This window comes from Amblyraja radiata, chromosome 12 (genome assembly GCF_010909765.2).
Source record: "Amblyraja radiata isolate CabotCenter1 chromosome 12, sAmbRad1.1.pri, whole genome shotgun sequence".
In the NCBI taxonomy this organism is placed as follows: Eukaryota; Metazoa; Chordata; class Chondrichthyes; order Rajiformes; family Rajidae; genus Amblyraja; species Amblyraja radiata.
In genome coordinates, this window is record NC_045967.1 from 9,735,584 (window position 1) to 9,878,568 (window position 142,985).

At 44.8% G+C, this 142,985-nt stretch overlaps 2 protein-coding genes across 6 annotated transcripts; one reads left to right on the forward strand and one right to left on the reverse strand.

Moving 5' to 3' along the window:
• Positions 1 to 7,118: 7,118 nt before the first annotated feature.
• LOC116978906 (integrator complex subunit 6-like) lies at positions 7,119 to 99,924 on the reverse strand. 3 transcript variants are annotated; one of them, XM_033030186.1, is made up of 18 exons: positions 99,743 to 99,924; positions 99,557 to 99,634; positions 93,075 to 93,224; positions 87,088 to 87,177; positions 83,214 to 83,397; positions 62,239 to 62,367; positions 52,399 to 52,562; positions 46,737 to 46,889; positions 44,270 to 44,402; positions 40,937 to 41,031; positions 35,959 to 36,072; positions 33,675 to 33,890; positions 33,392 to 33,518; positions 31,051 to 31,193; positions 25,324 to 25,552; positions 21,197 to 21,601; positions 17,015 to 17,108; positions 7,119 to 7,980 (listed from the first exon to the last, which is right to left on the reverse strand). In XM_033030186.1, the coding sequence occupies exons 1-18, from the start codon at positions 99,851 to 99,853 to the stop codon at positions 7,881 to 7,883; spliced, it is 2,715 nt and encodes a 904-aa protein (XP_032886077.1). In that variant the 5' UTR covers positions 99,854 to 99,924; the 3' UTR covers positions 7,119 to 7,880. The 3 variants fall into 3 exon arrangements, with proteins under 3 accessions (XP_032886077.1, XP_032886078.1, XP_032886079.1); XM_033030187.1 differs by lacking the exons at positions 7,119 to 7,980; positions 17,015 to 17,108; positions 21,197 to 21,601; ... (7 more) ...; positions 46,737 to 46,889; positions 52,399 to 52,562 and adding an exon at positions 62,648 to 62,837 and having other exon boundaries at positions 99,743 to 99,921; XM_033030188.1 differs by lacking the exons at positions 7,119 to 7,980; positions 17,015 to 17,108; positions 21,197 to 21,601; ... (9 more) ...; positions 62,239 to 62,367; positions 83,214 to 83,397 and adding an exon at positions 85,734 to 85,764 and having other exon boundaries at positions 99,743 to 99,921.
• A 5,809-nt stretch (positions 99,925 to 105,733) lies between these two features.
• mospd1 (motile sperm domain containing 1) lies at positions 105,734 to 137,936 on the forward strand. Of its 3 annotated transcripts, none has more exons than XM_033030189.1 (7): positions 105,734 to 105,807; positions 114,619 to 114,723; positions 120,207 to 120,437; positions 120,528 to 120,603; positions 121,401 to 121,624; positions 132,173 to 132,334; positions 136,001 to 137,936. In XM_033030189.1, the coding sequence occupies exons 3-7, from the start codon at positions 120,284 to 120,286 to the stop codon at positions 136,030 to 136,032; spliced, it is 648 nt and encodes a 215-aa protein (XP_032886080.1). In that variant the 5' UTR covers positions 105,734 to 105,807; positions 114,619 to 114,723; positions 120,207 to 120,283; the 3' UTR covers positions 136,033 to 137,936. The 3 variants fall into 3 exon arrangements, with proteins under 3 accessions (XP_032886080.1, XP_032886081.1, XP_032886082.1); XM_033030190.1 differs by having other exon boundaries at positions 105,792 to 105,807; positions 114,619 to 114,780; XM_033030191.1 differs by lacking the exons at positions 105,734 to 105,807; positions 114,619 to 114,723 and adding an exon at positions 114,779 to 114,856.
• The last annotated feature ends 5,049 nt before the right edge of the window (positions 137,937 to 142,985 follow it).

The window sequence follows — 142,985 nt, forward strand, 5'->3', positions numbered from 1 at the left end:
ATTTCGTCTATTTAAAAATACACTTTTACCCTTCCTTATAAAACCATGTACCTGTTTCTAGTATTAGAGTCTTCGAGCTCCTTTATCTAGCTTGCTCTGTGTGTGATCATTTGGCATAACTATTGTTTATGCATGGCCATTACACTTATGTATTATTGTATTGCATAGTGTAACAAGGTCTTATATTGTATTATGTCACAATATCATGAAATAATATATCATGTAATAATGTTGATAGTATGTATTAACATACGATGTATGATAGGTGGTATATGGTATTATGCATCAACATTATGCTGTAACACATAACTATTATTATTATTGGATATGTAAAGCCAATTAACAATTGTTATAAACTATAACAAGTGGGGATGGAGGGGTTTTGGGATTGGTGTGTGGGTAGGTGGGTCAATGAAAGCCTCTATGTATGTTATGTCTTGTGCTGTATGTTCTATGTTGGACCCCCTCGAAAACGAGACGACTGTCCATCTCAAGGGGTTATCCATGAATAAACTTGTTTCAACCTCACCGCCCAACCACAAGACACAGGGAACAGCACCAAACACCCAGCGTCCCGGCCACAGGGGAGGCAGCAGGGCAGAGGCCTAGAAATATAGAAAATAGGTGCAGGGGGAGGCCATTCGACCCTTCGAGCCAGCACCGCCATTCATTGTGATCAAGGCTGATTGTCCTCTATCAATAACCCGTGCCTGCCTTCTCCCCATATCCCTTGATTCCACTGGCCCCGAGAGCTCTATCTAACTCTCTCTTAAATCCATCCAGTGACTTGGCCTCCACTGCCCTCTGTGGCAGGGAATTCCATAAATTCACAACTCTCTGGGTGAAAAAGTTTTTTCTCACCTCAGTCTTAAATAACCTCCCCTTTATTCTGTGGCCCCTGCTTCTGGACTCGCCCAACATTGGGGAACATTTTTCCTGCATCTAGCTTGTCCAGTCCTTCTATAATTTTATGTTTCTATAAGATCCCCCCTCATCCATCTAAACACCAGTGAATACAAGCCTAGTCTTTACAATCTTTCCTCATATGACAGTCCCACCATCCCAGGGATCAATCTCGTGAACCTACGCTGCACTGCCTTAATCACAAAGATGTCCTTCCTCAAATTAGGAGACCAAAACTGTACACAATACTCCAGATGTGGTCTCACCAGAGCCCTATACAACTGCAGAAGAACCTCTTGATTCTTATACTGAAATCCTCTTGTTATGAAGGCCAACATTCCATTAGCTTTCTTCTGCCTCTGCCCTGCAGGGCAGAGATGGCAGGGCAGAGGCAGCAGGGCAGAGATGGCAGGGCAGAGGCAGCAGGGCAGAGGCATCAGGGCAGAGATGGCAGGGCAGAGGCAGCAGGGCAGAGGCAGCAGGGCAGAATAAAATAACAAAACTCACAAAAAACACAGATTCCACCACAGTGAGTCCAACAGGCATCTCCTCACTGTGATGGAAGGCAAAAATCCTTAAAGTCCTTGTCTCTTCCCTCCTTGTTCTCCCTCTGCGCTGAGGCGATCCAGGCCTCCGATGCTGTGACCCCGCCGGGTGATGGTAAGCAAGTCCCGCGGCTGAATCCTAGCTCCGCGAACGGGCCGGTTCAAACTCCGCGGCCCGGGGCGGACGAAGCTGCCGCCCTCCACTCCATCAGACGAAGCTGTTGTTGCGGGAGCTCCGGAAAAACAGGTCACCAACCTGCGACCTGTGAGCTCTCGACGACGTCGTCCACTGGGCCCCACAGCTGAGCCTCCGAAGTCGGGTCGCCGCCGCCGCCACAGACCCAAAGTCTGCCAGCCTCGCGTTGGTAAGTCCTGGCTGGCTCTGCCTCCGGAGCCTCGAGGTTGGTCCCAGTTGGAGGCGCCATTAAGCCTCAGCGCAGACGGAGACGGGGGATACGACAAGAAAAGGCCGAAGGAAGACACCAAAAACATGTTTCTGCCCCCCCACCCCCCACACACACATACACAACCTAAATAAACTAAAAATTAACTAAAACAGGACAAAAGAAAAAACAGACGGACTGCAGGCAAGCCACAGCTGCTCGGGCAGCACAGCCACTTCTGGATATAGTTCCCTTCCCCCCTCCATTTCAGGGCACCATAATGTTTGGGACACAGCAATATCAAAAGTAGACATGTTTAGTATTTTTTTGCATATCCTTTGCTTGCAACGACTGCTTGAAGTCTGCGATTCATGGACATCAACAGTTGCTGGCTGTCTTCTCTGCCAGGCTTGTATTGCTGCCATCTTTAGCTTCTGCTTGTTTAGGGGGCTAGTCCCCTTCAGTTTTCTCTTCAGCATATAAAAGGCCTGCTCAAATGGGTTCAGATCAGGTGACTGACTTTGCCACTAGAATTTACTATTTTTTAGCTTTGAAAAACTCCTTTGTTGCTTTAGCAGTATGTTTGGGATCATTGTCTTGTTGTAGAATGAACCGCAGGTTCTGTCCATGAATTCTTCTGTGGACAGTGGTCATTGACAAATCCACATCTGACTGCTGAAGAGTGTTTCTGATCTGTCAGACAGGTGTTTGGGGATTTTACTTTATCACAGAGAGAATTCTTCTGTCATCAGCTGTGGGTGTTTTCCTTGTCCTGCCAGTCCCTTTGCAATTAGTAAGCTCACCAGTACTCTCTTTCTTCTCAATGGTGTCCCAAACAGTTGATTTTGGTAAGCTAAATGTTTGGCTGATGTCTCTAACAGTTTTATTCTTGTTTCTCAGTCTCATAATGGCTTATTTGACTTTCATTGGCACAACTTTGGTCCTCATGTTAATTAACAGCTATAAAAATGGTGATGGAAAGACTGGAGGAAAGACTAGGTGCTGAGAGCTCTCCTATACCTGCATTAAGGAGGCAATTAAACACACCTGAGCAATTACAAACACCTGTGAAGCCATGTGTCCCAAACATTATGGTGCCCTGAAATGGGGGGAACTATGTATAAACGCAGCTGTAATTTCTACATGGTGAAACCAAAATGCATAAAAATGGCCGTCATTAAAATCTGACAATATGCACATTAACCACATGTGATTTTTTTCTATTACAAATTGCAAATTGTGGTGTACAGAGGCAAATAAATAAATGATGGGTCTTTGTCCCAAACATTATGGTGGGCACGGTGGAACAAGGATAGTGATCCCCTTCACCCCAGAAGCCCCCACATCTAACACATATTCCTCTGACATTTCCATCTCCTCCAACTTGATTACACCACCAGTCACATCTTCTCATAACCACCCCTTTCCATCTTTGGCATAGGCTGCTTCCTTCGCCACCCCTTAGTTCACCCATCCCTTCCCCCCAAACCACCCCCTCCCCAGCCACTTCCCCCTGCTACAATCTGTCCCTCTAGCTCACATACCCCCTCACCCGTATCCACCTATTACCTATGGCAAGATCAACTCTTGAATGCCTGCACATAATCTTCACCCATCGATGCCCTGCATATCCATGTGCCGATACAAAAGCCTCTTAAACGCCATTATAGCATCTGCTTCCATACTGCCCACCTCCCTCCAAAATATTTCACCTGCACCACTCCTTTAAACTTTACCCCTCACCTTAATGCCATCCTGAGCGTCCCAGCCACAGGGGAGGGGGGCAGCACTGAGCGCCCCAGCCACAGGGGAGGGGGGCAGCACTGAGCACTGAGCGCCACACGGGGCCAGGGGGGGGGGGGGGTTAAGAAAGCACTGAGCGCCCTGGACACAAGGGGGCAGCACTAAGCGTCCTGGCCACACGGCGGGGATGAGAAAGCACTGAGCGCCCCGGACACAAGGGGGCAGCACTGAGTGCCCCGGACACAAGGGGCAGCACCGAGTGCCCCGGACACAAGGGGGCAGCACCGAGCGCCCCGGACACAAGGGGCAGCACTGAGCGCCCCGGACACAAGGGGCAGCACCGAGCGCCCCGGACACAAGGGGCAGCACCGAGCGCCCCGGACACAAGGGGCAGCACTGAGCGCCCCGGACACAAGGGGCAGCACCGAGTGCACCGGACACAAGGGGCAGCACTGTGCGCCCCGGACACAAGGGGGCAGCACTGAACGCCCTGGCCACACGGCGGGGATGAGAAAGCACTGAGCGCCCCGGACACAAGGGGGCAGCACTGAACGCCCTGGCCACACGGCAGAGATGAGAAAGCACTGAGCGCCCCGGACACAAGGGGGCAGCACCGAGCGCCCCGGACACAAGGGGGCAGCACCGAGTGCCCCGGACACAAGGGGGCAGCACCGAGTGCCCCGGACACAAGGGGGCAGCACCGAGCGCCCCGGACACAAGGGGGAAGCACGGAGCGCCCCGGACACAAGGGGGCAGCACCGAGCGCCCCGGACACAAGGGGGCAGCACCGAGTGCCCCGGACACAAGGGGGCAGCACCGAGTGCCCCGGACACAAGGGGGCAGCACCGAGTGCCCCGGACACAAGGGGGCAGTGGAAAGACACAAAGTGCTGGAACAACTTAGTAGGTAAGGCAGCATCTCTGGGCAAAAAGTATTGAAAGTAGGTATCAATGACAAAATCATCTGGCTCTTGGTCAGCTGAGGAAAACTGTACTTCAACGAGTCCTCAAATACAGCAAATACTCAGTCTCCAAGCCAGCAGTGAATGTCACAGCTCCGTGTGCCCAGAGACCAGTCAGAGGCCTCACTCAGACCTGTTCAACTTGTGTATGACTTGATTATACTCAGGCATAGAATTATTTGACTGGAGACCAGACAGAGACAGTTTTTCACTATGTCGTTACACATGTTAATAATAAACCAATCATCTACTAATGGTAGTGAAAAATTAAACAATTAGGAAGAGACCTTGGACATTCCTACTGTCCACAATGGCATCTATTTACTGTATTTCAGTGAAAGCATTCTGAGTTGTAAAAAGCTGCTGATATAACTAATAAATAAGAATTGCACCACTTATTTCCACCCTTTTGCATTCTCCATGTTAATGTGCTTGTCCTTAGACTGGCTAACCCAGAGATCACTATGGATACCAACTAATGGATTGCACTTGCAATGTGGTGCTTGCTACGACAATAGGCATCCCTTAACAGAGAGACATTTGGAAAATTGTTCATTGTTCCCTCCGCACCCAACCGATCTGCAATCAAACCCTCTTCCTCTATCCCTCTCTATGCCTCCATTACATTCACTACTCTTCCTTTATTCTCAGTCCAGATGAAGGGTCACAACCCAAAGCCCCTTCCACAGACGGTGCCTGACCAGCTGAGTTTCTCTAGCAGTTCTCCTTCATTTGATATAGAAATAGTTCAAGTAACCTTTCAACCTGCTTTATTAATCCATAAAATCTCAGCAGCCCTGGATGATGACCTTGCCCAAATCCCATGGCCTTCAATTCCCCAGTAGTAAAATCTCAGGCTTGATGCTTCAAACTCCACAGCTCTTAATAATATTGAAAAATTCACAACCTTTTGACACCAGTTCCTCATGTTCATCTCAAATTGATGATGTTTACCCTGAAACCATGCTTTAGAATTCTACGTTTTTCCCCCCAAGGGAAACATCCTCACTATCCATTGTCAATCACCTCAGAACCATATCACCCTTCATTCCTCTAACCTGTAATGAGTACAAGCCCAATATGCTTGATTGTTTCTCATGGGATTTCCAATCCATCCCATAAATCCATTTTGTGAACCTTCTCAGAAATGCCTCAAAGCAAACGATCTCCACCTTAAATGAAATGACCAAAATTGTACACGGTACAGCAGCAATGGTCTGAATAATAAGTTCTCGCAAGAGTTCCGAGGAAGCTGAAAAATCTGACAGTGGATAAGTCATCTGCATCAGATGGATAGCCTGAAATAGGTAGCTGTAGAGATTGTGGAGGCATTATTAGCGATCTTTCAAGAATCACCAGAGTCTGGAGTGGATCCTGAGGATGATAAAATTGCAAATGCTAATATGCTGTTCAAGAAGGGAATGATGTAAGATGGGAAACTAAAGGCCGGTTAGCCTGACTTCACTAGTTGGTAAGATTTTAGAGTCCATTATTAAGGATGACGTTTCCTGGTACTTATAAACACATGATAAAATAGGCCAAAGTCAGCATGGTTTTGTGAAGAGGAGATCTTGCCTGACATCTGTAGGAATTCTTTGAGGAAGTAAATAGCAGGATAGACAAAGGAGAGTGGATGTTGTTCACTTGGATTTTGAGAAGGCCTATGATAAAGTGCCGCACGTGAGGCTGTTATAGATGATGCGAGTCCTTGGTACTAGAGGGAAGATACTAGCATGGAGAATGATCCTGGGAATAATTGGGTTAAGCGTATGTTTGACAACTCTGGGCCTGTACTCGAGTTCAGAAGAATGAGGGAGATCTCATTAAAACATTGCACAATGAAATACATGGATAGAGTGGATGTGGAGAGAATGTTTCCACTAGTGGGAGAGACCAGGATTAGAGGGCACAGCCTTAGAATAAAAGGATTAACCTTTAGAAAGTAGATGAGGGAGAATTTCTTTAGTGAATCTGTAGAATTTATTGCCACAGAAGGCTGGGTATTTTTAAAAGCAGTATTTTTATTGATAGGTTCTTGATTAGTAAAGGTGTCAAAGGTTACGGGTAGAAGGCAGGAAAATGTGGTTGAGAGGGAAAGCCATGATTGAATGGTGGAGTAGGTTTAATTAGCTGAATAGCCTAATTCTGCTCCTATAACATGAATCGAATGGCAGAGTAAACTTGAGGGGCCAAATATGCTCCTACAACTTAAGAACTTTCATTTGTACTCTATCTTGGTGAATCCAAATAGAAAATACAAATCTAACCATGTATAAAGATTTGTTTGTTCAAATTATATCTCTATTAAATGCAATTAAAATAAATTTGTCCAAAATATTTTAACCAAAAATATAGTTTGAAATGATGAGCCACAGAAAAATGTTACACGTCGAGCAAGGATGTGAATATCACAAGTTCATGCTTTCAGCAAAATGTGCTACAATGTTTTAAATATATATTATCTACAAATCTTATAGAAGTACATAGCCCAGACTTCCAGCATTCACAACTTAATATTTAAAGAGGAAAGCAATTTTTTTGCTGAGAAAGATTTTTCAAAAAATAAAGATAATTCCACAATAATTGAAAGGCATCTTTGTTATTAATTAGATTCAAATGGATGTCCTACAACTGTAGAAAGTGCCATCCAAAAATGATTTAGATACATATTTTCACATCTAAGTACAAAATTCCATGATAAACTGTATTTATTTTCAATAGATAAGTTACAAAAGTTATTTCACACTTTAAAATATGACAATTTGGTGTTTTAATCTGTAACAATGTAATCCAAAAATAATTTCTCTTATATGAACAATAAAAAAGGTCAATCAATACCCCCGTATCCACTTCAGGGCTTCCACAGTGTAAAGTCCTGGCAGCAGGCAGTGCCTTCCTCAGGGGCTGAGGCAAGGCAGGGAAGGAATTGGCCACATGTCAACTATCTACAAAATGGTAGAGTGAGTCTGAGGTAGTTGGTTTCCTCCAAATATTTCACTTTTGTTTAGTTTTTTTATTTAAAAAAAACATTGTCTTCCCTATCCACCAGTGCATGGATCAAGTGTTAAAGGAGGCACCGTATCTGAACTATGGGAAAGACAAGCCTCAGGGTCAGCTTGAATGACAGGGTGAACAAAGGTGAAATATTACAGCAGAATTTCTTACTGCTATCATTCACGTTCACCACACCCACCTCCAAAAGCAACTGCTCCCACAGTATTGGCAAAGCTCTTCAACCAGTCAAGGGACTCTGCTCCACACGCCCACTCCCCAGTGGGGTGCCAGGATCAGACAGGACCATTCAGTATGACAGGGTAGCAAATTGTCTTCAGCCCTGCATTTCAGCTAACTATTGTTGATGTGGTTTATCTGTCCTGCCAGAGATCTTGAAGTAACATCGTCCAGTACTCTTTCTAGTTGCTGGATTAATACGCGTCTTTTAAATCTGGGGAACAAAAATAAAAGCAAGTTTTACCTTTTAACCAGTCAAACAAACTTGTATGGTTCATGTTACGTTCAGCTAAATGTCTGGTAATTCAAAAAGTATTAAACAAAATCTCAGACTCAATTATGCAAGATTATCTGCTGTAATTAATATAATCTAAATTAAAAACAGAATACAGTATGCTGGAAATACCCAGTGGATCAGACATATCAGTGGAGAGAGATATCTGGAGAGACGTTTAGGTTAGAGATAACTGATTATCAGAGATAACTTATGAACTTCTGTTCTGCCAATTTCCCAGAGGGCCTTATTCAACAGTAGCTCAAATTTTAGCATTTGCAAATAGGTGTTATATATCTAAATTCTCAGAAGGCATTTGATAGTGCCATTACCTAGCCCATTAACCAAACCCGAGCATCCAACTACCCGTTACCATATTTCTCCAATTTATCCGCTTTCTCAACCATGTGTTCTCTGAATTCATCCTGCCCACAAGACCCAGGCTATTAAAACAGAAATCCTGACAAATCTGAAATAAAACAAATTTGATGAAGGTTCATCGAGCTGACGTGGTAACTCAGATTTCTTTCTGTGTGACCACCTCGACTAGTCCCCCTGGTCCTCGACTCCATCCTATCCCCCCTGCTGGTCCAATCTCTCCCGACTTATGTCCAGGGTACCTCACACGCCCTTCGTCTCTTCAATGACTTCCGTTTTCCAGGCCCCCACTACCTCATCTTTACTAAGGATGTTCAGTTACTCAACACCTCACTCCCCCACCAGGAAGATCTTAAAGCCCTGTTTCTTCCTCGGCTGCAGAACCAGCCAATTTCCCTCTACTCCACACAGCACAGCTGGTGCTCACCCTTAACAACCTCCTTCGACTCCTCCCACTCCTCGATGTCCCGCAGCTTTGCACTTGCTTCTCCTCTCCCCAGTCGCAACAGGGACCGAGTCCCCCTAGTCCTCACCTTCTACCTCATCAGCCGTTATATACAACACATAATGCTCCGACATTTTCGCCTGCTCCAACGGGATACCACCACTAGCCACATCTTCCCATCGTCACCCCTTTCCGCATAGACTTCCCTCCGCAACTCTCTGGTCAATTCGTCCCCTTCCCACCCAAACCACCCCCTCCCTCGGTGCTTTCTCCTGCAACCGCAGGAGATGCAACATCTGTTCTTATACCTCCCCCCTCGACGCTATCTAAGGACCCCGAGTCTTTTCAGATGAGACAGAGGTTCACTTGTACTTCCTTCATCCTCATCTACTGTATCCGCTGTTCCAGGTGTGGACTCCTATTATATCAGCGAGGTCAAGCGCAGGTTTGGCGATCGTTTCGCTGAACACCTCCGCTCAGTCAGCCTAAACCTACCTGATCTCCCGGCTGCTAAACACTTTAACTCCCCACTCTCATACTGACCTTTCTGTCCATACTGATCACTCCTCCATTGGCAGAGTGAGGCCCAGCACAAATTGGAGGAAAAGCATGTCATATTTTGCTTGAGCAGCTTACACCCCAGTGGTATGAACAATGACTTCTCTAATTTCAAGTAACCCTTGCTTTCCCTCTTTCTCCATCTCTCACCCTCCCAGTTATCCGATCAGCCTTACTGTCTCAGACTACATTTTGCTAGCCCTTGCTGTCTCCTCCCCTTCCTTAACCCTCGAGCTGTCTCCTCCCATCCCCCCCGCCCTCGGGCTCCTCCTCCTCCCTTTTTCCTTCCTTCTCCCCCCCACCCCCCATCAGTCTGAAGAAGGGTTTCGGCCCGAAACGTCACCTATTTCCTTCGCTCCATAGATGCTGCTGCACCCGCTGAGTTTCTCCAGCATTTTTGTGTACCTTCGATCTTCCAGCATCTGCAGTTCCTTCTTGAACATTTTATCTTTGTTTGCTTTGTTGTTAACTTGTCCCAATTAACAATGATCTATTCTATATTTTCCTTGATCTTCATTCCATGTCCTGTTTTCACACCTTACACTTCCTTATCTATGTATCTCCCTCTTCCGACATCAGTCTGAAGGCTCGACCTGAAACGTCACCCATTCCTCCTCTCCAGAGATGCCTGTCCCGCTGAGTTACTCCAGCATTTTGTGTCTATCTTCCCTGAGTACTCTTGCATTTTCTGTTTTTAATGCATATATTACAGCGGATAAACAAATAGTTAAGAGAGAGATAGAGAAAGGGAGAGGAAAAAGATTGAAAGTAGGAATTCCAGAACTCAGGTTAAAATAGCAAAATCCCAGGGGCACAATTAAAGGATCTTTATCATAACATCAGAAAAAGAAGCAACAGGCCCTCGAGTCTGCTCTGGCATCGAATATGATCAATGCCGATTGCTTGAAGACTTTTTAACCTGTGCAATAACCTTTCATGGGGCATCTTGCTAAACACCTTAAAAAATCCAAAGATATTACATCTACCTTTGCCCCATTATCACCTTGCTCAATACACCTTCAAAGAACTGCACCAAATTTACCAAAAGCAACTTTGCTTAAAAAAAAACACAATAAAGTCTGCATTGCATGATTATTTTTATTGCTCCCTCAAACATATTCTAGAATGTCCCCAATGTCAGCTGTTAAGTTGGAGACAAAATGCTCTGTCTCCATCCTTCCTTGACTACCACCATTAAATTGTGTTTTCCCGAAATGCTGGGATCACTCCAGAATCTAAGGAACATTTGAAATCTCACAACTAACACATTCCGGATTCACTGCAGCCATTTTCTTCAAAACCAGGGGAAGCAGCCATCAAGCCTGTCGAGCAATCACTTGGTTCAGCATTTCTTTTCTCCTCTGACAGCATGAAGCCCCCTTCCCCACTCCCCTCTTTTGACCCAGCATTTTTCTATTACTGGGATGCTTTCAATGTCACCAGCCACAAATAAAAACAAAATGTGTTCAAAATATCTGTTATTTCCTGTTATTAATCCTCCTCTTCGGGATCAACATTTACTTTGGCTTCAATTTCATAAACTTGTGGAAAGTCGGACAGTTTTTACATTTCTTTCTAGTATTGATCTATTTTCTCTTTGTCATATTTTGTTGGTTTTGAAAATGTTCCCAATCCTGAAACATACCACTAATTTTCACATTATAAGCCTCTTCCTTCAAACTGATACTGGTCTTAACCTCCTTAGTTAGCTCAGGTGGTCATTATTTTTCAATGGTGTATATATTGTGCTATGAATGACTTTGAACAGACATTTCTTTTTATTGAAGTGTCAAAAACCTGATGGGAGGGATTCGAACAAGAATTCTGAATGTGGTGAACAAGAACTTGGTTACAATACATTGTGGGCTCAATATTGGAATGGAAAGGAAATGGGATGACAGTAAACAAAGATACGTCACAAAGGTCAATTTTTAGCTGACGTGAGCGATCAATTGGTTTTCTAGGATTAAGATCAAGAGTGCAGGGTCTGGGTCTTAAGGGAAGGATGATTTCAGAGAACACATGGTTGAGAAATTGGAGAAACATGGTAACTGGTGTGGTCGGATGCTCAGATCTGGATAATCTGGCAGAAAATGATACTTTCAAATGGCTCCTGAAAACACCTATTTGCAAATGTTAAAATGGGAGCTAGTGCTGAATAAGGCCCTCTGGTAAACCGGCAGAGCATAAGTTTGTAAATGAGAGGATAAGTTAGGTCACTCAGCCGATCAAGTCTACTGTCATTCAATAATGGCTGATCTATCTCTCCCTCTCAACCCCATTCTCCTGCCTTCTCCCCATAACCCCTGACACGTGTACAAGTCAAGTCAAGAGAGTTTATTGTCACGTGTCCCAGATAGGACAATGAAATTGTTGCTCGCTGCAGCAAAACAGAATATTGTAGGCATAAATACAGAACAGATCAGTGTGTCCATATACCATAGAATATATATATACACACACATAAATAAACAGATAAAGTGCAATGGGCTGTTATAGTTCAGAGTTTGATTGAAGTTGTGTTTAATAGTCTGATGGCTGTGGGGAAGCAGCTGTTCCTGAACCTGTATGTTGCAGATTTCAGGCTCCTGTACCTTCTACCCGATGTCAGTGGAGAGATGAGTGTGTGGCCAGGACAATGTGGGTCCTTGATGATGTTGGCAGCCTTTTTGAGGCAGCGACTGCAATAGATTGCCTCGATGGTTGGGAGGTCAGAGCCGATGATGGACTTGGCAGTGTTTACAACTTTTTGCAGCTTTTTCCGCTCCTGGACGCTCAAGTTGCCGAACCAAGCCACGATGCAACCGGTCAGCATGCTCTCTACTGTGCACCTGTAGAAGTTCGAGAGAGTCCTCCTTGACAAACCGACACTCCGTAATCTTCTCAGGAAGTAGAGGCGCTGATGTGCTTTCTTTATAATTGTATCAGTGTTCTGGGACCAGGAGAGATCTTCGGAAATATGCACGCCCAGGAATTTGAAGTTCTTGACCCTTTCCACCATATAAACAGGACTGTGGGTCCCCATCCTACCCCTTCAAAAGTCCACAATCAGTTCCTTGGTTTTGCTGGTGTTGAGAGCCAGGTTATTGTGCTGGCACCATTTGGTCAATCGGTCGATCTCACTTCTATACTCTAACTCGTCCCCATCAGTGATACGTCCCACAACAGTGGTGTCGTTGGCAAACTTGATGATGGAGTTTGCACCATGTCCGGCTATGCAGTCATGAGTATAGAGTACAGCAGGGGACTGAGCACGCAGCCTTGAGGTGCTCCCGTGCAGATTGGTATAGAGGATGACACATTTCCACCACCTAATCAACAATCTGTCAATCTCCCCCTTAAAAATATCCATTGATTTGGCCTCTACATCTTTCAGTGACAATGAATCCCACAGATTTACCACCACAGATTGTACTCTATGGCCAGCCCCAAACCACACAAAGGTTGTGGAATAAAAATGGAAACTCCAGCGAGAATAAAAGAGGTAAATTCCCTCAGAGAATAAAAGGGTTTGCAGTTTATAAAGAAGGATTTTAGAAGTTAGACAATACCGAAGAACAGAAGTTAGACAATACCGTGATGTCGCTGCACCAGTTAGTAGAGTAATGGTTAGTATAGAAGGTTAGTATTCCACCGCCTCTTGATTTTCCCGCTGCCTCTGCTTCGCGGTCCCCTCTATGTAGTTGAAAGCCAGTCAGTTGCAGCGCATTGTCCGTGGTCGACTCACACAGCCAGGTCTCGGTGAAGCACAGGGCAACGGCTCGAGAGAAGTCCTTGTTTGTCTGGCACAGGAGTTGCAGTTCGTCCACTTTGTTGTTGAGGGAACGTAGATTTGCAAAGAATATACTCGGGAGCGGTGTGCATAATCCTCGTCGCCGGAGTCGGGCGAGTACTCCAGAGTGCTTCCCACGGGTCCTCCTCCGTCTCAAAACCTTGAACACAGCCACAGCCCCGCCATGTCCAAATAATCCAGCGAATGAGAGAAATCCGGAACGATGTTTGGAAGTACCGTTTGTCTGAAGTTAATGACTAGCTCTCTCGTGAAAGTGATCTTTGTGGGGTTTTCACACATTACACAAACGAACAAACACATACAAAACAGCAAGGAACAGTACACCGTGGCAGCCATCGTCAGCACCAGCCGGAAAGGTAATTGTTAGCTGAGTGCTAGGTGAAAACAAGCACAGACAATGAGACTCAACAAGACGACTTGGGTGGGGGAGGGATGGAGCGAGAGGAGGTGCTAATTAGGGACGACAGATGGCACAATGGGCTAAGTGTTCGGCTGGCAACCGGAAGGTAGCCGGTTCGAATCCCGCTTGGAGTGCATACTGTCGTTGTGTCCTTGGGCAAGACACTTCACCCACCTTTGCCTGTGTGTGAATGTGTGTGAGTGATTGGTGGTGGTCGGAGGGGCCGTAGGCGCAGATTGGCAGCCACGCTTCCGTCAGTCTGCCCCATGGCAGCTGTGGCTACAGAAGTAGCTTACCACCACCGAGTGTGACTGAGGAGTGAATGAATAATGCGATGTAAAGCGCCTTGAGTATTAGAAAGGCGCTATATAAATCCCATCCATTATTATTATTATTATTAATTAGAGAAATCAATATTCATACCACTGGGTTGTAAGCTACCCAAGTGAAATATGAGATGCTGTTCCTCCAACTTGCATTTGGCCTCACTCTGACAATGGAGGCCCAGGACAGAAATGTCAGTGAGGGAATGGGAAGGGGTATTAAAGTGTGTGGCAAACGGGAGATCAGGCAGGTCCAGGTGGACTGAGCGAAGGTGTTCACCAAAACATTCGTCCAGTCTACATTTGATCTCGCCGAGTCCACACCTTGAACAACGGATACAGTGGATTAGGTTAGAGGAGGTGCAAGTGAACCTCTGCTTCACCTGAAAGGACTGTCGGGATCCTTGGACAGAGCCAAGAGAGAAGGTTTCGGGACAGGTGTTGCATCTCCTGCGGTTGCAGGGGAAGGTACCTGGGGAGGGGGTGATTTGGGTAGGAAGGTAAAAGTTAACCAGTTGCACGATCCCACCTGGAGATCTCTGGCCGTCACAGAGGATGACCTCCTCTCCGTCTCCCCCACCCGATCGTTTGTCACGCGGGTGGGTGGGCTTCCCCTCGCGGAAGCCACGATCGGCCGGCCCACCGCTTCTTTTGACCATCCGCCTGCTCGCAGCAGCAGGGCCGCCCGCTCAAAAGACGCCGCAAATCGGAAATCCCAACTCCACAAGGCAGCGGACACCCGGAAACCCCAGCTCCAAAAGGCAGCAAGCTCCCCTGCCTCTGTGCCACCGTGCCCTTCTCTGTGCCCCCATGCCCCTCTCTGTGCCTCCGACCCTCTCTGTGCCTCCGACCCTCTCTGTGCCTCCGACCCTCTCTGTGCCTCTGTGTCCCTCTCTGTGCCCCCATGCCCCTCTCTGTGCCTCCGTCCCTCTCTGTGCCTCCGTCCCTCTCTGTGCCTCCGTCCCTCTCTGTGCCCCCGTGTCCCTCTCTGTGCCCCCGTGTCCCTCTCTGTGCCTCCGTCCCTCTCTGTGCCTCCGTCCCTCTCTGTGCCTCCGTCCCTCTCTGTGCCTCCGTCCCTCTCTGTGCCTCTGTGTCCCTCTCTGTGCCCCCGTGTCCCTCTCTGTGCCCCCATGCCCCTCTCTGTGCCTGTGTCCCTCTCTGTGCCTCCGTCCCTCTCTGTGCCCCCGTGTCCCTCTCTGTGCCCCCGTGTCCCTCTCTGTGCCCCCGTGTCCCTCTCTGTGCCTCCGTCCCTCTCTGTGCCTCCGTCCCTCTCTGTGCCCCCGTGTCCCTCTCTGTGCCCCCGTGTCCCTCTCTGTGCCTCCGTCCCTCTCTGTGCCTCTGTGTCCCTCTCTGTGCCTCCGTGTCCCTCTCTGTGCCCCCGTGTCCCTCTCTGTGCCTCCGTCCCTCTCTGTGCCTCTGTGTCCCTCTCTGTGCCTCCGTGTCCCTCTCTGTGCCCCCGTGTCCCTCTCTGTGCCTCCGTCCCTTTCTGTGCCTCCGTCCCTCTCTGTGCCTCCGTCCCTCTCTGTGCCCCCGTGTCCCTCTCTGTGCCTCCGTCCCTCTCTGTGCCTCCGTCCCTCTCTGTGCCTCCGTGTCCCTCTCTGTGCCTCCGTCCCTTTCTGTGCCTCCGTCCCTCTCTGTGCCTCCGTCCCTCTCTGTGCCTCCGTCCCTCTCTGTGCCTCTGTGTCCCTCTCTGTGCCCCCGTGTCCCTCTCTGTGCCTCCGTCCCTCTCTGTGCCTCCGTCCCTTTCTGTGCCTCCGTCCCTCTCTGTGCCCCCATGTCCCTCTCTGTGCCTCCGTCCCTCTCTGTGCCTCCGTCCCTCTCTGTGCCTCCGTCCCTCTCTGTGCCTCTGTGTCCCTCTCTGTGCCTCTGTGTCCCTCTCTGTGCCCCCATGCCCCTCTCTGTGCCTCTGTGTCCCTCTCTGTGCCTCTGTGTCCCTCTCTGTGCCTCTGTGTCCCTCTCTGTGCCTCTGTGTCCCTCTCTGTGCCTCTGTGTCCCTCTCTGTGCCTCTGTGTCCCTCCACTCTCTGCACCCCCTCCATCTCTAGCCATGCCTGCAAGTTGGGGGCTATGCATGAGTGGATAGGCATGGGGTAAAATGAGTGAATGAATAATATTAATATATCAATGGGGTGGTTAGTGTGTGTGCAGGGGGGGGGTGGTTAGTGCGTGTGTGTGTGTGAGTGTGTGTGTGGGGGGGGGGGGGGGTGTGTGTGTGTGGGGGGGGGGGGTGGGGGTGTGTGTGGGGGGGGGGGGGGGGGGTGTGTGTGTGTCCACTCACATAATCTGCATCCCATTGCAGAATCGTAGTATCATTTATCAATACATGCCCTTCCAATAATGATTCCTATCATCATACCTTACATATTCTTTCCTCCAGCTCATTAATGTAAATAGTAAACAATTATGGGCGAAGAACTGATCCCTGCAGTAGTCCACGAGAATGTAGAACCGTACAGCACAGGAGCATGCCCTTTGGCCAGTGATGCATACTTACATGAATCCATTCTGCCTGCATGCGGTTTATATCCCTCCATTCCGTGCATATTCATTTGCCTATCTAAAAGCCTCTTAAACCCAACTATCGTATTGCTTTCACTATCAACCCTGGCAGCGTGTTTCAGGCACCCACCACTCTTTGCAAAAATTCTCCTCTCTCAACTTAAATATTTATCCTCTACTTTTAGACTCCCTTGCCTTAGGGGAAAAAAAAAAACTTTTTTAATCTCATATTTTTATGAACCTCCATTAGGCATCCCTTATCCTCTTAAGGCCCAGTGAGAGTAAACACATCCTATCCAATCACTCCTTATAACTGCAGCCCAGGTGAATCACTTTTGCACCTTCTCTATTGGTACCGTTCTTCCTCCAGTGTGGTAACCAGAACTGTATACAATACACCAAGTATTGTAGTCAATGTTTTGTGCAGTTGGAACATGCCCCAACCATTCTGCTCAATGCCTCAATTTATGAAGGTGAGCAAACCAAATGTCCTTTTAACAACCTTCTCTATCTCTGCCTCCATTTTCAGAGAGGTATGGATTTGAGTTAATGAATGTCTCAAGACGCACAAACACATACCTGGCAGCTTCTTTGATAGTATTCAGAATAAAATTCCTCTGAATTTCTGTAGACCCTTGTATGTCCTCCAATAATCTGAAGAGTCTGTCATAATCTGGAATTAAAGAACAGTTAATGAGTTTGAAAAATGGATCACAGAGCCGGTAGATTAACCGGCTTCTGTAAATAACCCCTTGCTGTAGGCAAGGATCAAAGGGGACTTAATGGGTGTATGAGAATAAATTAGAGCAACAGGGAAATAAGTAGAAGAGGAATGGAACTGATGGTAGACACAAAATGCTGGAGCAACTCAGCGGGACAGGCTTTGGAGAGAAGAATGGGTGATGTTTCGGGTCAAGACCCTTGTTCGGGATTGCTGTGCTGGAAGCCGCATGGATCTGGTGGATTGATCGACTATGACAGGAAGCAAAAGCTTTTTCCACAAAAATGAATATATGAAACTTGATTAAACATCAGTTTAATTAATGTATCAATTAAAACGTTTTTGCCACGTGCAAAACTTTCTTCTTACCATCGTTTCCCCTCTTTTATATACAACACAGCTGCATAAGCACTATTCACATTGAAAACAATGGCAGCTTGGCCAGTATTTGCTGGTGAGAACATGATAATATCTAGCCACAGAACTTTACCTGTTTCTACAACACTTCTCACCAATTGATTCAAAAGGGCAACTTTTCACAAGGTATTTTTAAAGTATTATATGAGCAACTTGCAAAATAATAAACATTAGCAGTAAGATCAGCCATGATCTAACTAAATAGCTGATCAGGATCAAAGGGCTGACTGCCAACTCCTCCTGATTTGTATGTAGATTTGGTGTCACATACCTGTTCTGTATTCATATTTATTATCTTAAAAGATCATGGTAAAAATATTCATTTGTAATTGGATTTTCTCTTGGGTTTAATAATAATAATAATAATAATAATACATTTTATTTATTGTCGCCTTTCAAGAGTCTCAAGGACCTTATAAAAATTGAGCAGGTAGAGGAAAAACATGTAAGGGGAATGAAATAAATAGTAGAGACATGACTAGTACACAAAGTAAAGACAGAATTCAATACAAAACACAGTATGAGGCAATTAATGCACAGATGAAAAGAGACGTGGACGTGGGCTAAGGATAGGCAGAGGTGAAGAGATGGGTCTTGAGGCGGGACTGGAAGATGGTGAGGGACACGGAATTGCGGATCAGTTGGGGGAGGGAGTTCCAGAGCCTGGGAGCTGCCCTGGAGAAGGCTCTGTCCCCAAAACTGCGGAGGTTGGACTTGTAGATGGAGAGGAGACCGGCTGATGTTGATCTGAGGGACCGTGAGGGTTGGTAGGGGGAGAGGAGGTCAATGAGATATGGGGGGGCCAGATGGTGGAGGGTTTTGTAGGTGAGGATCAGGATTTTGTAGGTGATCCGGTGGGAGATGGGAAGCCAGTGAAGTTGTTTGAGGACTGGAGTGATGTGATGCCAGGATTTGGTATGGGTGATGAGTCGGGCGGCTGCGTTCTGGACCAGTTGGAGTCGGTTGATGTAGGTGGAGCTGATGCCAAGGAGAAGTGAGTTGCAATAGTCCAGTCGGGAGGAGATGAAGGCATGGATGAGTCTTTCAGCAGCGGGCGGTGTGAGAGAGGGTCTGAGTTTGGCGATGTTGCGGAGATGAAAGAAGGAGGTTTTAATGACATGGCGGATGTGAGGCTCAAGGGAGAGGGTGGAATCAAAGATCACGCCAAGGTTGCGGGCCTGTGGAGATGGGGAGACAGTGGTGCCGTCGATGGTGAGAGTGGGGTTATTGATTTTGCTGAGTGTGGCTTTGGAGCCTATGAGTTTAGTCAGTTCATTTCTGATAAACTAAACAAAAGTGTAATTTCTACAAAAACCACATGACATTTATCTTGATTTACCTGATCTCCCAGTGGCTCAGCACTTCAACCCCCCCTCCCATTCTGAATCCGACCTTTCTGTCCTGGGCCTCCTCCATGGCCAGAGTGAGGCCCACCGTAAATTGGAGGAGGAGCACCTCCTATTTTCGCTTGGGTAGTTTACACCTCAGCGGTATGAACACTGACCTCTCCAATTTCAGATAGTCCCTGCTTTCTCCTTCTTTCCCCTTCCCAGCAATCTGCCTATCAAACCCCTCGGCTTGTACTCGCTAGAATTTAGAAGATTGTGGGGGGATCTTATAGAAACTTACAAAATTCTTAAGGGGTTGGACAGGCTAGATGCAGGAAGATTGTTCCCGATGTTGGGGAAGTCCAGAACGAGGGGTCACAGTTTAAGGATAAGGGGGAAATCTTTTAGGACCGAGATGAGAAAAACATTTTTCACACAGAGAGTGGTGAATCTCTGGAATTCTCTGCCACAGAAGGTAGTTGAGGCCAGTTCATTGGCTATATTAAGAGGGAGTTAGATGTGGCCCTTGTGGCTAAAGGTATCAGGGGGTATGGAGAGAAGGCAGGTACAGGATACTGAGTTGGAAGATCAGCCATGATCATATTGAATGGCGGTGCAGGCTCGAAGGGCCAAATGACCTACTCCTGCACCTATTTTCTATGTTTCTAACAGTAGTGTACCACATAATCACAAGTGGATTGTGCAATTGGTCGACACCTGTACTGTGCAGGAAAGAACTGCAGATGCTGGTTTAAATCGAAGGTAGATACAAAATGCTGGAGTAACTCAGTGGCAGCATCTCTGGAGAGATGGAATGGGTGAAGAAGGGTCTCGACCCAAAACATCACACATTCCTTCTCTCCAGAGATGCTGCCTGTCCCACTGAATTACTCCAGTATTCTGTGTCTACCTAACACCTATACTGTTGGTATAGGACATCCGGAACAATAGATAACCAATCTGAAATAATCCTGCTGGTTACGATGAACAATGATGATCAAACTGAGTGACAATAAAATGGTCAAGAATGGGAGGAAGAATCTGATTGACAGTGTTCAGTGTATTAAGGAATAGATCGACTGGGCTTATATTCATTGGAATTTAGAAGGATGCAAGGGGATTTTATAGAGGTTGCAGGAAAAATGTTCCTTATGTTGGGAACCAGTCACAGTTTAAGAATAAGGGGTAGACCATTTAGGACTGAGATGAGGAAAAACGTTTTCACCCAGAGTTGTGAATCTGTGGAATTCTCTGCCACAGAAGGTCGTGGAGGCCAATTCACTGGATGTATTCAACAGAGAGTTAGATAGAGCTCCAAGGGCTAACGGAATCATGGGAATGGGGAGAAAACAGAAACGGGGCACTAATTTTGGACGAAGAGCTGAATGGACTACTCCTGCACCTATTTTCTGTGTTTCTATGTTAAAGTGGGACGACAGATGGCGCAGTGGGCTAAGTGTTCGGCTGGCAACCGGAAGGTAGCCGGTTCGAATCCCGTTTGGAGTGCATACTGTCGTTGTGTCCTTGGGCAAGACACTTCACCCACCTTTGCCTGTGTGTGAATGTGGGTGAGTGATTGGTGGTGGTCGGAGGGGCCGTAGGCGCAGAATGGCAGCCACGCTTCCGTTAGTCTGCCCCAGGGCAGCTGTGGCTACAGAAGTAGCTTACCACCACCGAGTGTGACTGAGGAGTGAATGAATAATGCGATGTAAAGCGCCTTGAGTATTAGAAAGGCGCTATATAAATCCCATCCATTATTATTATTATTAAAGTACTTTCACTGTTTCCTATTTCTCAATGTGTAGGAATCAACATTTTGTTGTATCATTTTTCTGGAGATTTGTCCACATGTTTCAGGTAGTCATATAGATGTTATAATATGGATATCTGTACCTTTTGATCCAGTTGTTTTAAAACATTGTAGATGCTGCAATCGGGAGCAAAAAAAGCAAATTGCTCAAGGAACTTTGCAAGTCAGACAACATCTGTAGAGGAAGATGGCCAGATGAAGGGTCTCAACCCAAAATATCCAATTTCCATTTCCCTTCGCAGATGCTGCCTGATTTGCTGAGTCCCTTCAGCACTTTCTATTTTGTTGGTTATTTTGTTTTAGTTTAATTTCTTGCAGCAGCTTCTTAATTTGACTGGCATTAATTCCCAGTTTAAAGCATTTTCCGCAACCCATCAAATATTTTGTGGAAACAAATAGAGATCTTAGTCAAGAGATTTTGATATAGCTTCATACTCTTCACACATTTGCACTCAGCTTAATAAGCAGCTGTAAGATAAACTTACTTCTCCCTGGCTTGCGAATCTCCTTTATGACTTTGATCCTGAGCTCTGCATTAGTCCCTTCTACCACGGGCTGAACTTGCATGCCATCAGAGGCAGGCAAGGATATGCCTGGGCTGCTTTCCAGTGTCACATCTTCTTCATTATCAGTTTCCGATGGGCTCTCCAAGGAGTCATTCATTACAACATCCAGCCCAAGTTGATGATCAAGTATATCCTCAGCCACATGATTGAGTTGTGCATCAAGCTGAAAGTCACTGGGCAGCAGGACATCTGGTGCTGTGTGAATAGATGTTGAAGCAGCTCCTTCTGCTGGAGCCGGTTCCACTGTTTCTTCAATGGATTTATCTAATGATTGCCACACATCCTTCTCTGCACTTACTTCATCTGTTGCAACACTGTTCATATCTGAATGTAAAAGAATAAAAGCTATTGAACAATGTCAGCATTTCTATGTACAGTGGTTTTAATGTTATTTATTAATGAGCATTCTTATTTTGCTATAAAATATGAGGAGTAAATTATTTGTCTCCTCCTGCCTGCTATTTAGTAATATCATTGCTAATCTTTTACATTCATACAGTTTCCTGTATTAAACTCCTACCACAAGATTTCAGCACCAACAGTTCATAAGAGTACATACTATCAAGACTTGAGACAAAACACACCAAAGCCCCAGTCATTGTAGCCAGAGACTTCAATGAAGCCAACCCCAGGGATGTACTACCAAAGTACTATCAGCATGATTCTTGTCCCACCAGGGCCAGAAAACACTGCTACACATCAATACAAATCACCTATATCTCTGCTCCTCGGCCACATTTTAGGACATTTAATCACCTAGCTGTACTTCTTCTCCCTCCCTACAAACACTGAAGCAGGAGGATCAGGTACAGGTAATATTAGTGTGGGCAGTGGACAGGTGCTATAGACCTGCACAGGAAGGTAGACGCTGCCACCCCCACGAGTCTCGGGCAGATGGGGCTTGTCAGCCTGGGAAGGCAGTCCACCTAGGAGAGGGAAAACTCTGATTTAAAACCTCCACTGCCTTGTGGCCATATCCAGTCATGGAAAAGGCTCCAGGAATAAACCTCAAGAAAATCCGGAGTCGGAGCCCCTAAGGCAGTTCGTCGTTGTCTACAACCTCGCTCTGGCAGTTCCTGCGACGGCGCCAAACTGTAATGGCCCTGCTGCTCCTTTGGATCGATCAGCGACGTGGAGAGGGGGGACGTGCTGCATGGGCAACAGCCTGTCCTCCATATGACATCGCCCAGGTTTGCATCAGACCAGGATACATCACCCATAAACAGTCATGACCGAGGGGAGGCCTTCTATTATAGTCAGCAGACACGGGTAATATCCTTTCCATATTTAGGAATCCTCCACAGGATCAGATACAGATAATATTGGTCGGCAGACAAGGATGACATCCTTTCCTTATTTAGGAATCCTGTAGCCAACTTGAATGAGTATGTCACTGGCGTGACTGACTTCATCACCAAGTGCATAGAGGCATACATGCTGAAGACAACCCAAGTGTTCCCCAACTATGGATGAACAACGAGATACACTCCCAGGTGAAGGCCTGGACCACTGCGTGCATACAAGTCAAACGCTCCCTAGCGGTACAAGAAAGCTCAGTATGATCTTCACAAAGCCATAAAGAATGCCAAGAGAAACGGGCAAACTTGATTGCCAGTATAATCATTTGGACACCCACAAAAAGTGGCAATGTCTGAATACTATATCTAGTTGCAATGCGAAGTCAGGCAACACCACTGGTGATAGTGCAGCCCCATCGGATGAACTAAATGCTTTGAGTAGAAGGACAACAGGATGATGACATCCATCCCATCAGATTCAAGTTGTAGGAAGGAACTGCAGATTCCTAATGCTGGTTTACACCAAATTCATTAATCGGTGAAAACATTACTGACGCAGTGGTTCGGGTTTCCGATGGGAACGATGACGGAACAATGATGATCACATCTCTGTCCTCCAGTTCCAGAGGACTTCCGCCGCTGGAAGTATAGGGATTTGTTGTATGTGCTTTATCATCATTCCTGACAATGCTATGTACGACAGCGATCGCAACGTCTACTGGTGTGGATGGCCGTTGGCTCGTTAGAAGCTAATCCACCCTTTAACAGGTCATGTTTTTTTGTCCTGCTGGGGGTCCACAGCCCCCTCCTCACTTGGCAAACCAAGTGGGGGAGACGGTTTAGTTGCTGACTATCCGACCATGGAGCAGGTAGCACGGGATTACATGGTACCCATGGCGGGGGGGGAACTCCCCCCGACCTGATAAGCAAAGCTTACCCTTTGGTGTACCTTATGCACCAAAGATAGACACAAATTGCTGGAGTAATTCAGCAGTTTGGGAAGCATCTCTGGAGAAAAGTGGTGACGTTTCTGGTCGAGACCCTTCTGTGTCTATCCATCAGACTCAAGTGTGCCTCTTCTCAGCATCATTGTTAGATCGGCCTTCCTGAGGGCAAATCCTGGGAAAGCAACTGGTCCGATTGGCCCTAACGAAGTCCCCGGCCGTGACATCAGAAGATGCCCGGAGCAACTAGGAGCATTCACAGACCTCTTAAATCTCTCCCTATTCCATGCTGAGGTACACACGTGCTTAAAGACCATTATCATCCCAGTGGTGAAAAAAAAAGCAAGACCTCATGCTTTAACAACTACTGTCCAGTTGCCTTTACATCCACCATCATGAAGTGTTTTGAAAGGTTAGTTATGAAACGCATTAAATACAGTCTACTAAGCAACCTAGAACCACTGCAGTTCGCCTACTGCCACAACAGTTCCACGGCCAATGCCATCTCCCTGGCCCTACACTCACCCCTGAAACAACTGGATAAGAGACACCCATGTCAGACTTCTATTCCCAGGCTACAGCTCTGCTTATCCCATCCAAGCTCATCTCCAAACTCATGGAACTTAGAATCAGCACATCTCTGCAACTGGATCCTCAACTTCCTGACCTACAAACCACAATCAGTGAAGATAGGTTACAAATCATCCTCTACGATAAAGCTCAACACTGGTGCTCCGCAAGGATGCGTTCTCAGCATGTTTGTTTACTCCTTATACACCCACGACCGTGCGGGCAAGTACAAATCCAACTCAATGTATAAATTCGCGGACAACATCACGGGAGTGGGTGAGATATCAAATAATGACGAGATGGAGTACAGGAAGGAGAATGAGAACCTTGCAAAAACAACCACCTTTCTCTCAATGTCACAAAACAAATTAGTTAATGATCGACTTCAGGAAGTGAAGCAGTACACATACCCCACCAAATATTGAGACTATCAAAGTAGAGATGGTTGAAAACTTCAAGTTCCTAGGAGTAAATATCCCGAGCAACCTGGCCTGGATCACTCATGTCGATCAACAGGTGAGAAAGCACACCCATTGAGAAAGCACACCTGCTTTCTTAGAAGGCTTAGGAAGTTCGGCATGAACAGACAACGTTTCAGGTTAGGGCCCTTCGGGAATGGATATAGAGTCTATTATAGAATCCTGACACCGAACCTCGTCTGTTCATTCCTTCCACAGATGTTGCCTGACCCGCTGAGTTTCCCCAGCACACTATTTTTGCTCAGGATTCCAGCAACAGCAATTTCCTGCATCTCCAAAAGTAACATTTTTTGTACATCACATTTAATTGGGGCCAAGAATCCACTAGAAGGTGGATTCCATTGGACATTCAAAAAGGGCGTAGTGTCTGAAAGACGACAATTTGGAAAGCGACAGGGAAAGGCCATGGGAATGGATTAGATGGATTGCTCTTACATAAAGATGTCCAAAATAGAACCTACCATGCTATAATCCTTCTGTGAATTCATCAGTCACAATTTCAGTGACAATCAAGACATTTGAGTTGCTCATCATCTCCAGCAGATGCCCCCATCTTCTGCCCTCCACTGGCACCACTTGCCTCCATTTCTCTTTCGTTTTTTTCTCTTTTGTCCACCTCCATCCAACATCTACCTGCCTCTGCCATCACCCCCCCCCCCCCCCCCCCCCCCCCCCCCCCCCAATGTGGGTAATTTCCTACTGATTGCAGGAAGCAGGGGCTGGCCACACCACTTTTAATGCTGCAAGCGCTTTACCATTATGGACTTCCAGAGGCTTGACAGGGCAGCCCTGTGATTGAACTCCTGCAGTCAGAGGTCCCTTTCCTCCGATGTTATTTATGACAGGTGATGCTGGAGTTCGTCGCAGCAGCGGTGACATGCTACGCCTTCTCTTCAGTGATCCTGGTGTGTTGGGTTCTCCAGGTCGCTTCACCTTATTCTGCGGGCCTGCAACAAACTCATCCGCCTCATCGATCATCATTCCCTTATAACAGAAAGTAAAACAGAATTATAGCAATTGTAGAGATTAAACAGAACATTATAATGCATACTCTATCCTGCTGGTATGTAATAGAATTACAACTTTTTCAAACCACATTAATCTTAGGATGACAGGGAAGAAATTGGTTAAGAAAGAACTAGATGCTGGAAAAACCAAAGGTAGACAAAAATGCTGAAGAAACTCAGCAGGTGAGGCAGCATCTATGGAGCGAAGGAATAGGTGATGTTTCGGGTCGAGACCCTTCTTCAGACTGATGTGGGGGTGGGGGGGGGCGGGAAGAAGAAAGGAAGAGGTGGAGACAGTGAGCTGTGGGAGAGCTGGGAGGGGGAGGGGAAGGAGGCAGAAAGCAAGGACTACCTGAAATTGGAGAAGTCAATGTTCATACCGCTGGGATGTAAACTACCCAAGCGAAATATGAGGTGCTGCTCCTCCAATTTGCGGTGGGACTCACTGATCCTTGACAAAGATATTTGCATAGCCAATAGGCACGAGTGAAATGCCTGAAGATTGGAGCATGGCTAATATTATTCCTTTATCAAAGGAAAGCTGCAAGGAAAAGCTTGGGAATGATAGGCCAGTGAACCTAAAATCAATCAGTAGTGGGAATGCGGATGCTGAGACAGGATTTACATTTATTTGTAAAGTCAAGGATTAGAAATAGTCAACATAGCTTTGTATGTAGAACATTGAGTCTCATGAACTTAATTTTTTTTTTTTTTTTTAAAGAGGTAACTATGAAAATTGACAAGGGGGTGTGGTTGACATTGTCTATATAGACTTCAGCAAGGCCATTGAAAGGTATTGCATGGCAGGCTGGAATGTGGTAGACCGCATGAGATCCAGAGCAAGCTAGCCGAATGGATACAAAACTGGTTTGAAAAAAGTAAACAGAGTGACAATAGACAATAGGTGTAGGAGTAGGCCATTCGGCCCTTCGAGCCAGCACCACCATTCAATGTGATCATGGCTGATCATCCTCAATCAGTACCCCATTCCTGCCTTCTCCCCATATCCCCTGACTCCGCTATCTTTAAGAGCCCTATCTAGCTCTCTCTTGAAAATATCCAGCGAACTGGCCTCCACCGGCCTCTGAGGCAGAGAATTCCACAGACACACAACTCTCTGTGAGAAAAAGTGTTTCCTCGTCTCCATTCCAAATGGCTTATCCCATATTCTTAAATTGTGGCCTCTGGTTCTGGACTCCCCCAACATCGGGAACATGTTTCCTGCCTCTAGCGTGTCCAAACCCTTAACAATCTTATATGTTTCAATAAGATCTCCTCTCATCCTTCTAAACTCCAGAGTGTACAAGCCCAGCCGCTCCATTCTCTCAGCATATGACAGTCCCGCCTTCCCAGGAATTAACCATGTAAACCTATGCTGCACTCCCACAATAGAAATAATGTCTTTCCTCGAATTAGGGGACCAAAACTGCACATAATACTCCAGGTGTGGTCTCACTAGGGCTCTGTACAACTGCAGAAGGACCTCTTTGCTCCTATTGGATTCAATTTTATTGTCATTGCACTTTTCAGTGCAACGAAATGGTTTAGCCTGCAGTCATAACATAGAATAATAACAAAACAAACATTCAACACAATTTAAAGTCCCAAGGCCAACATGCCATTCGCTTTCTTCACTGCCTGCTGTACCTGCATGCTTACTTTCATAGTGGTAGTAGGATGCACACAAGAAACTGCAGATGCTAGAATCTTGAACAAAAAGCAAAGATCATAAGCTCATAAACCATAGGAGCAGAATTAGGCCATTCGGCCCAGAGTCTAACTCGGCATTCAATCGAGGCTGACCTATCTTTCCCTCTCAGCCCCATTCTCCTGCCACCGACCCCCCCCCCCCCCCCCCCATAACTGCTGACACCCTTACTAATCATGAATTTGTCAACCTCTGCTTTAAAAATACCCGATGACTTGCCCTCCATAGCAGTTGGTGGCAATTGATTCAACAAATTCATGACATTTTGACTAAAGAAATTCTTCCGCATCTCCTTTCCAATGGTACACCTTTTATTGAGGCTGTGCCCTTTGGTCCTAGATTTTCCCACTTGTGGAAACATCCACAATGAGAATCTCCCCCATCCTTCTAAACTCCAGCGAGTACAGGCTCAGTGCCGAGTGCCATCAAACGTTCATCATACATTAACCCAATCATTCTTGTAAACCTCTTCTGGACCATCTCCAATGCCAGCACACCCCTCCTCAGATATGGGGCCCAAAACTGCTCAATAATCCAAATACGGTCTGACAAATGCATTATAAAGCCTCAGCATTAAATCCTTGTTTTTGTATTCTTGTCCTCTCAAAGTGAACGATAACATTGCGTTTGTCTTTCTTATTACCAATTCGTCTTGCAAATTAACCTTTTGGGAATCCTGCACCAGCACTCCCAAGTCCTATTGCACCTCCCATTTCTGAATCCTTTCCCCATTTAGAAAATAGTCTACACCTTTATTTCTACGATCAAAGTGCGTGACTGTACACTTTGCTTTGCTGTATTCCATCTGCCACTTCTTTGCCAACTCTTCCAACCTGATCAAGGCCTTCTGCAGAGTCTCTGCTTCCTCTACACTAGCTGCCCCTCCACCTATCTTCACATCATCCACAAACTTGGATCCAATCCACTGACTTCAGCCTATTTTGTTATGTGCTTCTAAGTACGAAGAAACCTCATCCTAAAGAATGGATTCTAAAATCTTACCAACCACGAAAGTCAGGCTAACCAGCTTATAGTTAGGCTACCTCTTACAGAACCCTGGGGTATAGTCCATCTGGTCCAGGTGACTTATGCACCTTCAGACCTAACATCTTCCCAACCACCTTCTCCTTAGTAATAGCAACTCCACTAACTTCTGCTCCCTGATTCTTGAATTTCAGGCACGTTGCTGGTGTCTTCTGCTATGAAAACTTATCAAAACCCTTATTCAATTAATGCCGATATTTTATTCCCCATTACTACTTCTCCAGCATCTTTTGCCAGCGGTCCACTGTCCACTCTTGCCTCTCTTTTACTCTTTATCTGAAGTGCTGGAGGTTCTCAACAGGTCGAAGAGGGAATGGACAGATGGTGTTTTGGGTCAGGACCCTTCAGTGGTAGTAGAGAATTGTTATTCAGACTGTAACAAGTGGTGTTCCACGGGATCGATCCTGGTGCCACTGTTGTCCGTTATTTATCTTAACAATTTGGATGAGAATGGCACGGTTAGTAAATTTGCGGATGAATCTAAAACTGGTGGCATAGTGAACAGTGAAGATTTCACCGAGAACGTGATCAACTGGGACTAGCAGGTTGAGGTGAGAAACATAAATAGGTGCAGGAGTAAGCCATTTGGCCCTTCAAGCCAGCACCACCATTTAACACGATCAATTCTGATCATCCAGAATCAGTACCCCATTCCTGCTTTTCCCCCATATCCCTTGATTCCGCTAGCCCCAAGAACTAAATCTAACTCTCTTGAAAACATCCAGTGAATTGGCGAAACATCCAGTGAATAGGCACAACGAGCACCGTGTACTGCTCTGGTTTCCCTGCTATATGAAGGATGTGATTAAGATGTGAGGTATTGTATTTTAGTAATACAAACCAGGACAGGACTTGCACAGTAAATGCCCCCGGGGAGTAATGTAGATCCGCTAGGCCTTGCGATGCATGTACAGAGTTCTTGAAAGTGGTAACGCAGACAGATAAGAGTGGTTTGACGCCCTTGCCTTAATCTGTCAGGGTACTGAGAAAAGGAAAAGACAAATGGTAGAATAACTCAATGGGTTCGGCAGCATCTGAAATAGGGACCCGGCCCAAAACATTACCCATCTTGTTCTCCAGAGATGCTGCTTGACCTACCGAATTACCCCAGCACTTTGTCTCTTTTTAAATAAACCACATCTGCAGTTCTTTGTTTCAACTGAGTACAGGAGCTCAGATGTCATGCTGCAGTTATACAAGACATTGGTATTGCCACAATCAGCACTGTGTACTGTTCTGCTTTCCCCGCTTTATGAAGGATGTAATTAAACTGGAAAAAGATACAAAAACAGATTTATGAGAAATTAGAGACTGGTGGGTTTGAGTTATGATAGGCTGGATGGGCAAGGACCATTATCCTTGGACATTGGTGGTTAAGGAATGGCTTTATAGTGGTATACAAGATCATGAGGGGAATAGATCACGTGCATAGTCTCAGTGTTTTCCCTAGAGGAGTCAAAAACTAATAGGCCTAAGTAAGGTGAGAGGGGTAAGATTTAAAAGGGAACCAAGGAGCAACTTTGTTTCCCCAGAGAGGAATGTGCATATACGGAACATAGAAACATAAACCTAGAAAATAGGTGCAGGAGTAGGCCATTCGGCCCTTCGAGCCATTCAATATGATCATGGCTGATCATCCAACTCACTGCCAGTGGAAGTCAGAGGCGGGTTCCGTTACAACAGGTAAAACACAGACAGGTTTATGGATAGGTAGAGTTGAAGGATATAGGCTCCGTTACAGACAACTTGGCTGGCATGGAGAGGTTTGGTCAAATCGCCTGTTTTTGTACTGTATAGCACTTTGTTTTTATTCAAGTTTTCAGTATCTGCAGTTTCTGTGCACCCTGAAAATCTTTTGTTACCTTGTTAAATCAGATGTAGGACAACAAATGTTTCTTGTATCATGAGGTGGTGGGCAAGGAAGGGTTAGGGGTGCTGGTTGGATGACTGAGCATCAGTTGTTTTGAGAGGTGTGCCAGCCGCAGTTAGGAAAGGACGTAGGGTTTGAGTAAATGATCCTCAGATACTAACAATCTAAAAGCCAAGTTGTCCAACCCACAGTGGGCCCCACAATTCCAAGTCTGGAACCTGCTCAGGTAGTTTTTCTGCAATGAGCAATGAAGCAGGCTGTGCGCGATGGGGTTCACTAATGGAAGAGTGGCCTGTGCCATTCAGGGGACAAACATGTGCCGAGAACAAGTCAGAGTGGTGAACAGATTTGCAACATATACACCTGCCACTTTTGCTTTAGCTGAGACAGATGGAGGACTTGAAAAAAAAAAAGTGAATGTTGTGATCCTCACATTGGATCCTTGAATCTCTTTAATGAAATGACTTCACAGAAATTCAAACAGTCAGGACACACCAATGTTGCAAGGGAATTTCTGAAGGAAATATATCTACAAAGTCCCTCCATCTGTGATGGCCTTTAGCCATCTTGCTCACACTCCCATGGCTTTCACTGTCCTTATTCCACATCTTGAACAGAATAATTCTACTGATTGTGTATCTGGTGTTGTGGAACATTCTGAGCCGCTTGCGGTCACTGCTGAGAACAAGCTATCCCACACAGGATACTAAAATGCTCTGGTCAGTCCCAAATTTGAAAGGATCTCAGTCCATGAACTTGGTTAGGGTTCTTAGCACATTTGATTCCATGCCCTCAACTTCCTCTGTCTGGCAGAAACCATCCAATACTAGAAATTTGTCATCCATACACATACCTTCTTGTCCTGTTTGAAAGGATTCCCGAACGTATGGAGCCGCTTCGGTTGGTCTGGGTCAATCTCACGAAGAGGAGGGGGCATAAGTTTCAAATATTCTTGATAGTTGCCCATCTGTGCCACAGGAATGCTGTGCAGATAATCTGAAATAAAGGTGGCAGTAACTGCATAACGATTTGTATAGCAGCATGTGCATTTGAAAGCGTGTGTTTTACAAATCGTCCCCAGTTTACAAAAGGCAACTAATCTGCAGCTCGTACATACAAGAAGGTTTTCAGAGACCGGATTTGCGAATAACTGCAGGTTATTCTTTTTTACACTAGTTGGACCTTTGCCACATCAAACCTAAGAAAATATTTTCATTAGCAACTGTCTACTGTGTCCTCTTATCTAGTTAGACTCATGCCACCTGGACCAGCCAATTATGGAATCAGGAAATATTCCAGTGAAATTCTTGGCAATATCAGTGCTTCTGCTGTTATACCTAATTTGCACCCTCAAATAGGAAGTAATCTTCCTCACCTTTCCAACAAAATGTTGTATTTTGCATTTACCCATGTTGATTTTATTTGAAAACTATTTGCCCATTCTACCAGACTATTGATATCATCTTTCAGTTTGTTATAATCCTACTCAATACCTATCTTCCCCATTCTGATATATATTAAAAAATTGAGCTTTTGGTTCCAAAGCTGATATTGCTAATCTAAATTGTCAACACAACATTTAGAAGAGAAATCTCTTCTCCTATACTGAAATCCTCTTGTTATGAAGGCAGAGGCATATATGCTTAGAGATCTAGGCATATGTATTGAAAATATTGAACCAGCAGGACTGCCTGAAACACTTAGTATTCCCTACACTTTCTGTTTAAATGATCTCGAGTAAAGCGGACAAGGTTCAGAAATTGATGAAAAGTGAAAAATCCATGAAGTTCTGATGAAGCTGCATTGATCATTAATTAATGCCATTACTGGAACACTGCATCCACTTCTCGTGACTTGACCTCAGGAAGGATGGGAAATTTCTACAAAAATCAAAAAACAAAGGAGTTGAGCGGAGAGGTTAGACTGGAGAAGCTGGGGTTGTTCTCTCTGGAGCAGAGGAAACTGGGAGCTGAAAATGCTGAAAATAATCAGGTCAGGCGACATCTGTGGAAAGACAACATTTGAGGTAACATTTCTGATTGAAGAGCTTTCGGCAGAATTGGGCAAGAGAGAAAATCAATTTGTTTTAACACTGGTGTGATTAACTTCAACTAACTGCCAGAGCTAAATATTTACAGAATAGATTCATTTAACGATTTACCATAAACAAATTAAATAGCAAGCACGGTGGACTTGAGGACCCAGGGTCAGTAAATTGAGTGTCAGAGTCAACTTCAGGTACAATTAGGAAACCTACTTTGAATTCATACCTATCATGGAACGATTTAGATCTTCAGATTATTACTGCATTACTAGTCTAGTTTCTTAATCATCAAAGAATGCTATTGAGATGAAATTGGATTAAATATCCTGCTCAAAAAGCAGTAGACAGTCTATTTTGCTTTTAAAGTATTCTATTACTGAGTTTACAATGTTATGGAAATGAACATGTAGAAACAGCTTTCAGCAGCACTGTTAAAACAGTACAGCTATAAGAGCAATTCTGATATATTCTCTTGGGTTTTGCCTAGCACCACCAGCATTCAGCTCAGTGGGACCAGCCTACTCTACTTCCACTTTTAATTGTCTGACTGCACCAAAGGATTTCCAGCTCCGACTTCCTTTTTCACATTACCTGAAAGCAATGGAACCTACCTCCAAATGAACGAAAGCAATATTCAGTGCCACCATTCACCACTTCTTTCTCCATCCCCATCACCTTTAACAGACTGAACCCAGATTTTCTACACAGATTAACTCATCTCCAAGGTAGACAAAAAATGCTGGAGTAACTTAGCGGGTGAGGCAGCATCTCTGGAGAGAAGAAATAGGCGATGTTTCGGGTCGAGACCTTTTTTCAGACTGATGTCAAGGGAGGGGGGGCGGGACAAAGATAGATAGTAAGACTAGTGGGAGAACTGGGAAGGGGGAGGGGATGGTGAGAGATGTTATAACTTCAGATAGCCCTTGCTTTCTCTCCATCCCCTCCCCCCCTCCCAGATCTTCCACGTCTTACTTTATCCGCCTACATTCTATCTTTTCCAGCATTTTGTGTCTACCTTTGATTTTATCAGCACCTGCAGTTCTTTCTTACACTTAACTCATCTCCAACACATTGTATCAAACCTGGCCCCCTTTTCAGTTGACAATGTGCAAAACAGATTTAGGAGTTATCCCAGGATCATTTTCCTTACCTTCGTCTTGGCCTTGAATCAATTTCTGCGTAGTTTTCAGTAGATTTGATCTCATTCTAGTTAGCTGGTCCAACAGGCTCCGGCGAGGAATGTCGTAAGCATTCCGGTAAGTCTGAGGCTTAACATCCTATGTTTTGAATACAAGGCCACATTTAAATAGAATTTTCATAGACAAAATGTCAATTACAATTTTACTCAAAATGCTTCACAATGCAATAGTCGCTATCAGAACACAAAAAGCAAACTATTTCTGCAGACATTAACAAATGGAAGTTTAATTTACCTTGTTTAGGATTGCTATCTGAAAGCCAGCAAACTCCTTCATGCTCAGCTCCAAGGGCCTGAGAGGCACTTCCCCTGTGATTCCTTGCAGCAGTTGCTTAAAATCTTTGCGATGTGCCAAAGACAGTACACTGGATTGGTTCTTAACTTTGATTCCCAGCTCTTGTGGAGTCTTTTTGCCAACAGATGAAATTATACGATCTGATTCCATTTTGGCCTGAAACACATAAAACTGCAGATTGGAATCTGAAACAAAAATGGAATGCTGGAAGAACTCAGTCAAGCAGCATTTGGAAAAGAGAACTCAGTTAATGTTTCAAGTGAGCAGAATTTGGTTAAGATTTTGCAGCAACTAAACATTTGCTACCTTATTCACATCACTCCAACAATATTTGTTTTCATGTCATACAAAAGTGAACATGGTTAGCTTCTTTTCTCTTCGCAAATCTCACACCTCCTCACGCTTCTCCCCTCCCCATACAATAATCAATCAAACACAATAGTTCTTCCTCACAAAGGACTGACTGCCCTGAAAAAATTAAGATCCCGTTTCATTTTACATTCAGAGCTCGAAGGAAATCACAGAATATGATTTCATGCCAGTGTATGTGTTCTACCCAAGCCTTATCTCATCTTCTGAAGAATTCTGACCCGATACATCACCTATCCATGTTCTCCAGAGATGCTGCCTATGTATTTTTCTTATCCCATCTTTGCTCATCTAACATTTCTTTGATTTCATTTTCCCCAACTGCATTTATTGTTGTGGCAGCACGTTCCTCATTCTCACTATTCTCTCGAAAAAGATGCTCCATCTGTAATCACTACTTGATTTTTCAATACTTTCGTATAACATTGGCCTCTGGTCCTGCCCTACTCCACAATAGCACATATACTGTTAAACACCAAGAAAGAGTTGCTCTGACCATTAACACCAATTTACAATAATCGCATGTTTTCATTTTCTCCACTTTACCAGCAACAGCATCCCCTCCCAGCCCAGATTCTACCATCACCCACTAGGAATAATTTACAGCGGCCAATTTTCACATCTTTGGATGTGGGAGATAATAGGAACACCCAGAGGAAACCCACAAGGTGGCAGGAAGAAAGTTCAAGCTCCACCCAAGGTCGGGATTTGACCTGGGTCTCTAGTCCTGTAAGATGTGGTTCTACTAACTGCACCACCTCTCCTTCTTCTAAACTCGAATGAATATAGACCCAATCTGTCCACATAAGGCAATCCATTCCTATCCATACATATGGGCCTGTCCCACTTAGGCAACTGCAGGAGACTATGCGGTTGCCACATGTTCGTGGGTAGTTGCCGGGGAGTCGCCTTCATGGTCGTGAAGAGTTCCTGCATTCTGGGAACGAGTCGCGGCCTCATGTTGAAAAATTAGCGGCGACCAGAATGAAGCCGCCATGGAGAGTAATGAGAATTCTCGTGCCGTAGGTGGGTCGCCAGGAGGTCGAAGGTTGTCGTAGGTTGTAACCAGTGCTGACCGGTGAATTGCATTGGCTCATTGGGGGAAAAAAACATAAGCAGTAGTTTTCAGAACCAAGGATAACGGACCGGTAATGTTAATGTCCGCTTAGCTTCACAGCCGTGTATTCCCCGTACACTGTGTTTTCACCGTACAGTGCCAACCTTCCTGTTCATCGCGGGGTGTGTCTGTATGGCATTGGCTTTGCACTGTGTAAATTTAACTGACACAGCGCGCCCCCCGCTTGCCCTGTCCCCACTTAACGGGCTGGTGGAGGTGAAGGAGGAGGAAGGAGGGAGGGTGTGTGTGTGCGCGCGTGTGTGCGTGTCAGTCGCCGTTTTTTCCGTCGCCTGAAAAATTGCCTAAGTGGGACAGGCCCATAACTCTCAACCACAACATCCAGAATCTGACCAAGTGAAAAAGGGCAGGATATATTCAAAAAGCAGGGGTAAAATCTGAGAGTTAGGTTTGATATTGTCACATCCATATATGCACACCGCCCACTGAGAGAGACAGGGGCTAACCATGACCCCAAAGTTACAACAAATTATCTCAAATTACTGGTCAATTGTAGTCTCTTCATAGTTCAGATCAGTTACTGGCCCTGCAACTTTCAACTACTGTCAGGGTAACAGTATATGGTTGCACCACTATTGCCTGCCCCAACACCTTGTCTCCCCACGCCCACAGCCATCCCATGCACACAAATAACCTGTACCATTGCCCCTGCTGATGGGGACAACTTTTGCAATGCCCTGCGGCAGCTTGCCCCGTGCCAAACACAGAGAAAGCATTTACCTGTTGGCTAAGTTTCTTGAGGTAAGAAATAACACTGTAACTTAGTCCACAATCCATGCTGTTATCACTGATTAAGTTGGGAGCTCCCATCATTCGTAATGCTTTTTTCAATGGCTGCAAACCATACATGCAAGAACAAGACATGAGAAAGGATGACAAATTATATAAATCATCTTTGTATGATTTTGTTAATTATCACAAATAGGTAAGATTTTTTAATAAACATTTTGAAATCATGCAACATTAATTGCTGGGCATTTCTCACAATTGTGCAGGATGCGGAGCACACAGTGAAAGTGAGACGGACTGTGGCCCACTGTGGCAGTGGGTTTCCAGGGCCAGCTGCATGCAGCATGGGGAGGGTTTAATGACCAGCTGAGCATACTTTAACCCTCAGGTCTCCGTATTCCGAAATATCTAAACAGTGTAAGCTCTATCACTGCAACAGAGCAACAACTTAGTAGAGAGCAAGTCGGGATAGTGGTAATGCTGAGAACAAGTCACCTCAATGCATTACAGTGAAGTAATAAACATAGAAAACAGGAGGTCATTTATCCTTCAGCTCTGTTCCACCATTCAATGTCATCAAGGCTGATCAACCACTTCAGTCCCTCTCCCCATGCTTTTCCCATATCCCTCAATCCCTTTAAGCAATCCTCTTGAATGTATTTAACAAATTGGTCACCACTGTCTTCTGTGGCAGTTTGTTCCACAGGTTCCGTAACTTCTGAATGAAGAAATTACTCTCGATCTCAATTCCAAGTGCAATACCTCAAATCTCCAGCCATTGATACCAATTTATAATATTTTGATTTGGCCACATTTGGAATATTGAGTGAAGTATGGTCACACTACAGGGAGGATGTAGAGGCTTTGGAAAAAGTTCAGAGGAGGTTTACCAGAATTATGCCAGGATTAGGGGCATCGGCTACAGGGAGAGAATGGACAGGCTTGGATTATTTTCTCCAGAATGGCGGGAAGTTGCGGGGCAACCTGATAGAAGTATATAAAATTATGAGGCAGAGACAGGGTAGACAGTTAGCACACTTTGCCCGGGGTGGAAAAATCAAATACTAGAGGCCATAGCCTTAATGTGAGACAGTCAAAGTTCAAAGTAGATGCACGGGACATGTATTATTTTTAAAACAGAGGGTGGTGAGTGCCTGCAACAGCTGCCATGGATGGTGGTGGTGCTTACCCTAGATGTTGGACTAAATAGTCCTTTCCATGCTGTAAGATTTTATTATTCTTTTTGAGACGAACAGCAAGGCAATAGAAATAAAGTAGCAGTTTTAAAGTAGGTGCAGGAATAGGATACCTAATTATTAAGTATGTGAAGGCAACAAAGGCACAATTTCCTGAATAACCTCCTACCGTACCATTATATTATTCCTAGATATTACGTTGGAATCCACTTTTAACATTTTAATATAAATACTGCAACCCATGTAATGTTAGATGTAGCAGCTCTACACTGCATTTGCATTATTCAACAGCCCTGCACAAACATCACCAGCAAAGATCATAGAGCGGAGCAAGATACTCCACTCCTGCCTAATCCAATGCACTGAGGTTTAGTGCGTAACGGCCACCATCTCAGAACCAGTGATGGACGGGGCAATGTTCACAACTTTTTGCAGTCTTTTCCGCTCCTGGGCATTCAAGTTGCCGAACCAGGCCATGATGCAACCAGTCAATATGTTCTCTACTGTACACCATCAAGAGAATCCTCTCTGACATACTGAATCTCCGTAATCTTCTCATGAAGTAATAATAATAATAATGGATGGGATTTATATAGCGCCTTTCTAGAATACTCAAGGCGCTTGAAGTAGAGGCGTTGATGTGTTTTATTTATAATTGCATCAGTGTGCTGGACTCTGCACGTCTTTGGAATATGGGATGAAACAGAAGCAACTGGTGAAAACCCTCGCGGTCACATGGAGAATGTACAAACTCCGTACAGACAGCAAACCTAGTCAGGATCGAACCCAGGTCTCTGGTGCTGTAACTCCACCGTTGCACCACCGTGCCGCCCAAACTTTAAAGTGCTGAAAGTGTTGCTGAAACAAGTTGCTATGAATCTATGTGTAGGAAGGAACTGCAGATGCTGGTTTAAACTGAAGATAGACACAAAATTCTGGAGTAACTCAACAGGACAGACTCCATCTCTGGAGAGAATGTCTCGACCTGAAACGTCACCACATCCTTTTCTCCAGAGACGCTGTCTGAACCGCTGAGTCACTCTAGCTTTTTGGCTCTATCTTTGCTATGAATCTATTCAGTTTCCTTCAGTTTTAGCACAGTATTGGAGAATATTTATTTATATGTAAATCTGAACCGATTTTTTCAAAGGGACACTAAAATGTTTGATAATCATTTATAGTCTATTAATACGTAATTTTCTGATCCAAAATATTCCAAAGATGTTTGGCTTTGTACGGCCTGTTTAAAAAAATGCACCTGATGTGGAGGGAGTGATTGAGAAAGTGGGAAAACTTGGAACTAGTGTCAACGGTTGATTGATGGTTGACATGGACTCAGTGGGCCTGTTTCTGTGTTGTATCTCGAAATAAAACTATATATAACTAATAACCCTGTAGAATTTGAAATGGTCATGCAAACTTGCAATGAAGCTTGAAATTAGTCACCAGGAGATTAGAAAAAGTATTTTAAGAGAGCAAAAAATCCCCCTCCCTCTTATTACCATATCAGTATTAATAATCCTATCCGTACAAAGACTAAAAATGCCTAAACCAATTCAGCTGTAAACTGTGAAATCCAATAACCTATTGTGATACGGTGAATAAAAATATAATTATTTATTATTTTGAGATCTCTTACAAGAACAACATGAAAGTTGCTTTTCCACCTTTATTTGTTTTTAGGCTGGATTAAGAATAAATAGGACTGTGAACAGAGTTTATGAATTATATTTCCATTCCTGTATACTACATATACATTACCATTTACATTTGCCGCTAGCTTCTATTTAATATTAGCAACCTATAATTAGGTTGTTATAGACTGCACATGTTTCTTCCTAAATCATAAGGAGAAATTAGCCTCATATTTTCCCATAAAACTAAAAAATATTGTACCCCTGTAGTCTTCTCTGGATGAGTATGTACATATATTGATGTCAAACAGCAACATTAGAAAAACATTATTTTGTTCTCCTTCGGTGTGGCGCTGCCCTCTGAGAATTCTGCTCTATGATCTTTGCTGAGAACAAAGCTGGCAAAGCATTGTCTCTCTTTTACAATATGTATGATGCACATATTTAAGTTGTGGTTTTCCAATCACTGATGTGACCACTGGTCGGAGTTGGAAACAGTGGCTATTGAAAACACACACCCATAAACAATATGGATAATTGTAAATGACATCTGCGCCGCCGCATTTACAAATGTTTCATACAATAAAGCTGATATAAGGTACATAGGGTGGGTAGCTATTAATTCTAGACAACAGATTAAAAAAATAATCTAACCTCATTAAATTCACTCGGGGTGTATTGTGATGTGTTCTACTGTATGAAGTGTACAGCAACACTTGCACTTCCAGAGTGGTCTATCGTGTAGTTTCTTCAGCGGACCATAAATTAATTTTAAGAGCAAAACAAAGTGCTGGAAAACTCAGCAGGTCAGGCTGGATCTACGGAGCGTCCGAAGAAGGGTCTCGACCCAAAACGTCACCTATTCCTTCTCTCCAGAGATGCTGCCTGACCCGCTGAGTTACTGCGGCATTTTGTGTCTATCTATGGAGGGAATGGCTAGGCAACGTTTAGGGTCGGGTCCATTCTTCAGAGATATTTTTACGGGGTTCGGAAAGATCGAAAGTTTCGCTTGTATTTAAATATGTTACGAATATAACTAGTAGTGTGGAAGAAAATCCCATGAGCCATAATTGCCACATACATACCCAAAAGTAGAAATGTAGAAAGTTACAGTACATTAAAAAAATATATATATTACAAGCTTTGTTGTCTCCTTGTACCAATCAAACGCTAAATTAAAAACTCTATATTTTGAAAATGGGCGAAGCAAAAAGTAGCATGAAAGGCTTATCCTAAAATAATTAATCGGAAGGGTGTGATTTTCAGTTATCATTCAGTCAGTGAGTTGCAGATGTAGATGTGGACGACATGACGGCTATCACGAGCACATCAAGATGGCTCAAAAAATTACCCATGACGTACTATGGCTTTTTTGCCGAGTGGAGTCTCTTGCTCCGCTCTATGATCTTTGATCACCAGTACTGATCTACACATTACCGTATTTCCTGGCAGTGAAGTCACACCTGCGTCGAAGGTGCCCCATTTTGAGTGGATAAATTTTGAAAAAAAAGGCTAGCGGGACAGGATCAAGGGTTTGGTTTAGTCCAAGGGTCGGCAACCTTTTTTGCATAGATCGCTTGCGTCTCCGGAACTAGCTGCAGTTCCCAGATGGCCTGCGCCGGGACTGGTTGTAGCGCCCAGGTCGCCTGCGAGCCCGGCGACTAGCTGCAGTTCCCAGGTCACCTGCGAGCCCCGGGTCTAGCTGCAGTTCTGTTGTCCGGTCCCGGCGGCCGTTCACTGCCACTCAAGTTACTGAGTGAGTTGCTGGCATGATCCCCGACCCCCTCCTTCTCAACGCTCCTGCCCATCCTGCTGACCCGGGGCAGACTCCCCACACGCTGTGGAAAGAGCTCTCTTCCCCCACTGTAAAAGTGCTGTCCTTTTACAGCCGATGTACTGAGGGATAGCCAAGTCTATCTTTCTTGGCTAACAATCTAATCTTCGGCCTCCAAGACGCAGGTGAATTTTCGGGCCTTACTTTAGGGTAAAAATTAGCGTCTTCATTGTGGGAAATATGGCATATTCTGTCAACCCTAAACCAACACTAGCAACAAAGCATTTTCTAGGAACTGAATGTACATTGATCATTGCTATAACAGAAAACAGCAAAAGCTCAGCTTTTCAGCATTTACTACATACCACCATGTAGTAGGGAGGCATTGTCTTCAAGTAATTATCAAAGGTTTGGCGCCACTTCAGATTTGGTTTTAGTTTATGAACTTTGAACAAATCATCTGTTGAGAATAATAATCTGATTAATTAACCCCCAATATAAATTATATAAAAGCAGTAGTTAATTCAATCAAACAACAGTTGGCAATAGTTTAATCAACAAAGATGTGGCTTGACGGCAATGATGTTACAAGATGAATTATTATTTAGAGTCATAGTTATAAGTACAGAAACATGCCTTTCAGACCAATTCATCCAACTAGTCTCATTCGCCTGTTTGGCTAATATCCCCCTCAACATGCGCCTGTCCAAACATAATTTAAATATTGTAATTCAGTGTGTGATGTACCAGGTCCTGGGTGCCTCCCACTTTCCGAGTTTATTACTATTTGCCTTTCACTTTTTAGAGCCAAAGCAAACAACCTCAACATTTATCACATTATACTGCATCGTGCAAACATTTGCCTACTCACACAAATTGTCAAAAATCACATGGGAACCCCTGTATCCTCCTCACTGATCACATTTTTCCTCCATTCCCTCCACCCCTAGTATTGCCTCATTTGCAGATTTCAAAACGTTAATTTCCTTATTAAAATCATGGATTGATATTATGGATAGCCAGAACCCACACACTGCACACTGCAGCACCTGTACAATAAAAAAGATCCATACATTTCTTTAAGAAGGAACTGCAAATGCTGGAACAATCGAAGGAAAACAAAAATGCAGGAGAAACTCAGCGGGTGAGGCAGCATCTATGGAGCGAAGGAATGGGTGACGTTTCAGGTCGAGACCCTTCTTCAGACTGAAGGGTCTCGACCCGAAATGTCACCCATTCCTTCGCTCCATAGATGCTGCCTCACCCGCTGAGTATCTCCAGCATTTTTGTCTACCATACATTTCTTTCACTATTTTCTGTTAACTAATTCCCAATAAATACTAGTGTATTCACATGCATCAAATTTGCTTTCTAACTTCTTATACCATAAATGCCATGACTGGTTAATGCACTGCATAAATGCAGTGACTAGTGGGGTACCGCAAGGCTCGGTGCTGGGACCGCAGCTATTTACAATACACATCAATGATTTAGATGAAGGGATTCAAAGTAACATTAGCAAATTTGCAGGTGACACAAAGCTGGGTGGCAGTGTGAACTGTGAGGAGGATGCTATGGGAATGCAGGGTGACTTGGACAGGTTGGGTGAGTGGGCAGATGCATGGCAGATGCAGTTTAATGTGGATTAATGTGAGGTTATCCACTTTGGTAGCAAAAACAGGAAGGTAGATTACTATCGAAATGGTGTCAAATTGGGAAAAGGGGAAGTACAACGGGATCTGGGGGTCCTTGTTCATCAGTCAATGAAAGTAAGCATGCAGGTACAGCAGGCAGTGAAGAAAGCGAATGGCATGTTGGTCTTTATAACAAGAGGTTGAGTATAGAAGCAAAGAGGTCCTTCTACAGTTGTATAGGGCCCTAGTGAGACCACACCTGGAGTATGGTGTGCAGTTTTAGTCCCCTAATTTGAGGAAGGACATTCTTGCTATTGATGGAATGCAGCGTAGGTTTACACAGTTAATTCCTGGGATGGCGAGACTGTCATATGCTGAGAAAGTGGGCTTGTATACTCTGGAGGTTAGAAGGATGAGAGGATATCTTATTGAAACATATAAGATTATTAAGGGTTTGGACAAGCTAGAGGCAGGAATCATGTTCCCGATGTTGGGGGAGTCCAGAACCAGGGGCCAGTTTAAGAATAAGCCATTTAGAACGGAAACTAGGAAACACTTTTTCTCAGTGAGTTGTGAGTCTGTGGAATTCTTTGCCTCAGAGGGCAGTGGAGGCCAGTTTTCTGGATACTTTCAAGAGAGAGCTAGATGGGGCTCATAAAGATAGCGGAGTCATGGGATATGGGGAGAAGGCAAGAACGGGGTACTGATTGGGGATGATCAGCCATGATCACATTGAATGGCGGTGCTGGCTCGAAAGGCCAAATGGCCTACTCCTGCACCTGTCTATTGTTTATTGGTTGAGTGCTGTAGACCCGTACAACTCCAATCCTACCTCAGCCACAGAATACTATGGATCACCTCTTGCACTATTATGGACTTATTCTTTTCTAATTTTTTTTGTTGTCTTTTTTCCTTTCACTGATTTGTAGAATGTGTAATTTATGTATAATTTATATATTATTTGTTTTTGTGCATTTGTCAGAGTTTATGTGCCTGCGAGCAAGATTTTTATTGTACCTGAAACTCAAGGTATTTGTGCTTATGACAAATTCGACTTTACTGGCACAGGAGATGCAACATGGCAAAAAGATCAAATGCGATCACTTGAACGGCAGCAACCACATATGACAGAGGCAAATAGTTATTTAAGATCGTTGATCATAAGTGATAGAAGAATTAGGCCGTTCGGCCTATCAAGTCTACTCCGCCATTCAATCGTGGCTGATCTATCTCTCCCTCCTGACTCCATTCTCCTGCCTTCTCCCCATAACCTCTGACACCCGTACTAATCATGTAGAAATGAGATGAACGTTATACTTGACAAACTACAGAAAATCTGGGAGCTGCTATAATTGCTAATTTTACTTGAACTAGAACAGAATCATTTTACTGACTAACAAAAATTGGAAGAATTGAGCAAAGTGGCAATTAATGGTTCCATAAGTCTCAATTGTTCACAGCTCAGCTCAAAATTTTGCATTTGCCTGACCAAACATGACAAGTCTGCAAAGATCAGATCAGATGCCTCTACATCTGTGGAGGGATTGAATTCATTTTGCCTCCAGCCCCTCAATGTAATGCTCATGAATGCCATAATAATGCCAATCTTAGTCATTTGAATAACTATCTCAGTCCTGCAGGAGGAGTGTCCTGGTAAACTAATAATTTTAATGTTTAAAATTATTTTTAAAGTTGTTTATGCCATTATTAATTCTTTTTTTTGTAAGTTTTAATATCTGTTTGAATTATTTTTAACCGTCTTTCAACACTGTGTCGGAGGGCATCAGGTTCCAGGGGCTGAACCTCGGCTCACGCCACCTGCCATGTGAGTACCACGGGTCTGCTCTTTCTGTCTTCTGCATCCGATAAGTGCAGGACAATGTCACAGACAGAGTTTGAACATCAAGGTTGATTCAGTATAATCTGTTCCTATTAAAAAGGCACGATAAATAAATCTACAGCAACTTTAAATATTTGATTTAAATTCTTTGTTGACCGTTTTACTAAGTATATTACATTTGTGTACGTTTACAAACCAATAGTTGACATTGCATATGAACATACCAAGCTGTGGGAGTAGTACTGGGTAGTTGTAAGGCATTACAAAGAGATTCACACAGGTTAACGTTGTACTTGCTTTGAGGTAACCGAATGGATGTCCCAGGTCACTATATTTTCCACTACTGCTTACAAACACCTGGGGGAAAAGTTTGAAAGAAAATCAATAAAGCAATGTACTGCTTTATACAATTAATTAATGGTGTTATTTGAAAGGAAAAGGCAATGAAGATAAAATTTACAAGGCCATGAGGAAAGAACAGGGAAGTCAAATTAATTTCAAATAGCTGGTACAGAACAATGAAATGAATGGCCTCACATTGCACTGAATGACTCCATTGTTTGCACAACTAGTGCAATCATAGTATTTATCACTGTTTTTGAATAAGGTTCAGTAATTTCAGACCGATTTATTTCAGGATCCTTGATTCTTTGGTGCCTTCCTCCAGATGAGAAGATGCTTTCATTATCCTACAGCCAAATCAAAGACAACCAATTTAATTCACATTTAGAGAGTCGGCATTTAAAACCAGCCCTAATTGTCCCTGAAGGTTACTATTGTTAGAGTCAATCACATTGATCAGTCTTGAGTCACATATCCATATAAGCAGGAAAGGATGGCAACTAAAAACAACCTGATTTTCACTGAAATGAGCATGGTTGATGAGTGGTCTGAGAGTTTTGTGCTGAGAAATCTCACAGAGCAAGTATCAGAGGTAGCCTCCTGGCATGGGCTCCAGCTGGTAAAATCCCTGTCTGGAGACTGTGGCAATGCACAATAATGTAAAACACTTTCTGCAGATAAACAGATTTAAAAAGTTTTATTTTGAAAGTCATTCAGAAAAACACGTCACCCCCAAAAAGGCAACATGATTGCACCTTTCTTTTCAAGACAAAAGATCTTCCAGTCCCATGCCAAGAAGGCATTTGCTCCATGCCCATCAAGAACAGCCACTGCAAATCAAGTTCATGCACACCTATCTGTCTCTAATAAAAGTAAAATCTAAGAAGGAGGGTGTGGCAAAAATTGTTAATCAACAAATCTTATCACTGTGCTTGTTCCAGCTTCAATCTGTCTCACATTTCTCCAAATGTATACATGCAAATGAGAACAGTACACATGTACGTTTTGGAGGTGAACCTGGATCTGAACTTGGGCCAAGATCAGATTCAGCTGCCCACAGTAGCATGGTTGCCGAACCCAGCTTCAGGCGTATTCCTACAATCTACAAGCTGTCCATGCAATTAATTCCTGACTGATTCCTGGGATGTCAGGACTTTCATATGAAGAAAGACTGGATAGACTCGGTTTGTACTCGCTGGAATTTAAAAGATTGAGGGGGGATCTTATAGAAACGTACAAAATTCTTAAGGGGTTGGACAGGCTAGATGCAGGAAGATTGTTCCTGATGTTGGGGAAGTCCAGAACAAGGGGTCACAGTTTAAGGATAAGGGGGAAATCTTTTAGGACCGAGATGAGGAAAACTTTTTTCACACAGAGAGTGGTGAATCTCTGGAATTCTCTCCCGCAGAAGGTAGTTGAGGCCAGTTCATTGGCTATATTTAAGAGGGAGTTAGATGTGGCCCTTGTGGCTAAAGGGATCAGGGGCTATGGAGAGAAGGCAGGTACAGGATACTGAGTTGGATGATCAGCCATGATCATATTGAATGGCGGTGCAGGCTTGAAGGGCAGAATGGCCTACTCCTGCACCTATTTTCTATGTTTCTAATTATATGGGGCAAAAGCAGACTTTATGCTGGTGGTGTTTGGGGTTGAGAAGTACTTGATGGCAGGGTAGACCCATCCCATACGCTGGATGCTGTGCACTATGGCTACAATAATAGTAGACTGGGAAGTCAAGGATCTTCTTCAACAAAATGTAACAAGAGAGATTGTAATTAAGCCATTTAATGTATGCCACTCTCTCACACACATCAATGATATAAATGGCAAGATAAATACTTCTACATGTGTAGGAAGGAACTGCAGATGCTGGTTTAAACCGAAGATAGACTCAATATGCTGGAATAACTCAGTAGGACAGGCAGTATCTCTGGAGAGAAGGAATAGGTTCTCTCCTTCTCTCCAGAGATGCTGCCTGTCCCACTGAGTTACTCCAGCATTTTGTCTCTATAAACACTTCTAATGTTGCTCTGCGGATGCATATGTCAGGATATTTGAAGAACGGCTTGTTCCTCTTCAAACAAAGTAGCACCTGGAACTGCAAAAGAGTCATTTTAATGAGGTGAAGATAGTCTTGAATGGATGTTTTAACAAGAGCAAGAGGACTCTAGCAGCATGGTATATGTAGATGTACATCACCCACCTGAGCGCTCTGCAGTTGTATAGCAGGCAGCATTCCACTCCCTGTCAATATTACAGGAAGAATAAATATGAGCATGGCCTAAAGGAAATATCCATAGTCATAAATAAATACAGAATAAACAGTCACTGCTGCAGTAATGCACTTACCTGCCAGCAGGCGTGAGGAGATTTGCGCTCTAGAATGTACTGGGTCAAAGGTGAAGGTTCAAGTTCATATTTGTCAAAGGGTAATTTATCAATGACCATTGGATCACAATCAGCACAGGAGAACCTTACCACAGGATGAGCAACACGTGGAGGCTGAGGATCAAACACAAGGCGCATGATTAGCGGTTACATATTTCTGTTATAGATGAACAAAGGAAATAGACAAAGTGAAGATGAATGGGATTCACATCGGAGGACGGGGTGGCATGACGTGCACGCCCTTGTGCTGTAATACTCTATGCACCTACATTAAATTAAATTACCAGGATAGTATTCCAAAAGGCCAGAATTCTTGAAGATAAGCAAAGTATTGGTTTAAATATCTGCCATTTCCTTATTTCTGTTATTAATTCTCAATCTCCAGAGATCCCATACTTTCTACTCACTTTTTACATATACATAGAACATTCTGCTGTTTGTTTTCATATTACATGCTTGTTTACTCTCATTTATTGGGCTTTTCAGCCTCCTAGTTCCTGACAATGCCGCTCACTGGTCCACCACCATGCATTAGCTTTTGAGTTGTGCACGCATTGGAGGATGCAGAATAGATTCACAATTATGTTGCCTAGATGAGGGGTCATTAGATATTTGGAGGCATTGACAAACTTGGATTGTTTTGTCTGGAAACAAGAGGCTATGGGGAAACCTGATAGAAGTATATAAAATTATTGCATAGATAGGGGTCGACAGTCTCAGAGTGAAAATGTCTCAGAAATTGCCTTTTCTCAGAGTGATAATGTAAAATACTAAATAGCATAGTTTTAAGGTCAGGTCAGAGAGGGAAAGTTAAAAAGAGATGTGTTTGGCAACAAAGTTTTTAATTTTACAAAGTGATAGATGCCTGAAACATGCAGCCATGGGTGGAGGTGGAAGGAGATATGTTAGTGGCATTTAAGTGGTTTTAGATATGAAGGGAACGGAAGGATCTGGATTGTGTGCAGGCAGAAGAAACTAGTTCAATCTGTTGTCATGTCCAGGACAGAAAATGTGGGCCGAGGGGCCTGTTCTCGTTCCACTTATCATTTCAATTTTACTACAGGTGGATCATTGTATTATAGCACAGAAACAGGTCTTGGTGGACACCTTGCATATTCTACCATTTTAACATCCAGTCCCTTTGTGCCTCCATTCACCATCTTTCCCATGGATGTCCAGTCTCTATACGCTTCCATCGCCATCAAGACGACCTTAGGACCCATTGTTTGTCTCTTGAACAATAATCCATGTGTGTGTGTGTGGGTGTGTGTGTGTGTGTGTGTGTGTGTGTGTGTGTGTGTGTGTGTGTTTGTGTGTGTGTGTGTGTGCGTGCGTGTGGCCGCAGGTCAACCGCCCCCCCCCCCCGCACAACTGCGCGTTGAGGGGACGGGACCCAACGGGTCCCACTTGGTCTAGTATTATACTAAAACTCTTCCCTTTGTTTCCGTGTGTTTGCAGGGTTGTGTTGGCTTTCTTTTAATCTCCTTAATTTGTATCTTCTTCCAAAACGCTGGGCCACAGCCTTCCCATTTTTACACATGCTACTCACATTTTTTCCTTCGACGGGATAAATATTTTCCCGTCGCATTCCAACCTATATTTCCAAAGTTTAAGTTTTAAATTTTAATTGTTCATTTAAAAAAATTAACTGCTTTTCAGTGGGAGAATCTTGCAACACTCTCCATTGATGATGTCAATGCCAGCTCATGGACATCCAATCACAATGGATCTCATTTACATATGACATCACAATGGGACAGGGGTAGGAGATTGCAAGCTTCACACGATTCCACAAATGCAATCAACCTGCCGTGCACAATCAAATGAGATCAAATAGAACAAGTTGTCCTTCCCCCTCCCTCTCTGCCCCCCTCCCTCCCTCTCTGCCCCCCCCCCCTCCCTCTCGAGGGAGTGGTGAGTATTGGGACCTATGGGTGAGTGGTGGAGTGTTGAGTTTGGGGACCAGCCCTCCCCTGTGACGCCGCACACACCCCCCCCCCCCCCCTTACAATTCAATCTCTAGCCCCCTCCTCCCTCTACCCCCTCGCTCTCTAACCGCGCCTGCGCAGTTGGGGTCTATGCGTGTGGATAGGGCGGGGGGCGGGGGGGGGGGGGGGGGGGGGGGGGAAAGGAGCAAATGAACAATATTAATATAATATCAAGGGGGGGTTAGTGTGTGTGGGAGATGGTTAGTGTGTGTGTGACGCCGCAGGCCCCCCCCCCCGCCCGCGTTGAGGGGACGGGACGGCATTTCCTTCCATTGCTACGCAGACGATACACAACTCTATCTCCCCCCTGAAGCCCAAAAACCAATCAAATCTACTTAACCTTACCCACTGCCTCGAGGATATAAAGTGCTGGATGGCCCAGAACTTCCTCCAACTAAATGAGAGTAAGTCTGAGATCCTTCTCGGCCCCTCGGACTCAATCAAAATGATAGCAGGCAGTCTTGGAAGCCTTACCCCACTACTCAAACCTCACGTCAAAAACCTCAAGCTAGCTTCTTTCAGCTTCGGATGATAGCTAAAATAAAACAATTCCACCACTTTGATGACCTCGAAAAGATCATCCACACATTTATCTCCTCCCGCCTAGATTACTGCAACTCTCTTTACACTGGCATCAGCCAATCTTCCCTATCCCGCCTGCAACTGGTCCAAAACGCCACAGCGAGATTTCTGACGGGCACCCGAAAAAGGGACCACATCACCCCGATTCTGGCCTCTCTCCACTGGCTCCCTGTGCGGTTCCGTATACATTTCAAGACCCTCCTCTATGTCTACAAAGCCCTCAATGGGCTTGCCCCCTCCTACATCAAAAGTCTTCTCACCCACCACTCCACCTCCAGGTCCCTCAGATCGGCCGACTTGGGGCTGCTGAATATCCCGCTGTCTAGGCATAAGCTTAGGGGTGAGCGCGCCTTTGCGGTTGCAGCTCCTAGACTGTGGAACAGCATCCCCCTTCCCATCAGAACTGCCCCCTCCATCGACTCCTTTAAGTCAATACTAAAATCTTATCTATACTCCCAAGCCTTTCCTGACGTCCACTGAGCGAGGGTTATATGTCTATATGTATGTAGTTTGTTTGTCTATACTATTCTTATAACAAATGTAAAGCACTTTGGCCAACGTGAGTTGTTTTTTAAATGTGCTATATAAATAAATGTGACGACTTGACTTGACTCCCACACTGTCTCTTGTAAGGATGCCATTCCTTTCTTCATCTCTGCACCATCTGTTCTCGACATAGGGCTGTTCAGGACTTCGAAACAATTTCCTTTTTCAGGAAATATAGCTTCTTCTCGACTGTGGTTGATGAAACCCTCACACCCGTCATCCATTTCCTCGATTTCTGCTCTCACCCTGCCTCCCCCCCCAGATAGCGCAGAGGCAGAGTTTCCTTGGTAAGGCCCAATGATCTTACACCTCATCGAGCTCTCCATCCAAGATAACATTCAAGGTCAGTCCTGCCAGCTGCTACACAATCGGACCACCTAACACATCAACCCCTCCCAACTATTTCTGTTTTACACAGGAACCCCTCTCTCCATGGCTCCCTAGTTTGCTCATTCACCCCCAACCCCAGACACTTTCCCCTGCAACCATGGGAGGTGCAACACGTGCGCCGAGACGTCCTCCCTCACCAGCATCCAGGGACCCACATAACCCTTCGAGCTGAATAATGTTTAAGAAGGAACTGCAGATGCTGGAAAATCAAAGGTAGACAAAAATGCTGGAGAAACTCAGCGGGTGAGGCAGCATCTATGGAGCGAAGGAAATAGGCAACGTTTCGGGTCGAGACCCTGAATAATGGATTCACCTGCAGCTCCTCCAAGTTCGTTAATTGCATTTGGTGCTTTCAATGCTGCCTCATCTACAAGTACCACTGCTCTGTCTACAATGGAGATCTTGTGTTCCTGATTTCAAGCCACGTTATTCCCACCCCATTCTGATCTGTCTTCCCTTGGCCACTTCCACTGGCAGGGTAAGGCCAAATGCAAGCTATAGGAACTGCACATATTGAAGAAGTGTCCCGACCCGAATCGTGGGTCAACCTTTTCCACCAGAGATGCTGCTTGACCCACTGAGTTACTTCAGCATTTTGTGTCTAACCTCATATTCCACTGGGTAGTCTACAGCTCAATGACATGAACATTGAATACTCCACTTTCAAGTAACCCACAATCCCTCTGTTCCATTCTCTCTCCTCTGATCCACCAAAGATCTTTCACACCCATCTCCCTTCCCATCCAGCCCACTCCATGACCCATTTTCTTTCTTTTCGCCCGCTTATTCCATTTGCTTGTCATCCACACAGCCAACCAACTTGGCCCCCTATCCCCTCCCCCTACTGTTCCAATTTGGCCATCTTAACTGTTTACACTCATCATCTTCTTTCTATATCAAATACCATAATCTGCAGCCCTTTGTATCCATAATCACCTCCCAGCCAGTCACCATCCCCATCCTTCACTTGCTCCACATCACTCCATCTGCTCATCAATCTCTCCTCACCTAGATCTACCTGTGACACCACTTTCAAGAGACTGTGTACCTGTATTTCTAGATCCATCTGGGCTACAATACATCTCAAAATGCAACATCTTACACTTGATTGAATTAAACTACATCAGCCATTCCTTGATAAAAATCTCTTTTACTGTCATCTGCAAACTTACGAATAACGCCTTCTATGTTCTCACACAAATTATTAATATAGATTTCAAACAGCTATAGGCCTAGCACAGATCCCTGAGGCACCCCACTAGTCAAAGGCCTCCAATCTGAAAAACAACCTCCCATTAACACAGCCTTCTTACTATCATTAAGTGAATTATGTATCCAGTTAGCTAGCGTTTACTGGATCCCATGTTATCTAACCTTCCAGAGCAGCCTACCATGAGGAATATTAAAGGCCTTGCTGAGGTCATGTACAGGACATCTATGGTCTTGCCTTCATTAATTGTCTTGGCTTGTCTCGACCATCCCTGTGCATCCACAGATGCTGATTGACTCAAAAGTTCCTCCAATATCATGGTTTTTGCTTAAACGGGACCTTTGACCCATTGTACCTATGCTGACCATAAAGCACCCATGTGTACTAATGCCATTTACCAGCACTTGTTTCATAGCCTTGTGCATCGAGACTAGTATGGTGCATCTGAAATAGGAAAACTGAAATAGTATGCACTGAAGCAGTACATTCCAACCATGATATTCACAGCAACCTAATACTGGCAGGACTACAGCCAAAATTTCCACATATTATTCTGCACTTTTTTATCAATAATTACATTCTGCTCAGTCCTGTCTTTGAATTTCAACAGCTAATTGTACATTCTGAAATTGCTCCATTCATCAACCTGACAAATATATCTTTCTAAATGCCACACCTGTGCAATTGGAAATTCACATTATTCTTAATTGTTTTTCACTGTTATATATTCACTGGAATCTTTAATCATTTTGAGTAAAGACAGTTGTATAGCCTTTACTTTTTTTTCTTTTAAGCCATTTTCGTGTCAACTATGCTCAAGTAATTAATTTGAAAAGAAAACATCGATTAGGCAAAGCAGTAAAGAGCCTTAAAAAAAAAATTTACTTTCTTAGTCACCAATACTCACCAACGTTGGAGAATTTTGATCTGGCCAAAACGATTCAGGAATTGGCCAGTGCCCAACTGGTACGCCCGTCTTAGGGTTAGGTCGCACATATATCAACTTGTGACAGCTATGCCAAACTTGAGGAGTAAATATAGTAGTTGCTCGAGGTGATTCAACGATACCATCTGAAATAAAGAGCAGAAGGAACAGGAACTGTCCACTGGTTGACCAACCGAAAACACCTTTCATGTCAGATCAAAGGGTTACGTGGAGACTCTTCGCAGAAGTACTTAAAAGCGGGAGGTTCCTAAAATGAGCAAGGTTTACTTTGGATTATAGAAAAACTCGGTCATTAATTGATGCATTAAATCAACAAGTTTCCACCTGAGCAAACACACAGGAAACACATACTGAGAAATAAACCAGATATTACTGGATGCTGGCAAGATGAAATGATGTTTAGGTATCTAGTCTTCATCATAACCCTTCTGTGTAGTGTTTATTGGCGGCCCAATAAATAAAAACACATTCATGATGAAGTCCAACTATATTTCATCAAATACACTGGAGAATTTCAACAGCCAGCTGCTGCTGACGTCTCGCTTACTAACTAATGCCCGAGAGAGAGTGTCTTGTGTAGTACGTAATACCATATAAAGGGTGGCATGCATATTTGTGTGGTGAAGGTTATAAAAGGAGTTAATAAGGATTAATCTACATCCTTCCTCTTAAAGAAGTAAAGCATATATAGTGGTTAGTGGAATAAATATAAAACACCAATATAAGGTGCGGCATTTATTATTTTACTGCATATGAGAGCACATAGAACCAAACGGGTCATGCAGAGTTCAAGTGTAGCCAGTAAATTTTCCAATTAGTGGGTTTGGCTTGCAGACACGACCTGCACGTGTACGATAATAACCTCCAACACACACCTCATCCTTCGCAGAGGAAGCAAGTCCCTTATTGGGTGAACGTGGAGAAGACACCGGTGGAGATTGGGGCACCGGGGAAGGCAGGGATGTCACCGGCACCGGCAGAGGAATCGCTGGAGCAACATTCGCAGAGCATGAGGGAAGACCGGCGGGCTGGTCCGGGTAAGGACGTGGAGGTGCTGGTTCATTGACCTAAAGGTGTTGGCGCACTCACCGATAGATGCCATTGTCAATACTGACCAAGTACGAGCATGGTTCTGCGGTGGACCCCAGAATGACTCCGAGGCAGTCGTAAGCTCGGAGTGACCTCAAACGGGCAACCTGTCACTTGTTGAGCGGTTGAAGCGGAGAGCTGGTTTTATCGTAGTATTTTCTTTGTAAGTCGCAGCGGCGTTGGAGCTGGGATTGGATCACTGACGGCGCACAAACTTGTGGTTCTGGTAGTTGCTTGACCATAGGCAGAGTGGAGGGGTTCGCCGGGACACGAGCCGTTCGGCTGCAGATCCCAGGAGAGGGTCGCGGATGATGTTCCAAAGGTTTAGTAAGTCGAGATAAACATCAGAGCCGGCCCTGTGTGAGCATTCCATTAGTTCCTTTGCACTTTTTACCGCACGCTCAGCCAGGCCGTTGGACTGCGGGTACTCGGGGCAACTGGTAATGTGGTGAAAGTCCCAGTTTTTCGCGAAATTCCTGAAGAGCTGACTGGAGAACTGAAGTCCATTGTCTGAGAGTAGCTTTAGGGGGGCTCCGCGGACAGAGAAGTGACGAGTTAGTTTCTGAATGACCATGGCTGAGGTCGGGCTACTGAGCAGGTCGATTTCAAACCATCCTGAGCAGGGATCAACTAAAACCTGGTATTGTTGACCGTGCCATTCAAAGATGTCAGCTGCTAATGTGGACCAGGGTAAGTCCGGCGTGGGGTGCAAGAGGAGTGGTTGTTTCTGTTGGTGCGGGGTCAAGCTATTGCAGATCGGGCAGGCAGCAAACTTCTCTAGAATGTAATTAGCCATGTCTGGCCAGAACAGCATTCCTTTCGCTTGTTGAAAGGTTATTTCTGCAGCGGGATGGCCCCCATGGACAATGTCAAAGTACTTGCTGTGAAGAGACTTTGGGATGTCCACCTTGTGTCCTTTCATTATCATGCCGTCCTGAATGACCAGTTTGTCACGGACAGGTAAAAATGGGCGGACAGCTTGTGGCAGGTGGCGCTGTTTGGCTGGCCAGCTGCAGTGGATGACAGTGGCCAGCGATTGTAGTGTTTCGTCTGCAGCTGTTTGTGACACTAGGATGTCTAAACTGGCAGATGGGAGGCAGGAGACCATCATAACAGTGTACCCCTCATGGGTCCTTAAATGGTAAGTTATACCCTGAAGAAATGCAGAGCAAAGCAAAGGCCCTTCTTTTCTCTTTATGATGGTTTCCAATCTCCTTTGTTTTTAGTGTCCTGTTTATATGACATGGCAACCTCAATATTATTGCAAACAGATTAGTTATCCTATTTTTCAAAAAAGTGTACTTTGATCTAAAGTGCCCTGAGCTGGGGAGATGTTGATGCCATCAACCATGCTGAGATCCACAAGGCTTTCGCCAAATGCTGGGAACTTAATTCAGTTCAAGAAACACTTGAATATCATGGCTGTCGAGGGTCTTGCAAAAAATCATCATAATGATAGCAGGCCAAGAGATTACTTTTGAAAATACTCCAATCGCCTGAGAAACATGTGACTGCAGGCCCAACAGGAGAATAGTCTAAGGCTATTGACTCAACCCCTCAAGTCGCAAATCATGAGACAACCCAAGCAGTTACATAAAAAAGGGGAATTTTAACCCGAAAAATAGCTATATTCGTTGCTGCCAATTGTAATCTCACTTCTCACTCACTAAACATCATATATGAAATATAATATTATATTATCAACTTGCATCATTTCATTGCACTGGTGTTTATGTTAAACTAATCTGAATTTGCTTTTCCATAACATCTTTCAGGTCACAGAATCCTGCAGACTGCATCACAGCCAACAAATAACTATTGACGATATACACGAAAACCTGGAGTAATTCAGCGGGTCAGAGAGCATCTCTAGAGAAAAGGAATAGGTGACGTTTTCTCCAGAGATGCTGTCTGACCTGCTGGGTTATTCCAGTTTTTTGTGAAAATCTTCAGTTAAAACCAGCATCTGCAGTTCTTTCCTACACAAATAACGATTGAAGTTGGTCACTGGGAAATGCAAAAAATATTTTCTGAATGGAAAGAAATTAGAACTGAATGATATCCAGGTACACAAACTGAAAAAATAACAGGCAAATGGAGCAAGTAGTTAAATGGCACATTGGACTTTATTGCAAGATGATTGTACTTTAGAAATAGATAGAGACAGGGACATTGCAGTGACAGGAGGGTGGCTTCAGGATCTTGGGTGGAAATAGTCATGCAGCAATGGAAGCAGGCTCTTCAGCTCAACTTGTTCATGCTCACCCCGAGCTAGTCCCATTTGCCTGCAATTAGCCCATATTCATCTAAAGCTTTTTATGCGTGAGCCTGTCTTAAATATATCTTTAACAATGTATCTGTAGACCCATCTCTTCCACTTCCTCTGGCAATTTGTTCCATACACCACACACCCTCTGTGAAAACTTGACTCAGTCCTTTTACTCTCACTTTAAACCTACACCCTCTAGCTTTGGACACCCATGTTCTGGGGGAAAAACAGACACCTCGGATGAACAAGAATATCCATAATTTGTCGATGGTTTTATCTGTAGAATTTAGAACTGGCGATCCAGAGACGTACAGCATGTCCAGATACAACCTCAAACACCAACAAGAGCATAGAGACAATTCCTGACTGAGATGGCATCACAGACGAAAATTCTCAACAGTTGGGATGCTGTCACACGGCTTGCATGCTGTCACCTTGTGTAAGTTGAAACTGGGTCGCGTAAGTGTCATCACTTCCAGATGATTTCAATCCTTTTATACACGCTTTAAAAGGGATAATGATGACACACCAACATGAACACCTCACAGCCGCCGACAACCCAATGATCGGAGTCTCTGAGGCCGATGTCAGAGCATCCATCGGGTGTCGGGCCCATTCAGCGTTTCTGGCCCAGCTGTGAAGATCTGTGCGTACTGATTGGTTGAAACATTCAAGGACATCTTTAACCTGTTGCTTCTGCAGCCCAAGGTTCCACCTGCTTCAAAAGGGCAACTACAGTTCCTTCAATAATGATTGGGATAAAGACCCATCTATGTTCAATATGGACAAAGACCCATCTATGTTCATTACTGCTGTAATTTCTACATGGTGAAACGAAAATGTATAAAAATGGCCTTTATTAAAATCTGACAATGTACACTTTAACCACTTGGGATTTTTTTCTATTACAAATCTCAAATTGTGGAGTACAGAGGCAAATAAATGATGCGTTTTTGTCCCAAACATTAGGAGGGCACTGTAATCTAACTCACTCTTGAAAACATTCAGTGAATTGGCCTCCAATGCCTTCTGTGGCAGAGAATTCCACAGATTCACAACTCTTTGGGTGAAAAAGGTTTTCCTCATCTCAGTCCTAAATGGCCTCCCATTATTCTTAAACTGTGACCCCTGGTTCTGGACTTCCCCCAACATCGGTTTCCGAACATTTTTCCTGCATCTACCCGGTCCAATCCTCTAAGAAATGTATATATTTCTATAAGATCCCCTCATCCTAAATTCCAGCAAATACAAGCCCAGTCGACCCACTCTTTTATCATACATCAGTCCCACCATCCCGGGAATTAACCTGGTGAATACCCTCCTTCAATAGCAATAATGTCCTTCCTCAAATTAGGAGAACAAAATTGCACACAATACTTCAGGTGTGGTCTCACCAGGGTCCTGTACAACTGCAGTAGGACCTCTTTGCTCCTAAACTCAAATCTTCTTGCAATGAAGGCCAACATGCCATTATCTTTCTTCACTGTCTGCTGTACCTGCATGCTTACTTTCAGTGACTGATATACAAGCACACCCAGGTCTCGTTGCACCTCCCCTTCTCCTAATCTGACACCATTCATATAATAATCTGCCTTCCTGTTCTTGCCACCAAAGTGGATAACCTCACATATATCCACATTATACTGCATCTGCCATGCTTCTGCCCACTCACCCAACCTATCCAAGTCACCCGGCAACCTCATAGCATCCTCCTCACAGCTCACACTGCCACCCAGCTCTGTGTCATCCTTGCTTTTCCAAATGCAGATAGTTACTGTCTCTCAGAATCCCTTCCAGTAACCTACCCATCACCAATGTTAGAGTCACTGGTGCCTCGATCATTGGTTTGTCCTTGCAGCATTTCTTAAATAAAAGCACCACATTATCCACCTTCGAAAACCTCACCTACAATTAAATTAATGCAAAAGTCTCTGTGTCAGGGCCCCAGCAATTTGTTCCCTTGCTTCTTGCAACATCCAAGGGTACACTTGAAAATTCCTCAGGGGATTTAGCTAACTTAATGTGCCTCAAGACTACCATCTCCTCTTCCGTAATATCAATGTTTCCGAACATCACTGTTGTTTTTACCAAATATAGAAAGAGCTGCCATAGAAAGTTGTAGAGGCAAGTATAATAACAATGTTCAGAAGATAGTTAAAACTGGTATAGTCAATAAATGTTTGGAGGGATAGGGGCTAAATGCAGGAAAATGGAACAAGCTCAGATAGACCTGTTGGTTGGCATGAATGAGTTATTTTAGCAGAGGTAGTACACTCCCACAAGGGAAAGGTATGGGAACGAAGCCCACAGCTCTGTTAATGACAAAAGGAGATGGAAGATATGAACAAAGGAGGAGGGTGCATGATAAATATCAGGGCTCGCACTTAACTTTTTTTCTGTTTCCAGCCAGTCAGCTTTTTAGGTTGCCAAATTACAGTTTAGGTGGTCATTTAAGATGGCTTGCACGACGCGTGCGATAATGTGCTCAGACGAAGTGCGTAGTTACCAGCTGGAATTATGCTCAATGAAGCATTCACATATTATTTCTGCTTCAAATAAAGTCACAAACTAAACATATTCACCAATCAAGACATGATATATACCACAATGACATGCAGCAAAATTATAATCTCAACTCTTTTTACACGTTGCAATGAATGCAATTTCTATTATTTCTTTCCACTTCCAAACAAAAGTGTGGTTGGATTATTCAGCGTATGATCAACCTCGGTGAGACCATGTGCAGGCTTGGCGATCACTTCGCACAACACCTCCACTCAGTTCGCAATAACCAACCTGATCTCCCAGTAGCTCAGCACTTCAACTCCCCCTCTCATTCCGAATCCGACCTGTGCCTCCTCCATGGCCAGAGTGAGGCCCACCGTAAATTGGAGGAACAGCACCTCATATTTCGCTTGGGCAGTTTACACCCCAGCGGTATGAACATTGACCTCCAATTTCAGGTAGTCCCTGCTTTCTCCTCCCCTTACCAGCTCTCACTCAGCCCACTGTCTCCGCCTTTTCCTTTCCTCTTCCCGCCCCCCCACCCTCACATCAGTCTGAAGAAGGGTCTTGACCCGAAACGTCACCATTGGTTCGCTGAGTTTCTCCAGCATTTTTATCTACCCATTCATACAAGTTCTGTGATCCCACTTTCCTCACCCTCTCCCTACACATTAGGAGCAATTTTACAGACAAGTTAATCTACAAAGTCATTGCTTCTTTGGGATGTGGGAGGAAACCCACGCAGGCAGGGAGAATGTGCAAATTCAACACAGACAGTGCCCGAGGACAGGATCGAACACAGATCCCTGCCGTGTGAGGTAGCAAGTCTACCAGCTGTGCCACTATATTTAGTTTTCCAACACACAAAAAAAATATACGTTGATAACTTTGGTTATTAAAAAAAAGAAACTATCCATTTTCAGTCTTAAATCTCTTAGTGACGCTATGTCCCCCTTAACAGCTACTGTCTGTTTTAATTCAGTTCAAGACTATGGGGCAGTACATTGGCCATAAAGTTGCTGCCTAAAAGTGCTCAGAGACCCGGAATTGATCCTGAATAAGGGTGCTGTCTGTATGGAGTTTGTTCCTTTTCCCTTTGATCACATGAGTTTTCTCCGGGTGCTCTTGTTTCCTTCCACATTCCAAAGGTGTGCAGGAACCTTTTTCAGACCCAATCCAAAATGTAATATTTTCCTTTTGTCCAGAGATTCTGTCTGACCTGTTGAGTTACTCCAGCTTTTTTTTAATCTATCTTCAGTTTAAACCAGCATCTGCAGTTCCTTCCGACACACACCTTCCAATACGATAGAACTTTATTAATCCCAGGAGGGAAATTGTGTGTGTGGGTGGGTATATATATTGTACACACACACACACAGTACTATGTTTACATATTCTGTTGTGCTGCTGCAAGCAAGGATTTCATTGTTCTAACTGGGACGTGAGAGAATAAAACACTCTTGACTTACATCGCTAATGTGTGGGATAGAACTAGTGTACGGGTGATCGGTGGTCAACGTGGACTCGGTGGGCCGAAGGGCCGGTTTCCATGCTGTATTTATTAATTAAACTAAAAACACTAAAACCAGAGGGAGTCTAAAGAAGGGTCTCTACCCAAAACATCACCCAATTTCTTCTATCCAGAGACGCTGGCTGCTCCATGGAGTTCCCCCACACAATTAAAGCATGGAATAGTCTTCACCCTACCATAGTTACCCAACCAGACGCAACTAAATTTAAGGTAGCTCTTCCCCCCCCCCCCCCCCCCCCAAGAACCCTTTTTTGCTTAAGTCCAAGTCAAGAGAGTTTTATTGTCATGCGCCCCAGATAGGACAATGAAATTCTTGTTTGCTGCAGCACAACAGAATATGTAAACATAATACAGAACAGGAGATAAAAGTTCAGTGTGTCTATATACCATAGAACATATATATACACACAATAAATAAACAGATAAAGTGTGATAGGCTGTTATTGTTCAGAGTTTGGGGTTGGTGGTGGAACCTCCACCACATCTAGTTTAAATTCCATTTGGAATATTTTGAGGACCAGGAAACCAAGAAGCAAGAGTTACTCCAGCTCCAGGGAGTGATTCTGCGTTAGTTTTCAGCGGTTGCGGCGAGGCAGCAACGGACAGCAATGCCGGCCAGATCTCCCACAATGCAAAGGGAGGGAGAAAGTGCCCGGCGCAGACCAGTTGCCGTGGCAGTGCGGCCAATGATGTGCTGGACGTGGTTGTGCGCATGTGCAGGACATGGCAGTGCGCATGTGCAGGGCGGCTAGCCATGCCGGCAGATGACGTGCGGCCAGAGAGTGGTGAGCCAGCGGGCGGAGACGGAGAGTGACAGAGAGAGAGAGAGAGAGAGAGAGAGAGAGAGAGAGAGATAGAGATAGAGAGGGGGGGCCCCACTCAGAGTTGAATGGCAGGTGTCCCGGGTGCTTGCCAAGCCGGGCAAAATGACACTGCTTTTAGGTCTGAAGAAGGGTTTCTGCCCGAAACGTTGCCTATTTCCTTCGCTCCATAGATGCTGCTGCGTTTCTCCAGCACTTTTGTCTACCTTCGATTTTCCAGCATCTGCAGTTCCTTCTTAAACTGCTTTTAGGCGGGACTTTAGGTGGCCATTGGCACCCGGGCAACCGTTAATTTAATAAAATAGTGTGAATAGTTCAAATGAGAACCAGGATGCAAATGCAAACAAATTGGTAGGAATAGCCAGTCAACCCCTTCAGCTTTAACCATCTCGCAAATGGCCATGACTGACCTGATTGAAACTTCTACCTTGCATACCTACCTATTCACACTAACCCTTCATCCCTTTGCTTATCAAGAACTTGTAATAAAACTGTATCTTAAAAATATTCAGACTATTTCCGCCAGCCTTGGAAGAACAGTTCCAAAACTCTCAACCATGGTGTCATACAGCACAGAAACAGGGCCTTTAGCCCATCCAGTCCACACTGATCAACAATTACCCTTTTACAATAATCATATTTTATTCTTCCAATATTCCCAATGAATGCCTCTCAAATTCTACAATTCACCTGCTCACTCACAATGCCCAGTTAACTTCCAATTCCAAGGAAACCCACAAGGTCACAGGAAGAACATGCAAGTTTCACACAGATTGCACCAGAGATCAAGATTGAACCCAAATCACTGGAGCTGTGAGGCAGCAGCTCCATTAGTTATTCATCAGCTGCGATATTAGAGTTCATCTTTGTCTTAATGAGCAACCCATTATATTTATACAATGCCATCTCGCTCTGGATACTCCCACAGATGAAACATCTGTTCCACATCCACCCTGCCAAGATCCCTCAAAGGTTTCAATCAAGCTCCCATCTCACTTCGAGATTCCAGTTATATAAACTTAGGATGAATAATCTTTCTTTGTCAAACAATTGCCCCATTCTAGGTATCAGTCTCTAAACTACTCTCAACATTTTAACATTCTTTCTTAAAAAGGAAAACATATTGAACATAGTACTCCAAATATGGTCCCACATAATTGAAGTATAACCTCGCCACTTCTATTTTACTGAATCACCTTGCATTAAATTTGATATTCTGTTAGCTTTCTCAATCAGATGCAGTACCTGCATGCCAGCTTTTTTGCAAATCATGCACAGATATCCTGATGGCTCTGAAAGTGGAAGTGAAAAAGAAAATAAGGCAAGGAAAGAGAGAATAGGAAGAGGACAGCTTGTGTTAGAAATAATTCAATGGCTTTTATAACAAGGCCTTTCTTTCACTCTGTCAGAGGTTATGAGCTGGAATTCATTGTCTTCAGCAGAATCAATCATGGCTTTCAAGGGGAATTGGATAGCCACAAAGGAAAATATACAAGGCTACGGAGAAAGTGGTGAAATGAGTTAGCCAGTACGTATTTAATGGGCACAATGCTGTTTCATTGTTGTAATGAGATTATGATTCTTACCTTCCCCAATTGGTGCTGGGTCTGGTCCAGTTTTTTCAAAATTAATGACCACTCCACTTTGAACTTTCTGTACTAAGGATTCTAGGCACTGGTTTAACATCCGCTGTGTGCGCACACAGTAGGACCGACCTTAAACAGAAATAAAATGAAATGCAAGATAAGTATATCAAGTACATTACAATCTACAAAATAATTGATGCAGTGGCTCAAATTCATAAAACCCTTGGACAAACTGCACGCTAAAATACTACTTTTACTCTGAGTACAGAAGCGACACTATGGAAACAGACACTGCACACAATGTGCAAAGGATGATGGATAAGTACGAGTGGCAATGTACTGAGTGATTTATCTAAATCTCTCATTTTCCTCCTGAATAAATTACATTTAGTAATGATAGATCATTTACCGTAGATTGCCTCTTCCTCATTCTTTGAGTGAAGTTCAACCTCCACATACAAATGGGTATTTCCTCCATCCTATGAGAAACCACTCTCTGGGACAGTGTCCCCAAAAATTTTCATGTTTCAAGTCAGATGATCTTCCCCAGCTCTGCTGATTCACAGCCTCACTCGGGAGCAGATCCACTTGTTCTTTGCCTGTAGGAACAACAAGTAGGGATCTTCAAGCCCTGTGAAAGCACAGAAAAATGCCAATTGCAATCTGCACTCCCACAAGTTGCTGCATTGACAGGTTAACTGTTCTGTCTACAATGGCATGTGGCACATAGCTGGCAGGGGACCAATTAATCCCTATCCTATCTCATTTAAAATAAAGTCACGTGGGGCTATTGGCTCATATCAAACAAAAATATGATATTTCAAACACCTGAAGAATGATTTGGATGGAATCACTACAAAGGTATAGCATTTTTTTAAATTCAGAACAACTCATCATTGGTTCTCAACTCCTTCTTTACCAAAATATTTTATTGTCTTCAGGGCTCAGAAAAGGAGAGTGAGATGGATGCTGGATGAGTGCAGCTTCAACAACACTCAAGAAGCAATAGTCAGGATCAAGCACTCTGCTCAACAGGCATTCAACCCACCACAATGAACAAACACTGCTTCTATCATCGAACGACTGCAGCAGTAATTTTATTATAAACAAGAGGCACTGCAGCAATTTGACATGGTTTCTACAATAAATAGCAAAATTAAAAAGATTGATTAAAACTCTTCCAAGCAACATCTATGGAAAATTAAGTAAATTGGAAAATGGGTAAAGCTATAGTGCAATGGAAGGAAGACATTCAAAGAAAGAGATACCAATACCGAGTTCATGACCTTGGTAGCAAGAGCTGGCTGCATATGACAGAATTAGGTATGAATAAATACAAGCGGGTCTATAAAATTTCAAAAGATGGAAAGGCAGCATTTGTGCAGATTCTGGTGATAGTGATTGATATAGTGAACACCAAACAAGGAGTACAAAAGTTTTTTTTAAAGAGGTATGAAAATCAAAATTCATTCCAATTATATCATGAAAAAAGAGGATTGTCTGCAGTAGCAGGGAAACATCATATTTCCTACTGGTTTTCCAAGCTTAGTTCCCACAAATCCAACCCCCCCCCCCCCCCCCCCCCCCCCCCCCACTTATATCGTGTATACTATTCTCACAAGAGCTCTGGTGAAATACAAGTCAATCGGCTTAAATGGGGGAAAAAATCCAATGGCTAGTTAAACCTTGCACAAAAGATGATTGTGGGTATAATTAATAATCACATCCACACAACAAAATTACAGGAGTGTTTCAGGGCTGTATCTTTGGCCCATACATCTGAATTGTTTCATCAAAGACCTTCATTTCATTAAAAGTGGGGACGTGCAAATAACTGCAAAATGTTCAATTGTTTTTAGAACTCCTCAGCAAATATAGCTGTCTTTACCAGTGTGTTGCAAGACGTGGACAACATTTATGTTTGGGCTGATAAATGGGAGGTAACATTTTCCCCACAGAGTACCAAGCCATGGCCATTCTAACACCTGTGGCAAAGTACCTTCCTTGACATTTAGAGCCTTCAACATCACTATCCTGGGTGATGTCGAGATGCAAGTTAACTAGTAATATAAATAATGTGAATGGTATCCAACACCTACTGACTTACCGCCTATCACCTCAAACGTTTACAACATCTAGATGGCACGATGTGAATGTATCCAAGAACTAAAGCAACAGGCATAAGTGAAGATTACTTCCTGCATAATCCCAAATTACACATCATCTCAAATTGGAATCACAGATGGGGTACGTTGTACAGAGAGTACGTTGAACAATCCCAGTTCCAGGCATACACTGGCCCTATCCCCAAACTCTATCTCCTTTACATTAAAGACTGCATTGGTGCTACCTCCTGCACCAATGTAAAACTCGTGGACTATATCACCAATTTCTATCCTGCACTCAATTTCACCTGGACCATCTCTGACACCTCCCTCCCCTTTCTTGATCTCACTGTCTCCATCACAGGAGATAGACTATCGACTGACGTCTATTACAAACTCACTGACTCCCACAACTATCTTAACTACACTTCTTCTCACCCCGCTTCCTGCAAAGACTCTATCCCCTACTCCCAATTCCTCCGTCTACACCACATCTGTGCCCAAGATGGGGTGTTCCATACCAGGACATCCGGGGTGTCCTCATTCTTTAGGGTTCCCCTCTTCCATCAAAGATGAGGCCCTCACAAGTGTCTCCTCGGTACCCTTGCTCCCCCTCCCCCTGGTCGCAAAGGTTCCCCTAAACCTTACTTTCACCCCATCAGACGTTGCATAAAATACAATCTTCCGACATTTTCGCAACCTCCAACGGGACCCACCTCTCGTAACATCTTCCCATCTCCATCCCTTTCCGCCTTCTGCAAAGACTGTTACCTCTGCAACTCTCTGGTTAACTCATCCCTTCCCACCCAAATCACCCCCTAATCAGGTACCTTCCCCTGCAACTGCAGGAGATGCAACACCTGCCCCTATACCTCCTCCCTCGATTCTGTCCAAGGCCCTCGACAGTCCTTTCACGTTAGTTCAAGGTGTACTCTTCTGCATCGGCGAAACCAAGCATAAACTGGATGATCATTTTGCTGAATACCTTCGTTCAGTCCGCCTGGACCTACCTGATATCCCGGTGGCCAAACTTTAATTACCCATCCCATTCCCATACTGTTAATCCAGCATTTTGTGTCTGTATCAAATTGAAAATCCAGTTCTGTTTCTTTGTCGTTGCTGGGTCTAAATCCTCAAACTCCATGACAATATTATGGAAGTACCAGAAGGAAGGACTGTAGCAGCTCAAGAGTGTAACTCACAAACCTCTGAAGGACTATTAGAAGTGGACAATAACTGCACTTTACCATTTTTGTCCAGATCACAAAGAATGAATGCAAAGCAGTAAATGAGGGGAACATATCAATATTAACAGAGCAAATTAAAACTGAAGAAAACATGATATTAATCAGTAACAAATCTCGATTATTTCTGACACTTAAAGGAATATAAGGAATATAAAGGAATTCCGTAAGATAGTCCTAGAAGATGGAGTTGCAACTATTCACTACAGCAAAAGGAGTTTTGTACATTGAAAATGTGTTTGAGCAAAAATTTGTAAATTGAATTTTCATGAATCAAAAATTAATTTTAGGTGAGAATATTGTAAACATCCTAATGATTGAATTTTCATTCTCTCTCTCTCTCTCTGTAGTTAAATATGTCTTTAGTTAAATCATTTTTTCTATTTTAAAATACCTTACTCTGCTATTTAAAATAGGAACATTAAAGAAATGGTAGGCAAGTTAACCAAGCAATTTTTACTTGCAAGTTCTGAGTATAATTGATTGAATGAACACACTGGAAAACTCTGACTTGATGAGAGAGTGAACACAAATTTGTAATGGGTAGGTATTGCCCAATGAAATATATTTTTTTTTAAATGGAGATTGTCAATGTATATTATACATTTGAACATCCAGAAAAAGCATTTGATATAGACCGGATTACCCAAATCGACAGTAATAGTTTTGAGAACAGAACATACTAATGAAGGAAACCCATCTAGTGTATGTTGAGGAACCAACTACAAAACAGGATACAATATTGCACATTGCAGATTAGTAAGTAAGTAATTTTTTATTTATATAGCACTTTTAAATCAAATCACGTTGAAGCCAAAGTGCTTTACAGAGAAAAAATCAGATTACCATACATCCATATAAAATAAAAAAATAAAAAAGACACAACACACTATAGAAATTAATATGAACGTTCCCCCACAGCATAATCAACACTTTCCACTGTGAGGGAAGGCACTAAAAAGTCCAGTCCTCCTCCTCTTAGTTCACCCGAGGCCTCCGCAGTCACAACGGCGGCCCGATGACATAGGCATTCTCGCGGGATGGAGTTCCGGCGTCGGGAGAACAATCTTCACCGGCAATGGAGTATCTGGAACGGCCGCTTCCTCCCGGGAGACCGCGGCTCCCGAAGTCCACAGCCAGCGCTGGTTGGAGCCCGGCAAGAGATCCCAGGCCCCGCGGTGTTTGAAATCAGCGCCGCCCGTAACCACAGCTCCACGATGTTCCCGTCGGCGGTCTTCAGCCCTCCGGAGCCCCACATGGCGACCCGGGCAAGGAATGGCCTGTTCCACGACGGTGCCTCAGCGCTGTGCCGCCGCCGAAGCTGCAGTTCAGGCAGGAAACGCCGCTCCAGTCCCACTGGCAGGCCGCACGGAGAGGGCGAAAATGCGACTCGGAGGAAAGCCGCATCTCCGACCAGGTAGGACTCAGAAAATAGTTTCCACCTTCCCCTCCCCCCCCCACCCCCCACATAAAAAGACTAGACCTCCAAAATAAAAGTTCTTTAAACACTAAAAAGGGTGAAAAGACGGACTGCAGGCAGAGCAGCCATACACAATGGCGCCCCACTCCTGCACATCCGCCATTTTGAAAACGCAGCAGATTAATTAATTAATTAATTAAGGGTTAATTGATAATCTGATAGTTAAGGGGCCTTTCGGAAACTGATCATTAAGATGGCGTTTTATATTAAACTGGAAGTGATTTAGATTAATTGGCAAAACAAAACAAAGGTGTGAGACATGATTTAACTATGGAAGATTGGAGACCAACATTAATGGCTGCAATGGCTGGAGTCTTTACGAGGATTTTCAACCAGTCTCTGGCCCAGTCCACTGTCCCACCCTGTCTGAAGTCCGCAACCATAGTCCCCTTGCCCAAAACCCCCCAAATTTCCAGCCTCAACGACTACCGGCCAGTCGCACTCACACCAGTGGTGATGAAGTGTTTTGAAAAACTGGTACGGGGTCATATCACATCACTCCTGCCCCGAAGCTTTGACCCCCACCAGTTTGCGTACAGAGCAAATAGATCTACAGAGGACGCGGTAGCCACAGCTCTCCATGCTGCACTGTCCCACCTGGAGCAGCGGGGGAGCTACGTGCGGATGCTCTTTGTGGACTACAGCTCTGCTTTTAATACCATCCTTCCCCACAAACTGGTGGACAAACTGGGGGACTTGGGACTTCCACACTCCACCTACAGGTGGATAAATAGCTTCCTGTCGGGTCGCAGCCAGAGAGTCAGAGTGGGCCATCACACATCCACGGCCCTCAGCCTCAGTACCGGCTCTCCACAGGGCTGCATGCTGAGCCCCCTGCTCTACACCATCTACACACATGACTTCACCCCCGCCCACCACAGCAACACCATTGTCAAATTTGCGGATGACACTACGGTGGTGGGACTCATCTCCGGGGGGGACGAGTACGCCTACCGGGATGAGGCGGAGCAGCTGACAGTGTGGTGTGGAGAAAATAACCTGCTCCTCAACACCTTAAAGACAAAGGAAATAATAATAGACTTCAGGAAGAATAAAACGGACATGGTACCATTAATTATCAGAGGGGACTGTGTGGAGAGGGTGGCGGATTTCCGCTTCCTGGGAATCCATATTGAGGAGGACCTGAAGAGGAGCGTGAACACCTCTGTGCTGCTGAAAAAGGTCCAGCAGAGACTGCACTTCTTGAGGGTGCTCAGGAAGAATAACATCACTCAGACTGCTGCTGTCCTTTTATCGGTGCTCCATTGAGAGCATCCTAACATACTGTGTATGCGTATGGTACACCAGCTGCACAGCGGCTCAGAGGAAAGCGCTCCAGAGGGCCATTGACAACGCCCAGAGGATTGTCGGCTGCCCTCTCCTTACCTTGGAGGACTTACACAGTTCCCGCTGCATCATAAAATCCCAGAGTATTATAAAGGACATTTCCCACCCCGGACAATCCCTGTTTGAACTGTTGCCGTCAGGTAGACGGTACAGATCTACAAGGACAAGGACAAACAGACTTAAAAACAGTTTTTACCCCACTGCTATAAAGGCACTAAATGTAGCCGCCAAGGAACGCAGGGGCGATAAATACTAAGGGACTGTGGTACACTGTGAAATCGACAGAAGGATGTAGGGTTGGGTGTTTATGCGTGCTATTTTCATGATATTTATTTTAGTTGTTTATCTTTTTTTTAATATTTTACCTTGTATGTATCGTTAGCTTTTAGAAATGTTTGAATGGTGCACTGACTGGCTGACATTTTTAAATTTCGTTGTACATGGTCCATGTTACAATGACAATAAAGAAACTATTCTATTCTAAAAAGGTATGACAGTAAACAAGCAATGGCATAGCTAGTTGTCTAACATCAGCATGGAATACGCTGGGATCTATTATTAAGAAACCAATAACTAAGCATCTAGAAAATAAAGTTGGTATTGGGTCAAGTCAAGATGGATTTGTGAAAGGGAACGATTTAACAAATCTGCTGAACTTTTCTGAAGTTATTAACAGGAGAATAGACAAGGGTGAATTAGTTGCGATATAGAGTCCTAGTCTTACAGCATGAAAACAGGCCCTTCAGGCCGCTGGGAGGACTCTCCCGACGCCAGAGCAACATCACCCGGCGAGAACGGCCAGGAACATCGGGCCTCCGTAGAGGCAACTGTGGAGGCCTCAATAGGCCCGACTATGGGTGAACTGGGGTTAGGGACTAGACTTTGTGCCTTCCCTCATGGTGGGAGCCATTGTGGGGGGATGTTCTATGTGTTTAAGACTCTCATTGGTGTTATGTCTGTAGTTTGTTTTGTGTACTGCAAAATGGCAAAAAGCATTTCACTTCACTACACCTAGGTGTATGTGAATGTGACTAATAAAATACATTTGATGTGCCATCTACACTTGTCACACTTGCCTGCATTTGGCCCATATCTCTCTAAACCTATTCTATCCGTGTACCTGTCTAAATACTTCTTAAATATTGCAATAGTACCTGCCTCAACTATCTTCTCCGGCCGTGCATTCCATACACCCACTACCTAGTATGTGAAAAAGTTATCCCTCAGGTTCCTATTAAATCTTTCCCCCCTCATCTTAAACCTATGTCCTCTAGTTCTTGATTCCCCTACTCTGGCAAGAGAAACGGTGCCTCTATCTATTCCTCTCATGATTTTATATACCTCTAAGATCACCCATCATCCTCCTGCACAGGCCTTTAAGTCCTGGCAACATCCTTGCAAATCTTTTCTGCATCTTTTCCACCTTGACAACATATTTCCTATAACATGGTGACCAAAACCAAACACAGTACTCCAAATGCAGCATCACCAACATCTTTTCCTCATGCAACATGAACTCCCAACTTCTACTCAATACTCTGACTAGTGAAGGCCAATGTGCCAACATTATTTTTGACCACCCGATCTGAAGACTGAACACAGGTAGCTGTGATACTACTTCCAACTAACTAAGTACCTGCACTCCTAGATCCATCTGCTCTACAAACACACCACAGAGCCCTACCATTCACTGTGTTGGTTCAGCCCATGTTAGTACTCCCAAAATGCAACATCTCTAATTTCTCTATATTAAATTCCATCAACCATTCCACAGCCCACCTGCCCAACCCAACCGTTCAAGATCCTGCTGCAATTTTTGACAACCACTTTCACTATCTACAATGCCACCCACTTTTGTGTCATCCACAAACTCGCTGTCCATGCCATGAACGTTCTCTTCCAAATCATTGATACAGATGACAAACAGGCCTAGCAACGAACCGAAACACACCACTAGTCACAGGCCTCCAGTCCAAAAAGCAACCTTCCACAAAGACGAAGTCCCAAATATTATGGAGGACACTGTACAGGTGCACAACCTTTTATCCGAAAGCCTTGGGACCAGACACTTTTCGTAATTCAGAATTTGTCGGTCTTCGGAATGGAAATTTTTTAGCGTAGATTTTAATGGCTGGCTCAGTGGTAGAGTGCTCGGCTCATATCCGCAAGGTCGCGAGTTTGCGCCTTGATCCTGGCAGTTACTCGATCGCGAGTTTGAGTCTTCAATGTCGTTTTTTCTTGCAGAATAAATGTTTGTATGAAATACAGTGTAGGAGAGGTGTACTGACTGTGTGGGCAGAACTTTGGAAGTGATTGCCCACCAGTCTAAAAAGCCGCTGTGTCTCCCTGTCCCTGGGATAGCAGGGGGCGATCAAACAACACAATACCCCCCTCCCCCTCCAACTCCAGAGGAATCCGCTCCCCAATGGGCCGCTACCAAAGATCATAGAGGAGCTCCTCTATGATCTTTGGCCGCTACAGCGACAAGTGGCAGTTCGCCCACAGCCCGAGCTGCGCCCCCTCATCCGCCACCCCAAGAACAAGACGTACCTTGCACACCATCAGCTTCTGCCCCTACGTGTTCCTCTGGAGTTGGAGCGGGGCTGGGCTGGAGTTGCTGCTGGCTGTGGGTCTCTGGGATCTCCGTGCTTGCAGTGGGCCTGGGGGTCGGTGGGCGGCGGTGGGAGCTGTGGAGCCTGTGGACCTACGGACCTACCTCCGTGGAGCTAGCCAGCTTCGGAGCGTGGAGAGCTGCGGGGGCGAGCTGCTGCGACCCGACTCCGGTGGATGGTGACACCGGGAGCTCGCGGGTCCCCGGTGGGAGACTGCTTTGCGGGGCAACGGCAACGGCGACTTCTCCCGCCCGAATTACGGGGATTGAGAGTGACCTGGAGGGGGGCCTTACAACGCCCGGCGCGGCTGTAAATTGCCGCGGACTTGCTAGCGCCCGCCGGGTGCTCCAACATCAAGACCGGGGCAGGGCCCTACATCTCCCGGCGTGGCTTTGAGTGGCCGCTCCCCGATGGGCCCCTACGACGCCCCGAGCTGCGCCCCGTCATCCGCAACCCAGGTTCCTCTGTAGTTGGAGCGGGGCTGGGCTGGGCTGCTGTTGGCTGTGGGTCTCTGGGTTCTCCGTGCTTGCGGTGGGCCTGGTGGTCGGTGTCCAATTGGTCCTGACACGGTCCTGCTGCAATCGCCGACGTGAAGACAGTGCAAAGCCCCCGCGCCGGTGCAATGGGCGGGGAGCTGGAGAGGGGAGGGAAGGGGTCACACACATGGCCGGGAAGCAGAGGGGTGTAGGTGGGGTGATACTGAAGCGAGCGACAATCTGCTGCTGCCTGCCCCGCTGAGTTAAAAAGTTCCCACGCAAGACTCACGAAACACTGTATATCGTGAGTCTACCGTGGGAACTTTTTAATTCAGCGGGCAGGCAGCAGCATATTGTCAATTATTAACCCTCCCGCGCAATATACCCTCATCTTCTCTTTTATGAATGGGGATTTAGTTCCCCTTTCTTCGAGGACCGACCGGAGGTTCCGCTGTCACCTCTGTGGGCCGCCCTCGGTGAACGTTTTCAAGGACCTTTCTTCAAGGACCGAAAAAATGGCCGCTATTCGGAGGTTTTCGTTATTTGGATCTTCGGATAAAAGGTTGTGCACCTGTATCTCTGTTTCGTTCCATGAAGCCAATTTTCTACCCATTCAACCATCTTTCCTTGAATCCTGTGGGATTTAACCTTCCAGAGCAGCCTGACATGCGGAACCTTGTTGAATTCCTTACAGAAATTCATATATAGAACGTCGACAGCTCTGCCTTCATCTATCTTTTTGGTTGCATCTGCTAAAACCTCCAATTCGAGACATGACCTCCCACGAACAAAACCATGTTGGCTACCCCTAATCACCCCTTGTCTGACTAAATGCATGCATATCCTATTCCTCCGAATATTCTCTAGTAATGTTCCTGTAAAGTACTATTGACAGAGTCATAAAACTTCATAATACGTACTTTAATAAGAAAACATACAGGAACCACATACATAGGTAGTGTAGGCTCGAAGTCGTAGATTAAACTGAAAGCATGGCTGCCTCGCATTCCACAAAATAGCATGGTGGAAAGCCAACATGGATAACGGATTGGATCTGCAATAGCAAAACCAGACATGGATCAATCAGCAATAGTGATTGATCTACATCCTCCTTCTTAGGCTTTTGCCCATAAGCTAAATACAAGCATGCAAAGACATAATATATCTATCAGTGTGTGCGTGGTGTGTGTGTGCGCGTGGGGTGCGTGTTCCTCGAAAACCAGATGCCGAAACGCGGAAATTTTTACATATTTCAGTAGAGATTTTCCTTGTGATTTTAGAAATCCACTCCTCTGTACATATAGCACATTATTTTCCGGACCTTTTTATTAAAATTGTTGACCAATCTGACATTTTTGCTAAAAATCTGACCGTTGCCCAGCTGTTGACGTTACAATAACAGTGACATTTTTACATCTTCTGTTAGAAATTTTCCTTATGATTTAAAAAATCCAATCCTCGATATATTTGGTCAATTATTTCCCGAGATATTTACTAAATTTTATCACCAAACTGACATTTAAAAAAAATAAACGGTATCCCAGCTGCTGACCTCACAATACCTTTGTGAGGCCCACCGCCTGCCTTCTGGCCTCGCCCACCGCACCCCCACCCGCTGTGGATTAAGTGTTGTTTATTTCTTTTTTCATAGCATTGAATTTAATTGTGTCCCATTTAACTCCACCAGGGCTCGAAATTAGAGGTTGCCCGGGTGTCACTGACCACTCAAAATGCCGCCGGTCAACCTAAACGGCGAGTCATTTTGCCCGGCTTGGCAACTTGGTTTATACCGAAGATATATCGTGGGAAAGATGCTAAGTGTGGCGTGACGGAGGGTCGGAGCAAATGACGGGCCCCGCACAGCAGCGGCTCCATCGCCTCCTCCTCCCGCACCCCGCCCGGCCTGATAATGCTATAGGATCTTTGCTGTTAGCGACTGCTGCTGCCACTCCGCCAACGGCGCTTTCAAAACAAACTCTTGGAGGAGGGAGGTGTCGGTCAGAGGCGGGAGGATTGGGAATGAGGATAGAGCGCGGTGATTGGAGGAGGGAGACGTGCCAAAACACTCTCGGCAGCCCTGCACCGCCACTTGACCGCCCCCCCCCCCCCCGGGGGTGGCAAGAGGAGTCGAGAGACAGGCTGCTCAACTCTGCCTGTCCCTGTCTGGATTGAGACAGGGCTGTGGGTCGAGACAGGCACAGTTGAGCTGAAATTACCGTTCACAGGGCCTCCGAAGCCTCGCGAGTGTGTGCAGCCGATATTCTGTCCCCCGGTCCCCTCCATATTTTGATGGCGATTTGAGCGATGATGCCGGCGTTGTCCGAGGAGCACTGACCTTCCTTCCCACCTCCTCTGCCCCTTCCCATCTCTCTCTCTCTCTTGTACGCCCCCCTCCACCCACTTATCCTGAGACCCCTCCTCCCCACCCCGCACTGATCCCCATTCCTGTCGCTATTCAGTCCTCACTGACATCCCCTGTGCTCCCTTCCTCATCTACCCCCCCCCCCCCCCCCCCCACCATCTATTCATCCTGCACTGATCTCCCTATCCACCTCGCATTGATTCTCCTGCCACTCACCATCAATCCTACACTGGTCCCCAAATTCATCCTGTACTGACCCCTCTTCCCATCCATCCTGCACTGCTCCCCCCATCCATCCCGCACAGATCCCCCCCATTCAACCCACTGTCATCCCCCGCGCTCTCCCCTCACAATTTTACCTACTCCAACCAACACGCACTAATTCCCCTGCCTCAATCCATCCATTCCGCACCGATTGCCTTCTCAACCCCCCCCACTGCCACCTATCCATCCTGCACTGATTCACCCCCCCTCCTCTATTGTGCTGGAAATGTCTTCGGAGCGAACATTGACTATGTTTGATAACGGAATGCAATAAAATGTTTTAATTCCCAATATTATTTGTTTTAATCCATAAAGATGGATGAATTAAATTGTGACCACGTGAAACATTAAAACCGCAGTGTTCAATTGTCACTGCTACCGTTGACACGTTATTACAGAATTCAATTTAACAACAAATCAATGCTCTTAATATGGAGTATCAGTACTGTAGTTATTTAATGGTCAACATCCACAACCATACGTTGGATTTATCCAGGTTTTACTTCTACAGTCAGTCATATACATCACAAATTTGGTCAGGAGATATTTCAGTTGAAATTTTAACGTTAATTCTGAAGTGGGAATGATGGAAAAAGCGTTTATCAACAATTTATTTTTAATTTGTTGCTTACAAACTGGGTATCTTCATTGTTGTTCACAACACATACAACTAATCTGAATGTGACGTCATGACACCTTTAAATATAATACCAAAATAACATAGAAACTAGGTGCAGGAGTAGGCCATTCGGCCCTTCGAGCCTGCACCGCCATTCAATATGATCATGGCTGATCATCCAACTCAGTATCCCGTACCTGCCTTCTCTCCATACCCTCTGATCCCCTTAGCCACAAGGGCCACATCTAACTCCCTCTTAAATATAGCCAATGAACTGGCCTCAACTACCCTCTGTGGCAGAGAGTTCCAGAGATTCACCACTCTCTGTGTGAAAAAAGTTCTTCTCATCTCGGTTTTAAAGGATTTCCCCCTTATCCTTAAGCTGTGACCCCTTGTCCTGGACTTCCCCAACATCGGGAGCAATCTTCCTGCATCTAGCCTGTCCAACCCCTTAAGAATTTTATAAGTTTCTATAAGATCCCCTCTCAATCTCCTAAATTCTAGAGAGTATAAACCAAGTCTATCCAGCCTTTCTTCATAAGACAGTCCTGACATCCCAGGAATCAGTCTGGTGAACCTTCTCTGCACTCCCTCTATGGCAATAATGTCCTTCCTCAGATTTGGAGACCAAAACTGTACGCAATACTCCAGGTGTGGTCTCACCAAGACCCTGTACAACTGCAGTAGAACCTCCCTGCTCCTATACTCAAATCCTTTTGCTATGAAAGCTAACATACCATTCGCTTTCTTCACTGCCTGCTGCACCTGCATGCCTACTTTTAATGACTGGTGTACCATGACACCCAGGTCTCGCTGCATCTCCCCTTTTCCTAGTCGGCCACCATTTAGATAGTCTGCTTTCCTGTTTTTGCCACCAAAATGGATAACCTCACATTTATCCACATTATACTGCATCTGCCAAACATTTGCCCACTCACCCAGCCTATCCAAGTCACCTTGCAGTCTCCTAGCATCCTCCTCACAGCTAACACTGCCCCCCAGCTTAGTGTCATCCGCAAACTTGGAGATATTGCCTTCAATTCCCTCATCCAGATCATTAATATATATTGTAAATAGCTGGGGTCCCAGCACTGAGCCTTGCGGTACCCCACTAGTCACTGCCTGCCATTGTGAAAAGGACCCGTTTACTCCTACTCTTTGCTTCCTGTTTGCCAGCCAGTTCTCTATCCACATCAATACTGAACCCCCAATGCCGTGTGCTTTAAGTTTGTATACTAATCTCTTATGTGGGACCTTGTCGAAAGCCTTCTGGAAGTCCAGATACACCACATCCACTGGTTCTCCCCTATCCACGCTACTAGTTACATCCTCAAAAAATTCTATAAGATTCGTCAGCATGATTTACCTTTTGTAAATCCATGCTGACTTTGTCCAATGATTTCACCACTTTCCAAATGTGCTGCTATCCCATCTTTAATAACTGACTAGCAGTTTCCCCTAACATTTGCTGTATTTATGTCCTTTGGCCATCTCTTGTTAGTTAGTGTAATGTTTAACCTGTCAGATGGGTATAGTCAGTTTTGTCAGCTATTATCATAAAATTCCTTTAGAAAATTCCTTGCAACCTGTATATTTTGTTGTGGATAAATTATGTGGGAAACGAGTGTTTCTGTACCAATAGCAATAACGACCCATGCTATGGCCATGTCATGATAATTTTCGGTCCTCCACAGAAAACATGCTTGCATCAATCTGTAGTGTGCATGGTTAAGCATATATGTTACCATGGTCCAGGATTTATTGACACAGGTTGATCATATGCTGAATAATCCAACCACGTTTTTGTTTGGAAGTGGAAAGAAATAATATAAATTGCATTAATTGCAATGTGTAAAAAGAGTTGAGATACTGTATTATAATTTTGCTGCATGTCATTGTGGTATATATCATGTCTTGATTGGTGAATATGTTTAGTTTGTGACTTTATTTCAAGCAGATATAATATGTGAATGCTTCAATGAGCATAATTCCGACTGGTAACTACGCACTTCGTCCGAGCACATTATCGCACACGTCGTGCAAGCCGTCTTAAATGACCACCTAAACTGTCATCTGGAAACCTAAAAAGTTGCCAAGGTTGCCCGGCTGGTAACAGGGAAAAAAAGTTAAACGAGAGCCCTGTCCACTAATTATTGTTCATTCCGTTGTTTTTCATCAAAATGAATTTAATTTCTCACTTAACATAACTAACTCTTAACATGAACTTTTAATTTCAAAGAGAGAATTGAAAAAAAAAAATTGCGTGCGTGCGAGAGACCCGGCAGGCTCCTCCCCTGAATTCCATAGAGCTGCCGACAGCTTTCGTGCAGGAGACGCGCACGCTTCATTTCCAGAACATTCTGAACGCGTGACGCACACGATTGCATTTCGCTCTCTGTCTCTCCCCCTCTCTCTCTCCCCCCCCTCTCTCTCTCCCCCCCTCTCTCCCCACCTCCTGCCCTCCCCCACCCTCCCTCGCCTAAACCCCCTTCCATCCCCTTCCCTCCACCCCATCCCCTCCCACCTCTCCCCCTCCCTTCCCCCCTCTCTCACCCCTTTCCTCTCCTCCTCCTCCTCCCCCTCTCCTTCTGTCTCTTGCCCTTCTGTCTCTGCCCCTTTCTCTCTGTGTCTCCCCATTCTCTCTCTGCCCACCCTCTCTAGACGCACATGCGAGTTGGGGGCTATGCGTCAGTGGATAGGGCCGTTATGGGGTAAAAGGAGCAAATTAATAATATTAAAATAATATCAAGGGGGGTAGTTAACGTGTGTGCGGGGGGGATAGTTAGTGTGTGCGATGCCGCATACCATCCCCCCCCTCCCCCCCCACCCCCCAGCGACCGCACTTTGGGGGAACAGATCTGCACTTGGTCTAGTATACTTTTAAAAGTGTGTGTGTGTGTCCGTTTGCGCGTGTGTGTGTCTGCGTGCGTCATTTTGCCTTTGGAACGCATCTCCTCGAAGACCAGACGGAAAAACGTGGAGATGTTTACATATTTCGGTTGGGATTTAACTAATGATTTCAGAAATCCTCACTAAATTTGCTCAATTATTTCCCGAGATATTGCTAAGAATTATCACCTAACTGACATTTTAAAAAATATATAGACTGCCCAGCTGCTGACCTCACAATGCCTTTCCTCGTGCCCCCCCCCCACCCTCTGGATTAATGCAGATGCAGTCAACGCGCATGCGCAGTTTTCCACGAGGTACGTTAGCCCACCCACCCCCCCGTTCTACAATAGGCGCAGAAAGATCGAGAAAGTTCTGCAGAACAAAGATTCCACAGCTCAGCTCCGCTATAGGATCGTTGTTCTGCAGATCCCCAACTAAGAGGCGCCTCACGCAATGAAGCTTCTCCTCACTGTCGGCGCAGCTCGTGAGGCCCCGCCCCTCCCATCCCCTGCCCACTCACTCTCACCTCCTCCCCTCTCCTCCCTCTCTACCCGTCACAGGGGACAACCTCCACTCCGTGAGGCCCGATCGTCTGGGGGGTGCGCTTCCCTTAGTGGAAGCCACGATCGGCCGGTCCCCCCGCTGCTTTTCACCATAATCTCAGATCGGGCCCCCGCGTGCTGCCGCCCCGCTCTCTTCCCCCCCCCCCCGCCCCCCCCCTCTCCTCTCACTATCTCTCCCCCCTCCCTGCCCTGCATCCCCTGCCCCCCTCCACTACCCCATTCCCTCCACCTACCTCCCCCACCATCCACCTTTGAAACGTATCTCCTCGAAGACCAGACGCAAAAACATGGAGACATATTTCGGTAGGGATTTAACTAATGATTTCAGAAATCCACTCCTCTCTAAATTTGCTCAATTATTTCCAGGCTTCCTTGCGTTTGTCTGTCTTGCCCTTCACTCTAACAGGGACATGCATGTCCTGAACACTTGTCAGCACACTCTTAAAAACATTCCACTTTTTTGATGTTCTTTTTCCATCAAACAACCTATTCTAATCAACTTGAGCAAGCTCATGTCTCATACTCTAAAAGTTGGCCTTGCCCCAATTTAGTATTTTATTTCGTAGGCCCGCTCTGTCCCTATCTATAATTATCTTAAACCTAATAGCAGTAGTCACTGGTCCCAAAAGGCTCATCCACAGACACTTCACCCACTTGCCCCTCTGAATTTCCCAAGACTAGAGCAAGCGTTGCCCTCTCCCATGTAGTGCCCTCTACATATTGCCGGAGCAAATTCTCCTGAACACATTTGACAAATCGCACCCCGATTAAACCTTTCGCACTATGACATTGTCAGTCAATGTTGGTACAGTTAAAACCCCCTGCAACACCTTTTTTACATCTGCAGCTGCCTGCAATCTTCTGCCACATTTGCTCGTCTAATTCCTGTTGACTATTTGGGGGTCTGTGGTACACCCTCAACAAGGTGATCATCTCTTTCTTGTTCTTCAACTCCACCCATATAGCCTCACGAGATGAACCGTCACCTCTGACCACTGCCAACACATTCTCCTTAATCAATAACGCAACGTCCCTCACTCTTTTACTCTCATCTCCGTCTCTCCTGAAGCTCCTGTACCCTGGAACATTGAGCTGCCAGTCCTACTCCTCTCTCAACCAGGTTTTCCTATTTGTTGCAACTTCCATGCCGCCCGTACCTATCCATGCCCCAAGTCATCTGCATTACCCGTCATGCCTCTTGCATTAAAATACGTGCAATTTAAACTATCATTCCTTCCTCACCCCCTGCCTTTCTCCTGCCTATTCTGTCCTCTATACTTTCTCTCTTCACCCTCCATACCAACTTCTAACCTCTCACCTGTACAAGAACTCACCCCCCTGCCAATCTATATTTGAACATTCAGAAGACCTTTGATAAGGTGGCACACAAGGGCTATTAAATAAAATTAGAGCACACAGCATTGGAAGTAATATACTGGTGTGGATTACTGATTGGTAAGAGACATCAAACATTTGAATCATTTTAGAATGGGCACGCTGTGACTAATGGGGCGCCATCAGGACCAGTGCTGCGGCCCAAACTGTTTAAAAGTCAACCGTGCTTTATTTTTCACATAAGCTACGGCACAGTGAAATTCTTTTTGCATATGTTACACATGCGGGCGCCGCCAGTTTCTAAAGTCCAAAGTCTGGCGGGCCCACGCATTCATAGTACTGGAGCAGTTCCCATGAACCAACCTTCCTCTCCTATCCTCTCCTGATCCCGACGACCCTTCAGGCGGGTTCTCGGTCCCACCAACCGTGAGCCTTCAGGTGGACTCCGTCGAGACTTTGACGGGTTCCCGGTCCTGCCGGAGACCGCAGCAGGCGAGCCGGGCCAGCTTGCCTGGAGCATCCCAGCCCACTGCTTGCCAGCAAGGTGCCAGTCCGCTCACAATCGACTGATGATTTAGATATAGGAACCAAATGTAATATCCATATTTGTATGATGCAAAGCTCGGTAGCAACAATTGACAGCCTTGGTGAATGAGCAAGAACATGACAGATGGAATAATGTGGGAGAAATGGGAGGTTATCCACCTTTTAGAACATTTCAAAATTAGTGTCCCATTTAAAAAACATGGAGAAGCTGAAAGGCAATCAAGGGCCTGATTAATTATTGTGCCACATGCTCATGATAGTAGAAATTGGAGGGTAAAACAGATGAATGCAAGGCTAAAGACCTGGCAGAGGATGGGGAGCCCTGAGGTACTTAGATCAATGGGATTGCGTCTGGGGTGGTAGGACCTGCACAAGGAGACAGTTGCACCAAAATCATAACTTTAACATGACTGATAGATTTCTGTTAAGGCAACTATTTAGGGATATGGGAAGAAAAAATACACTTTGAACGATGAGATATTAGGAGCTTAGTTAAAAAGGAGAAGGAAGCATATGCAAGATTTAGGAAGCCAAAATCAGACAAGACCCTTGAGGAATATTCAGTAAACAAGAGAATTTAAACAAGAAATCTAGGAGGAATAAAAGGAGCTATGAAAAGTCCTTGGCAAGTACAGCATTTTGTGTACACATTTGGAAACAAGAGGTTAACTTGGGAAAGGGTAAGTCCACTCAAGGGCAAATGAGAGAATTCATGCGTGGTGCCAGAGAATGTGGGCTTTAATGGGTACTTCACCGATATTTACTATGGATAATGGTGAAATTGATAAATTGTAGAACATGTTGACATTGAGTGGGTCTTGGATGTCTTGAAATCAAGGGCGGCGATTGCTGTAGAAGATATTTGTATCTTCTTTAGCCACAGGAGAGGTGCCAAACGACAGAATAACCAACGGAACATAGAACGAACAGGCCTTTCGGCCCACCGCGTTTGTGCTGGCCTTAATGTCAATCTAACCTAATTCTGTATGCCTGAACATAGTTTGTATCTCTCGATTCCATGCCTGTTCATGTGTCCGTCAAATCCCCAGCTATGCCTACCACTTTGTGGGGTACGACGAATAATCCCTGTTCCAGCCCTATACCCGAATTCTGTCTCCGCTACATTGACAACTGCATCGGGGCTACCGCCTGCACCCATGCAGAACTCACGGACTTCATTAACTTCAATACCAATTTCCATCCTGCACTCAAATGCACTTGGACCATCTCCGACATCTCCCTTCTGTTTCTTGATCTCGGCGTCTCCATCACAGGAGATAGACTATCGACGGACATCAATTACAAACCTACTAACTACCACAGATATCTAGACTACACTTCTTCCTGCCCTGCCCCATGCAAAGACTATCCTCTACTCCCAATTCCTCTGTCTACACCACATCAGTGCCCAACATGAGGTGTTCCATACCAGGACATCCAAGATGTCTATATTCTTTAAGGAACAGTGGTTCCCCTCTTCCATCACAGATGAGGCCCTCACACAGGTCTCTGGTATCCCGCAGCTCAGCTCTTGCACCTCCTCCCAGCAGTCACAACAGGGACAGGGTCCGCCTAGTCCTCACCTTTCACCCCATCAGCCATTGTATGCAGCACAATCCTCCAACATTTCTCCCACCACTAGCCACATCTTCCCATCTCCATCCCTTTTCCTCTTTCCACAGAGACCGTTCCCTCCACAACTTTCTGGTTAACTCATCACTTACCTCCCAAACAACCTACACCCCCTCAGGTACTTCCCCCCTGCAACCGCACGAGATGCACCACCTTCCGTTGTACCTCCTCCCTCGACTCCATTCAAGGACCCTGACAATTCTTTCAGGTGAGGCAGAGGTTCACTTGCACCTCCTCCAACTTCATCTACTGTATCCACTGTTCCAGGTGTGGAGTCTTATATATCGGCGAAACCAAGCACAGACTTGCTAATCGTTTCGCCGAACACCTCCGCTCAGTCCGCCTAAGCCTACATGATCTCCCGGTTGCTAAACACTTTAGCTCCCCCTCCTATACTGACATTTTCGTCCTGGGCCTTGTCCACTGTCTGAGTGAGGTCCAACACAAATTGGAGGAACAGCTCCTCATATTTTGCTTGGGCAGCTTACAAGTCAGCAGTATGATTTTGATTTCTCTAACTTAAAGTAACCCTTGCTTTCACTCCATCTCCATATCTCCCCCACCCTAGTTCTCCAACGAGTTTCACTGTCCTTCTGATTAATTTTACCGATGGTTCTACATATCCTTATCATCTGCTTTGATCTTACCCATCCATATCGTTGCTCTCTCTCCCCGGTTCAGTCTGAAGAATGGTCTCGACCCGAAACATCAACCATGCCTTCTCTCCAGAGAGGCTACCTGTCCCGCTGAGTTCCTCCAGCATTTAAGAAGCATCTAGATCCTTCTTAAATGTTGCTATTGCATCAGCTTCTACCACCTCCGCTTGCTGGTTGGTTCCAGGAACCAACCACTCCCACGCAAAAAAAACTTGCCTTGTAAATCGCCTTTAAACTTGCCCCTCACCTGTAAACTTTGCTCTCTACTATTTGACATTTCGTACCAGTGTCCATTCCCAGGGACTCTTGCATTTAGGAAACCATTAAATTATTAGTGATAGCCATCATGGCTCTGCGCAGGTGAGATACTGTCTAACATATTTGATTGAGTGTTTTGAGAATGTGGTCTACGTTGACATTTGTACTATGTTTCACAAAGTCCAACATGGTACACTGGTCCATAAACATAGAAAATAGGTGCAGGAGTAGGCCATTCGGCCCTTCGAGATTAAGTCACACGGAACTCACAGCAAGTTGGTAAATTGTTTCTAAAATGGGCTTGGTCGTAGAAGAGGGTAGGCATAGAAATGTTTTTCTGACTGATATTCCACAAGTATCAGAGTTTGTGACAATATATTTACAATTTGGATGAAAATTTAGGTCCCCTACCCTATCAAAAAATAACAATTTACTTGCAAATTCTCTCCTCCTTCTTTATCATATTGTGTAACAATTCAAGCATTAAACACCCAATATTACCCAATTGCCACCCTGAATATAAGACAAATACACCAGGCTAGGAAATGTAAAACTTTCCATGGACAGAAGAATTGTTGGCTTACCTCCGGTCACTTCACACATCTGGGTCACAGCAGACTCATCTGAAGGCACGCTGCCCAGCTGCTCTGCTTCAAGGGATGATGCACCAGGGAGACGAAGAACCAATGCAAACAATCTCTGATCCCAGCGGAATGGCTCTTTTGTCAATTCACTACCAGGCAGCGGAGAATTTAATGGGAGGTGTAGCTGAAACAGAAAGCGTAGTTTCATATTACATTATTTAACAAAAAACAAAGTCAGCAAGATATTTCAGTTACTAAACTGGTGATTCCTTAGCTTCATCGCCAATGGTACACCATGAGATCAAAGATCAAGTCAGAGGGATATCGGGGTTTCCGTGCCCAGTTCCCCGAAAATGGAGTTACAGATAGACAGGGTGGTAAAGGTTTTTGGCCTTCATCAGTCAGGGATTTGAGCATAGAAGTTGGGATGCTCTATTGCAGTTGTACACATTGGCGATGCTGCATTTAGAGTACCAAAGATCATAGAGGTGCTCCTCTATGATCTTTGGCCGCTACAGCGACAAGTGGCAGTTCGCCCACAGCCCGAGCTGCGCCCCCTCATCCGCCACCCCAAGAACAAGACGTACCTGCTCAGCTTCTGCCCCTACGTGTTCCTCTGGAGTTGGAGCGGGGCTGGGCTGGAGTTGCTGCTGGCTGTGGGTCTCTGGGATCTCCGTGCTTGCTGTGGGCCTGGGGGTCGGTGGGCGCGGTGGGAGCTGTGGACCTACGGACCTACCTCCGATGGAGCTAGCCAGCTTCGGAGCGTGGAGAGCTGCGGGGGGGCGAGCTGCTGCGACCCGACTCCGGTGGATGGTGACACCGGGAGCTCGCGGGTCTCCGGTGGGAGACTGCTTTGCGGGGCACCGGCAGCGGCGACTTCTCCCGCCCGAATTACGGGGTTGAGAGCAAACATCATAGAGGTTGAGAGTGACCTGGAGGGGGGCCTTACAACGCCCGGCGCGGCTGTAAATTGCCGCGGACTTGCTAGCGCCCGCCGGGGGCACCAACATCAACACCGGGGCAGGGCCCTACATCTCCCGGCGTGGCTTTGAGTGGCCGCTCCCCGATGGGCCCCTACGACGCCCCGAGCTGCGACCCGTCATCCGCAACCCAGGTTCCTCTGTAGTTGGAGTGGGGCTGGGCTGGGCTGCTGTTGGCTGTGGGTCTCTGGGATCTCCGTGCTTGCGGTGGGCCTGGTGGTCGGTGTCCAATTGGTCCTGACACGGTCCTGCTGCAATCGCCGACGTGAAGACAGTGCAAAGCCCCCGCGCCGGTGCAATGGGCGGGGAGCTGGAGAGGGGAGGGAAGGGGTCACACACATGGCCGGGAAGCAGAGGGGTGTAGGTGGGGTGATATTGAAGCGAGCGACAATCTGCTGCTGCCTGCCCCGCTGAGTTTAAAAAGTTCCCACGCAAGACTCACGAAACACTGTGTATCGTGAGTCTACCGTGGGAACTTTTAATTCAGCGGGCAGGCAGCAGTTGTGTTTAGTTTTATTTACCCTGCCAGAGGAAGGATGCTATTAAGCTGGAAAAGGGGCAGAGAAAATTTATGAAAATGTTGCCAGGACTCCGGGGCCCCAGCTATTGGGCATGCTAGGGCTTTATGCCTTGGAGCGCAGGAGGTTAAAGGATGATCTTTGAGATGTTTTAAATCGTGAAGGGAATTGATAGGTTGAATGCATAGGGCCCTTTACCCAGGGTAAGGGAATCAAGATCCAGAGGTGTGAGGCAAGAGGGGAAACATTTAATAGGAACTTGATGGGCAATTTTTTTCACTCAGAGGACGATGGCTATATGTAATGAGTTGCCAGATGAAGTAGCTGAGGGAGGTACTAAAACAACGTTCCAAAGACAATTGGACAGGTACATGGATAGGAAAGGTTTGGAGGGATATGGACAGAATGGACAAGCTGAGATGGGTATTTTAGTGAGCATGGACGAGTCGGGCTGAGGAGCCTGTTTTCATGTTGTATGACTCTAATAGCAAGAGGCCACCAACACAATACATCTAGCAATCAATAAGATCATCGCTGATCTTTATCATCAGCAAACATCCTGCACCCATGTCCCTTGATCTCAATACCCAAATGTCAAACTTTATCTTGGATATATTCAACTTCTAGAACACCCTTAGCTAAATTCTTCCAAAGATTCATTACCTTATTGTTGAAGAATTTTCTGATTGGACCCCTAGTTCTTAACAATAGAGCCATGGGAAAAGTCAATTCCAAATCTACCCTGTCAAGTTCCAAAAACACTTTTACATTTCAATGAAATTACTCTGCCAAACTCTGCTAAATCTCACAGGACAAATCCACAATCCCAGAAATAAATCTGATTGATACCTGCTGCACACTATCCAAAGCATGCCATTCTGTAACATGAGGGACCACATAAGCACACAATATTTCAAATGTACTCACCACACCTCATATAATCGGAGTAAGGCATCTCTATTGATTCTCTCTGTAGGAAAGAACTGCAGATGCTGGTTTAAATTGAAGGTCGACACAAAATGCTGGAGTGACTCAGTGGGACAAGCAGCATCTCTGCAGAGAAAGAATGGGTGACGTTTCGAGTCGAGACCCTTCTTCAGATTCTCTAATCTCTACCAAAGCCAAGAACTCACATTTTTCACATTCCATTCATCAGGCCTATTCGGTTCAATCTATGCCATCCTGAAACACATCTGCGATCTCCAAACACTGTTAAAATCTACCTTTGTATCAAAAGCAAAATTGGATACACTATACACGATCCCCTCAATCAAATGACTGATATAGATTGAGGGCAGTTGGGGCTACACCATCAATCCCTGCAACACAGCCTCCCTATCCAAAACGTTTGTTCCTTGTTTTCTGTCCACAAGCTACTTCTCAATTCACCACAATGACAGCTCAAATAGCTCAGTTTAGTTTATTGTCACGTGTACCGAGCTACAGTGAAAAGCTTTTGTTGCGCGCTAACCAGTCAGCAGAAAGACAATACATGATTACAATCGAGCCATTTAGTTTATAGGTACATGATAAAGGAATAACGTTTAGTGCAAGGTAAAGCCAGCAAAGTCCGATCAAGGAAAGTCCGAGGGTCACCAATGAGGTAGATAGTAGTTTAGCAATGCTCTCTGGTTCTGGTAGAACGATTCACTTGCATAACAACTGGGAAGAAACTGTCCCCGAATCTGGTGATGTGCGTTTTCACACTTCTATAACTTTTGCGTGATGGGATATGGGAGAAGAGGGAATGGCCAGGGTGGGACTCGTCCTTGATTATCAGGCTAGCCTTGCCGAGGCATTGTGAGGTATAAACGGAGTCAATTGAAGGGAGGTTGGTTTGTGTTATGGTTTGGGCTGCGTCCACAATTCGCTGCAATTTCTTGCGCTTGGAGGAAGCTGTTTCCAAATCAAGCTGTGATGCATCTTGATAAAATGGGTCTGTAGAAGTTGGTGAGAGTTGTCGGGGTCATGCCAAATTTCCTAAGCCTTCGAAAGAAGTAGAGGCATTAGTGTGCTATATTTCTCAGCACAAACCAAGCAGAATTCCTTGCCTAATTATGAATAATTGCATTTGAAAATATGATTGCGTGTCATGGACCTCATCAGTCATCCTTCTCTTCCCATCATTCCATTTATAGCCCTAATCAACGATCCCCATTCCCTCCAGCAACTGCATTCACTTACAACCTTTCTGGCCAGTTTCACTTATTTTTCAATATCACAGGATAACCAATATTGAAACCAAGAAAAGAAAAAGCAGAAATAATAAAGCCATAAGGATATGGCAAAACAGGAGATTCCTGATTTCCAAAGAAGTAATACCTAAATTCATAGCTACAACCACAAAGTGTAAATGAGACAATTATCTTATTTTACCTCCTCTTGCACACCGCCATTATTTGTCATTTTGCTTCCGTCAGAGATGGTGATTATAACAGATGGTTCAAGGAAAAAAGGATTCCTCCCCTGCAGGAAACAAACCACAAATATAGAATGGGGCACATGGATTTCACAGACATCAGCACGGGCTCACTAGCTTTGTTCATAGCTCCACAACAAATATCTGCAAGTAAATAGAACCAATCGCTCTTGTAGAAAAGGTCACTGACAAACAGGAAAAGGAAATCAGGAAACTATTGTTTGCTTCATGACTTTTTCAAATGATTCTTTTAACTTACAATATTATCAAATCGTGACCTCGGCCAAAAGCACCTTGAATGAAGACCTTCTTAATAGTTTTAAAGGATGGTGAGTCTTTGGAATTCTCCACACCCGAGTTCTTTCAAAACAGAAAGATTTCTGGCTATTAAGGCAATCAAATAAACCATAGGTGGGTAGTCAGCCGTCTTCTTGGTGAATGGTAGGGAGAAGATCCAAATGTATTACAACCCAAATAGTCAGAATGGTATTGTACAGGGGGAATCCTGCCTCACTCAGTTGATGTGAGTTTTTTTGAGGATGTGACTAAGATGAATGATGTAGGATGCAATTGATGGCAAAGTGGTAAGCGTTGTCTACATACGATACGATATTACTTTATTGTCAGAGCAAGTCTGAAATTTGTTTTGCATTGCAGCAGCTCCATTTACAGCATCACAGAAAAGACAAAAGAGACGAGAGAAGACAAGCAATAAGACATCAAGACAGGACCCACAAATACATACATTCAACATAACATTACAATAACAGAAGACAACATTTAAGGCCCATCAGTGTGCATTTGATCTGGGATTAAGCGCCGTATTTAGTTTGAGGATTGACTGGTGCACAAAAGAGTGCTTCAGTCCAACCTTATTAAATTTTGGAACCCTACATCTCCGGTTTGATGGCAACAAATTGTACTCACTGTTCAAAACGTGGTTGGATGTTAGCAAGGTATTGACTAAGTCCTACATAGTAGATTGGTCCAAAAGGTTATGGCACATGGGATCCAAAGGGATGAGCTGGATAATTTTCATATACCTCGTTGGAGACCTTTAAACTATCTTTAATCAGACTTTAACTTGCACTAAATGTTGTACTTTTATCTCAAGGGTCTGAGCTACAGAGAGAGATTGTGCAGGCTAAGACTTTATTCCTTGGAGTGCAGGAGGATGAGGGGTGGTCTTATAGAGGTGTACAAAATCATGAAGAATAGATCAGGTAGACGTACAGTCACGCCCAAAGTAAGAGAATCGAGAACCAGATTTGAGGTTAGGGGGGAAAAATTTAATAGGAACCTATGGGGTCACTTTTTCACACAAAGGGTGGTGGGTGCATAGAACAAGCTGTCAGGGGAGGTAGTTGAGGCAGGTACTACTGCAAAGTTTAAGAAAAATTAGACAGGTACATGAAAAGGATGAGTTTAGAGGGATACGATCCAATCGCAGGCAGGTTGGACGAGTGTTGATGGGACATGTTGGCCGATATGGGTAAGTTGGGCCGAAGGGCCTGTTTCCACTCTGTATGACTATCTATACACTTTGGGTGGTTTGCTTGCAATCATGTTTGCAAACTCAATCTTGAGTTTAGTTTAGAGATAGTGTGGGACCAGGACCTTCGGCCCAACGAGTCAGCATCGACCAACAATCACACGAACACTAAATCTATACTATACATTAGGGACAATTTATAGAAACCAATTAATCTACAAACCTGCATGTCTTTAGAATGTGTGACGAAACCAGAGCACCCAGAAAAACTCATGGTCACATGGAGAATGTACGAACTCCGGATAGACAGCACCTGTAGTCAGGATCAAACCCTAGTCTCTGGCGTAGCAACTCTACCATTGCGTCACTGTGCTGCCTTTTCTTTGACTGGATAGCATGCAGCTAAAGATTTTCACTGTGCATCGTGACAATAATAAACTAAAATAATCAGATCAAAAATTAGGAGAAGGCCGGTGATTTTATAATTGGATGTCTGTAACCAATAGCCTACAGGTGCACAACCTTTTATCCAAAAGCCTTGGGACCAGACACTTCTCGGATTTCGGAATTTTTTGGATTTCCGAATGGAAGATTTTTAGCGTAGATTAGGTAGGTAGCGCGGGCGGCTTGAAAAGTCTGGAGCGGCTGCCTCCTCCCCGGAGACCGGGGAATCATTGTAAATCATTGCTTAAATGTTAGTCAGTTGGTTTGGAGGGATTTTATGTGGGGGGGGGGGGGGGGGGGTGAAGGGGGAAACTTTCATTCTTAGTCCCCTACCTGGTCGGAGAGGCGGGGAGCGGGCAATGCCTTACCGGGTCGCCGTGCAGTAAGCTCCGGAGCGCTGTGGCCGCCGACTCCCAACATCGCGGAGCTGGGGGCTGCGGGCGTCCGGCCGCGGGCGGCGCCGTTTGTAGCTCCGACCCCGGCAACTCTACCCCTGGCTGCGCGGCGCTCCAAATCCAGCGCCGCCCGCGGCCGGACGTCCGCAGCCCCAGCTCCGCGATGTTGGGAGTCGGCGGCGTCGCAGCGCTGGGATACCAGCGGGGAGCGGGCAATGCCTTACCGGGTCGCCGTGCGGTAAGCTCCGGAGCGCTGTGGCCGCCGACACACAACATCGCGGAGTTGGGGCGGCGGGCGTCCGGCCGCGGGCCGCGCTGGATTTGGAGCGCCGCGCAGCCAGGGGTAGAGTTGCCGGTGTCGGAGCTACAACCGGCGCCGCCCGCAGCCCCAGCTCCGCGATGTTGGGAGTCGGCGGCCACTGCGCTCCGGAGCTTACTGCACGGCGACCCGGTAAGGCATTGCCCGCTCCTCGCCTCTCGGACCAGGTAGGGGACTAAGAATTAAAGTTTCCCCCTTCACCCCCCCCCCCCCCCCACATAAAAGCCCTCCAAACTAACTGACTAACATTTAAGCAATGGTTTACAGATGTTTAAGTGTCTCCCCGGTCTCCGGGGAGGAGGCAGCCGCTACAGTAGTACAGACCTGGGTTGACCGTGGGTCGTTTCGGGTCAAGTTTGGCGCCAAACGCGAGCTTTGCTGTGCAGACGACATCCTGGAAAAAATGTCCGGTTTTCGGAGCTTTTCGGTATCCGGAACTCCGGATAAAAGGTTGTGCACCTGTATTACGTTGATCAGTTGCTTGTAATATATTTTAAGCAAATTGGATGTGAACATAGGAATGATTAGCAAGTTTGCGGATAAGCCAAAAATTGGTGTTGTGAATAGTGAGGAAGGTTGTCCAAGGCTAAAATACGTTATAGACCAGATGGTAACATAAGCAAGGAGTTTGCAGATAGAAATTAACCTCACAAATTGAAGGTTATGCAGTTTGAGAAGTCAAATAGAGATAAGATATATACAGTAAATGGTAGGGTACTAATGAATGTGGATAAAAGAGGGACTTTGGGTCCCTTGAAAGTCGCAGCACAGCTGGACAGGGCGAAGGCACCATATGGCACGATTGCCTTCATAAGAAAGACAAAGATGCGGAGCAAGGGTTCGACAAAACAGTCGTCTAGTCCACACTTTGTCTTCTTGATGCAGAGGACGCCACATTGAGAGCACCAAACGCAATAGGATGATGCGACTATTTCACTTACACGGTTTGCAAAGACCAGCTGGAGCTCCCAGTTGCTAGCCATTTGAACTCACCTTACCATATTGACCCCTGTCCTTGCCTCCTGCACTGCTGGAGCTTGATCACTAGCAAACTGGAAGAACAGTACCCCATATTGTGCTTGGGTAGCCAACAGTATGATCATTGACCTGTCGAATTTCAGGAACCCCCCCCCCCCCTTCTCATCAACCGTTTTGATCCCGTTGGAGGTGGTGAAAATGTTGGAGGATTATATGTTGTATGCGACGGCTGATGGGGTGGAAGTTGAGGACAAGAGGGACTCTGTCCTTGTTATGAATAGAGGGAAGGGGAGTAAGAGCAGTACTGTAGGTTAGAGGAGACCCTGGTGAGACCCTCATCAATAATGGTAGAGGGGAACCCCATACAACATATAATCCTCCGACATTTCGCCACCTCCAATGGGGTCCTACTACTGGCCACATCTTCCTATCTCCTCCCCTTTCTGCTTTCTGCAGAGACCGTTCCCTCCGTAACTCCCTGGTCAATTCGTCCCTTCCCACCCAAACCACCCCCTCTCCGGGTACTTTCCCCTGCAACCACAGGAAATGCAACACTTGTCCCTATACCTCCCCCTTCGACTCCATCCATGGACCCAATCAGTCTTTCCAGGGGAGGCAGAGGTTCACCTGCACCTCCTCCAACCTTATCTAGCGCATCTGCTGTTCTAGGTGTCAACTACTCCACATCAGCGAGAAGAAGCGCAAGCTCGGCAATCGCTTCGCTGAACACCTCCGTTCAGTCCATGTTAACCAACCTGATCGCCTGGTTGCTCAGCTCTTCAACTCCCCCTCCCATTCCCAATCTGAGCTTTCTGCCCTGGGCCTCCTCCATTGCCAGCGTGAGGCCCAGCGCAAATTGGAGGAACAGCGCCTCATATTTTGCTTGGGTAGTTTGCACCCCAGCAGTATGAACGTTGACTTCTCTAATTTTAGATAGCCCTTGCTGTCTCCCTCCTTCCCCTCCCCTTCCCAGCTTTTCTACAAGTCCTATTGTCTCCGTCTACTTCCTTTCTCTTTCCCGCCCCCCCCCCCCGACATCAGTCTGAAGAAGGGTGTCGACCCGAAACGTCACCTATTCCTTCTCTCCATAGATGCTGCCTCACCCGCTGAGTTTCTCCAGCATTTTTTGTCTACCTTCGATTGATCCAGCATCAGCAGTTGTTTCTTGAACATCTCACCCCTCCAAGTTCCCCATTTTCATTTTATTTCCCTTCCCGCCTTCTCCCGTGCCCTCACCTTTTCCACCTACTATCCTTTCCTCCCTCTTTACTTTTCACTCGTATATCCTTCTTATTCGGCACTGTGTTCACCGCTAGCCTTTGTTATCTCGTTATTATTACCAGCTGACCAGCTTTGCTATAACCAAATGACAATCACCACTTCAAACCTGTATCCAACTATCAGTTGCCAGTTTTTGACAACCTAAACCTCTTTACTTGCTTTCTTCCCTCTACTCCATCAGTCTGGAGAACGGTCTGGGTCCAAAACGCTGTCTGTCCATTTCCCTCGACCAATGCTACCTGACCCGCTGAGATCCTCCAGCATTTGGTTTTTGTTTTTCCGAAACTATAGGGCATATATTTAAAGTGATAGGGAAAAAGATTAAAAAGGCACCCGAGGGGAAACTTTTTTCACACAGAGGATGGAGAGTATACAGAATGAACTGCCTGGGAAAGTACAATTACAACATTTAAAAGATACTTGGACAGGTTCACGGATAGAAAAGGTTTGGAGGAATATGTGCCAAAGCATAGGCAAAACGGATGAGCTCAGATATATCACTTATTCGGTATGTATAAGTTTGGCCAATGGGCCTAGTTCCAAGCAATTTAACTCTGTAACTCTATCTAGGGCTTTGTTTGGGTGCATGGATTCTAACAGAGGGTAACCTAGAATGCTGGAGAGAACCAACAAGAAATCAGGAAGATGATTCGGACAAGGATATCCAGAATGCGTCAAGGAGTCCATGAACAAAAAAATGTCTGAACTTTTTTGTGGAGAAGAAAAATATTCCAATCAGACAAATAGATTTATAGTATAAAGTAATGTTAAGATGGTTAAAAAAGTTTAACAAATAAATCAATATAACAAACAACAGATACACACACACACATAGAATTAAAGGCTTAATTGTGCTTTTCAGCAACTGAATACTAGAGAGCATCAATTCAAAATACAACATTACAAATTCCAAAATCAAGCAGAGTCTCAACTACAATACTCAATATCAACAATGCTTTTGGAAGTAGATTATCTCAAAACAGTTACACGTGGGATGTGAACCAAGCTACTTTTTAAAATATTGATTGTACTTACTTGACCATAATTATCTATTCCTGAAACTAAACGGTTCAAATTTAGTAAATCGAAGGATGCCCGCAAGGCTTGACCAAGTGTAGTGAGTCCAGTTGCCTGAAGATTCTTCAGCTCATTCATGAAAGTTGCATGATTTTCCTTCCAGCCAGCCTGGAAAATATCAACACTTAATACTCATGTAAAAACCTAAAATCATGTGAAATTCAGTAAGGTCAGGTGTTTTCTGGGTATACCGTATGGTTAAATATTTTAAATTATAGAAACCATGAATATTTCTCATTTATAATTTGAATGCTTGATGTATTTGCTAAAATTAAAAGATCCTAAATTTAAAGTCATGCAAATATCACATCCAAATCTTAAGATTCTATACACATGTGAAACCAAGAGTCAATTCAGAAACACAAATGACCGTTACAAATTAAACTCAGGACTTTAAAGAACCTAAACTCAGAGTTTTCATGCAGATATATGTCTAAAGAACTATCCACTGGCAACCAGGCCAAGAATCTTGTGCAGATATACCATGCAGATATCCCTTGGAAGACAATGTTACCACAAATCATTTCAAACCATAGTACTGAGTCTCTACAAGATGCTTTGAGGAGAGCATTAGCAAATGTATTATCCATTGCCACAAGGAAACATTGAAGCAAACAAGCAAATGTGTAATCAAAGACAAGACTGAAGGAGCTTCTCAAAGAAAAAGCAGTAATATGATGATTAAAGGAGGGAATTCCAAAAGAGGGCTCTAATGGTTGAAATCATTGCTGTCAGAGATGGAGCCACTGACATTTTATGAATGATCAAAATATCAGAATATGGACCTTCCCATCATTGATGGGGTGTATAGGTGCTGCCTCAAAAAGGAAACTAATATTAGAGACCCACACCACCCTGGCCACACTCTCATCTCACTAATATAGAAGGCATGGGAAAGAGAAACATTCACCTCCGTTGGCATCAAAGGATCATCAAAAGTGAATGGATTCAAAGTTGTGTGTAGTACGAACTCTGGAATCAGAGATTTCCAAAACAAAGCATGCAACTCCATCAGCAGCAGCAAATGGGCAACAATTATTCGGAGTACAGCCAAGAGACTGATACTCTGGTCGAGTGGTGATAAAACAACAATCTTGCTCTCAGCATTAGCAAGACCAAGGAGTTTACCATTAACTTCAGGTAGGGAAACCCAAAAGACCTTTCACCCATTCTTCATTGTAGAATGGCAGTGGAGAGGGTCAACAACTTCTCACTCCTGCTGATCTGCCCTGAGCCCATCACATTGATACAATCAGTAAGAAAGCTCACCAATGCCTCTACTTTCTCCGCAGCTTGAGGAGATTCAGCATGTCACCACTCTATCAAACATATCACATGCACATGGAGAACATATGGACTGTTTGCATCACAGACTGGTTTGGTAATTCGAACACTCCAAAAAGGAGGCTGCAGAAAGTGGTGAACACTGCCCAGCCCATCACAGGTCCCTACCATTGTTACCGCCAGAATCAAGAACACCTTCTCAGAGCAGTCATCAGGTTCTTGAATTAGCCTATACTAGCTAAGGTGCTGCCTCAAGAAGGCAGCATCTATAATCAATGATTCCTACCATCATTTATTTTGTATTCATGTATTTTATGTTTTTATGACTGTTGGCAGATCAATTTCCCTCCTGGTATAAATAAAGTTCTATCGTATTGTATCCAAGCCATGCTCTCTTCTGAGTGTTAGCATTGGGCAGGATGTACAGCAGCCCGAAGTTCAGCAACAGCTACTTTACTGCAAATATTTAAATTCACAAATCAATCCTAACCCTACTTCGGCATTGAAAAACCTTGGACCTTTTGCACTATATTTTATTTCTAATTGTGTTTTGCATTTTTGCATGTCTTGATTTTTTGCGCTTCTCATTGTGTTTTGCACAAATTATTTGGCTTTTGCACCCTTCATTTTGTTTTACACTGTCTTGACTTTTTGCACTTCTAAATGTGTTTCTCACTAAAGTTGCACCACTATTTATTTTGCTTTATTCGTGTATGCAGTCAGATTTGGATAAAATTAAAGCATGTTTGAGCACAGCACTTCATCAATAAAGTGCACATGTGAAAAGGTGCTTTCACTTTAATGAGTGTTAATTTTCTTTTACCATTAGATTTTCTCAATTTTTTTAAAGTTTTCATTTGCAGATAGTATAGATTGTACAGACAGAAGTGGGCTACAATCTAGGCAAATAGTTTAATATGTGAAAGTGAGGTTGTGCATTTCCAAAACATCCCGACATTTTCCAAAGAGGTGTTAGAATAGTTAAACAAGAACATTTGAGCGTTGCATGTGTGGAGCCAGTTTATGCAACAGAGAAACGGGCCCTGCGGTCCAAATTGGGGGCTGCAACTCCCATTTGTCCACATTAATCCCATGTTTTACGACTCTTTTCCTATACAAGTACTATCCAAATGCCCTTTAAACATTTTATTCGGATCTCTGTAAGAAGGAACTGCAGATGCTGGTTTACACAAAATGCTGGAATAAGAGGTACAGGTAGCACCTCTGGATAAAAGGAATGGGTGCCGTTTAGGGACGAGACCCATCTTCAGAATGAGTCAGGCGAGAGGGAGACACAGGGATATGGAAGGGTAAAGTGTGAAAACAAAACATCAAAGGGGACATAGTTCAAGGAAAATGTAGAATAGATCATTGTTAGCTAGAGGAAGCTGACAATCAAGCATACAAAGATAAAATATGATTAGGAAGACAGTCAGACTGGTCGGAAACTAGGATGGGGAGGGATGGAAAGAGACGGGAACCAAGGGTTACTTGAAGTTAGAGAGGTCAATATTCATACCGCTGGGTTGTAAGCTGCCCGAGCAAAATATGAGGTGCTGCTCCTCCAATTTGCGATGGGCCTCACTCTGACAGTGGAGGACGCCCAGGACAGAAAGGTCAGTATGGGAATTATGGGGGGGTAGTGTTAAGTAACCAGGAGATCATATAGGTATAGGCAAACTGAGCGGAGTGTTCAGTGAAACAATCGCTGAGCCTACGCTTGGTCTTGCTGATATATAGGAGTCTACATCTGGAACAGCAGTTACAGCAGATGAGGTTGGTGCAAGTGAACATCTGCCTTACCTGATAGGATTGTTGGGGTCCTTGGACGGAGTCGAGGGAGGAGCTATAGGGACAGGTTTTGCATCTCCTTTGGTTGCAGGGGAAAGTTCCTGGGGAAGGGACGAGTTAACCTGGGAGTTGCGGAGGGAACAGTTTCTGTGGAAAGCATTAAGGGGTGGAGATGGGAAGATGTGGCTCGTGGTGGGATCCTGTTAGTGCTGGCGAAAATGTTGGAGGAGTATGTGCTGTATGCAAAGGCTGATAGGGTGAAAGGTGAAGATTAGGGGGAATCTGTCCCTGTTGCGACTGGGGGGAGGGAGAGCAAGAGCGGAGCTGCGGGGTACCGAAGAGACCCTTGTGAGGGCCTCATCTACGATGGAAATGGTGAACTCCCATTCCCTAAAGAATGAGGACATCACAGATGTCCTGGTATGGGAACACCTCATCTTGGGCACAAATGAGGCCAAGGCGGAGGAATTATGAGTAGGGGATAGTGTCTTTACTGGAGACTGGGTGAGATCTGCCTCTACCACTTCTTTTGGCACCTTGTTTCATATAACCACCAATCTCTATGCAAAAACATTGCCCTTCAGATCTACTGGCTTTTGATAAAGTCTCATTTAAGTGGCAAGTATTCAAAACTAAAACACATGGATTAAAACCAATATATTGCATAGATGGAAAATTGATTAACAGATAGGAACCTTTCTTGTAAACCTCCTCTGGACCCTCTCCAGATCCAGCACATCCTTTCTCAGTACTCCAAATGCAGCCTGACCAGTGCCTCGACATTACATCTGTTATTTTATTCCAGTCCTCTTGATATAAATGCTCGCATTGAATTTGCCTTCCTTACTACCGATTCGACTTGCAAATTAACTTTTTAGGTCTTCTGCACCAGCTCTCCCAGGTCCCTTTGCGCCTCCGATTTCTGGATTCTCTCTCCATTTAGAAATTGTATTTCAGGAATCAATTCTTAATCTCAGCTATTCACAATAAATATCAATGATTTAGACAATGGAAATGAAGAGTATATTTGCACTGTGGCGACACAGTAGAACCACTGCCTTACAATGCCAGAGACCCGGGTTCGATCCTGACTATGGGTGCTAATCTGAATGGAATTTGTACGTTCTCCTCGTGACCTGCTTGCGTTTTTTCCAAGAACTTCAGTTTCAATATAGACAATAGGTCCAGGAGCAGGCCATTCGGCCCTTCGAGCCAGCACCGCCATTCAATGTGATCATGGCTGATCATCCCCAATCAGTACCCCGTTCCTGCCTTCTCCCCATATCCCCTGACCGCTGTTTTTAAGAATCCTATCTAGCTCTCTCTTGAAAGCATCCAGAGAACCTGCCTCCACCGGCCTCTGAGGCAGAGAATTCCACAGACTCACCACTCTGTGACAAAAAGTTTCCTCCCACTCTCCAAAGACGTACAGATTTGTAGTTTAATTGACGGTATAAATTTCCATACTGTGTGAAGGGTAGTGTTAATGTGCAGGAATCGTTGGTTGGTATGTACTCGGTGGGCCGAAGGGCCTGTTTCTGCACTGTACATCTAAACCAAACTAAACAAAACAAGACCGAATAGGATTGTGAGGAGGATACAAAGAGGCTTCAAGGCAATTTAGTTAAATTGGGCAAGTGGTCCATGGCAGATACTGGGCAGTGTGCATGAATAAATGTGAAGTTATCCACTTCAGTAGGATAAGCAATATTTAAATGGCAATCAAGATACACTGAAGTACAAAGTCACTGAAAACAAACATGCAGCAGTACAAATGAAAATAAAAACAAAGAGGTTGCAATCGCTGTTCAATGAAGGGTCTCAGATCTGAAACATTAACATGGCGATGTTGACTGTGCGAAGTATGTAAAGCACAAGTAAATAAGAACAAATGCAATAGAACACAACATCCAAGGTAAGGTCATTCATTTTCATAGAAAAAAATAGGATTTTTTTTTTTTTTACGGTTGACGTTAAGAATGTTCAGAATATTTTATGACAAGGTTGCTTTGCATATAATTAATTGTGAGTTGACATGCAGTACAATAAGGAGAGATTAAGCAGACTAGTCCTAGAATAAGAGGTGATCTCATTTAAAGCAATTCTTACTGGACCCAATGGTGGATACTGGATGATAGCCTACAAGGGAGAGCAAGGAGGGAAGAGACAAGGACTTTGGGACTTTTTGCCTTCCATCACAGTGAGGAGGTGCCTGGTGGACTCACTGTGGTGGATGTTAAACTGTGTTGAGTGTGTGTTTTTGTTATTTATTCTATGTTATGACTGCAGGCTAAACCATTTCGTTGCACTGAAAAGTGCAATGACAATAAAATTGAATCTGAATCTGAAGTCTGGGATCTCCAAATTCTTCCCAACGTCACATAAAGAGAATAAACATTCACATCAAAATACACCTTTACCCACAATCTTTGGAATTCACTACCCTAGAATTTAGTCTCACAATTGCTTATAACTATTTTGGCCCGCCATGCCTATACCACCTTGCTTAACAGTACCAACTCTCTGCAACTATGATCGATTTGCCACGCACTTTCTTCCGATTCTACCACTCACCTACACATTAGGGGCAATTTACAAAGGCCAATTAACCTCCCATTCCATGGGTCTCGACCTGAAATGTCACCCATTCCTTCTCTCCAGAATTACTCCAGCTTTTTGTGTCTATCTTCCCAATCCACAAATCTTCAGTAATGTAAAAAGCTGCAGATGCTGAAAATCAGAGCAATTAACAGGGGGGAGGTCAAGTTCAAACCTAGATTCCTGAAGCCGAGGTGGTAGCTGAGCCAATGCATCAGTGGCTCAATTATTGAATACACAAAGATGACTACATATGAAAACAACCAAGGGATATGCAGTTTGTACAGAGCAAGAAAATGTTCAAGGCAAATTTTCAGCCAATACTTTAGTAATGACAGACCAAGTCCACGAAGTCAATAGTTTGTTCCTGCTTCGGCATTCTTAAAGGCCAATAAATGGAAAATAGCAATCAAACCTTAGAAGCGAGAATCAAACGGCCATCCTGAATAACCGAGAACCCGGCTTCACATGCCCCAGGCATGGGTCGCCACCCCGGGACCCTGCCTCAGACCGGGTCCTCACCCCCCTGCCTCACTCAATCCCCCGGAACCCGGGAGTGACTCAAGACGGGTCCCCACCCTTGGGATCCAGTCCAACCCTGCCCCCGGGACCCCACTACCGGGACCTTGCCTGTCCCCGCCCCCCCGGACTCTGCCTCACCCCGACCCGGTCTCCAACCCCGGGATCCTGCCTCACCCCGACCCGGTCTCCAACCCCGGGACCCTGCCTCACCCCGCCCCCGTCCCCACCCACGGGCGCTCGCTCACCTTGATGCCGCAGGGCGCCTCGTCGAAGGTGACCAACATGTACCTGTCGCCGCGGCTGGCGGGGTCGCGGGCCCGCATCTGTGGGGAGAGAGGGAACAGAGTCAGTGTGAGGGAGTGAGGCGCCGCTCCAGGCCCGGCTCGGCTCGGCCCAGCCCGCCCGGCATTTCTCAAATGTACTTTTATTACCTTCATGAAAAGCTCGACAGCGCCCTTGGCGATATCCAGGTAGGTGGTGCCCAGGTAGGTGCGTTGGCTCATGGACGCCGACGTGTCGATGAGGAAGAGCAGGACGGGCATCTTGCCCCCGCCGCCCGCACCGACCGACCGACGGACGGACGCGAGCGCACGAGGCCTGCGCGCGCCCTCCCTCCCTCCCCCCGCCGGCAGTGGGGCCGAGCACACGTGACCTGCCGCCTGCCTCTGGTTGGTGAAGGCTTCACCGGGCAGCGAGCGAGGCATGCTGGTCGTTGTAGTCTTCTCCGCATTCACTCGAAAGTGAAATTAATCGGAAAAGCTGCAAACACCCAGTCGATTGGGCGGCATCCGTGGCAAGAGAAGTGGCAGCAACCCGAACTCAGAACTAGAAAAGCAACTTGAAACAGACACACAAGCGACTTTTTTTCTCGTTATTTATATTGTTTACAGAGAACTACATTTACATATTCTGTTTTGCTGCTGCAAGTAAGAATGCAATTGTTCTATCTGGGACATGATAATAAAACGCCAAGATAGGCACACAAAGCTGGAGTAACGCAGTTTCTCTGAAGAAAAGGAATAGGTGACTTTTTAGGTCGACTCGAGACCCTTCTCTAGAATGAGAGTCAGAGGAAAGGGGAATGAGAGATATAGACTGTGAGGTAGAGAGATATAGAACAAATGAATGAAACATGAAAAAATGTGACAATAAAGGAAACAGGTCATTGTTAGCTGTGTGCTTGCGGAGAACGAGTACAAAGAGATTCAGCAAGACGACGTTGAAGCTGGTACGGCTTGGGTGGTTGAGGGATGGAGAGAAAGGGTTGCAAGGGTTACTTGAAGCTAGAGAAACCAATATTCATTTCATTGGGTGCCATAAGCTGCCCAAGCAAAATATAAGATGCTGTTCCACCAATTTGTGTTTAGCCCCACTCTGACAATGGAAGATGCCTAGGACAGAAAGGTCAGTGTGGGAATGGGTATTAAAATGTTTTGCAACCGGGAGATCGGGTTGGTCCAGGCAGACTGAACAAAGGTGTTCAGGTGATCGCCCAGTCTACGTTTGGTCTCGCCAATGTATAAGAGTCCACACCTTAATAATAAAACACTCTTGATTGCAGATATCGGGATGTGGAACAAAAATACAAACTACTTGAAACACTCAGCGGCGAGCAGTGTCAGACGATGCAATGCGGCAGTTGCCATTTCGGGGAGACTCAGGGTCGCCCTTTGCTTCCATATATCCAGCTTGATCTGCTGAGTTCTTATAAGTTTGTTTTTGCTCTAGTTTCTTGCATCTGTGGTCTCATGTGTCCCCATAACAAATTTGAAAGTTGTCCATTCAACCGCTGAGCAGTGTTCTCATGACTGTGATATGTCTCTGATCACACTCCACAACCCTAACTACAAATCTGCATCAGCACCTAACTATATGGACTTTGCATAAGGATTGCACCACCTGCTTCAGCTTGGGCTACTTTGGATAGACACAAAAAGCTGGAGTAATAATAGACAACAGGTGCAGGAGAAGGCCATATGGCCCTTCGAGCCAGCACCGCCATTCACTGTGATCATGGCTGATCATCCACAATCAGTACCCCGGTCCTGCCTTCTCCCCATATCCCTTGACTCCGCTATTCTTGCTATTGAGGGAGTGCAGCGTAGGTTTACAAGGTTAATTCCCGGGATAGCGGGACTGTCATATGCTGAGAGAATGCCATAGCTGGGCTTGTATACTCTGGAGTTTAGAAGGATGTGAGGGGATCTTATTGAAACATGTAAGATTATTAAGGGTTTGGACACGCTAGAGGCAGGAAACATGTTCCTGATGTTGGGGGAGTCCAGAAACCACAGTTTAAGAATAAGGAGTAAGCCTTTTAGAACCGAGACGAGGAAACACTTTTTCTCACAAAGAGTTGTGAGTCTGTGAAATTCTCTGCCTCAGAGGGTGGTGGAGGCCAGTTCTCTGGATACTTTCAAGAGAGAGCTACATAGGGCTCTTAAAGATAGCGGAGTCAGGGGATATGGGGAGAAGTCAGGAACGGGATACTGATTGGGGAAGATCAGCCATAATCACATTAAATGGCGGTGCTGGCTCGAAGGGCCGAATGGCCTACTCCTGCACCTATTGTCTATTGTCTATCTCTGGAGAAAAGGAATAGGTGACGTTTTGAGACGCTTCTTCAGACGGTCTGAACTACTTTGGTCTGGATACTTGTTTAAGAAAGGTCTGCAGATGCTGGAAAATTCGAAGGTAGACAAAAAAATGCTGGAGAAACCCAGCGAGTGAGGCAGCATCTATGAAGAGAAGGAATAGGCAATGTTTCGGGTCTGAAGGTCTCGACCTGAAACGTCACCTATTCCTTCTCTCCATAGATGCTGCCTCACACGCTGAGGTTCTCCAGCATTTTTTGCCTACCTTTGGTCTGGATACTGATCATTTATTGTTTAATTGTATATTTATTGTTATGCTGTTGCATTAATATGCTTGAAAAATGAGCATTATTAATTGCTTTGTTCAATGCCCCGTGCGTGTAACTATTACGTAAATACTCTTGAACTGTATTTTGAAAAATCATTCCTCAGCTGATGACTCAGCTTCATCTTCCCATGTTCATCTTAACCCAGCCACCACTTTCGTCTCCATGCTCCCTTGTTCGCCTGAGAGTTCCCGGCCCCCCCCCCCCCCATCCCCCACACACGTTGTGTGTACCTCCAGACACATCACATTATATAATTTTTCCCACTGTGTTGTAGAGTCATAGTTTAGAGTTTAAAGATACAATATGGGACATTTCACACTAGTCCTGTTATCCCACTTTTGCATCCATTCCCTGCACAGTCAGGCTCAATTTGCAGAGGTCAATCAACTTCCAACTTCCACTCAACACGTCTTTGGGATGTGGAAGTAAACCGGAGCATCCCTACACTGTCAAAGAGAGAACGTGCAATCTCCATATCGACAGCACCCGAGGTCAGGATTGAACCCGAGTCTGTGGTGCTGCGAGACAGTCGCTCCACCAAGAGGTGCTACTGCGCCGCCCGTCATGGAAACATGTCCTTTAGGGCTAATGCCATCTGCTCGTATCTCTCTAAAAACATTACCACCCATATCTGTCAAGATGCTCTGTTCCAAAGATCTGTTCGATCCTCTTGTGCCCGTACTTCCTCAATGCCTCAGTTATTGTACATTTGTCCCTATTAGTACCGTCATGCCAACGTTGTTGCCCGAGCCTAAATTTTCCAATGCTTCAGTTCCTCAAGCTCCATATCCCTCTAGTTCCTTCCCACTGACCGAGTTCCTTGCTCCGGTGCCCGTGTTCTACTATAAAAACATAGATAGCAAGCTTGCTCCGCTATTCGGTGCAATAACACTGCTCTGACAATATAATAGACAATAGACAATAGGTGCAGGAGTATGCCATTTTGCCCTTCGAGCCAGCACCGCCATTCAATGTGATCATGGCTGATCATCCCCAATCAGTACCCTGTTCCTGCCTTCTCCCCATATCCCCTAATAGCGATTTTTAAGAGCCCTATCTAGCTCTCTCTTGAAAGCACCCAGAGAACCTGCCTCCACCGCCCTCTCAGGCAGAGAATTCCACAGACTCACCACTCTCTGTGAGAAAAAGTATTTCCTCGTCTCCATTCTAAATGGCTTACTCCTTATTCTTAAACTGTGGCCCCTGGTTCTGGACTCCCCCAACATCGGGAACATGTTTCCTGCCTCTAGCATGTCCAAGCCCTTAACAATCTTATATGTTTCAATGAGATTACCTCTCATCCTTCTAAACTCCAGAGTGTTCAAGCCCAGCTGCTCCATTCTTTCCTCATATGACAGTCCCGCCATCCCGGGAATAACCTTGTAAACCTACGCTGCACTCCCTCAATAGCAAGAATGTCCTTTCTCAAATTAGGGGACCAAAACTGCACACAATACTCCAGGTGTGGTCTCACTAGGGTTCTGTACAACTGCTCCTCTTTGCTCCTATATTCGATTCCTCTTGTTATAAAGGCCTTGCCATTCGCTTTCTTCACTGCCTGCTGTACCTGCATGCTTACTTTCATAGACTGATGTACAAGGACCCCCAGATCCCGTTGTACTTCCCCTTTTCCCAACTTGATGCCATTTAGATAGTAATCTGCCTTCCTGTTTTTGCTACCAAAGTGAATTACCTCACATTTATCCCCATTAAACTTCATCTGCCATGCATCTGCCCACTCCCCCAACCTGTCCAAGTCATCCTGCATTCTCATAGCATCCTCCTCACAGTTCACACTGCCACCCAGCTTTGTGTCATCAGCAAATTTGCTAATGTTACTTTGAATCCCTTCATCCAAATCATTGATGTATATTGTAAATAGCTGCGGTCCCAGCACCGAGCCTTGCGGTACCCCACTAGTCACTGCCTGCCATTCTAAAAGGGACCCGTTAATCCCTACTCTTTGTTTCCTGTCTGCCAACCACTTCTCTATCCGTCGGAACTCTACCCCCAATACCATGTGCCCTAATTTTGCCCACTAATCTCCTATGTGGGACCTTATCAAATGCTTTCTGAAAGTCCAGGTACACTACATCCACTGGCTCTCCCTTGTCCATTTCCCAGTTACATCTTCAAAAAATTCCAGGAGATTAGTCAAGCATGATTTCCCCTTCGTAAATCCATGCTGACTCGGACCGATCCTGTAACTGCTATCCAAATGTGCGGCTATCTCATCTTTTATAATTGACTCCAGCATCTTCCCCACCACCGATGTCAGGCTAACTGGTCTATAATTCCCCATTTTCTCTCTCCCGCCTTTCTTAAAAAATGGGATAACATTAGCTACCCTCCAATCCACAGGAACTGATCCTGAGTCTATAGAACATTGGAAAATTATCACCAATGCATCCACAATTTCAAGAGCCACTTCCTTAAGTACCCTGGGATGCAGACCATCAGGCCCTGGGGATTTATCAGCCTTCAGTCCCATCAGTCTATCCAACACCATTTCCTGCCTAATGTAGATTTCCTTCAGTTCCTCTGTCACCCCAGATCCTCTGGCCACTACTATATCAGGAAGATTGTTTGTGTCCTCCATAGTGAAGACAGATCCAAAGTACCTGTTCAACTCATCTGCCATTTCCTTGTTCCCCATAATAAATTCACCTTTTTCGTTCTTCAAGGGTCCAACTTTGGTCTTAACTAATTTTTTCCTCTTCACATACCTAAAGAAGCTTTTACTATCCTGCTTTATATTCTTGGCTAGCTTACCTTCGTACCTCATCTTTTCTCCCCATATTGTCTTTTTGGTTATCTTCTGTTGTTCTTTAAACATTACCCAATCCTCTTGCTTCCCGCTCATCTTTGCTACGTTGTACTGTCCCTGACGTCCCTTGTCAGCCATGGTCGTCCCTTTCTCCCCTTGGAATCTTTCTTCCTCCTTGGAATGAACTGATTCTGCACCTTCTGTATTATTCCTAGAAATACCTGCCATTTTTGTTCCACTGTCATCCCTGCTAGTGTATCTTTCCAGTCAACTTTGGCCAGCTCCTCCCTCATGGCCCCATAGTCCCCTTTATTCAACTGCAACACTGACACCTCCGATGTACTCTTCTCCCTCTCCAATTGTAGATTAAACCTGACCATGTTATGGTCACTGCCTCCTGATGGCTCATTTATCAAATCCGGTTCATTACATAACTGCTCTAACCCTATGTGTCTCAGAATTCTACTTTTTATTTCTCTCTGAATATATTGAGCATTTGGCTCTCTCTGCTGAGGGAAACAGACCTCCGTCCCCCACAGCTGCAACTCCCTTCTCCTCTCTCCCCCCCATCTATCTCGTGCTCCCCCTCCTGCTCCAACTGCCCCACCCCCCCGACTCCCCTCCTGCTCCCCCCCCCCCCCCCCCCCCCCCCCCCCCCCCCGCGCCTCCTGTTTCCCCCCCCCCGGTGCGCCGCGGGCACTGACGTCAGCACGGCGGGTCCTCCAGTATCCCAGCGGCCCGTGCGGCTGGGCAGGCAGGCAGGCAGCGCTGTGGGACCAGCGGCGGCGGCGGCGGCGGCGGAGCGGGTAAGGATGGCGGTCGCGGTTCCTTGGCCGCGGAAAGGAGACGGGGCGTCACTGGGCATCGCGGGCAGCAGGGAACGGGCGCGGCCTCCGAGACCCCCGGCAACTACACCCGAGCCCTGGCTGCCCCGTTCCGGCCGAGCACCGGGTACCATTCCCCAGGCCCCCCCGCACCGGCTCAGCCCCAGCCCCAGACCCCGCCTGGGGGGGTGGAAACACTGTGCGGTGTTGTCATTGTTGTGGTATTATCATTGTTGTGGCTCCACACACAAGCGGTGGGTGTTGTGCGGCTGGGGGAGGGAGACGGCCATGTCCACAACATTGTCCTGGACGGTGCTGAGTTGGTGAACTCATGCAGCCAAGTGGGGAGAGTCCATCACATTGTGTAGGAAAGGACTGTAGATGCTGGTTTAAATCGAAGGTAGACACAAAATACTGGAGGAACACTTCGAGGTCTCGACCGGAAACGTCACCCATTCCTTCTCTCCAGAGATGCTGCCTGACCTGCTGAGTTACTCCAGCATTTTGTGCCTACCTGAGTCCATCACATTGCCAGGTCTTGTCTTGATGGTGAAATTAAGTGAGTGTCAGGAGGCGTGGAAACAGGCCCTTCGGCCCAACATGCCCACACTAACCAACATGTCTCAACTACACTAGTTCCTCCACCTTCCAGCACTTGGCCATATTCAATAGACAATAGGTGCAGGAGCAGGCCATTTGGCCCTTTGAGCCAGCGCCGCCATTCAATGTAATCATGGCTGATCATCCACAATCAGTACCCCGTTCCTGCCATCTCCCCATATCCCCTGACTCCGCTATCTTTAAGAGCCCTATCTAGCTCTCTCTTGAAAGTATCCAGAGAACCGGCCTCCACTGCCCTCTGAAGCAGAGAATTGCACAGACTCACAACTCTCTGCGTAAAAAAGTGTTTTTTTACACAGTCCTGGAAATTAACCTTGTAAACCTATGCTGCACTCTCTCAATAACAATAATGTCCTTCCTCAAATTAGGAGACCAAAACTGCACACAATACTGCAGGTGTGGTCTCACTAGGGCACTATACAACTGCAGTAGGACCTCTTTGCTCCTATACTCAACTCCTCTTGTTATGAAGGCCAACATGCCATTCGCTTTCTTCACTGCCTGCCGTACCTGCATGCTTACTTTCATTGACTGATGAACAAGGACCCCCAGATCCTGTTGTACTTCCCCTTTTACAACTTGACACAATTTAGATAATAATCTGCCTTCCTGTTTTTGCTACCAAAGTGGATAACCTCACATTTATCTGCCCACTCACCCACCCTGTCCACCATGCATTCACATAGCATCTTCCTCAAAGCTCACACTGCCATCCTGCCTTGTGTCATCTGCAAATTTTCTAATGTTACTTTGAATCCCTTCATCTAAATCATTGATGTATATTGTAAATAGCTGCGGTCCCAGCACCGAGCCTTGCGGTACCCCACTAGTCACTGCCTACCATTCTGAAAGGAATCCGTTAATCCCTACTCTTTGTTTCCTATCTGCCAACTTTCTTTCTATCCATGTCAGCACTCTGCCCCCAATACCATGTGCCCTAATTTTGCCCACTAATCTCCTATGTGGGACTTCATCAAATGCTTTCTGAAAGACCAGGTACACTACATCCACTGGCTCTCCCTTGTCCATTTTCCTAGCTACATCTTCAAAAAATTCCAGAAGATTAGGCAAGCATGATTTCCCCTTCGTAAATCCATGCTGATTCGGAACGATCCTGTTACTGCTATCCAAATGTGCCGCTATTTCATCTTTTATGATATGATTTTATGATTATGAGTAAACGGGTCCTTTTCACAATGGCGGGCAGTGACTAGTGGGGTACCGCAAGGCTCAGTGCTGGGACCCCAGCTATTTACAATATATATTAATGATCTGGATGAGGGAATTGAAGGCAATATCTCCAAGTTTGCGGATGACACTAAGCTGGGGGGCAGTGTTAGCTGTGAGGAGGATGCTAGGAGACTGCAAGGTGACTTGGATAGGCTGGGTGAGTGGGCAAATGTTTGGCAGATGCAGTATAATGTGGATAAATGTGAGGTTATCCATTTTGGTGGCAAAAACAGGAAAGCAGACTATTATCTAAATGGTGGCCGACTAGGAAAAGGGGAGATGCATCGAGACCTGGGTGTCATGGTACACCAGTCATTGAAAGTAGGCATGCAGGTACAGCAGGCAGTGAAGAAAGCGAATGGTATGTTAGCTTTCATAGCAAAAGGATTTGAGTATAGGAGCAGGGAGGTTCTACTGCAGTTGTACAGGGTCTTGGTGAGACCACACCTGGAGTATTGCGTACAGTTTTGGTCTCCAAATCTGATGAAGGACATTATTGCCATAGAGGGAGTGCAGAGAAGGTTCACCAGACTGATTCCTGGGATGTCAGGACTGTCTTATGAAGAAAGACTGGATAGACTTGGTTTATACTCTCTAGAATTTAGGAGATTGAGAGGGGATCTTATAGAAACTTACAAAATTCTTAAGGGGTTGGACAGGCTAGATGCAGGAAGATTGTTCCCGATGTTGGGGAAGTCCAGGACAAGGGGTCACAGCTTAAGGATAAGGGGGAAATCCTTTAAAACCGAGATGAAAAAAACTTTTTTCACACAGAGAGTGGTGAATCTCTGGAACTCTCTGCCACAGAGTGTAGTTGAGGCCAGTTCATTGGCTATATTTAAGAGGGAGTTAGATGTGGCCCTTGTGGCTAAGGGGATCAGAGGGTATGGAGAGAAGGCAGGTACGGGATACTGAGTTGGATGATCAGCCATGATCATATTGAATGGCGGTGCAGGCTCGAAGGGCCGAATGGCCTACTCCTGCACCTAATTTCTATGTTTCTATGTTTCCAGCATCTTCCACACCACTGATGTCAGGCTAACTGGTCTATAATTCCCTGTTTTCTCTCTCTTGCCTTTCTTAAAAACTGGGATAACATTAGCTACCCTCCAATCCACAGGAACTGATCCTGAATCTATAGAACATTGGAAAATTATCACCAATGTATCCACGATTTCTAGAGCCACTTCCTTAAGTACCCTGGGATGCAGAGCATCGGGCCCTGGGGATTTATCAGCGTTCAGTCCCATCAGTCTACCCAACACCATTTCCTGCCTAATGTGGATTTCCTTCAGTTCCTCTGTCAACCCAGATCCTCTGGCCACGAGTATATCAGGAAGATTGTTTATGTCCTCCTTAGTGAAGACGGATCCAAAGTACCTGTTCAACTCATCAGCCATTTCCTTGTTCCCCATAATAAATTCACCTTTTTCAGTCTTCAAGGGTCCAACTTTGGTCTTAACTAATTTTTTCCTGTTCACGTACCTAAAGAAGCTTTTACTATCGTCTTTTATATTCTTGGCAAGCTTACATTCGTACCTTATCTTTTTTCTCCCCGTATTGCCTTTTTAGTTCTCTTCTTTTGCTCTTTAAACATTACCCAATCCTCTTGCTTTCCGCTCATCTTTGCTACGTTGTACTTCTCTTTTATTTGTATACTGTCCCTTGTCAGCCACAGTCGCCCCTTACTCCCCTTGGAATCTTTCTTCCTCTTTGGAATGAACTGATCCTGCACCTTCTGTATTATTCCCAGAAATACCTGCCATTGTTGTTCCACTGTCATCCCTGCTAGTGTATCTTTCCAGTCAACTTTGGCCAGCTCCTCCCTCATGGCCCCATAGTCCCCTTTATTCAACTGTAACACTGACACCTTGGATTTACCCTTCTCCCTCTCCAATTGTAGATTAAACCTGACCATATTATGGTCACTCCCTCCTAATGGCTCCTTAACCTCAAGTTCCTTTATCAAATCCAGTTCATTGCATAACACTAAATCCAGAATTGCCTTCTCCCTGATAGGTTCCAATACAAGCTGCTCTAAGAGACACTCCACAAACTCCCTTTCTTGGGGTCCAGTACCAACCTGATTTTCCCAGTCTATCTGCATGTCAAAATCTCCCATAACTACCGTCGCATTACCTTTACGCCAATTTTAACTCCTGATTCAACTTGCACCCTATATTCATTTCATTTGTTTCTGGTTTTCCAGATCAATATTTGAGAAACCAGCCAGGGAATATGTTATAGATTAGGAGTGTATACTAAGGAGGATTAATAAATAATCTTGTGAAGACATTTTTGGGAAAAATTCAATGTGAAACAAGGGTCAAATCTAAATAAAGGATGCTGTGAAAACCTGAGGGGCAAGTTTGTTCTGATTGATACTTCTTCTTCTTCTTTCGTGTGGCGCGCACAGCCTAAAGTTGTTGGACAACTTGTTCTATTTGATCTTTCGTTTGTGCACGTCGAGTTGATTGCTATAGTCGAAACAGGGCGGACCACGTGAAGGTTGCAATCTTCCACCCCCTTCCGATTGATTGGGAAACTGCAATAAAAGATTCAACTGTAGGACAGACGTTATCTTGGATTTAAAGAAATAATACATGATAAGTTTAAAATTCCCTTAAGATACAAAAACAAAATATGATGAAAGATTGCACCCCATCTATTCATTATCTTTACAAAGACTAATTATCCCCCGACCTCTGCTGTTCCAGAGAAACAATCCAAGTCTGTCTAACTTCCCCCTGTAGCTGCCTGTCCTGCTGAGCTACTCAAACATTTTGTGTCTTTCCTCGATTTAAACCAGCATCTGCAGTTCTTTCCCACACATTCTCCTTGCAGCTAATACCCACTGATCCTGTAGCGATTCCCCCATCCATCCTGTAGCGATCCCCCCCATTCATCCTGCACAGACTCTCCAATCCACACTGTACTGACCCCCCCCCCCCCTCCCAATTCATCCTGTACTGATCCACCAATTCATCCTGTACTAAACCACCCATTCATCCTGCACTGATCCCCCCCTCCATTCATCCTGTACTGATCCCCCCATTCAAGAAGAATGGGGGGGAGATCAGTCTGAAGAAAGGTCTCGACCCGAAACATTGCCAATTTTTTTTGCTCCATAGATGCTACCTCACCCGCTGAGTTTCTCCAGCATTTTTGTCTACAACCATTCATCCTGTACTGATCCCCCCCATTCATTCTGTACTGATCCCCCCCCATCCATCCTGCACAGATCCCCCGCCATCCATTCCGTACTGATCCCCCCCATTCAACCCTTCTGACATCCACCGTGCTCTCCCCTCACAATTTTACCTACTCCAACACGCACTAATTCCCCTGCCTCAATCCATCCATTCCGCACCGATTGCCTTCTCAACCCCCCCCCCCCCCTCCCCCACATCTATCCATCCCGCACTGATTCACACCCCCCCCCACCAACCCTACTCCGCTGGAAATGTCTTCAGAGTGAACATTGACTATGTTTGTTAACGGAATAGACAATAGACAATAGGTGCAGGAGTAGGCCGTTCGGCCCTTCGAGCCAGCACCGCCAATCAATGTGATCATGGCTGATCATCCCCAATCAGTATCCCGTTCCTGCCTTCTCCCAATGCAATCAAATGTGTTTTCATTCCCAATGTTATTATTTGTTTAGTCCATAAAGATGGATTAATTAAATTGTGAACTCGTGAAACATTAAAACCGCAGTGTTCAATTGTCACTGCTACACGTTGTTACAGAATTCATTTTAACGTCAAATCAATGCTCTTAATATAGAGTATCAGTACTGTAGTTATTTAATGAGCAACATTCACAACTATACGTTGGATTTATCCAGGTTTTACTTCTACAGTCAGTCATATACATCACAAATTTGGTCAGGAGATATTTCAGTTGAAATTTTAACGTTAATTCTGAAATGGGAATGATGGAAACAGCATTTATCAATAATTTGTTTTAAAATCTGGTGCGTACAAACTGGGTTTCTTCATTGCTGTTCACAACACATACATCTAATCTGAATGTCCGGTAATGTGGCGTTTTGACACCTTTAAACATATTACCAAAATAACATTTGCTGCAGTTATGTCCTTTGGCCATCTCTTGTCAGTTAGTGTAATGTTTAACCTGTCAGATGGGTATAGTCGGTTTTAACAGCTATTATCATAAAATGCTTTTTGAAATTTCCTTGCCACCTGTATATTTTGTTGCGGATAAATTATGTGGGAAGCGAGAGTGTTTCTGTACCAATAGCAATAACGACCCATGCTATGGCCATGTCATGATAATTTTCGGTCCTCCACAGAAAACATGCTTGCATCAATCTGTAGTGTGCATGGTTAAGCATATATGTTACCATGGTCCAGGATTTATTGACACAGGTTGATCATATGCTGAATAATCCAACCACATTTTTGTTTGGAAGTGGAAAGAAATAATATAAATTGCATTAATTGCAATGTGTAAAAAGAGTTGAGATACTGTATTATAATTTTGCTGCATGTCATTGTAGTATATATCATGTCTTGATTGGTGAATATGTTTAGTTTGTGACTTTATTTCAAGCAGATATAATATGTGAATGCTTCAATGAGCATAATTCCGACTGGTAACTACGCACTTCGTCCGAGCACATTATCGCACGCGTCATGCAAGCCGTCTTAAATGACCACCTAAACTGTCATTTGGCAACCTAAAATGCTGTCTGGGTTGCCCGGCTGGCAACAGGGAAAAAAAGTTAAGTGAGAGCCCTGTATTATGTAAAAATATTATATAAATCATACCTGAAACTCGTCAAGACCAAAATCTGCACATTTTTTTGAAATATGGGAAAAACTTCCAATTTTCCGAGTAGTAATTGCCCAGTCAATGCACGTTTGACATTGAGGTCGGACACAAATTGACCAATCTTGAGCTTTGTTCTATGGTCGCTAGGCAGCGAGGACCCTGGAATCATGGCTGCCTCATTACATCAATAGCAATAGCAAGGTTTCCAAGGAACCTTGCTGATAATTTAGTTTTTCAATTGATTTATCTTTATAAAGTTATGATGTGAACTGTTAAATAAAAATGATAAATAACAAATGTACAGCTAGGGTTAGGATTAGGGTTAGGGTCAGGGTCAGTCGGTCGAGCTTGTCGGTAGGCCGATGGATGCTGTGGTGGATCGGTCGCGAGAGGTCAGTCGGGCAGTCGGTAGGCCGGTGGATGCTGCGAGAGGTCGGTCGGGCTGTCGGTAAGCCGGTGAATGCTGCGAATGATCTGTCGGTAAGCCGGTGAGTGCTGCGTAGGGGTCGGTCGGGCGGTCGGTAAGCCGTTGAGTGCTGCGAAGGGTCGGTTGGGCTGTCGGCTTGTATAATAATACATGGTTTAAATAGACTGCAACACTGAAATAGGCTCCCCATGGTGTAATGTGAGCATTGGACACGAGATGGCGCATACTTTTTCGATCTCATTTTCTAATTCGTTTAATTAATTAATGTGCAACTTTTGGCTCTGACGAGTTATGACTTCCTTCTCAGTTATATTTTATCTAAATCTGTGCAAAATTTCATATAGTTCCGAGACATGGGTCACGTAAGTAGACACATTTTTGATGCTTGGCTCACAGCCTACTTCGATTTTTCCAGCATCTGCAGTTCTTTCTTAAACAATGAGCTTGGAGGCATCTGTTTGAACTTGAGCAGATAGAATGTGTCTATACACTTCAGAATTCATTATGCTACTACCATCAGCAGTTGTATCATCAATGAAGATAAGTGAGCCAGTACCTTCAGCAGCCATACATGCCCAGGCCATAACACCCCCACCACCGTGTTTCACAGATGAGGTGGTATGCTTTGGATTTTGGCAGTTCCTTCTCTCCTCCATACTTTGCTCTTGCCATCACTCTGATATAAGTTAATCTTCAACTCATCTGTCCACAAGACCTTTTTCCAGAACTGTGGTTGCTCTTTTAAGTACTTCTTGGCAAACTGTAACCTGGCCATCTGATTTTTGCAGCTAACTAGTGGTTTGCATTTCTGTTCATGAAGTCTTCAGCAGACAGTGGTCATTGGCAAATCCACACCTGACGCCTGAAGAGTGTTTCTGATCTGTCGGACAGGTGTTTGGGGATTTTTTTTTATATAGAGAGAATTGTTCTGTCATCAGCTGTGGAGGTCTTCTTTTGCCTGTCAATCCCTTTGCGATTAGTAAGCTCACCAGTGCTCTCTTTCTTCCAAACAGTTGATTTTGGTAAGCCTAAGGTTTGGCTGATGTCTCTAACAGTTTTATTCTTGTTTCTCAGTCTCATAATGGCTTATTTGACTTTCATTGGCACAACTTTGGTCCCCATGTTGATAAACAGCAATAAAAGTTTCCAAAGGTGATGGAAAGACTGGAGGAAAGACTAGCTGCAGAGAGCTCTCTTATACCTGCATTTAGGAGGCAATTAAACACAACAGCTATTACAAATGCCTGTGAAGCCATGTGTCCCAAACATTCTGGCGCCCTGAAATGGCACTATGTATGAACACAGCTGTAATTTCTACATGGTGAAACCAAAATGGCCTTCAAAAAAATCTGACAATGTGCACTTTAACCACATGTGATTTTTTTCTATTACAAATCTCAAATTGTAGAGTACAGAGGCAAATCAAAAATGATGGGTCTTTGGCGCAAACATTATGGAGGGCACTGTATTTGCAATCTATGGTTCATATTTTATTTCCATATGAAGACACCATGAGGAAAGATTAGAGAAGCTAAAATCCAGAGATAATATCATAGAGAAAATAAGGATTTTCTTATTATATTTTATTAGATGTGAATCTTAAAAAGAAAGGCCTGCAGTTAACATCTTACTACATGGAATATCATAATTTCTCCCCTGCATGTTGAATGCTCCTCGAGGTTCTCTGTAGTTTTAAAATCTTTTAAATTCTTTTTTAGGATCTGGGCATCTCTGGCAAGGCCAGCATTTCTTCCCTTCCTAATTGGACTTGAGAAGGTGGTGGTGAGCTGGCTTCACGAACTGCTGCAGCCCTTCTCCTTAAGGTACTCCTACAATATTGTTGGGTAGTGTTCCCTGATGAGGACTCGGTGAAAATGAAGGTACAGTGATGTATTTTCAAATCAAAATAGCATGCAACTGGAAAGGGTTTTTGAGTGGATTGTTGACATAGCTCAGGTGAGTAAATGCAATGTGTTTGGTTAATATTTTGGTGCAGTCCTTGTGTTAAAGCATTGAATGTTGAGGTTGATGAGTTGTCTGTGATGCAGGCTACCTTGTACTGTATATGGGGAAGCTTCTTGAGAGTTGCTGGAGCTGCACTCATCCAGATAAGTGGAGGATACGCCATCACACACTTGACTTGTGACTTGTAGTTGATGGAAAAGGCTTGTATGTCTAGAGCGAGCTACACTGAGACACCCAGCCTCTGGCATGGTTTTACTGGACTCATCATCGATGAATCAGCTGTAGATGATAGACCTATTATCTTGGGAAAGGGATGATTGCCCTGCAACAACCACAACAATCTTTCATGTATGAGGAATGACTCCAGTCAATGGAATGTTTTACAAGGCTCCTAGCTAAACCCGGGGGCTCAGATGCTGTCTTGAAATTATTAGCAGCTTTGCTCAGGCAGGTTTGCAGAGCAACTGTGCTCTGTCTGACATTGTCACCCACACTCCTGCTTGCAGACCATTTCAACTCTCCTCCCAATCCCGTCCTGTCCGTCCTCAGCCTTCCCTACTGCCGGGATGAGTCCCAATGCAAGCTGGAGGAACAACTCATTTTCTGCCAGGGTAGTCTATAACCCAATGGAAGAACATTGAATTTTCCAATTTCAGGTAAACCTTATCTCCAGTGTTCTGCTCTCCCTTTCCTGATCTACCTCCACTCCTATTTTTGTACCCTTTTCCATAACCCTCTCCTATGGCCCACATTCACTCATTTTTGTCCCTTCTCTCTCCTGGTTCCATCCACCTACTGCCCACACATATCATTGCTAGATTATTTCCCTACACTAGAGCAAGCAGAAAAACCGGTACGACCTATTTCAGATGTTGGTAATTAGGGTGAATCGACTTAAATTAGTGTGGAATTGGGGAAAGATTTTTTTCCACTTAGACTAGTGATGATACAAAAGTGGGTGTTTTTTTTCAGATAGTGAATATGTAGCAATGTTACAAAATTTTGAGATTTTAAAAATCAAGTCTTTAATTTATCCCATCAGATAAAGCATAAAAAGAAGTTTAATTTGACACCTAATTCACTTTCATATCTTCAGTATAAAAAAAGATATGGCCATTTTCATATTCGGAAATTGGCATCTTGTTCCCTATTGCTTTTTCATTGACTTAACACAAAAGCTGTGATCGAGAACATTTAAAAGCCGATAACTTTCTTAAAATTTAAGAGAACTGAAAGAAATTTTCAGTTATTATAGATTGAAGCATTCTGAAACAAATATGAAACAATCTTACTTAGATGACTTGAAATTAAAGCATATAATTAGTTAGTTACCTAATTGTAGCTAATTACAAAATTCAATTACTAGATCTAAACATCTATCCATTTCTTAAGAATAGATTAACATTTTTAAATAGCCTAAGTGTCCAAATAACATTCACACAAGAATTCAGAATATAACATAATTTTAAAATCTCATTGCCATGGGTTTATAGGCCAAATTTAATGTTTAATACCTGTAAATTAATGGCCTTTTAAATCAACTTGCCTGTGGGATTTTCTGTAACGGGACCATTTGGAACGTTCAGGGTGCGGTGAATTTAGTCCCCATATCGGCAGCAAATATACTGCCGGTTCTTCGGGGGGAAAAATCACCGTTTCGCAACTTAAAATGTGAATTAAATACATATTAAGAAACACTTTTATACATAAAAATAAACTACTTTCTTTTACCTGGTCCTCCATAAAATCCGTCCCCGTTGTCGGCATTGACGGCTTCAGAAGCTGATTTTAAAATCATTCCAGCGATTAACTTGTCGGTTGAATTTTTTTTTAAAACACACAGAATGGCCGTAGGAACGATTCTTTAGCAAAATTTTGCACTCCAACAAAATATAATTCAGGACCAGGTCGGGGAAAAAAACCCCGTTTTAACCCCGCCCCCCCCTCAAAGGCGCCAAAATCGCACACACGGTCAGTGGCAGAATTGCAGCGCCACTGAAGGTAAGTATTGTAACATACCTAGAATATGGTTGTGAATAATTGCAGCAGGATCTTGATCGATTGGCCAGGTGGGCTGAGGAATGGTTGATTGAATTTAATACAGAGAAATGTGAGGTGTTGCATTTTGGGATGTCTAACATGGGTCTACACAGTGAATGGCAGGGCTCTGGGGAATGTTGTAGAGCAGTTTGATCTAGGAGTTCAGGTGTGTAGGAAAGAAAATGACAATGAAGGTTGCTGGTTTAAATCGAAGATAGACACAAAATGCTAGAGTAACTCAGCGGGACAGGCAGCATCTCTGGAGAGAAGGAATTGAAAAAGTTACTTTTATAACAACTAAACAGGTTCGCTTCTTAATAAACAGACAACACACAAACTGTTTGGTAGACCAGTTCAAAACTTTACTTATATCGGCCGATGGAAGGGAGGGAGAACTCCAGTCAAGTGACCAATAGAATGGGTGACTTTTCGGGTCGAGACCCTTCTTCAGGTGCATGGTTCCTTGAAGGTGGAGTCGCTGATAGAGTAGTCAAAAAGATTTTTGGTACATTAGCCTTCATCGATCAGAGTATTGAGTATAGATATATATCCCAACGTTTAAGCAACAGTTAGATCATCTCTTTAAATAAATGACAGACCCATTGTTTTTGCCTGCTCCTGTCCCACGGAAATGATTTCCATGTACCTGTATGTATGTATGTATATATACCTCGACTCCAACCTACCACCCCAGTGCAATCTTTCCCGACCTATGTCCAAGATACCTCACATGCCCTTCGCCTCTTTAACGTTCAGTCACTCTACACATCCATCCCCCACCAGGAAGGTCGTAAAGCCCTCATTTCATCCTCGACCGCAGAACCATCCAATTTCCCGCTACTAACACTCTACTCCGCTTAGCGGAGCTGGTCCTCACCCTCAACAACTTCTCCTTTGACTCCTCCCACTTCCTCCAAGTCCAAGGCGTAGCTATGGGCACCCGCACGGGCCCAGCTCTGCCTGTCTCTTTGTAGGGTACGTTGAACAATCCCTGTTCCAGGCGTATACTGGCCCTATCCCTGAATTTTATCTCCACTACATTGATGACTGCATAGGTGCTACCTCCTGCACCCATGCAGAACTCATTGACTCATCAACTTCACGACCAATTTTCATCCTGCACTCAAATTTACTTGAACCATCTCCGATACCTCCCTCCCCTTTCTTGATCCCCCAGTCTCCATCACAAGAAATAAACTATTGACTGACGTCTATTACGAACCCACTGACTCCCACAACTATTTCGACTACACTTCTTCCCACCCTGCTTCCTGTAAAGACTATCCCCAACTCCCAATTGCTCCGTCTAAGCCACATCTGCACCCAAGGTGAGGTGTTCCATACTCGGACATCCGAGATGTCCTCATTCTTTATGAGGTTCCCTTCTCCCATCATAGATGAGGCCCTCACTCGTATCTCCTCGGTACCTCGCATTTCCGCCCTAGCTCCCCCTCCCGCTAGTCGCAACAGAGACAGAGTCCCCTAGTCCATACCTTCCACCCCATCAGCCATCGCATAAAACTCGTAATCCTCCGAAATTTCAGGCACCTCCAAAGGGATTGCCAATAGCCACATTTTCCCATCTCCACCCATTTCTGCCTTCCGCAGAGACCGTTCCCTCTGCAACTCCCTGGTTAACTCATCCCTTCCCACCCAAACCACCCCCTTCCGCAGGTATCTTCCCCTGCAACCACAGAAGATGCAACACCTGTCGCTATACCTCCTCCCTCAACTCTGTCCAGGGACCCCAACAGTCCTTTCAGGTTAGGCAGAGGTTAGCCTGCACCTCCTCCAACCTCATCTACTGCATCCATTGTTCAAGATATGGACTCTTATACATCGGCGCGACCATACGCAGACTGGGCGATCGTTTCGCGGAACACCTTCGCTCAGCCCGCGTGAACCTACCTGATCTCCCGGTTGCTGGATACTTTAATTCTCCTTCCCATTCCTACACAGACTTTTCTGTCCTAGGTAACCTCCATTGTCAGAGTGAGACTAAATGCAAATTGGAGGAACAGCATCTCATATTTTGCTTGGGCTGTTTGCAGCCCAGTGGTATGAATATTGATTTCTCTCACATCAGCTAGCCCCGGCATTCCCTCTCTCTCTCTCTCTCTCTATCCCTCCCCTACAAAGGTTGCATTAGCTTCTCATTTTCACCCAACAAACAGCTAACAATGACCTGGTTCCTTTATCATCGTTACTTTTTTGTATATCTTTCATTCACTGTTCTGTATCTCTCCACATCACCCTCTATATCTTTTGTTTCCCTTATCCCTAACCAGTCTGAAGAAGGGTTTTGACCCAAAACGTCACCCATTCCTTCTCTCCAGAGATGCTGTCTGTCCGCTGAGTTACTCCAGCTTTTTGTGTCTATCTTTTGTGTAGGATAATGTTAGTGTGCGAGGATCGCTGGTCGGTGCGGACTCGGTGGGCCGAAGGGCCTGTTTCTGTGCTCTGTCTCTCACCTAAACCAAACTAAATATGATAATGCTTACTGTGTAATGATAAATGTGTTAATATTAACTTTCCCGGGGCAGTAAGAGTGGTAGAAATTGAACCATGGTTGGATTTTATGAATTTTAATTGGAAGGTTTCAAATTCAAATAAGTATATATTCATCAATGTTAAAGATTATACACCAATCACCTTATTTCCATTGTATTTATTGTACCTAAATGCATAAAGACAATGTAAGTTTCTCATGAAGATAATGATAGTTTTTATTTCCAATTTTATCCATCTCCATGGGAATTGGGAAGATGAGAATTGAAACAATTGATACCGAAATATGTATTGAAGGAGTGAATGGTCAGCTCCTGTTCACGTGTTCTCGGCTCCAGTTTCCTTTTCCTTCTGGCTTTGCTTGTAAACTACGCATAGACTTTACACCAGAAATGTTGGAGGAGATTATTAGCAATAGCGAGTGAGTTAAAGGTGGTACATGATTGGCATGAGCCCCAAGCTGAGGTGGAGTCAGTGAATAGGCATTTAGTTCGAGGTTAGTTGCACCTGTATTGGGTGAAGGGAAACTGTTTAGTCTAATAGCTATTTCTCCACTTTGACGCCCAAATGTTCTATATGATTGAAAAGAACTGATCTTAACATAAGGAGTTTGGTGAATCTGAAGAAGGTTGTTTCTTTGAGCATTACAGGATACTTTGGTATCTGTTCACTTACAAATATTTGCTCTATAATTGCTTAAAAAGGAAGACTATTCATTGCTGTATCCACAATGCAATCTTAAAAGAAAAATGTATGTGAATTTAATTATGTAAAAACTTTTTTTAATTTATAGGCCTTCAGAATGCTCAGAGGACTGTGAAGTGTGGCGTGTTTTAAAGGGAGTTAAGTGAGCAAGGAAAGTGAGTGCCAATGCAGCAACACAGGCAGCAGCCAGAACTTGTGGAAGGAAATCTTCCCGTCTTTGTATTTCCAACGGAACTGGTATTTTATGCAGAAGATCAGTCAACACACAAACAGGTGTTGACTCTTTACAATCCATACGAGTTTGCATTAAAATTTAAAGGTATATCTGCACCTTCACAAGGATTATACTGAACAACTTTTCATGATGAGCTGCCGTAATGTGCTGACACTTTCTTTTCTGTGGCTTTAGTTCTGTGCACTGCCCCGAACAAATATGTTGTTGTTGATGCTGCAGGTGCAGTGAAGCCCAAATGCTGTGTCGACATGTAAGTACAGAGTTTCTCACGTTAAACCAGTACTTCACTCTAGTGCTTTGACAATCTCTACAGCTCACAGCTTTTGGTAGTTATTACATTTGGATGGGTCTTCCAAAGTTGTGCACATGGGTTGAAGCTTAATGGCAGAGTTATGCCCCTGTCCCGCTTAGGAAACCTGAACGGAAACCTCTGGAGACTTTGCGCCCCACCCAAGGTTTCCGTGCGGTTCCCGGAAGTTTTTGTCAGTCTCCCTACCTGCTTCCACTACCTGCAACCTCTGGGAACCACACGGAAACCTTGGGTGGGGCGCAAAGTCTCCAGAGGTTTCCGTTCAGGTTTCCTAAGTGGGACAGGGGCATAAGATGCTGTGAAAAGACCTTGATGGCATCCTGTTCACCTTGTCTAAGATGTCCCTGGGTGCCCAGACCCGTAGTCACTGCAAGGGAGCCTTGACCGAGCACCCAGGCGAGTCTTGTCATGACCAGAGTGCCCAGCTCCATAGTCAATGCAATGGTGCCTTGACCTGGCATGGCTCCCATGGTGATGCATCATATTGTGGTCTGAGTTATTCACGCCTTTCCTCCCCCTTTTATCCATTTGCTTTCTCTTTAAAACTTAAAATAAAATTCTAACATTGTAAGAGCCACACATGGTAAATATGCAGCCGATGAGGTTATCTGAACTACTGTTACGATGGTCATGTTTTCCACTAAATGTATCACATGATCTGTTTTAGGATGCTCTCATTTTGTAGCTCGAGGTTTCCTGGATGTCCTAATTGCTAACAGGAGCTGTTCTCTCTCCAGTGTTATTCGCCATAGAGACGTGCGGCCCTGTCATTATGGTGTCATAGACAAATTCCGGCTACAGGTTTCGGAACAAAGCCAACGGAAAGCACTGGGTAAAAAGGAAGTGATTTCTGTTCTCCTTCCATCTACAAAAGAGCAAGAGCGGAAGGAGGAGGAGGACAAACACATCAAGGAGCATCTGGCTGAAGCAGTATTTTTTGAACAGACTTCATTCCAGCAGGGTAAGAATCTTACTGCAGCATCATCTCTACTCTGCTGTCAAGGAGCAGGGTGGGGAAGTTAGATAATGATAGTGGAAGAGTTGGTTCTGTCGACGGGGGAAGTAGGCTGGAATAATTCTGTTGTGAGGATGAAGGGGAGAATGGCAAGTTCGGGGATCCCTGGATGTTAGAGAAATCAAGATAATGAAAAATAGGAAGTGTATGATCAGAAAATAGGTGAGGATATAGAATATGTAGGTGCTTACTTAAAAAAATTAGGAGGGCAGAGACAGGCCACAAGATATCATTGATAATTTGATGATTAAAGAAAATCGTAGGACATTTTATGTATGAAGAATGAGAGAGAACCAGGGAAAGAGTAGATCCGTTAGGAACCATACAGACACTTAGTGTGAGGAGCCAGCGGATGTGGGCAAGACCTTAAATGAATACTTCTAATACAGTCATAAAGTTATACAACATGACCTTGTCTATGCCAACCAAACCAGTTTGAGCTAGTGCCACTTGCCTGCATTTGGCCCATGGCCGTCTAAACCCATCCCATCCATATATCTGTTCAAATGACTTTTGAAGATCGTAATTGTATCCATTTCTATAGCCATCCACTGACGGTTCATTCCAGATATGGACAACTGTTTGAATTAACAAGTTGCCCCAGATGTCCCTCTTAAATCTCTTCTTTCCCCCTCCCCACCTTAGGTCTCACACTGAAATCTGAAAGATGAGTCCCAACCTGAAACGTCATCTATCCATGTTCTTCATATATATTTGTATTCAATAACCTTCTCAATGAAGACAAGTATGCCAAACAGCCTCTTTACCACACTGTAGCCACTCCAGGGAATCACGCACCTGTACTCCAGGATCTCTGTTGCAACACTCCCCAGAGCTCTAACATTTACTGTGTAAATTCTGCCCTAGTTTGACACCAAAGTGCAACACCTCACACTTGTCAGAGTTAAATTCTATTTACCATCCCTTGGCCCTCCTTCCCATCCTATTGTAAAATGAAACATCCTTCCTCACTGCCTATTGTACCATCACTTTTAGAGACATCTGCAAATTTAGTAACATACTACATTGTCATCCAAATGGATAATGTCATAGAGTCACACAGCGTAGAGCCACCCCCCTCGGCCCAACCTTCCCACGCCGACCAACATGCCCCATCTACACTAGTGCCTCCTGCCTGCACTTGGCTCATATCCCTTAACCTATCCTATCCATGCACCTGTCTAAATGATTAAACATTGTGATAGTACCTGCCTTATCAACTTCCTCCAGCAGCTCGTTCCTATAACAACATCTTTCCTATAACACGGCAACCAAAACTGAACACAATATTCTATGTGTGGCTCCACCAATGTTGCACTGTATCATGACCTCCCAATTTCTATAGTCAATACTCTGACTGATTAATGCGAATGTGCAAAAAGCCTTTTTAACCACCGCCCGCCATAATGTACAATGTACAGTGCCCGCCATAATGTTTGGGACAAAGACCCATCATTTATTTATTTGCCTCTGTACTCCACAATTTGAGATTTGTTATAGAAAAAATCACGTGGTTAATGTGCACTTTGTCAGATTTTAATGAAGGCCATTTTAATAAAAGCCATTTTTATACATTTGGATTTCACCATGTAGAAATTACAGCAGTGTTTATACATACTCCTCCCATTTCAGGGCACCATAATGCCGGCCAATGAGTTTTGAGACGTTTGTTTGAACTTGAGTAGATAGGATGTGTCTATACACATCAGAATTCATTATGCTACTACCATCAGCAGTTGTATCATCAATGAAGATAAGTGAGTCAGTACCTTCAGCAGCCATACATGCCCAGGCCATAACACCCCCACCACCATGTTTCACAGATGAGGTGGTATGACTTGGATCTTGGGCAGTTCCTTCTCTCCTACATACTTTGTCTCTTGCCATCACTCTGGTATGTTAATCTTCATCTCATCTGTCCACAAGTCCTTTTTTCCAGAACTGTGGTTGCTCTTTTAAGTACGTCTTGCAAACTATAACCTGGCAATCCTATTTTTGAGGCTAACCAGTGGTTTGCAACTTGCAGTGTCGCCTCTGTATTTCTGTTCATGAAGTCCTCTGAGGACAGTGGTCATTGATAAATCCACACCTGACTCCTGAAGAGTGTTTCTGATCTGTGTCAGGTGTTTGGGGATTTTCTTTATTATAGAGAGAATTTTTCTGTCAACAGCTGTGGAGGTCTTCCTTGGCCTGCCAGTCCCTTTGTGATTAGTATGCTCACCAGTACTCTTTCTTAATGATGTTCCAAACAGTTGATTTTGGTAAGCCTAAGGTTTGGCTGATGTCTCTAACAGTTTTATTCGTGTTTCTCAGTCTCATAATGGCTATTTGACTTTCATTGGCACAATTTTGGTCCTCGTGTTGATAAACAGCAATAAATGTTTCCAAAGGTGATGAGGTGATGGAAAGACTGGAGGAAAGATAGCTTTCTTATACCTGCAGTAAGGAGTCAATTAAACACACCTAAGCAATTACAAATGCCTGTGTCCCAAACATCATGGTGCCTTGAAATGGGAGGACTATGTATAAACATAGCTGTAATTTCTACATGGTGAAACTAAAATGTTAAAAAAATGGCCTTTAATAAAATCTGACAAAGTGCACTTTAGCCACATGTGGTTTTTTTCTGTTGCAAATCTCAAATTGTGGAGTACAGAGGGAAATAAATAAATGATGGGTCTTTGTCCCAAACATTATGGACCGCATTGTACCTGTGATGCCACCTTCAAGGAATTATTTACCTGCATTCATAGATACCCTTGCTCTACAACACTCCCCAGACCCCGATTGTTCACTGTGTAGGTCCTGCCCTTGTAGACTTCCCAAGATGTAACACCTCACATTTCTCTATATTCCATCAACCATTCTTCAGCCCACCTGCTCAACCGATTAAGATCCTGCTGAAATATTTGACAACCATCTTCACTATCTACAATACCACCTTAGTGTCATCTGCAAACTTGCTAATCATGCCTTGTACGTTCTTATCCAAATCATTGTATAATTTGGACCCAGCATCAAACCCTGAGGCACACCACTAGTCTAGGACTCCAGTCTGAAAACAACCTTCCAAAATCACCATCTGCATCCTTCCATGAAGCAAATTTTCTATCCATTCAGCTAAATCTCCTTGGATCCCGTGCGATGTACCCTATCAGAGCAGTCTAGCACGTGGAATGTAGATAACAAACAATGGATGCAGCACCAACACATGGCCTCCAATAAGAAAAACAACCCTCCACAATGACTCGTTGAGTCCTTCCTCCAAGCCAATTTTGAATTCAGTTGATTCCATGTGATCTAGCCTACCATGCAGGACCTTATCAGAGGCTTTACCGAAGTTCATATTGACAACTTCCACTGTCCTGCGCTCACACCTCCTCCAGGTGACCTCTTCTGTCAAATAGTGAGGCATTAGTTACATTCCAAGGAAGGGAAAAGGATATACCGCACCATTTTAACATTAATGGGATGATGTATTAGATGTCGTAACTTTAAGGTTGATAAATCCCCAGAGCCTGGTAAGTCATCCTAGGGGCTATGGGAGACAAGGCAAGACAAAGTTTCTGACAGAGATATGCTGCCATCCATCCACCGGGTTGCCAATGACTGAAGATGTAGTGTCTTTACTCAGAAAGCGCATCAGCGAGAGGCCAGTTTGTTGCTAACAAGTCAAAATATCAGTGTCGGGGAGGGTATGGGACACTGATTTCAAGGGATGGGATTAATGTATAATTGGAAAAGTGTTGATTAATCAGCTACAGTTAACATGGCTTTGTTGAGGGGAGATCTGCCTAACTAATGTGAGTTTTTTGAACAAATGTCAAAATATCTTGACGAGGAGAGTGGAGTTGATGGAGTCCCCAAGGACTTCAGTAAGGTCTTTGACAAGGTCACACGTGGAAGGCTGCTCCAATCGGTTGGAGCTCTGTGAAATCCAGGACATCGTGGATACAAAGTTGCCATGGTAATTGACAGAGTGTGATGATATGTACAGCAGAGATTGGTGTTGGCACATCTACTGGTTGCCATATATAGTCATGATTTGACTAGATTGAATGTAGATAGTATGATCGGCAAGTTTGCTGCTGACACAAATTGGTGGTGGTGTGGACACTTGATGTCGGTGACCCTGCAGTGCATTCCAGGTACATGCCACTCTCTGAGTGAAGTAGGCCCCCCTCCGATCCAAAACACTTCCCCCTTACCCTAACCTATGTCTTTAGTTGTATCTAGCACTGATGTTTCCTGCAGTGTACCCTCTGTACCCATTATAATGTTGTGTAACACAACCATGTCCCTACTGAAGCTCTTCTGCTGCAGGTGTCTGTTCTCACCCTTGATCTGCTCCATCCCAGGTAATATCCTGGTGAATCTCCTCTGGTCCCTCAGCAACGCTGTTGCATCCTTCCTATACTTGGTGATCTGCACCAGTACCACAGGAACGGACACAAACTAGTTGAAAACCTATACTCCACAACTAGCTGCACCGCTAGCCAAACACAACGCTGGCATCTACCCAGCACTGTACAGAATTGGCAGCTATGTCGTGACGGATGAATCAATTAATGCCCAATCAGTCTATCTCATTCTTCTGCAAGTTGATGGAATGTAGCATCACAGAATGACCTGGACAACATTCTGACATAGTAAGATAAGAAGCAAATTATATTCGTGCCACAGAAGTGCCCGGCACTGCCCATCACCAACAAGAGAGAATGCACCCATCAGTCAGCTTCATTGTCACAGTCCTCAACATGATAATATAGACCAAAGTCAATATGGTTTGGAGAAGGGGCGATCTTCCCTGACAAACCAATTGCCATTCTTTGAGGAAGTTTAAACTGGATTGGCAGGGAGGGTGGGATCTCGTACAGGACAGAGGCACGTGAGAGGCTAGAAGTTGGTATGGAGGGTGGTGTGGGAAAGGTTAGTGGACAGAACAGGCAGGTGAAAAGCGGAGAGCGAGGAAGAAGGGTTGGTTTAAACTGCACGTATTTTAATGCAAGGGGCCTGACGGGTAAGGCAGATGAGCTTAGGGCATGGATAGGTACGAGCGACTGGGACCTTGTAGCCATGACTGAAACCTGGTTAAGGGAGGGGCAGGACTGGCAGCTCAATGTTCCGGGGTACAGGAGCTTCAGGAGAGACAGGGGTGAGGGAAGAAGAGGAGGGGGAGTTGCATTGTTGGTTGAGGAGGATGTCACGGCTGTGATCAGAGGTGACATTACGGACGGTTCATCTAGTGAGGCTATATGGGTGGAGCTGAGGAACAAGAAAGGGATGGTCACCTTGTTGGGGGTGTACTACAGACCCACAAATAGTTAACGGGAATTAGAAGAACAAATATACCAGGAGATTGCAGACAACTGCAGGTCAATTAAGGTTGTTGTAGTAGGGGATTTTAACTTTCCCAATATAGACTGGGAAAATCAGCATGAACGTTCTAGATGGGGTGCAATTCCTCAAAAGTGTTCAGGAGAGTTTTCTTAAGCAGTATGTAGAGGCCCCCACACGTGAGAGGGCAATACTGGATCTAGTATTGGGAAATTGGGAAGGCAAGTTAATGAAGTGTGTGTGGAGGAGCCTTTTGGGACCAGTGACCACAGTTCGATTAGGTTTAAGATAGTTATGGATCGGGACGGAGAGGGTCCACGTGTTAAAATGCTCAACTGGGGTAAGGCCAACTTTGAGGGTATGGGAGAAGGTCTCACTCAAGTTGACTGGAGCAGGTTATTTGAGGGGAAAGGAACATCGGCCAGGTGGGATGTTTTTAAAAGTGTGCTGACGAAAGCTCAGGATATATACGTCCCTGTTAGAGTGAAGGGGAAAACAGGCAAACGTAAGGAATCTTAGCTGACGAGGGAAATTGAGGCGTTGGTGAAAAAAAAAAGGATGCATGGGACAGGTAAAGGCAGCTCGGATCAAGTGCATCCCTGGAGGAGTTTCGGGAACTAAGGAGTAAACTGAAAAAGGAGATCAGAAGGGTAAAAAGGGGCCAGGAGATAGCTCTAGTGGGTAGCATTAAGGACAATCCCAAAAGATTTTATAAATACACTAGACCAACTGGGACCCGTTGGGTCCTTGTTACACGGGAGGCCTGATCCCCCAACGCAATATTCCACCACTCACCCATAGCCCCCACAGGAGGCCTGGTCCCCCAACGCAACCCGTTCCCCAAGGCAATATTCCACCACTCACACGTTTCCTCAACGCAACCCGTTCCCCCAATGCAATATTCCACCACTCACCCATAGCCCCCAACTGCGCAGGGGCTGCTCATTTTGCCTTATTCACCACCTCTGTGTGGAGCCACAAGAGATGGGCAAGGTCCTCAATGAGTATTTCTCCTCTGTATTTACTGAGGAGAAAGAGAGCAGGACGGAGGAACTTTAGGCAGTCCATGGAAATGTCTTGAGAGCAGTCAGTGTTACCGTCAAAGAAGTACTGAAGGCACTGTCGTGTATGAAGGTAGACAAATCTCCAGAGCCGAGGACACTGCGGGAAACTAGAGAGGAAATTGCGGAAGCCCTGGTTGAAATTTACAAGTCTATTACAAATTTACAGAGAGATGCCGGAACACTGGAGGGTGGCAAATGTTGTGCCTTTTTTTAAGGGCTACAAGGACAATGCTGGGAACTATAGGACGGTGAGCTTAACATCTGTAGTTGGAAAGTTACCAGAGAATATTCTAAGGGATGGGTTATACAGGCATTTGGTTGGGCAAGGGCTGATTAGGGAGTCTGCATGGTTTTGTACGTGTGAGGTCGTGTCTCACAAATCTGATTGATTTTTTTGAAGATGTGACCAAATAGGTCGATGAGGGCAGAGCTGTAGATGTTGTGTACATGGATTGTGTAAGGCATTCGACAAGGTTCCGCATGGTAGGCTGCTCTAGGAGGTTAGATCGCATGGAATCCAAGGAGAGATAGCTGAATGGATAACAAATTGGCTCCATGGAAGGAAGCTGAGGGTGATGGTGGAAGGTTGCTTCTCGGACTGGAGGCCTGTGACTAGTCGTGTGCCTCAGGGTTCGGTGCTGGGCCCGTTACTATTTGTCATCTACATCAATGATTTGGATGAGAACATACAGGGCAAGATTAGCAAGTTTGCTGATGATACAAAAGTTAGTGGTTTTGCAGATAGTGAAGATGGTTGTGAAAGATTACAGCAGGATCTGGATCGATTGGCCAGGTGGGCGGAGGAACAGTTGATGAAATTTAATACAGAAAAGTGTGAGGTGTTCCAATTTGGGATGTCGAACAAGGGCAGGATCTACACAGTGAATGGTATAGGAAATCTTTGTTGTCACATGAGACTAGGCATATTCAGTTTCTTTGCTTGCATACACAATGTATACAAATAGCAGACACCTACCATGCTGACCAAGTTACAAAGCACGCCAGCTCCCCCTTTTGTCTCTTCCCCCTCCATCTCCCCTGCAGTTCTCCCACACCGGGTCCCCTTTGTTCTTTGTTCTCCCCGCTAACGGCAGTCCCTCCACGCCGGCTCCTCCATTGTTCTTCCCCTCCTCCCCCCACGCCGGCTCCTCCATTGTTCTTCCCCTCCTCCCTCACGGTGATCCTCCACGCTCTCATTGACCGTCGACCGTGGGTCGACCCACGAGGCATCGCCGCCGCCGCGAGGCTTCACCTCCATCGAGGCCCCACCGTCATGAGGCTTCATTGATGCCGCTAGCGAAGCCTCACCGCCATCGATGCCGCACTTCACGCCTCCGTCGTGCCAACCCGGGCTGTAGCCGCGGGCTCCGTCAGCCGCTTCACCCGACCCGGGCTTCTACCCGCGAGGCCCCGGCCGGGCCCAGACTCGGGCTTCTACGCGGTGATCCAAAGGCATCGAGAGCGTGGCGCCTAGATAAAGGCCTCCAGCCACATTCTCAGCCCACAGGCACGGCCCGTCGGGAAGCCTTTGACGAATGGTAAGCCTCTGGGTAGTGTTGTAGAGCAGAGGGATCTAGGAGTACAGGTGCATGGCTCCTTGAAGGTGGAGTCGCAGGTAGATATGGTGGTCAAAAAGGCTTTTGGCACTTTGGCCTTCATAGAAACATAGAAAATAGGTGCAGGAGGAGGCCATTCGGCCCTTCGAGCCAGCACCGCCATTCATTGTGATCATGGCTGATTGTCCCCAATCAATAACCCGTGCCTGCCTTCTCCCCATATCCCTTGATTTCACTAGCGCTCTATCTAACTTGCTCTTAATTCCATCCAGTGATTTGGCCTCCACTGCCCTCTGTGGCAGGGAATTCCATCAGTCAGAGTATTGAGTATAAAATTTGGGAGGTCATGTTGCAGTTGTATAAGATGTTGGTGAGACCACATTTTGAATATTGTGTTCAGTTTTGGGCACCATGTTATAGGAAAGATATTGTCAAGCTTGAAAGGGTTCAGAAAGGATTTACGAGGATGTTGCCACACAAGAGGGTGGGAGAGGGAGAGGTTGAGTAGGCTGGGTCTCTATTCCATGGAGAGCAGGAGAATGAGGGGTGATCTTATAGAGGTGTATAAAATCATGAGAGGAATAGATTGGGTCGATGCACAGAGTCTCTTGCCCAGTGTAGGTGAATCGAGGACAAGAGGACAGGTGTAAAGTGAAGGGGAAATTATTTAATAGGAATCTGAGGGGTGTATTGAACAAGCTGCCAGAGGAGGTAGTTGAGGCTGGGACTATCCAAACGTTTAAGAAACAGTCAGACAGGTTCATGGATAGAACAAGTTTGGAGGGATATGGACTTGCAGGCAAGTGGGACTAGTGGAGCTGGGACATTGTTGTCTGATGTGAACAGATTGGCTGAATGGCAGAAGACAAAGAGTGGCAATAAAAGAGGCTTTTTCTGGTTGGCTGCCAGTGACGAGTGGTGATCTGCAGGAATAGGTGTTAGCGCTGCTACTCCACGTTGTATATTAATGATTTGGATAAGGGAATTGATGACTTTGTGGTAAAGTTTGCAGATAATAGGAAGATAGGTGCAGGGGCAGGTAGTGCAGAGAAAGCAGGGACTCTGCAGAATGACTTGGAGAGTGGGCAAAGAAGATTGCAGATGGAATATAATGTAGCAAAGTGTGGTGTCATGCATTTTGGTCATAGGAATAAAGGCGTAGACTATTTTCTAAATGAGAAGAGGTGCCAAGGAACTTGGGAGTGCTGGTGCAGGATTCCCAAAAGGTTAATTAGCAAGTTGTAAGTAAGGAAGGCAAATGCAATGTTAGCATTTGTTTCGAGACGACTGGAATATAAAAACAGGGATGTGATGCTGAGCCTTTATACGGTGATTGTGGTCAGACCGCATTTGGAGTATTGTGAGTGGTTTTGGAGTCCCATATCCGAGGAAGGATGTGGAGAGGGTCCAGACGAGGTTTACAAGAATGATCCTGGGGATGACTGGTTTAACACATGATGAGCTTCTGACTGCACTGGGCCTGTCACTGGAGATTGGAAGGATGAGGGGGCACTTCATTGAAAATTATCGAATAGTGAAACTCCTAGATAGAGTAGATGTGGAGAGGATGTGTCCACAAGTGAGAGAGTCTAGGACTAATGGTCATAGCCTCAGAATAAAATGACAAATATTTAGAAAGGAGAGGAGGAATTTCTTTAGTCAGTGGGCAGTGAATCTGGAATTTATTGCCACAGACAGATGTGGAGGACATGTTATTGGGTATTTCTAAGAGCGTTTGACAGTTACATGCTTGTTAAGGGTGCAAGTGTTATGGGGAGAAGGCAAGAGAATCCGATTGAGTGGGAAAGATCAGTCAGCCATGATTGAATGGCAGAGAAGAGTTGATGGGTCGATTAGCCTACGTGCTCTTATGACATGAATTGATCATCCTAGGCGTCATTTTTTATTAGAAACTGAAGCTGTTGCATGAAGACCAAGACCACAGGAACAGGTCTGAGGCTGGGACCTTCAGCGAATGCCCAATCCCAACATCACTGCTCTTTTACACTCAGTGAGCTATGTTGTCAGTGGGAATACATCCTGGTTGAGCACAGCTAAAACATTCTCATTTTGGGTAAAACCTGTTTGGTTCACAGTCCATCAATTATACAAAGTGTTTAAGAAGGAACTGCAGATGCTGGAAAATCGAAGGTACACAAAACTATACAAAGTGTTCATCTGTTCATTGTGGGAGAGCAAACAGCGCCATTGTAACCAGTGGGTCTGCTGCCAGCAACTTGCATCTCTTGCATGGAACTTATCAGGTCCAGAAACTTATAAGCTTATAAAGCAATTTGTCCTTTCATATTTAATGGCTAATATCAGTAAAGATTCTCATTTTTACCAGCCCCTTTTGCTACATTCTTTGCTACATCTGGGATACTATTTTTGTGCCCACTACAAAAAAGATAGATCCAAAACACTAACTCAAAGTCTCTGCTATTTCTTTACATATCATTACATTCTCTACATTCATTACATACTCAGCTTCATTGCCCGCCTCTTGGTGGACTCATGAACGTCTCGTTAATTTTCAGAATCTAGAACTGTCTCTTCAGGACCCAGTCTGCTCACTGTCTTCTTGGGAATCATCTGCATTGTAGCATTGATGTTACCGACACTTGGAGAAGCAGAGTCCCTGGTGCCTGTCTACCTCCACTTAAGTGTCAATCAGAAGTTAGTTGCTGCATATGTTTTGGGTAAGTATGTTTCAGATTAAATACAGAGAATTTTGTGTTTACAAATATAAACAAATGTGTATAATCATGTACAAAGCAAAATCCTGCAGGTTTCAGTTCAAGCTAGGACAAGTTCTACACAAATGCAAGAGCAGGGAAAGTTGATCTGGGGAGGGCGAGAGGAGCAAGAGGTCAGATACGTGATGCAGATGTGCAAGAGAAAGCAGTGGATCAGTTCATGCTGTGCAGGTCGCATCCACTGGCACGCACCCGTCTGAGCTGGTGTACCTGGTCTATGCTGGCGGTCGTGTTGCCTCCGATGCCCAGTCCCATTGGAACTGGAAAGCGGATGCTTATGCTGTACGGATGGCTTCCATCCTGCACATTTTAAGAGAACTTCATGGCGAGAAAGAGAAGGGTGGTAATATAAAGGGAATTAGAATATTGAACAGCAAAGCTGTAATAACGTCATCCTTCGGCAGTCAGTGAAGAGCTGGACTTTGGTCCCTCGGAGAGCATGCTGCAAGGACATTGGTGATTAACATCCAATGTCAGCTCTGGGTAGTGTAAGTGGTGGGATCAGGCATCGGCCATTTGACCTTTGAAAACATTCATCGAGGTCAGAGCTGACCTTCCTCCATGGCACCCTCCTCATTTCCTTGATGTCCAGGAATCTATTATTCTGAATGGATTTAACAACCTCACCCCTCCTGGGTAGAGAATTCCAAACATTCCTTGTCATCCGAGTGAAAATCTTCACTTCATCTCCTTCCTAATTGATCTACTTACTATGAGGCTGGGAGTCCCCTGGTATTAGACCCAGCCAGGGCTAACATCCCTCTGCATCTGAAGCGTTTTGCAAGATTTGCTGAACTCGTGAATACAATAATCTCCCTCCCAGGAAGCAGCTTTGTGAATCTACACTGCACTCTCTCTAGGCACATTTATCCATTTTTAGATAAGACCAACAATGTACGCAGTCCACCAGACTTTAGCAAGTTTCAATGCGATCATTCCTCATTCTTGTAAACTCGAGGTCATGTCCATCCTCTCTGTGGGTGCTACACCTGCCACCATCGGGATCAGCTGGTGAGTCCATGTTGCACTCCGTCTGTACCAGCATTTTCTTCTTTAGGTAAAAAGTCTCGGTGTCTGCTTGTGATGCAGAATCACCAAGGCATATGTGTGACATCTTCATCACCAGAGGAGGAGGAGTGAAGGCCAGAGGTGGCACCTGCATGTTGGCCTCAGTTCACCCAACACCTTTAGAATGTCAACGTTACTCAACCTTCACACAGGGGCGGTGTCAATCTGACTCAGTGGGATTAGGCAGTTTACACCAGGATATCACACGAAAAGCATTCTAGTGCTGTTTGTTCACACTGCACAGGAAACACTGTGGCTGTATTGCTCAAATTCAAACCATGCTGCCAATCAACCATAACAACTCCATCCCTACTACGTTTGGATTCAGATTAGCTTGTTGTCATATATTCCTTATTCATCTGAAGCTCATGCAGATAAGCACAAGGTGTTGTATTTTGGGAAGTAAACCAGGTCAGGACCTTCACAGTGAATGGCCGGGCTACAGGGAGTGTTGTCGAGCAGAGGCATCGAGGAGTGCAGGGACATAGTTCTGTGAAAGTGGTGTCACCAGTAGATCTGGTGGTCAAGAAGGCCTTCAAGCACATTGATCTTCATCGGTCAGGGTACTGAGTGTAGAAGTTGTGATGTTATGGTACAGTTGTACAAGACATCGGAGTGCCACTGCACTTAGAGTTTAGTGTTCACTCACCCTGCTAGAGGAAAGAAGTTATTAAGCTGGAAAGAGTGCAGAGAGGATTTATAAGGGTTTTGCCAGGACATGAGGGCCTGAGATAAGATGTTGGGCAGGATAAGACCTTACTCTTTGAAGCACAGGAAGATGAGTGGTGATCTTAAAGAGATGTATAAGATCATGACGGGAATAGATAGGGTCAATGCACAGTCTTTGACCCAGAGCAAGGGAATCAAGAACCAGAGGACCGAGGTCTAAGGTGAGAGGGGAATGATTTAATAGGATGGTGGGTATATGGAACGATTTGACGGAGGAGGTAGTTGAGGTTGTTAAAAGGATCCACATGGTTGGCTGCTCTGGAAGGTTAGGTCGCATGGGATCCAAGGAGAGCTAGCTGAATGGATAGCAAATTGGCTTCACGAAAGGAAGCAGAGGGTGATGGTGGAAAGTTGCCTCAGATTGGAGGCCTGTGACTAGTGGTGTGCCTCAGGGTTCGGTGCTGGGCCCGTTACTGTTTGTCATCTATGTCAATGATTTGGATGAGAATATGCATGGCAAGATTAGCAAGTTTGCTGATGATACAAAAGTGGGTGGTTTTGCAGTTAGTGAAGATGACTGAAATATTGCAGCTGGATCTTGATCCATTGGCCAGGTGGGTTGAGGAATGGTTGATGGAATTTAATACAGAGAAATGTGAGATGTATGCATTTTGGAAAGTCTAACATAGGCAGGACCTACACAGTGAATGATTGGGGTCTGGGGAGTGTTGTAAAGCAGAGGGATCTAGGAGTGCAGGTGCATGGATCCCAGAAGGTGGAGTTGCAGGTAGATATGGTGGTCAAAAAGGCTTTTGGCACTTTGGCCTTCATCAGTCAGAGTATTGAAGTAGGGAGGTCATGTTGCAGTTGTATAAGGCGTTGGTGAGGCCGCATTTAGAGCTTTGCGTTCAGTTCTGGGCACCATGTTATAGGAAAGATGATGGCAAGCTGGAAGAGGTACAGGGAAGATTCACGAGGATGTTGCCAGGACTAGAGGGTGTGAGCTATAGGGAGAGGTCGAGTAGGCTGGGTCTCTATTCCTTGGAGAGTAGGAGGATGAGGGGAGGATCTTATAGAGGTGTATAAAATCATGAGAGGAATAGATTGGGTAGATTCACAGAGTCTCTTGCCCAGAGTAAGTGAATCGAGGACCAGAGGACAGGTGTAAAGTGAAGGGGAAAAGATCTAATAGGAATCTGAGGGTAACTTATTTACACAAAGGGTGGTGGGTGTATGGAACAAGCTGCCAGAGGAGGTAGTTGAGGCAGGGACTATCCAAACGTTTAAAAACTGTTAGACAGGTACATGGATAGCACAGGTTTGGAGGGATATGGACCAAACACGGATAGGGACTAGTGTAGCTGGGACATGTTGGCCCGTATGGGCAAGTTGGGCCAAAGTGCCTGTTTCCACACTGTATCACTCTACCACTCTAGGTGCTATAACAGCATTTAAAAGACATTTGAACAGGTTCAAGGATAGGAAAGGTTGAGAGGAATATGGGCCAAATACAGACAGGTGGGACTAGTGTAGATGTGGCATCATGGTCAGCATGGGCAAGTTAGGCCAAAGGGCCCATTTCCACACTGTATAATTTTGACCCAGAATAAATATAGTGCAATGATAATAAATATGATGAGCAATTAATATTTCGCATGAAGCAGTTTGGGGAGATTCTTCTTGAAAGCCTCGGATTCTTACTTTGCCAGTGTTCACCCAAGGTTTCTGGTTAGAAATACCCGTTTTCAACGTATTTGTAAATGAACCAGGTGACAGCGGATGTATAATTCTACAGGCTAGATAAAGTGGAGTTAAACATGTCCCAGTGCAGTGTTTGGTTAAAGCAAGTAAAGCAAGTGCTGTTTGTTTCAGGGCTGGTGACCATGGTCATCCTGCGTACATGAGGGAGGAACGGCCGGTGAAGTGACTGAGGCCGAGTCACCACATGCAGCTCGCCGCCTCGTTGGCTGAGCGGAAGGAAACTGACCCGGGCCCGGCTCTGCCCGTCTCCTGCGTGTTTTAATATTTACAGCTTGAGCAGCCTGTAAGCATCCTCGCCGACAGCACCATCATAAGCTTTGTTTTAATGCTCTGAATATGTTGGAGAAACAGTTTCACATGTGCACAGAACTTTTATTAAACAGAATATCATTTATTACATTTTAAACTGGCTGCAAATACTATGGGTCTCACCACATGGGCGGGGTTTAGTCCCCAATAAGTGCATACGCCTCCCTACCCGCCATAGCACAGAATATAATCCAAGTAACTAGTACAATGGGATCTGAGAAAAATTAACTGTTCTCCTCAGCTCCGGACACCACTATCTTCTGAGCTTTTTATTTAAATGTCTACATCAAACTTTAAGATGATTATTAAATAGCCTCAATTGTTCATAGTAATTACTCAGTGCGTAGCTCAACTCTGAGGCAGAAGCTTGAATTCAAATCCTGCCTCGTTTTCCCACTCGGCCTCATCTGCCATGCTCCACAGCTAGAGTCTCACAGTATAAGAGGGACCCAATACTGTAATTCTAGTGACCAGTTCTCCTGAATATCCTAGTCAATATTTATCCCTCGCCAAACTTCACTAAGATTATTCAGTGGTCATCACACTGTGGGTAATGTTTGTGTCCAAATTGAGGTTTTCCATGGCAATAAGTGGCTATATTTCCACAATACTTCATTGGCTGTGAAGTCTGAATTGTACAGAACTGCTTATTGCAGCCATTCCTCACTTGCTGCAGAGTGGACCAAGAGGAAGCAGAATGCATTCATAGTAGCTACAGTAGTTCACAGGGAGATTGATGTGATGTGTATTGATGCACAGAGCCAGTGTAGGACCATTATACACTCTGTTGCCGTCACTCGTTGATGGAATGAAAGTTGCCTCAGGTTTGTCCTGGAACCTGCTCTCACTGGGGTGATTGTAACTAGGTTTTTGGTCATTGCACAAGTGCCTTCTACAATGAAGGGTAACATGCTGTGGCATATCTCTTGCACAAACAACCCTCTCGTCAGTATGAGTACACTGATTACAGCATTAAGAGATTCACGTTTCCTCTGCAGGACAAAGGAACCAAGCAGCCCTTCCCCTTGGGATGTTTTAACTTGTATTGTTCCTGCCAATGGGGGAAAAGGGACGGTGGGAGCAACAAAGTCACACGGAAGTCTAATCCTTGGGCATCCAGAGTCCAAATCAAAAGAAGTCTTAGCACCTAATCCTACAAACAACTGCAAAACCTTTCATAATGTAGCAAATGGTTGGGATGAGGCAAGAGGGATATTGATGACAATGGAATAGTATTTGATAAAGAGAGAAAAATAAATGAATGAATAAAATGTAGGTCTTATAATACACCTTGCCCTGTGCACCTGTCAGCTGCTCCATACTTTGCCATTTCACTGTTGTTTGTGCATCCTTCAGAGAGCTGCATGTTTGATGTGTATCACCACTGCTGCCTGGCAGATCATTCCCTTTTCTTGATCAGGAAAGGTAAACCCAGGCTGTTCTAGAGGGAATACTTCAAAACAATGAACATATTTAAAGAACTTGTTTAAAGTTTTAAGGTCTACACATATATTACATGAAATCTTGAGTTACTGAATGAAGTTAAATTGTGACTTCATCTGTTACAAATACAAGCAGGGGAAGATAAGTAGGAAGTATCCAGAAATGAATCACAGCCATCCACACTGCAGACTCTGTGAAGCTGTTTTTAAAAGACAAAGTATGACACCTTGTAAATGTTTACATCATGATTTATACAATTTATTTAAACATTTTAATAAAGTTATTTTTGAGAACAGATCATCCTTTTTTGCTTTGTCCATTGAGAGATGGGCAATTCTGACTCCAACTGGGGATGCAATCACTCAATCCAATTTCTACCACTGACACAAGGCTCACTGGCTTTTTGTTACCTGGCTTATCCCTGCCGCCCTTAAATAAAGGAACAACTTCAACCACTATGTGGTGTCTCAACTGTGGCCGACAAGATGGCAGGTGGGCTGAGGAATGGTTGATGGAATTTAATACAGAGAAATGTGAGCTGTTACATTTTGGGACGTCTAACAAGGGCAGGACCTACACAGTGAATGGTAGAGCCCTGGGGAGTGTAGTAGAGCAGAGGGATCTAGGAGTGTATGTGCATGGTTCCTAGAAGGTGGAGTCGCAGGTAGATACGGTGGTCAAAAAGGCTATTGGGACATTGGCCTTCATCAGTCAGAGTATTGAGTATAGAAGTTGGGAGATCATGTTGCAGTTGTATAAGACGTTGGTGAGACCATATTTAGAGTATTGTGTACAGTTCTGGGCACTATGTTATAGGAAAGATATTGTCAAGTTTGAAAGGGTTCAGAGAAGATTTACGAAGATGTTGCCAGGACTAGAGGGTGTGAGCTATAGGCAGAGGTTGAGTAGGCTGGGACTATATTCCTTGGAACGCAGGAGGATGAGGGGCGATCTTATAGAAGTGTATAAGATCATGAGAGGAATAAATCAGGTAGATGCACAGAATCTTTTGCCCAAGTGAGGAAATCGAGGACCAGAGGACATTGGTTCAAGGTGAAGGGGAAAAGATTTAATAGGAATCTGAGGGGTAACTTGTTCACACAAAGGGTGGTGGGTGTATGGAACAAGCTGCCAGAAGAGGTAGTTGAGGCTGGGACTATCCCAATGTTTAAAAACAGTTAAAACAGGTACATGGAAAAGACAAGTTTGGAGGGATATGGAACAAACGCAAATAGGGAGTGGTTAGGCTGTCAAAGGGTATCATCGGGATTGGTTGGAAAGTGGTTGAAGTCAGACTCTCCGTAGACTCCAGCTTTGACTGGCTCATTTCCAAACACCATTTTGGACTCAACAGTGAACACTTGCACAAGATGCTAGTGGAGTCGGTGAACATGGCTCACCGGCTGTGAGTGAGACTTCTAGTTACCCAACTGCACACACAACTGATAGGTGAGGGGATAGATACAAGCTAAATGGTCAGACTTCAATGTGAAGACATCACTTCCAAGCCCCGGTCATATAGCAGAGTATTTCTGCAAATGCTGAGAAAAGCTTTGGAGCCGCTGTGGAGAGATCACAGTGAGGATAAAATAAATATCAAATCTAATTAAATGTTTTCAATTATTTAGTTATACAACCAGGTGCCATTGTAGCTGAAAATCAGAATTCTGTTTTGAATGAATTCTGTAACTCAGCCTCCCAACCCTCTGGACTCGAGGAATCCAAAGATTCATCCGCTTCTGTATGAAGGAATTTCTTCTTATCTCAGGATCAGCGTGTTCCAGTCATGGCGAAAGGCAAAGGTGGCAAGATTAGGGAACCTTTGATGACAAAGGATATTGGAGGTTTGATCAGGGTAAGAAAATAAATATTTTTGTACGTATAAGCAATGGGATTGAGGGACACGTGAAGAACATGATGCAGGAGTGAACGTAAGAAATTAGGAGAGTAGAAAATAAGCCATGGCATTCCTTGGTAAATAAGATTAAGGAAAATCTCAAGAGCCTCTAACTGGTAAAAGAGGGTGCCAGGGAAAGTGTAATTTGACCAAAATGGTAATGATATGTTGGGGGTGACAACATGCTTAGGACAGATAATTCCCTTGGCCCAGATGAGATCTAGCCCAGGTCGCGTTGGGGAGCAAGGGAGGAGTTAGCAACCGCCCTGACGGAGATTTCTGCATCTTGTCGGCCACAGATGAGACGCCACATAGTGGTTAAAGTTGTTCCTTTATTTAAGGGCAGCAGGGATAAGCCAGGTAACAACAGGTCAGTGAGCTTTGTGTCAGTGGTAGAAAAATATCTTGAGAAAATACAGAGAGATGGTGTTATGTCCTTTTGAAAAGGCAAGGGGTGATGAGAGAAACAGCATGGCTTTGTGTGGGGAATGCCTGTCACACTGGGGTGGGAGATTGCAACCTTCACGTGGGCCGCCCTGTTTTGATGAATGCAATCAACCTGCTGTGCATAATCAAATAAAATCAAATAGAACAAGTTGTCCTACAACTTTAGGCTGTGCACGCCATACGCAAGAAGATCCTGTCACACTAATTTGATTGAATTTTTTGTTAGAAGCCTGAAGGAAGGGTAGTAAATATCCATATGTATTAGTAAGGTGTTTGATTGGAATTCTGTGACCAGTGATGTACCATGGTGATCAGTGCTGGGTCTCTTGTTGCTTGTGACTTTTGGTTATTGACTTGGTTGTAAATGAAGGAGATTTAGTAGTAAATCTGAAGCGTCTCAACCCAAAACATCACCTATCACTCATGAAGGTAAAAAACATTACTTCAATACACCAGAGGCTGCCATAGAGTTTTCCCACTCACGCTGGGGAGATGACGGCTGTGAAGAGCAACGACTTTTTAGGATATTCATGTGGCATTGGCACGGCCTCCTGCGGTGGTAAACTGTTAATTTTTGTAATTGTGGAACTCGACTGAGCTGAATCTGATTAATGAGTCGAGGACTTTCAACCAGCTAAAATGTAAACGTCTAGAATTGCTCTCTGGGATACAATTTTTCTTTCTTTCTCATAATGCTTTGCTTGACCGGTGTTATCTTTAGCCTATATACCTTAAAGGTAGAACAAACGACCGTACAATTTTCGAAGAAGGGAGCCACCCTCAATTGGATTTAAAGTTTTAGTTAGGGAACGCTTTGGAAGTTTTTTGTTTTGTAATGCCTGCGATCGTCCTCAGTTGGGGAAGAAGACCTAGGTTTTGGGGATTAAATGTTCTTTCTTGTTATTGTAAGGGGATGAGGGAAAGGTTTTGGGTAATGGCAGATTATTCTTTGAATGTCACGAATGCACTAGACCTTTTTTTTTCCATTGTGTGTTTTCACATGCAGCCTTTGCGTTGTTTTGGATGGGAGGCCCTGTATGTATTTTTGAAATATGTATTTTGAAATATGACTAATGGTGACATTGATGGAGGCTTATTGTGAGGTTTATATCTTGCAACGTAAAGGGACTTAATGATCCTGTTAAAAGAGCTAAACTTTTTTCTCATCTAAAACAACTAAAAACAGATATACTACTTTTACAAGAAACTCAATTAAGATTGGAAGATCATAACAGACTGCGTAAAGCGTGGGTTAGTCAGATTTTTCACTCTAGATTTAATAGCGGGTCCAGGGGTGTGGCAATATTAATATCCAAAAGTATACAGTTTACACCATCTGATGTAGTCAGTGACCCTAATGGCCGGTTTATTATAGTTTCCGGGTCTCTTTTTCAAAAACCTGTCGTTTTAGTGAATGTTTATGCCCCTAATTGGGATGATGTCTACTTTGCAAATAAGGTTTTGTCATTAATACCTGATCTGAACACGCACCAGCTAATCTTTTCAAGAGACCTGAACTGTGCTATTGATCCACTGCTTGACAGGTCTAGTTCTAAGGGGACACCTTCTGGTTTGGCAAAGGCCTTCTCACTGTTAATGCAACAAAATGGTTATGTGGACCCCTGGAGATGGTATCAAACAACTTACCTTCTCTAAGATACTGTTAATTTTATGTAATGGTATTATATATTAACTTTTAAGATCTTCTTTGTTAGCTTTTCTATTTTTTAAACGTCCATCGAAGGGATTTTTTTCCCTGTTTTTAGATAAACAAAGTGAAGCAGTTTTTGTTTTTCATATTTTACTTTTAGCTTAGTTTTTGCTATCTGGGCAGAATCTGAACTACAAAAATGTCTGAAATGTCGTCACTTCTGGCTCCGCCTTAGATTCTTCTCCTTCCAGTATCATGAACTGTTATGCTTTAAGAAATTAACCCTTTACATTCCACATGATTTTTACAAACAATATGGATAAAGTTATTAACTTCCTTTCATGGAATGTGAATGGTTTGAACCATCCCATTAAGAGAAATTTTCTGTTTAAGTTCTTCGTAGACAAAATGCTCAGATTATCTTTGTTCAGTAAACTCATGTAAGGAAAGATGACAATCACCGATTTTTAAAGTTTTGGAGAGGACAGCAGTTTCATTCAAATTCACAGGCTAAGGTGAAAGGAGTCTCTATTTTTATTGACTCCTCAATTTCGTTTGTTCATTATGAAACGATTTCTGATCCATATGGTAGATTTTTGATGATTACTGGTGTTCTTCATAACCAAAATGTTGTTATGGTGAATGTTTATGCACCTAATATTGATCACCCTGAGTTTTTTCAAACAGTTAATCGAATCCTTTCCTAATTTAAATGAACATCTTTTAATAATGGTGGAGATTTTAACTGCTGTTTGAACCCCTCGATGGACAGGTCTGCATCTGATCATGTGCTTCCAAAAAAATCAGCTAGTTTTATCAATTATTTTTTACTTGACTCTGGAATGTTAGAAGTCTGGAGATTCCTACACGCAAATGACAAATAATTTTCTTTTTTCTCTCATGTATATCAGTTACTCCAGGATTGACTACTTTATAATAGATTCTCAGCTAGTTTCATTGGTCATTGCGTGTGAGTACGATGCAATTACTATTTCTGATCGTGCACCATTGAAACTATCAATTAAACTACCTGATTCTAAGTGTAGTTTAATACTACTTTGCTTCAAGATCTAAATTGTGTTAATGTTATTAAAGATCAGATTGCTTTTTTCTTCTTAACAAATTCTACTGAAGAAATATCCAATGGTGTAGTGTGGGATGCTTTTAAGGCATATATTCATGGACAAATTATTTCATACTCCGCAGGATTAAAAAAAAAACTCCAAATGAGTATATTGGCTGATGAGATTAAAGAAATTGATAACAAATATTCAAAAGCTCCTAGTCTAGAGCTCTATAAGAATAGAGTTGAACTTCAATTGAGAAACGATTTGTTGTTAGTTTAATCG

What these genes read in the sequence shown, in the direction of transcription:
- LOC116978906 (XM_033030186.1), bottom strand. Translation starts at nt 99,853, where the DNA reads ATGCCCGTCCTGCTCTTCCTCATCGACACGTCGGCGTCCATGAGCCAA. An exon ending in CTGTCGAGCTTTTCATGAAG is followed by an intron (nt 99,635 to 99,742) that starts GTAATAAAAGTA and finishes CTCTCCCCACAG; the next exon opens with ATGCGGGCCCGCGACCCCGC. An exon ending in GATTCAAGGCCAAGACGAAG is followed by an intron (nt 31,194 to 33,391) that starts GTAAGGAAAATG and finishes CCTTTATTTCAG; the next exon opens with ATTATCTGCACAGCATTCCT.
- mospd1 (XM_033030189.1), top strand. Translation starts at nt 120,284, where the DNA reads ATGCAGCAACACAGGCAGCAGCCAGAACTTGTGGAAGGAAATCTTCCC. An exon ending in ACAGACTTCATTCCAGCAGG is followed by an intron (nt 121,625 to 132,172) that starts GTAAGAATCTTA and finishes GTTAATTTTCAG; the next exon opens with AATCTAGAACTGTCTCTTCA. An exon ending in AGTTGCTGCATATGTTTTGG is followed by an intron (nt 132,335 to 136,000) that starts GTAAGTATGTTT and finishes TGTTTGTTTCAG; the next exon opens with GGCTGGTGACCATGGTCATC.